Below are 144179 nucleotides of genomic sequence, written 5' to 3' on the forward strand. Positions count from 1 at the left end.
ATCCAGAATAAATTTTTTCTGGATTCACAATGGGTGCTATGATTAGGGATGGCAACTGTAAGGTTTATGGCAGGTTTGTCAAAATCCAATATCCAACTAGTAAAAGAAAAATTAAAATAAGATTCAACTCTTTTGGGATTCGTCGGTTTGGACTCGTTAGACCTGATTTAAAAATTTTTAAATATTTAAAAATTTATATTTTTTAAAAATTAATACTATCATAACTATTAATATTAAAAAAAATAAGAATATTACAAAATATTGTTGATAAGCAAATCTAGAGAAAAAATTCATATTATTAATGCTTTGATTGTTTCCTCCAAAGATAATAAATATCAAAGGGTAAATTGCATAACACCCCCCTTTGTTTTAGGAAAATAGAGCGAAATCCCCTTATATTATATTTATAGGCAAAAAACCCTCCATGTTATCTAAAGTACAGCAAAATACTCCCTCCCCTTCAAAAACTAACGAAGAGTGAGCCACAAGCGGGGTTTGTGCGAGTTGTCCTTGTCTTTTTCCTGCTTTTGAGGTTTCTTAAAGTGGACAAATGTCCAATTTGCCCCTTTTATTTGATATTTTAATATGCACATATTTTAAATTAAAATCTTTAATATATATTTAAATTAAATATTTTTTATTTTTTTTAACTTCTTCTTCTCCGTCGGCGACTCGATCGACCTCCGTCGTCCAGGGGCAATAAGGGGTGAAAAATTAACGTCATTAGGGCTTACTTAAGGGAAGGGAAAAGTATGCAATATTTGAAAAAATATAACTTTTTTAATATAGGGAATTTTTAGCTAATATTTGAAAAAACAGAGAGATTTTATGCAATTTCCTCAGTATCAAACTCAATAGTAAGGAAGGTGAAGGTGCCTCCTTGTGTGTATCAAATCTATATATATATATAAATTAAATTGTAATTTCATTAATTTATTATATACTAAATTTAGGTAGAATAATTTTGAATTCGGTTACCACATTTGATTTGCTTACATTTAATTTAACATTTAACAATGAAAATTGTTGAAAGTTGATATCTATAGAAATTAATTTAACTGAATTATATATGGGGTACAATAATTATGAATACACAAATGGTAAATAGACAAAAATAGAAAACATTTGAAAGAACACAAATTTAATTTCAACGAAATTTATCTTTACATGTATTTTTGTTATTTATAATATAAAAATAATTTTAATTTTTAATTTTGAGTAGTGACAAATCATGACATTTATGAACATATAGAGCAATGATATTCTCCAACTTTCAATACATCAATATTGCATTCTTACCACGGAGTATTTTGATAATAAGTTTAAATCCTATCGAGATAAGATAAAACACAATCGATGTTTGTTTTTTTATTTATTACATTTTATTTGTGTGTTTTTTATTTTTCAACTTTCTATATGTAATATATATATATGTAATATATATAATATAAAAGAGACATGATTTGATAATGAACGTGATGTTTGCCTCCTAAAAATGGATGGACACCTAGCGGATTTGGCTAATTGTTAGACTACCATTTAAATCAGGGGGTATTAGATATTTTTCAAACAACGAGTGTATATTCGTAATTATATAAAACCTCAGGGTGGTCGATGTAATTTACCCTTAGAATATATATAAAAAAGATATGATTTGACAACAAACAGTAATTTTTGTCTCCTAAATCCCAACATCAAACCTACACCACTTATTTTAAAATATTCTAAATTACCTCAAAACACAAATCCAAACATACCATCTATCTCCAACACACATTTATTTATCTCTATTTTTTTCTCTCTCTATCTCCAAAGCGCCAAAATAAAACACTCAAAGCACAAATCCAAACACTGCGATCCTTTCTCTTGAACTTTGGTAGCTTTTGCTAATAAGTCACGTATTCTATTGTATTGTTGCTCCCATGAATTTGAAATAAATAGTAGACTATATAAGTTTGTGCATTATTGCTATGACTTTGCTAATATATTCATAAGCTAATAATATTGCTAAGTGTCCAAAAAAGGGGAGGTTCTAGTTATAATCCAGAAACAATTCGTGTATATATTTCACAGAAATGTGAAATCAAAGTAGGTGGTAAAGTAGCTGGAAGACATGGAAATAAATGTATCATTTCAAAAATTTTGCCGAAACAAGATATGCCTTATCTGCAAGATGGAAGACCTGTTGATATGGTCTTCAACCCATTAAGGGCACCTTCACGACTCAACAACCAGTAGCCATGTCCAAGCCTTTCAACCTAACAGGCTATGATGGACCAACACGTATATCTGTGAGTATTTTATTTATTTCTTTCTTTATTTATTTTGTTGACTTTCTAATAATTGTTGGTAGTAGAAAATTATAAACTAGATAATTTTGTCTTACTGAAATATATAATTAAAATTGTATATTATTTCATGATTGCAACTTGGCCCACTTAAACTCTAACCATATCTTGCTTATTAAATTGATTGTAGATTTAATCTTGATATTATTTAGCATTTAAGAAAATTACAAGTACATATAAATACCATATAGACCATTTAATTTGTTGGGGGATGGTTGAAATGTATCGATATTAACTTGTTATTCGATTTAATAGACTGAAATTCAGCTTCAACTGTTATTATTGCTGTCATAATCCATATTTATCAATTATTATGAACTTGTTACAAACAACTCAAAAGAAGAAATAAAGATGATTGTGCATCATCACAATCAAATGCTAGTTAAAAAATTTGCTACATTCATCAAGTAAATATTATATTTTTCTCAATTGAATCATCCACTTGTGCTAAGAGTGGAAGTCATGTCCCAAACAAATAATGTGAGAAATTGAAAAATATTGTTAGCTCTTTGCAGTTTGCCCTGTGTAGAATATTATACATGTTAAGAAAATAATTTCTTGTTGATAACTTCAAATATTTCAACTATGTTTTGTTGTTTGCAGATGGACTTCAATATTCTTTTTTTTTTGTTTTTGGTTTTCTAAATATAATTGGTTTACCATGCTGATGAATCATCATTTATGAATTATTGTAATTGATTTTAATTGCGGATTTAAAGTTTACACTTTGATAATTCCTTCTATAACTCTTAAACTATTTCACATCTATTTATAATGGTGAGATTTACTTCTCTTTCAGTTCTATGTCCATTTGAAGACGAAATCTCTTGTGGCTGTTAACGCCTTTATTCTTGAGGGGCTACTACCTGAACTTAGAAAGAAAGGAGATACACATATGAACCCTACGGTAATACCTTATTATCATGAACAACATATCTCATTATTTACTTTTGAAGATATTTACCTATAATATTTATTGCCATAGAATTTGAGTGTTCATGGTTCTCGTCCTCGGAAAGTTAGAGGAGATAAGTTGCTCAACCGAATACATGTAGGATACTCCAAACCATACCACCCAAGAGATTTTTTGAACTGAAACTCAAATAGCAAAAGGTGATCTCAAGAGCACGCATGTTGGTATTGGTAAGTAAAATAAAATATGAAACTGTAATGATCAGATTTTATTTTCTTTCCCTTTGATATTTGGTGGCTTCTTTGTAAGTAGATAACTTTTAATTCTTTTCATATAACTTGTAAAGATAACTTTTTATTTCATCACTATTTTCATTGATATATATATATATATATATATATATTTATGTATATAGGGAACAAGAGAAAAAAAGAGACTGAAACATCAAATAGAGGAGGGGAAGAAGTGTGGAATATTGGAGATGAGGTAAAGCAACTTATTTTTGCTGTTTATGATATTGACACCGTAATGTAGCAAAAATGGGATGTGATTATCAAACAACTCAAAAGTTAAAGAATGTTTTAAGCCTTTTGAAGTTTAACAATTTAACATCACTTATTTTTTGATATGTCTTTGTGTAATTAAGCTAATTAGTTGGAATTATTTATGTGCGTCTGTTATAGTGTTTGCTTAAATATCATAATATTTGGATGGTCTTGTTACCCATGTTAGTAAAATGAAAATGATAGTGATTGCTTGGATGTCTAAGGGGGCGCTTGCTGGTGAAAAACCTTACTCTCATCTCATCTTGAACACCTAGGAATGTTCCTTGTCGATTATTTTGGGTTCATTGGTTTGATTTGAGAAATCCCTCCACTAGAATACTACATGTTGGAATTGCGGTAATATTTTCTTTGTAGTGGTCTAGACCCCCCCCACCCCAACTATGTTGGATCAATAAGTGGTGAGAACAACTCTCAATGAGCTGCTAAAACCTTCTCAAAATACTCGTAAAGACTTCCCTCGAAAAATTGTCTTATCCCACAAATGTCATTGTGGATAGTCGTGGCTCATAAAGCGGAAAAGTACTTTTCAAGAAATTGCCTTTTGATTTTGTTCCAACTAGTGATGGTTGCCAAAGGTAGTACGTAAATACATTCAATCTTTTGATTTGTTGGCTAGAAAGAATGGAAAGGCTCGCAATTTCACTTGTTCTTTGATAACCTCTTAGGTTCGCATGTCGTAAAAAACAACATGAAATTTCTTGAGATGTTTGTATAGATTCTCACTTGGAAGACCATGAAAAGTGGTTAGTAGGACCTAATTTAAGCTCAAATCAACATTTAAAGAAAGTTATTTGATATAAAGGGATTGTTGATTTAGGTCAGGCAAGGTCATGTCTTTAGTTCCTCTCTTAAATTCGCTTCATGACTTCGTTCTCGTACTCTCTAAATTATGGAGTAAAGTACTTTTGGTTTAACTCTCAGAACAAGTGGATGCCTCTTCAAGTCATAGTTTGGCTTCTTTTCAAAGTTTGTCTTCTCGATTTTGGGGTCAAATTCAAGTTCATATGTAAGACAAAACTAGGACATCAAAACCAAGAAAAGGGTATTTAGATGAACGGGGAAGGGGTTGTTAAGAACAAAAATAAAATTGAAAGGAGAAACAAATATGAGAAGAGATTTTCAATTAATGACATGATCCAACTAAATTCTATTATTGACCATCGATGTAAAAAATGATATTCATTAATTATAGATAAGTTGGTTATGGTCGTTGGTACAACATAACAACTTCACATTTTTGTATATTTTTGTTAGTCAAAAAACGTTCATTAATTAATTCTGTAATCAATAAATAACATTGAGTTCGTCCTCAAGATTTAATCTACCAACTTCATTAAGAACTAGAAAGATCCAATTCTAACCAACAAGTTCCTACGATGATTCATTTAAGCTAAATTGTGCATTTCCCACAGCATAATCAACTAGTTGAACATAATGAATTATGTTTTATTGCTACTAGTTATTAGACTATTCAAATAATTGTAGATTTGAAACTGCTGTTAGGTAGACAAATATTCTTGATTATAAACAATAGATGCTATAATTCATAAATTAGGTTATTTATAATAAGAGTCTAGAGAACAACACTAGCAAATATCTTGGGCACTCACTGCAACCTTCATGTACTTGTTAACTGGTTTTGGAACAACTATGAGTGGGATGTCAACGAACTCCAACAAGCTGTGCCACAACACATCATTGATTGATCATGGAAGTTACTGTTACTGACAGCCAAACTGATTTTCTACATTTGAAACTATCCAAGAATGGTGCATTTACAGCTAAATTAGCTTGGAATGAAATTAGAAGCCATCAACCTCCTCAGGTCTTCTACCATACTCTCTGGTCTAAATTGATTATCCCAAATATTTCAGTATTTGTCTAGAGGTTGATTCATAAGTGGGTACCTGTTGATGAGAGGCTTAAGCAGAAGGGGATTACAATGGCCTCCAAATGTTACTCCTGCGAAGCAGAAGAAACCATACCGCATTTTTTCTTACATAACAATAAGACTTTTTGGAAGGTTGGGGCTATTTTGCAGCTAAATTCCAAATTAATATCCCCCAAATTAATGACATCAACATTCTCATCCAGTCCTGGATAAATGGAATCTGCGTTAAACCACACATCAGAGTTATTATCGCAAACTTGATTTTCTGTAACATATGGAAGCTCCGGAATGATGTTACGGGGGGGTTTGCATTCAAGGCCAACACCATTATTCAAAAAACACTTGTGCATCTGCATAACCTCTATAAAAGTGAGTTGTTAAAACCCGTGCATGTGCAAGGGGATTTTTTCACTGTTAACACTCTCAATATCCCCCTCCAACCAAAGACTAAGCAATAGAAAGCTACTATTGTCCAGTGGAGAAAGCCACAAGAGGGATGGTATGAACTAAATACAAATGGAGCTTCTAAAGGTAACCCAAGCATTTTCGGCACAGGCAACATCCTTAGAGATCATCTCGGTCAAGTCATCTTTGCCTTTCAAGAACCTTTTGACATGACTTCTAACACCCAGGTTGAACTTTGAGCTATACACAGAGGACTGAAACTATATATCGAAAAAGAATTTCACAATATTTGGATTGAAACTGATGCAATAGTGATTATCAAGCTCATCTCCACACCACGACAAGGGGCATGGAACCATCAGATTATCCTTCAAAGCATTCGAAATCTCTTGAGGCAAATCAAATGTAAAATCTCTCACATTTATAGAGAAGGCAACCAAGTGGTGGATTTTCTTGCTAATCATGCATGTACATCTCAACAACTTAGCATCCTCTCCAAGGAACATCTCACAGGTAAAGCAAAAGGTATTGTCAACCTCTCTTGCAGTCTCCCACACGTTCGATTCAAAATTGTAGTTGATCCCCCTTGAGTAGTTTTCTTGGTACCGGTTGCCTTAATGTTACTGTGATGAAAAGAAAATCTATGTTGTTTGGCTAAAGGGCATATATTGCATTTATGTATTACATTAGCACATCCTTTAATCCATGAAAAATGATTATTACAGTAGGAGAAACATGTCTGAATATTTTATGCCAACTTTCAGGGTTAGTAACTTTGACACTAAATGCTAACCCTGCTTCTTAGCATTCTTCTAAGCTCATTTTTTATTATCTCTGAAATGACCCTTTGACCATTGGGATCTTGTACTGTGGTAGCTGCAAGTTCTTGCAATCCTTCCTTCTTAGTGGTATGAAGTGCCCTACTTGCATTTGTTGACTGTTTTCTTTTCTCCATTAGTGCTTTTTACCAATCGACCATGTATCTCAAAGCAAGTATCCTTTGTATGACATGTTTTATTACATTTTCCACATATTAATTCTTGCTTATCTCCTTGTCCCCTCCTTCTCTGGAATTGTCTACTTCCAGACCCAGTAAAAACTTTAGTTTGCATGACTATATTCTGTAAAGATTCTGCAAAAGAAGAGTTGACTTCTCTCAGTTTTTCAACTCTCAACACCATGGAAAATGCCTTTGAAACTTTAGATAATGGATCCATCATCAAGAGCCCATAAAAAACTTCATAAGCTGGTTAGAGGCTACCAAGTATGCCATTGCTTTTCCAGTACCACAATGACATAAATGTATAGGTGATATACAAGTGAGCTCATCCCAAAACCTTTTGAGCTTTGTATAGTAGACATATATAGACTGATTTCCCTATAATGCCGATGCTATTTCTCTTTGTATTTGATAAATCATGGGTCTGTTGTTTTCTCCATAGCGAGCAACCAAGTCTTCCCATAGTTCTTGTGCTAAAGAGGTGTATAGGAATGCCTCTACTATTTCTTTTGATATAGAGTTGAGGATCTATGAGGTAACCATGCAATCATTTTTGTACCATTGCTCATATCCTTCTGAGTCTTCTTTGAGTTTTATTGTCTTACCAGTAATGAAACCCAATTTTATTTTGGCTCCCGGTGCCAACTTAACAGACCTGCTCCTGGACAAGTAGTTCTTTCCATCAAGATGTGTGGTTACCAGGCTCATTCCTGGGTTTTCTGAGGCCTGAATACTCATGGCCTCTACTTCATTTGTGGTTTGTTTATTCGGCTTTTTGTCAGCTTCCCCCATGATCAATTTTCAAGGAAGAACAGAAGATATGAAGAAGAAAGAAAAGGGTAATAAGAATAAGGTATTCTAGAGACCATCAAGAAGATGGCTCTGATACCATGTAGAAAACCAAAGATAGAAGAAACAGAGTGTGCTCCATGTAGATTTGAGCAAATACACAGTAGAAATCAAGTAAAGTAATGGCAAAATCTTGAAAATCAATTACCCTATTACACCTAGTATTGCTGCCTTTTAAAGGAAGAAGAAGATAGTTAATTAACTACCATTAACAACTTAACCTCTATTAATCTAACAAAAATGGGTTACACTTATAAAGGTGTAAAAACTAAAAATACGACTTTGCAATAACCGTTGGAGTGAGAACAGAACACCCTGCAATTTGCAGCTTCAAGCTCAGCACTAGACCTTCATCTTTACAATACTACCCTAGAACCATTAGAATCCACATAGATGTTGATCACCAATAAACTTAGCAATCTCCTTGGTTATTTTACTAAACGGAAGATCATGAATATGAACATAGAATTTCACAAACATTGGTTTAACTTTGAAGGATTTTTATCATCAATAATGGCATGAGGACTTTTAAAGTTGGCTCATTTCCCACATAGAAAAAGCAAAGTTAGGCGCAAATATTTCTTCCAATAAATAGAAGTTCTTAGCTTATTGGTTATCATCCCAAACATAAGTATTTTAAATTCATTTCCTTGACATTTCTTTTCTTCTCCATTTGTAATATCTCACTTTAATGTCTTTAAGTGAAATATATATTTGGTAGTGTATGAGAACATAGGCATACTTTTGGCAAAACCTCATTAAATATGATTCTTTATTTTTCACTAGCAATTAGTATATGGTATTAACTCTGGTACCCTAACAATTGGTATTAAAGCATAAGGTTATTCCTATTTGATGCCCCCCTACAATTGTAGGACCAAGCCCACAAAAATTGGCACACTAGTCCAGCAGACTGAGAACCCAGCTCACCCAATCAGCAAAAGGGCAAGGCTCATTAGTAGAGAGGAAAAGCCCATGGTTCTACATCCTACTCATTGAACTGGCAAACTTAAGAAATAGGTCCATACCAGTTGGACATGTCATCATACAACTAGGTGGACACGTCATACAACTTGCAAACACATTTGTACATATCACCCAAAAACATCTCCAAGTGGTTCCAAGTAAATCAGTGGCAAATAAACTAGAAAATTATAAATAACCATCTCCCGAATTTTTAAGAAAACTTGACATGGTTCAGTCCAACTCGTGTATCTCAATAAAATCTAGTGCAAATCTCCAACCTTCTGGATGATAGCCAATTCAAATGGCTTTCCAACTACGTACAACACTTCACAAATACCTCCATATCCTGCTCTATGCAAACCTATAAATAGAGGCCTTGTGTAGTCATTCAGTAACATCATTGTTCAGTCTCAAGCTCTCATTTATTCTCTCCATTTTCTCTGAATTTTTAGGTTATTTTGAGCTTACATTTTGCACCCCATACGCAAATATATTACTTTATCATCATAATTATTATTAATCTCACTTTGGTTCAAATTATATTTTTATTTCTTCTTTAACTCGTTACTAACTTAGACATCGAAGTGCTAAACTCTATTTTGTAGGTTTAGTACTCGATAATCTTAGAATTTTATGAAAGATCCTTCGACCCTTGCGGTGTGGCCAAATTTCCAGTACGCATCACTATTATTTTCTGGGCTTGTAATTTAATATGATCTGCAGATCAGAAAAGAGTTCCTTAGACTATTTGGTACACTGTGAGCTATTGAAAAATATTTGTAATCAAAACAGAAGATAGCCAAAAGGATTCCACATCTACCTCATCAACAACAACTCCATCATCTCTTTGGGTGAGAGCTGATGTGAAAAGATTGGCAGTGGAAATTTTTTTTGACAACAGTCATTTTGGGTATGTGGCAAAATGATGTTCTAAATTCTCTCTTTTAGCAAGGTCTAGATATTTCCATGAAGAAGTAAAACCATGTGATATTGAGGAGAAAGATTGGAATTTCATTAATCGACTGACATGTTGTAGAATTTGCTCATATTTGTCCAAAGAACAGAAGCATGATTTATTAAGGAAACTTTTGCTAAAAAGACGTGTAAATTATTTATCATTTGCACATAGAGTCAGCGTGCTATGGCAACTAATTTTAAAAATTGAAAACCCTTATGAAAGAGAGGGAAACCCTTGACATGAACCCCAAGGATAAGCAAGTGGTTAGGCTAGATCGAGGAGAGAACGATTTGACTATTGAAAATGGCCTAATGACGAGGAGAAGGTTCATGAAATTAAACGATGCAATTCAAGCCAAATCCAACTTGATACTTGATGTTGGGCCAAGTCACACCTTGAGGTTAAAATTAAATCTTTGATTTTATTAATTCAAGCCCACGGAGTCACTAAGGAGTAAAGAAAAGTCCGAAAACATCCAAGCTGATTTGGGGCCTTAAACTTTATCAATTCAAGCCCAAGGAGGTCCTAAAGGAGTGAAGGAAAAGCCCAAAATATCCAAGTTGGTTTGGGGTCTTAAACTTTATTAATTCAAGCCCAAGGAGGTCCTTAAGGATTGAAGAAAGAGCCCAAAAACGTCCAAGTTGATTTGGAAAATTTGAAAGCCACTTATTAGTTAATGTTCTAGTGTTTAGTGCTTGAATTTTTAGCTTTTGTGATACATTGTAACTAGGGTTTTGAGGAGTTTTTGCATTTTTTTTAGGAGATGCTTGGATAAAAAAGACACTTGACCAGCACCTAGGATCGTTTTTAATGCCTATAGAGGCATGTTTCAGCCTTATATAAGCAAATTTGAATCATATTTTGAGTGTACCAAATATTTGAGTGATAACTCGAATATCTTGAATTATTATATCTTGTCTTAGTTTTTGTGTTGTGTGGATTCATTTTTTCGTGGTTAGTTGAGTGTTTTGAATTCACATTTTGGTGACGTTGGTTGGCTATTTGTATTTGTCAGGTCTTAAAAACCATTGTTACAATTCTGCCCACATCGTGAAGATCGGGCCACTTGGTCGATACCATATTAACCCCCATATGGAGGAGAGGTTTTGGTCAATATTTTATATTATTTTCTTTTATTTTCTTTTCTTTTTTCCTTTAGTTGTGTTAGGAAGTAGTGATGGATACTTGATGAATATTCCGTCTTTGTTAATAAATTTCAATGTCTTTATAATTTGTATTGGTTGGGTTATTAATATTTATACCTTTTTATTCTTCAAAGTGAGATGCAAGTATGATATTTAGTATATACAAAAATTATATAAATGAAATCTTTAAAAAGAAGTATGACATCTAAACTTATATTATCTCATTTATAATTAATTTTCAAAGGTTGCTCCCTTTTGTGAAATTATGTTAACTATCTCAATATTATTAGCTCGTTATTTTTTAGGGTTACTTACAATTTTGTATTTTGTTATTTAAATTTTTTTTTTTGGTCAACTTACCTTCTCAATTTTATGAACTTTGCCCTTTGCTATTTATATCTGTTTTTATACCAAGTTTTCTGTGTCGAAAATATATCACATGCAGTACACATGTGACATTTAAGAGTAGTTGGATGTGATACTTTTACATATGTGCAACATGTGATGTTTATCGATAAAAAAATGAACAAAAAAAATGGTCATATATGACAAAGTACAAATTTAACAAAGTTAAGATGGTAAGTGGACTCAAAAAACAAAAGTTTCGATGAGAAAATATAAAAACGAACATGTAGAGTTGATATCACCTAACCAACTATTACAATAATGGAGTACGAAACTCCTTAAGAATATTACAAATCAAATATTACAGATTTAATTAATAATAACAATGAATAAACAAATGAAAGAAAATAACACTGTAAATGAACTCGGCTCAGATTAAGGACGGAACACGGTTACAAATAAGTTCCGTACCCAAACACCGACCCACGGTAACGCCACAAAGCCAGAAATCCGACCACAACTCCAATCACTCCGATCTATGTTTCACTCGATCACAAAACTCAAGTATTTCACAAAGAAAGAAGAATGCTCAAGAAGGATTTCTTGTTTTTAACCGTGTGTTTAGAAGGGGAGAAGAACCCCTATAAATAGGGCCGAGAAAAGTAGCAGATTACGCCATTATCTTGGCAAAGGAAGGCCACCATTTTTGCAGGTGAAAATGGGAGGAAAAGATATCAAGGAGATTTACAGAAGAGAGAGCATATGGCACAAACAAGAAGAGGGGAGTGAGAATGAGAGATAGAGATAGGTTACGATTAGAATATAAGTGGGTGGAGATGGGTCGGTTTATAGGGTCGGATCGTGGGCTGCCAATTGGGTCGGTTTGTGGACTTCCGTGTGGGCCATTTAAATAAAGTCATTTGAACCACAAAAAATATAACAGAATATAGTTCGAATGACAAAATATAATTACCTTATTTTTTAAAATGGTCTTATTTGAATTATTTATATTCTATGATGCATTGATTTCATTTCTATCGTAACACTAACATTTTTGTAAAGTTATATGCTTTTCTCATCCCCATTGATTTCATTCATTAAATTCTCTAACAAACTAATAGAAAATTACAACCAGCTTTAAAATCAGTTCCCGTCCAACTACAATTATGATAACAACGTAGTTAATGAAAAGATCTGAATATTACTAAATATTGATAAAAAATCTAGAGAAATATATCATATTGTTAATGCTTTGGTTGTTTCCACCAAAGATAATAAATACGGTAAATTGCTACCTTTTTTGAGGTTGACATAATTATAAATACCTTCTCATTGTTCAAAAATTATAAATACCCACTTAATTTTAACGTTCGTCTACAATGAACACATTCTGTTAACCTTCGCTAGGGTTCCATCCAATTTTTGTGGTGAATTGGCAAGAATATCGTTTTAGATTACAAATTATAATCTTATATATTTTTAAAAAAATTTATAATATTTTTATGGACATTATGCTTTAGCGATTATCTACTTCACCCATCCTCATTTTTTTTTTATATTTTCTCAAATATTCTTTTTATTTTAAATAAAAAAATACAATCAATAAGGTCAAGTAGTAATTCCACCCATCGTCTAGGAGGCACCACATAATTATTTTTCATTTGAGGGAAGTTTTTGTAATTTTTTAAATAATGAGAGTGTATTCGTAACTGCGACAAAACTTAAACGAAGCACCTAAGTTCGAAATCAAAGAAGGTAAAAGTGCCTCCTAATAGGTCTAATTCTCTATATCTAATATAGTACTACCTAAGTTTAAATCTAATCTAAAAGAATTCGATTTCCACATTTGATTTACTTACATGTAATTCAACATTTAAAAATAATTTTTTTTAAAAAAAATTGACATCTATAGAAATTAATTAACACAATATATGGGCTATCATAATTATATATACCAAATTGAAAAAAGACAAGAATAGAAAATATTTGAAAAGATTAATTTTCTCACTTAGGATAATGTCAATAATTTATTTGACTATGGATAAAATTTTACACCTTTTTTAGGAACTACAAGTACTAATTTTTCTATTGTTCTCCCATAAAAATTAAGTAAATAATACAAGCAACCCTCCTGTGATATTGTAAATGAGCAAATTACCTCCTTATGAAAAAATAAATAGCGATTTACCTCTCTATACTTTTTAAAATATAACAATTTACCCTCTTATGATTTTTAAAATGAAGCAATTTACCTCCCTGTATAAGGAGATAAATTGCTTCATTTTAAAAAGTATAGGGGGATAAATTGCTATATTTTTTTTTCATAAGAGAGTAATGTACTCAGTTTCAATATCTCATGGCGGTAAATTGCTATTCACCTTAAAAATTAACGGCAATATTTGTCATTAATATTTAGGTACTTGAGAAATAAAGGGTGCAAGAATATGGTAAGCAAGCTGTCAAATTCTACCTGTCATAAAAATGTGGACAAAATCTAAAAATATGTACATTAATTTGAATTAAAGAGATTGTGCACATACAAGACAGCATTGTCTTAATAGATACACACTCACACAATTAGAACACACATTCCCTTGTGCCCTTCTCTTTCAAATCCCTTCTCTTGTTTCTCTTCACACCTTCTCCTCTCCAAAGGGACAAAAAAGATAGTGAAAAAACACAGACTCATAATTGTCATTTGCCCTAATTTTTTATACAAATTACTTAGAAAAATGGCTGGTGGAGTAAATCAAAAGCTTGAAATAGTTCCTGTTGAAGCTACTGAAAACTTAGGCCAAGGTCACATGAACATCAACAGGAAGCCATTGCTAAGTGTTTCAATTCTTAGCCAAAGGGATCAGGTGAGAAAGATGCCAATGAACAATAATTTCTAGTTAATTAGTCCTAATATAAGTTGTGTGTGTGTGTGTGTGTGTTTTTTTTTTTTTAATTTTAGTCTTTGATCTACTTGTGCCAATTAATTTGTTTCTAGGGTTACATGAATTTGATAGACGAGAACGAGGAATTTGTCCTTGTTATGTGGTCCTTTGTTCTGTGGAATTTCTTAAGAAGGAATATATTTGATATTAATAATTAACTAGTAGTTAATTATTTGATCGAACCGTTGCTTAGATATACGGATAGCCGACTTTTATATAAGGAAGATACGATCATCTTTAGTTTCTAGATTTTGTTCCATATATAGAATGCTCAAATATCTTTGTCGCTAGTTGTTTAATTAATGCGACCGGTTTCTGTTTGTAGATTTTGGATACACTGTTACGTACTGTGATAACGGTATCCTCATCCTTAATTTATTACAAATAACAATTTTTCAATTCTTTTAAAGATGTATATCCACGTGTCGTAAAGCTACTAGGTAAATATTTTATAATTCAAATTTTTCCCTTAGAAAATAATCGAGACTTTTTATCCGACCAACCTTAAAATTATTTTATTCGGAATCTATTTTATTTGTCTATTTTGTCCCAATTTTGATTGGTAAATTATTTTCATATTTTATATAGTTTTAAGATTTGATTTTAAAGGAAGTTTTCTTTACATGTAATTTTTTTTTATTTATGTTATAAAAATAAATTTTGTTGAAATAAAAAAAATGAGAAACAAAAAGACTCATTCATGTGGATATAAAAATCCTCCCTTAACTTTTAATAGTGACACAATCATGACATTTATGAACATTCAGAGCAACATATGTAAAATCTATTTGTAGAGTTTAAGACAAATATATAGTAGACATGAAGCATATAAAATTTGTTCCATGAATGTCACTAGGACAAAATTCAAAATTTTAACTAAATTGTTGATTTCAAAATTATGGCAGTTGACGTTGTTAGTCCCATAAAATTCAAAATCGCGTCTTTTTAGTCCCAAAAATGTGATTTTGAGCCTTTTTAGTCCCAAAATTGCAATGTTTTTTTAGTTCCAAACAACGCCTTTTTAGTCCCAAAACCACAACGCACGTGACTTTTTGGAAAAGAAAATACGTGATTATGTGTTTTATGGGACTAATAACAACATCTGTCATAGTTGTGATACCAAAACAAATTCTTTTATTATTCCTATCATGACTTTGCTAATAAATAGTAGACTATATTAGATTGTATTATTATTGCTTTTACTTTGCGAATATATTCTCGATCTGGTACTCTTAAGTGGCATTTTTCTCGAACAGAGATACATACCATTTTTCAGAGTCACTCAACTGCCTGCCATGTCCAACCCTTTCAACGTACCAGGCTCTGATGGATCGACACACATGTCTGTAAGTAATTTTTTACTTCCTTAATTTATTTTGTCGACTTTGTAAGAATTGTTGGCAATAGAGAGTAATGAGCTAGAGAACTTTTTTTTTTTTTTTTAAACAACATATGCAATTAAAATTGTACATCAATCATGATTGCAACCCTGTTTAAAAACTAACCATTTAATGCTTATTTAATATATTATAGATTTAATTGTGACATTATTTAGTATCAAGAAAAAATGGACATTATTTAGGATAATATGCTTATTTTTCACAGTGTCTTTTCGATAAATTTTGAATTTAAGTAAACAACGGGACATATATAGATACCACATAGTAATAAGGAAATTGTTTTGTCACTATACAACACATTTTACACGATCCACAAATAACTAATCAATGTTCAAAATTGAAATAATGTGCATTGTGTCCCATAAAGAAGCAAAAAATTATTAGAGAAAAGAAATAATTGTCATTGCACATGAACCCTTAGTTTTAGAATCAAACTATATAAATTCGCCTCTACGCTAATGTGCTCATAGACCATTTATTTTGACGGTGAATAATTGAAATATATCCATTTCTATTTAATATAGTTTGATTGTTATTATTTCTGTCATAATTCACATTTATCGAGTATTATGAACTTACTGCAAACAACTCAGAAGAAGAAAAAAAATATTATGGATCATCACAATCAAATACTAGTTAGATATTTTGCTAGATTTATCAAATAAATGTTGTATTTTCCATCTGTGTCAGCCGTTAGAGATGATTACTTGGACAGAAGATACACAAGACGAGGTTGAAACTGCGTTACCCTCTATTCCATTGCCCTCGAGTGCACCCGAAGAATCCGAAACAAATTTCAGTATGAACAATGAGGTAATAAGCTATGATCCTTGAACTTCACTATCTATTTTGATCGGTTTCGCTAATATTATGTATTTTCAAATCTTTACTACATGGTTGCAAGAGAATTTGTTGTCTTATTAAAGTAAATATCTATGTCGTTTTTCTAGTCGTGCTATGCACGAAAGTTATGTAACAAAACAAATATTGTGCAAAATTTGAGCAATATTTTAGCTTTTTGCACTACATAATTCGTTATAGCTGTTAACAAAATATGTTATTATTTAAATGAAATTTACCTTGTACATGTGTATACCACATTTATTTAAACGAAATTTACCTATTCTAGAACAAAAAAGAAATTACTTTGTTATTACTAAATCCAAATCTTTTATGGAGTTAGATTGTTCTATGGCAAGGAGGAGCAACCTTGGAAACAAGAAGAGTATCCCATCTTTCTTACACTGAAAGAAAAGAATGTTGGATCGTCCGTCGTTTAGCACGCTCAAAACCGAATAAATGGGACGTGGTAAAATCCAAACTTCAATTTTTCTAGCTACATTCTATGATTTTTAATTTTTACTAGTAAAATATTATGTTATTAGTTAAATTTTAGAAAATATTTTACTATTATTCGTTGTTTGCACATGAATTTCAACGTTCTTTTTGTTTTTCATAATTGGTTTTACTACAATAACGAATCATTATTTGTGAATTATCATAATTTATTTTCATTGGGATTTAAAATTTAAACCTTGATAGTTTCTTAGCATTCTTAATGTTTTCCCATCTACTTATAACGGTGAAATTTTACTTCTTTTCAGTTCTATGTCCATTTGAAGACGGACATTCAATTTCGATCTCTCGTGAAAGCTCATGCCTTTATTGTTGAGGGGCTTCTGCCTGAACGCAGAAAGAAAGGAGATATGCATAAGAACGATGCGGTAATAATGCCTTAGTATCATGAACAACATTTTGTAGGATTTCATTATTTACTTTTGAAAATATATATTTACCTGTAATATTTACTAGCACAGAGTTCGAGCATGCACGGTTCCCGTCCTCGTAGAGTTAGAGGAGACAAGTTGCTCAACCGGATACTTGTTGGACACTATAATCATACCACCCAAGAGATCTTCCGAAACGAATCCCCAAAAGCAAAAGATGATCACAAGACCGCCGATGTTGGTACTGGTAAGCAAAATAAAACACCAAACAATAATGGTCACATTTTTATTGTCTTCTCTTTAGTGATTTGGTGGCTTCTTCGCTCGTAGATAACAACATCTAATCGTTTCACGTAATTAATTTCATCATTATTTTCACCGAGTTTGTGATGTATATAGGGAATAAGCGAAAACAAGAGGCCGAAACATCAAGCAAAAGAGAGGAAGAAGTGTGGATTGCTGGTGACGAAGGAAAGCAACTTATTTATGCTCTTTATGATTTTGAGCCCATAATGTAGCAGAATGGGATTCAGCTATCAAACAACTCAGAAGATTTAAGGATGTTTTTGAACCGTTTGAATTTCAACAATTTCACATCACTTATGTTTGGGGTTTTGCTTTTTGTACTTGGGTTGATTGCTTGGAATTTGCTTAAACATCGTAATATTTGGATGGTTTTATTACCCATGTTAGTGAAGTAAAAATTGACAGTGATTTGCTTGTCGAAACATTTGGCTATGAAGATTTTGCTTTTTGGACATGAGAGCTTATTTTTCTTTTATGTTCCAATGAGTTAATGTTGATTGATATGTTTTTATTGATTATTGTTTGCGCTACTTTTTATTTATTTATTTTACGTTTAGGTATACTTAGCCCCCGAACAATTCTTGATGTAATATTTATCCTTAAAGCTAATAAATATAACACTCATCCCTCTGGTTGGACAAAATTATCCTGAATAATTATATTATTCTCAACATATTTTAGTATTTTACGCATTAAATTATCACAAGAATATTTTGTAGCTAAAAAGAATTAGTGATAAGTGAAGAATTTAAATTCAAAGGGGAATAATACATTAATATATATATAATATATATATATTAATAGATACACAACAATATAATATCCCAACAAAAAATATTGTACATGATTGTTTTTTTATTTGTTGTACTCATTCATTATTTAACTTAAATTTTTTCCGTGTATTTATTTATAATTTGAACTATTTTACAAATTCAAAGCTCAGTAATGAATGATTACAATAAATACACAAATGAAATTCATGTAAATAGATTTTCTTAATTTAGTAATAAAATTAAGTTATTAACTATACAGTTTTTTTAGATAAGAGTGAGTAATTACATATCCATTTTTTAAATATATTTTCTTTAAAAAATATGAAAAAAATTATTTATTAATTTTTTTTTCTAAAAGTGTTTAAACTTTGGTTAAGCATATATATATATATATATATATATATTGTCAATTTCTTTTAAAAAATATATAAGAGTAGTTACCTCATCACAGCGAGGAACCGAAGCCTAAGGGATTGGACAATCCCAAATTTTCTAGTATCTAATACTATATTGGGTAAATTATATTTTGTCATTTATATTAGGTTTATTTTTATATTTTGTCATTGATTTTTTTTTTTTTGTCAACTTACCATCTCAACTTTATAAAATTTGCACTTTGACATATATGACTATCTTTTTGTTGATTTTTCTATCAGAAAAACATCACATGTTCTGTATATGTTCTACATATATGAAACATATCACATCACATAACTCTTAAATATCACATGTGCACTGCATGTAATGTTTTTTCGATGAAAAACTTAGTTGAAAGACAGTTATTAATGACAACGTGTAAAATTTTATAAGGTTGAGACGGTAAATTGACACAAAAAACTTTTAAATATAAAAATATAAAAAGATCATAGTTCGAATAACAAAATGAAATTAATCATACTATATTATTGGTGGTTGTATTGTTGGGTGTTGCAGTTTCTTATATCTTCTTTTTTTTTTTTCTCAAATGTTAACATAACTTTTTCAAATTTTTGACATAATTTGATATTTTTAAACAGTTAATTTAAACTTACAACATAAAGTAAGTTCAATTGTTAGGCAAATTAAAATTGATATTATTAAATTAAAAAATATTATGAAACTAAATTACCCCAAATGTTAAACGCCAATTTATCCAATGGGTATGGAAACAAAATTTTAATTACAAAATTATATTTCATAAATAAGCAAATAGCGTGCACAAAACTTTTAAAATATTTGATAGAGTTGTCTATACACAATTAATATTTACTAAATATTATAGTACTAGCAATTGTTAAATTACACGGTGGATATAAAACTTTTAAGGCTAAATTACTTTTTGGTACAATAAAAATAGGGGGTTTCACATTTTAGTCCAACATTTTATGGGATTTCTTTTTTTTAATACCATTTTGAAGATTCTTTTGGCGAATGTTTGCAAAAGCTTCAGCTTTTAGAAGTAATTTTTGTAGAAAAAGTTGGAAGTTATAGCATAATTGAAAGTGGGTAGTGTTGATAAAAAATGTGAAAAACAGATAAAAAGCTAAATTGGATAGTGCTTGGAGTAAAACCACTTCTAAAATAAACTTAATTTCTAAAAGACTGTTTTGTCCCTAAGTGTTAAAAATACTCCAAGAGGATGAGAAGGAGATTCGGAGGGCCTACATTCAGCGCTTCCATATGGCCATCCTTGAGATCCTAGCAGCTCACTAGGAGGTGTTGGTTAGTGTCTTCACTCAAAGACTCCGCGGAGGCCCTCTTTTCGAGTCTCTACCCAAGAAACCAGTCACTGACTTCTTACACGTGCTGCTCGGGCTAGGAAGTACATGAACTTGGAGGACACTTAGTTGGTAAAAAAGAACAGCCGCGATAGACGAAAGAAAAGCGAGATGGCCTCCTCTTGCAGGAGCAGGGGAGAGCCCCAAGAACATTCAACCCCGTCGACTTAAAGAACAACACTACACTCCACTCATCACCAGTTTGGCTAGAATGTTCATGGCAATTAATGCCTTACAATGTCCTAAAGACTTAGAAGAAAGCCCTCAGCTCCTGAAATTTTAATACTTGTGCTGGGCATGACACCAATAGGTGTCCCCAGCTAAGGCAGGAAATAGAGAGGTTTATCCAAACTAGTTACCTTAAGAGCTAGAAAAAGAAAAAACAAAAAAGCATGAGCGGAAGGAAGTATGCTCTGGCAGGAGCGACAAGCAAGCAAAGAACCTTCCAAGAGAGAACGCAGAAAGAAAGAAGCTCTAACTGAGGAGCTAAGCCCGAAAAACACCCTTGCCAAGGGTGTGATCTATATGATAGCAAGAGGACCTACTGATAGGGACTGCAGACGAGCTAGACATGCCCATGCTCGGGCTGCTAGAGCCATCATGGAAATTGATTACAAAGCGCCAACAGGGTATCCCATGATCCACTTTAGTCCTATTGACGCATAGGGAGTATATCTACCTCATAATGATGCATCTGTTATTTCTTCTATTTTAGCTAATTACACTGCTCAACAATTTTTTGTGGACTCTTTGCAGTTCTACAAATATCCTTTCGTACAAAGTTTACTAGCAGATGGGCTGGCAAATATCCCACTAGAGCTAGTGGATACCTTGCTATATGGCTTTGCAATGAGATAGTATACCCCTTAGGCCAGATCCCACTTCCTCTCCCCTTGGGAGCAGAACCCACTAGAAAGACCAAGATGATCTGTTTCCTTATCATGGACATGCTGTTAGCCTATAATGTTATCCTATGTCGACCTTCCTTGGACGTCTTCCAAGCTGTTGTCTCCACATACCACATGAAGCTAAAGTTTCTTGCTGGAACAGGGGTAGGAGAAGTTATGGGTTACTAGTATGTAGCTCGAAAATGCTAAGTAGAATCAATAAAGGGAGGTAGATGGAATGACATGGAAGTAGATCCTCCTAGCGGGGAAGACAAGAGGTTACTGATGAGTAAGGAAATGCAGCTCCAGCTCGTGTACAACTAGCTAAAGAATTGTTAAGCATCCAGTTGATACCCAGAGAACCGGATACAACCACCATGATTAGCTCCCAGCGAAGTCCCAAGTTAGTAGGACAATTAATCACTTTTTTGCAGGAAAATGCGGACATTTTTGCATGGTCAACTCATGACCTCGTGACCATTGACCCCAGCATAGCAATGCATAGCTTCAATATAGATCCAACCTCCCCTCCTGTGAAGCAGAAAAAGAGACATTTCAGTTGTGAAAAGGACAAGGCTATTTAGGAAGAGATAAGTAAACTCCTTACAGCTGGTCATAATTGGGAAATCTAATTTCCAGAATGGTTGTCCAATGTGGTACTTGTACCCAAGCTAGGTAACAAATGATGTTGATTTTCGAGATGTTAATAAAGTTTATCCTAAAGATTTTATCCTTTACCTCGTATAGACCAGCTGTGGTTTCCACCTCTGGTTACGAATTTTTGAGTCTAATGGATGCCTTATAGGGTTACCATCAAATTATGCTTAACCCCAATGACTAGAAGCGAGTTAGTTTCATCACGTTAGGAGGGGACCTATTGTTAATTGTTATCCCTTTGGGTTAAAACATGCAAGGGCCTACCAACCTTTGGTGGACAACTTGTTTCGAGATCAACTAAGACGTAATATGGAAATGTATGCCGATGACATGCTGGTGAAGAGTTGGTAGATGGATTAGCACATCAATGACCTAACTGAGGCATTCATTATACTCAGGAAAAACCACATGAAATTGAATCTAGCTAAACGTGCATCTGGAGTCTGGAGTAGCAGGTTCCTGGGATATATGGTCACAAAAAATGGGATCGAAGTTAATCCAGATAAGATCTGAGCTATCCAAGAGATAAAACTCTTTGCCAACCTCAACAAAATCCAGAAACTAGTTGACTGCATAGCAACCCTTAGCAGGTCTATACTCCACTCAGCAGAATGCAGTTCGCCATTCTTCAAAGCTATCAAAAAGACCCAAAGCTTCACTTGGGATGAGGCATGCCAACAAGCCTTCCAGGACTTAAAAACTTATTTGGCTTAGCTACCTTGCTCCCCAAACAGGCACCAGGTGAGCCGTTGTACCTATATCTAGCTATGGGACAACACGTAGTAAGCTCCGTGCTCATGAAAGAAGAGGAGGGGCACTAAAAACCCATTTACTACGTAAGCAAGGTATTACATGGGGCCGAACAATGGTACCCTGAGGTAGAAAAATAGCCTTTGCTTTAGTAATAACAACACGTGAGCTACGTCCTTATTTCTTATCATATTCCATTATTGTGCGCACTAATGCTCCCCTACGAGCAACATTGGGTAAAGTTGAAACTTCAGGTAAGATGATTACATGGACCATTGAGTTCAGTGGGTATGGCATTTGCTACCAATCGAGAACGGCCATCAAGGCCCAAGTGCTACTAAATTAAAAAATTAAGCCACGCCTATTGAGGATAATTAAGGAAAATTGTTTCTACATGTCGATTAATCCTCCACCCTTGTTAGTAGTTAAGTCGAAGTTGTCCTCACGAACCCGGAGGGAGACGAACTAGAATACACCTTAAGGTTCGACTTCAAGGCCTCAAACAATAAGGCCGAGTACGAAGCTCTCGTAGTAAGTATTAGGATGGCATTTGATGAAGGAGCTAGGAACTCGATTGCCTACTCTGACTTCCAACTAGTAACCAACTAGGTAGGGGTCATATGATGTCAAGGAGGATCGAATGAAGGAATACTTCCAGGAGATAAACGAGTTCACGAGTCAGCTGAAGAGCTTCCAGCTCTATCAAATTCCACGCACAGAAAACACCAATGTCGATTACCTAGCCCAACTCTCTAGCTGACTGCAGCACATTCACTATTACTCTAATAACTCTCATTTAAAGCATTTCCGATATTGACATAGTCGTCACAGATTAGTACAGATTGGAGGAAACCCCTCCTAGACTACTTGAGGGAAGGATTTCTTCCTGCTGATGAAAAGGAGGTAGCCCACATGAGGAGCAAGGTAAGATTTGTTCTGCTTGACGAAATCCTCTACAAGCGCAGTTTTTCCCAGCCCTACCTCCGATGCTTGTCTGCAGAAGAGGGCAGAACCATATTGCAGGTAATACATGAAGGAGCATGTGGATCCCACACAGGTGGTGTGGCCCTTGCAGGCAAAACTTTATGAGCTGGATACTTCGAGCTTGCCCTCAAGAGGTATGCAATAGAGTGGGTGAGAAAAGTGTGAGTAATGCCAAAGGCATGGCTTACTCATTTAGATTCCAATTCAAATGTTCAAAGTCTTGTTAGCACCTTCTCTATTTTTCCAATGGGGATTGAAAGTAGTGGGACCTTCTTCACCTGCACAACGATAGCGTAAATTCCTCCTGGTGGCAATAGATTACTTCAAGACGTGGGTGGAAGTTGAGCCCCGTACCAAGATTATAGAAAATGAAGTGCTCAAATTCCGTTGAAAGAATATAGTTTGCAGGTATGGCTTACCTTGTGTTATTATTCCTGAAATGGCTTTCAGTTTCAAGGCTAGAAAATCTAAGATTGGTTTTGCTTACCAAGGCATCCAACAACGTTTCATATCAGTTGCCTACCCCAAGCCAATAGGTAAGTAGAAGTTACCAACTGCATCTTGGTGCAAGGTATTGAAATCAAGCTAGAGGAAACAGGAGGGCAATGGGTATTTGTATTACCCAGCGTGTTATGGTCTTACAGAATCACCCCTAGATTTACCATGGGAGAGACACCTTTCAACCTGATGTACGGATCAGAGGTTGTTATCCTGGTTGAAGCAAGCTGGAAACCTTCAGAATCCAGCACTACGAGCAGAAAAACAATGATAACTTGATGCATACTAACTTGGACCTAGTGGAAGAAGTTCAAAAGGATGCTCGACACCGCCTAGAAAGGTACAAGAAAAGGGTGGCCAACGCCTAAAACTAGCGAGTAGAAAGAAGAGAATTCTAGGTGGCAGACCTTGAACTCAGACAAGTTGGTGGTCTCAAACCAATCTGAAAGCTGGCTCCCAACTAGGAGTGACCTTACAAACTAACCCGGATCATTAAATTTGGGGCATACGAGATGGAGGATACTGTTGGCAGAAGGCTTTCTCTACCATAGAACACTTATAACCTCAGGAAGTTTTATTCCTGAAATCCTTATTTACAGTTTGCAATCCTTATAATCAAGCATTATCTTAGAGGAACAAAGGTAACTCTTGTTTTCCATCTTGTGCTATTCGTAGGCTCAGGTTTTCAGCTCCTGCTAATTCCAATAAACCGCCACCAACTAGCGCGAACTCTCGCATAAGACACCCCTGGTCGGTAAATGCACTTACATAAGTCACCTCTAGCTGGCACATACTCTAGTAAGTTGCCCCTATCTGGCGCACGTCTCCAATAAGTCGCCTCTAGTTGGTGCTGGCCACTTGCATAAGTTGTTACCACTTGGCGCATACATCTTACAAAGCAACTACCAGCTGAAGCATTCCAATCTCTAATTACCTTCTAAAGCTTTCTTAGGATAACTTGGTTTTTTAGTTCTATCGTTGCTCATTTATTATGAAATATGTTATCTCCTACTAATGAAATCACATCTTCCTTGCTAATGATTTCTAACTACTTTTTAAAGCTTGCTTAGGTTAACTTGCTTTTTGAGTTCCATCCTTACTCATTTATTATGAGATATGTTCTCTCCAACCAATAAAATCACATCTTCCTTTCTAATGGCAGGGGTAGCTAGAATAAACTGCATACATCAGCTGGGCAAAGCAGGAGGTTGCCTAAATCTATAGACTTGTCATAACAGAAGCCTATTTTCTTGGATTAAAATTTATCTTACCTACTTGCCTAGTTTTTTGCTAAACTTGTTTGGTAAAGCATTCTTTGTTATTATTTGGACAAAATGTATAAAAACTCCCCTGTGTATTAAAAAGTCGGCTAAAACTCCTTTCTGTTTTAAAAATAGGCTAAAATCCCCCCCTGTGTTTTGTAAAACTTAGCTCAATCGTCCCCCTCTTTGTTAAATCCAACTAACGGTGTTAATTTTTTTATACCCTTACTCAATATATATTATTTTTTATTTTAATAACCATTGGATCTTCTTTGATCAAATATTGATCGTAGATCTAATCAATTAGTCTCAACTATTAGATTTTAGAAAAATGAAATGTCAAGATTCAATAAATTATTTAACTTATATTATATATAAATAGTTTAAAATTACAAAAATATATTATTATTATATATATAAAAAAGACTAACTACCCCACCCCCTTACCCCCCGCTGCCCCTCCCTCCACCCCACCACCATCTCTGTCGGTAGCGTGGACTTTTAAAATCATCGTATTTCCACAAATGCTTTACCAAAATGCGTGAGGCTGGTCTTGTTAGAATCGTCTTGAAGAGACGAGTCTGATGGCGGTAGTCTGAGATCGAGATTCTACCGGACTGCGACGAATCAACGACAAACATGTTCGGCGATTGTGACTTGAGCCCACTCTCTTTGATTTAACGAAAACTCAAATTGAAGATATGAAAATGTTCATCTTGAAGAGAAGATTTGAATGGTACTATTGTCCATCGAAAACTCGTCCGGACGACGCCTGAAACTTAGAAACAAGTTTCCGACAAAAAAGGGCGAAAGTTGCTCAATTTTTTTAATTTTTTAATTAATTTTAATTACATTAATTAAAATATCTTTTTAGTTAAGAATAGTTTAAATAATTATATAATTAAATATTTTAGTTAATTAAGAATAATTATAATAATTATTGTAATTAAATATACATTTTAATTGATTAAAATAATTTTTAGATTAAATATAATATAATATTTCAATTTAAATTATATAAATAAAATAAAAATAATAAGTGGCATTTTAGTAAAAGACACCAAAGAAAAAGGTCAAAAACAGTTAAAATATATCCTCACACACACAAAGAGCGCGTGTAATGCACCTTCCGTTAATTACTAACGGAAGAAGTATTTATTGCTGAGTTTTACAACAAACAGGGAGGCTTTTAACCTATTTTTAAAATAAAAGGGGGTTTTTAGCCGAATTTTTAAAACATAGATGGGTTTTATGCATTTTATCCTTATTATTTGAATAACTTATGCTAATTGGAGATGGAAAAACCTTCCCTCATCCTACTGGAACACTACTCTAACACATACAGTGGACATACTTTCTTAGTGCATAAGCTGGTTATTACCCCGCCAAGTACTTTTACTAACCTGGAAGAACAACAATGCATAGCATAAAAATTCAAACAACAAATGAAATTGAAAATGGCATAAGTACAAAAAAAACATCACAGTAGTCAAGTAGAAAAGGAGGGGGAAATGGAATAAAAAAGGCACCTCATGCTATGAAACAATTATCCAAAGCCTATAGGAGGGTATTTCAAACCTCACAAGAGGTAGTATTGAAGATAGAATATTTTTTAAAAGCAAAAAGAACATTCACTTATCAGCTGGAGGGGAAACACCTTCATTACCACTAGCAGGAGCAGCCACCCTGGGTCATCTAGAGCCTCTTCCACCTGAGTACCATGAAGCACTGGCAGATCACAAGGCACCTCCTCGTCCGACTCAAGAGCATCTGCTAGCCCGGCAAGGATATCTAAGAAGGAAGAGGTAGTAGTAAGAAGCAGACAGCACGCATTAGCAAATTGGGGGGGCACAGGTTTGATAGCTATGATAATAGTACTTCAAGGCCTTTTTTGATAAAAAGCGCTAGAACTTCAAGGAATTCTTGAACTCCGCCATATTCCAGGACCACATCCTTCCAGCACATTCTACCCCTCCACCATGGAAGGATAATCTTGAACTTTTTGCACAGCTATCTCAAGGCGTTGGTGATGGCTATTGATCTCAGACCTTAGGTGGGCAAGGCTACCCTCATTCTTATGCCTCCTTCTTCTGCTCTTCCAGTTTCTTCTAGGCCTCCTCCGTTGCTAGCCTACCTTGATCCAGCCAGCAAGACACCCTATAGGACAAGTAAAATGTATAATTAAGTATGACAATAATCCTATTTTGTTTACCTTACTAATGTGTGAAGCTAGTAAATTCATGGCCTGGGGATGAGGCATAGTTTCCAATAAGCCTTATCTAGAGATGAAAGAGTTCCCTTCAAGAAGTCAGCAGCTCGGCTTCTTTCATCTTCTTCCTACAGCAAGGATCGAGCCTCACCTGTACCTAGCTTTTCTTTCTTAGCGTTCACTCAGCATGTTAGGGTGCCCCAGCTTGTTTGATGGGCTTAGGAGCTGGAGGAGCCAAAGGACTTGCTGACCCCTTAGCTCATTTGGAGAGCGTAGGGAGAGGATCCGCAGTACAGGCCAAGAGAGCTTGAATAGAAGGCGAACTTTTCACTAGCAAGCATTTTGCCGAGGAGCCCGCCTTAGGGGATTTTCCTTGCTCAGAGCCTTGTCCTACAGCAGCTAGTTGAACATGTTGACTGTAGAAAACGCCTGTATACCAGCATTTCACATACACTTTGTTGGAACAAATGCTAACAAGCAAAGCACAAAAGATTATACACGTAGCAGTGTCCAGGACGACCTCTTTACAACTCAAGCCCATCACAGAAAAGAAGTGCTGGATGAATTAGCTCGCAAAGATCATATTGAAAAGCATTTAAGCGATCTAGTAGAAGTTTGGAGCAAGGCGGTTATGAACTGAATACCTAGGAAGGTCTAGGCAATAGAAACCCATGTGGTGGGGAAACGCCAAGGAGTAGGAGATGATATGAAAAAATACAGAAGCTTCCACTCTTTGATGGTGGTATCAGATGGAAGGAACTGAGCATCCCCCTTGGAGGTAAAATAAAACAAGCCGGACTTGCCTTCTTCAGCATTTAAGGAGTGGAATTGGGCAGTCAGTAGGGTCTCCCCAGGTTCATAACCAAGATATAAAAACCATCTATTATACTAAAGGATTTGGGCACCAACTAACACAGAGAGACCTTGAACAAGGTAGACACCTCTGCGAAGAAGGGAGGAATAGGAAATCGTAACCTACCTTCTAGTTGGGCCACATAGAAACTGGCACAACTCTTAGGAGACAAATGGGGGCGTTCAATAAAGCGGCTAACTGAATCACAAGCTCACCAGGTATCCCAAACTTAGACCTAACCTCGCTTATGTCTTCCTCCCTTAGACAAGAATGAAAGACCGTAAACGACTCTGCATTGGAGGCAACTATCCTATCTTCCATACTCCTTCTCTTTAGCTCCTCCTTAGTGGACCTCTTCCTACTACTCACCTCTTAAGATAAATATGGAATCTAGCTTGCTTCTTTTGGCTAACCCTGCAGGATTAGCCCTATTGGCAACATGAGTAGGGAAGAAATTTTCTTTGTAGGTTATTTTCCTACACCAACTATCCGGCTTTGCAAACTGGCACCCTTAGAGGGGTTTGGGGAGGAGTGATGATACTCCTAAATCTTTCATGCAATAAGCACACAAGCAAAAGAGACCAGCCCAATTGGATATGAGCCCTGTTGGACCACCAGTAGGGAGGTAAGACCCACAGGCTTACTTCCTACTTTACTGAATTGGTAGGCCCAAGAAACAAGTTTATTTTAGCCGGACCACATCATGATACAATTGGATAGACACCTCATATAGCTTGCAAACACATTATTACATGTTATCCTAAAATATTTTTAGGTGGCTCGTAGTAGATCAATGACAAATGAGCTAGCAATTCACGAATAACATATTCCCTAATTTTTAGGCAAACCTTGCAAGACTTACTACTTAGTGTGTCTTAGTCAAATCATGTCCAAATAGTACACAATTTTTTTTGTTTGTTCGTTGATTCAAAGAAATTTCAAATGGTATAGGACTCTTCATAACAAACTCACATATCCTGCTTTGTACATGCTTATAAATAGAGGTCTTGTGCAGTCATTTGGTAACATCAATCATCACTCTCATATTCTACTTATTGTCTCAACTCTCTCTTTAATTTTAGGTTGTTTTAAGCCCTCTTTTTTGCATTCCAAACGAATATATACACTATATCATCATTCGATACCATGATTCTACTTTGATTCAAGTTCCCTTTACTCTTTTTCAGCAGATTGTTACTGACTTAAACATCAGAGTGGTAACCTTTGTTTTTCAAGGTTAGTCCCCCTTGATCTTAGGCTTTTTCTTGAAAATTCTTTGATCTTATGGTGTGGCCAAAGATCTGGTACACATCACTATCACAGAACGTATCTTATGTAGAACAAAGTGTGGATGCATTTTGAAAGTGTTTAGAAAAGCGTAGAACGAAAATATAGTGCTTTTGTAGTGTGGTTTGACGGTGAAATTCCAAACGTCCATAACTTGCAATTTGGTGGAGTTAAGAGGAGATCTACTTATTGTTTCGATCATCTTCAAGAGGCTAATCCAACCCCTCACCACATTATCATGAGGGGTTATTGATCATCGTGACATTTCATCATTTCGACCACCATCCAAGCATTTCTTTAGATTTTCCTATTTTGCAGCCGACTTTAGTTAGTTTTATATCTTCTACGGTTATCTTTTGGACCTAATATTTTTCTCGAATATTGCTAGGGTATTAGGTTATTTTTTTACCAAATTTTGTGGGCTTATAAGACAATCCAAAATTTAGTCCATTTCAGACTTATTTTACCTAGATCAGATTAGGACTATTCCTTTCAAATAACTGCTAACTTTATTAAGAGAGTCATTCAACAATAATTTTTTTCCCCTTCATATTCAGATTCTCATAGAATTGGAGAAGTGCTCTTCTTTATTCTTTGTCGGATCATCTCTCATTGCTGCAGATTGTGGCAACACTGCTTCCATGGATGACTCTCAGACTGATGCAGCAGCTACAAGTGCTGGTGATGCAGGATAGAAGACGAAGATTGGAGAAAGCGTCATTTCTAGTTTAGCGTCTTCGTCTTATTAGTTGTTTGAGTTGTACAGTCGTCATCCCCATCATTCATTCGTTCTGTAATTGGGCCACGTGGTCTGACTAGGCAGTTTAGGCCGCAGTTTGTTATTTAAAAAGGTAGCCTTCATCTTTGATTAAGTTGCACAATATAATTATTGCCAATTTTTTATACATGATATTAATAAAGACGCAACATAATTTTGTCAATTTAAAATTAAAATTGAAATTATTTTTTGGATAAAAATACATTCTAATAATAGTTATTTTTTAATAAAAATTAATTGATGTAATTACTTTGAATAAAGTCCAACAATATCATTATTGTCAATTTTTATACACAATATTAACCAACACGCAATATTACTTTTGTTAATTTTTTATACAAAATATTAAGAAAAATATTAAAATTTATTATTAAATTAAATTATATTTTTAATAAAATACATTCTAATAATAATTATTTTTTAAAAAAGTTGCTTGGTATAGTTAGTTTAACTAAATGCACACAATATGATTGTTGTCGATTTTTGGTACACAATATTAATAAAAATACAATGTTATTTTTGTCAATACTTTGTATGCAATATTACTAAAAATATAACATTTACTATTATATATATGTTTTTTACTTTTCGTCAGAGCCGGTGTCTGACTGACACTTTTCTTTTCAAATATGTCTACCAAATCAAGCCTGATTGGATATCTAAGATAAAGAAGTGCGACCCATGGGATGTCCTTCCACATAGCACCAAAACGTAGCTTCGCTAGCATATTCCTTATATTATTTCCACACTTCGGCTTTAAATCTACTACTACATAAAATAAAATAAATATCAACATATCAAAAGGAGATCAAACTCGAACTCGAACTCGAACCAAAGAACAGAGCTCCGAGACTTCTACTTCTTATCACTAGATCAAAACTCTCCCACCAACTATGCCTTTCTGGAAGATTTGTTTGTCTTTAGAAAATGTAACAAGAAAGTCTTCAGAGCATCATTCAATCATATATACAATAGAAGTGGATTCATTGATTCGAAAATTTCGTGCTACCAATCGCTTGAATAGTGCTTGGAGGCATCGGATATGTATAAGAGCATAACAAAGCTTTTCTCATATTGAGAAAGCCTTCATTCCACCACATAAGTCCCTGCATTCTAAATCCTTTTCCGTGCAACGAGAAAGTCTTCATTCCACAGTGGAAGTCCCTGCATTCAAAATCGATCCTCCTCCAAGCAGGCCAAGTCATCATGATGTTCATTCTGATTATCAAAAAAATTGAACATATCCAATCTGGATGACCTCGAACTATTTATCAGAAATAAAGGGGTTAAGTCAGTCGAGATACTAATTACCTTGACAAAATAACACAATCTATTCCAACACTTTGGAGTGAATCATCTAGTGTCACAATCTGATTGCAAGTCAGGGCGTTCTTTGTTGTCAATGGCAGCAGACAAAGCCTTCCAAATGGGAACTAACATTGAGACTGGAGGATATAATTCCTAGAAATTGAAAGAAAATAATAGCAGCACCAGGGTTAAAAATGAGAGCATTTAACTTATGTATCAATGTTCATCCTACTAATAAGTAGAAAACTAGATACCTTTATTGACAAATGGAAGAGCCTTTACCTTGAACACCAGCAAAAGTTCTTCCTCTCCACGTAGAATCAAAGACAAACTCCAGTAGCAGGTAACTGGAGTCACACATTCATTCAGAACAGGTTTCAAGATCTTGCCAATTGGAACAAAGCGGCGAACTGTTCTCCCACTGATTTGCTACCAAATAATTAGAATTACAGAGAAAAACTCCTTCATGATGTTTAGCTTATCAAGGCAGATACAACAAAACCATTGTGTCTAATTAGATAAGTGCACTTTTTGGTAAAAAAGGATTTAGACCATTTCCCCTTTTATGTTGTGTTCATCCTTGTACAAAGGATCATGCTAGTCTTTCTATGGCTTTTTGTCCAATGCTACCATATATTCCTAAGGGGACAAAAACAATTAGCTACATACATTTTGAATGATCACTCCAGAAATTTAGGGCAATATACAAATTTCTGACAGAAAGAAAAAGGAATAAATATGAAATGGACAAAACACTGAATTCGTATAATATTCCTCTGTTTTTGGACAAAACAAGGGAAGATTCACCATTTTCAGCTCCCTAGTAAAATGTAAAAAACCCTCAAATGATGAAGAAACAATAATGCTTGTCACACACAATGGAAAAGTAACTCATGTTTTGAAAGGAATACCTTCTGTAAATAGTCTCAAGTTGAACCCCAAAAGCTGGCAAAATTATAACAGATCCTGTTGTATGGAAAGAAAAGGAAATATACAGTCAAAAGGATGAAAGATAGTTTGGTCCCCACATCTTGTTGCAACTCCTTCCCCCAAAACGCAATTTTTATGCAGGACATCACTGCATATTCATTATAGCATTTATACCCCAACTTTTTTATGTCCAGTGTAGAGATCATAACATCACTATATAAAAATGGAATTGCGCACCTACACACCTATGAATAGTCACAGACACAAGAGAAACCACTCTTTGCACAATCTATAAATAGTCTTTAGGCACAGAGCAAGCTTGGTTAATGCAGATACTTTCAAGCAACCAATGATGTAACAACAAAAATTATCCACAATGTCCATTGGTGAAGATGATCTTAAAAGAAAACTAACAAACAGAATCCTGTAAGTTACCAGCCATCGTTATCAAAGTAAAACAAATGAAAAATCGAAGGATGTTTGAAGTTGTTTAGGTTAGTTTTTGGATGGTTTGTAAAAGTGGGTCTGAAGTTGAGAAGTCGTGAAAAGTGTATTTAGGAATACTTTTATATTATTTCTAGAATTGGTAAAAAGGTCCCAAAATAGATGAAGATATGGTTGATATTGTTCTTAGAGGAGACAAGTTACAATAGATGTTAAATCATGTTTCAGTAGTAGGTGTTTTGCATATGTGTGTGTATAATATATATGTAATGATTGCTAGATAATTTCAGTTTAGGTAATGAAAGGATGATGCAAGGTTTTGGTGGTTTTTTGGGTGTTTAAGAGGGGAATTAGGTTTGCGTTTTAAACCCACAAAAACTAATTTTCCCAAATATATTATAGGGTTCATTTGGGGCGTATTAAAATTGGCTAGAACGACAGGCAAGTGCAACAATGGTGTTCCATATAAGACATTGACATTTAAGTTATACACAAACCATGAGAACAAGAAAGGCACACCACATTTAAATCAGACTTGAAAAGAATAAAGAAACGTATTCATATGATTAAGCATGTGGTTCACATAATTCTAGGCACAAAGTTCGTATTTCCACAGCTCCTAACCTTTCTCCACTTGTTTTCTCAGCATTTGCCTTAAAAGGAAAACAGCCAAGGAAAAGCTCCAAATAACCTTTGCAACTGGCTTTCCCTGTGTCAATAGTTTGCAGTCACTAATCACATTTGCAAACTGAGATAAACTTTGACATTTCTTCCTTCCATTTCCTGTATTGCAATTTTCATGATTGTGCACTTCAATTGTGTATATTAACTACAACAATCATTGGCATGGCTTCTAAAAATTGTTGAAAGAAAACCAAAATTCTAGGAAAACAAAGCTGATATACTTAATAGGTAATACAAAACATAGCAGTCCACTAGAATTACACTGGAAATGGCTAGCTTTGCAAAAACAGTGAAAATTGACAATTACTTATTGAATCCAAAAATATAAAATGTCAGATCCTCCCTTATGAAAGATCAGATTTTAGTAAGAGTATGCAACAGCAAATAAAAATTCCATATACCCAAATAACTATCCTACTATTTGTATAATTGGAGAAAAATATACCTGCAAGTGTAGGAGAATTAGAAAGCATATGACGGCGAAAAGAAAAGCACATGCACAGAACTTGAAAACCCCTGCACCATTTCTTGCAACCAAGATATGGTGAACATCGATCACTTCTGGTGGGCCCTTTTTCACATCATGCATATATGTGTATCGTCCTTTCGCAATAATTGATGCGTCCATCTCAAACTTTAAGTGTACAATCAGTCAAAACTGTAGTAACAATGGTACAAGGAAACAACTTAGTTCAATTTATAAATCTTCATAACAATAGATTAATGTAGGCATGTTTTATCTTCACAGAACTAATTAGAGCTCCAAGAATGGTATGACTGAATAACCTAATAATCACAATATATTATTTCAACAAGGCAGAATCAAGTCTTTTTAGAAACTCATTAACAAAAATCAGTAGTCCAGAAGAAAGTTTACCACAACCACAAATTCACATACTTCCATTTAGCTCAAATCCGCAAAAAGAATTTACAGTTTAAACAGCCCAGGATTTATTGAACAGTACCTCAGTTTTTATCACAGTGTCATTCAAGGGAGCCATCTTCAGATCTCATTTTTCGCATTGCCTAATGAATGTTTTCGTCTACTTTTCCTGGAATTTCAGAAGCACTCATTGCACCTCCACATTTTCTTCTCAATACTTTCTCCAAGTCTTCATAAATAACCCGATTGCTAATAATGAGGACGGAACCTGTTATATGGTAAATTGATGAACCGTGCTTTTTACTTGATATAGAAAAGTGGAAGTGAGAGGCGTGCAGCTAGCTCGAGCTCGACCATTTTTGTGATTTTGAGCTCGAGCTCGAGCTCGATACTGTATTTTCAAGCTCGAGCTCGAACCGATGAGCTCCAAGTGTCCATAACACTACAACTCAACATTCAAACAACTCAATCTCAACTCTAAACAAATTTTTCAGATTTATATGTGGTACAGTGAGGGAAACAATGGAGAAGAAGGAATCTGTTATGAACCCAGAAAACTGTAGGTAAAAACTTGAATAAAATTGCAGCAGAATGGAGGTGGGAAGGTGAGAAGAAAGAGATGAGAGGAAATTCAGAAATTTTACTAATTGATAATGGTCTTCCTTACAACATTACAACTCTTTTACAAACAATTCTCAAAGCAGACAAAAGTGTAAGGAACTAAGGCTGGAAAGGAATCCAACAACAAGAATTAAACAAATCATAGTGTCCGTGAATGTGCCCCTGAATCCGATTAAACAAGAATTAAAGAATTAAACAAGATGCTAAAAACACACCCAAACCCACGAAAAAGAAGAATAAGTAAAATGCAAAAGAGAAAGAAGGATTACCTGGAAGCCGTCCTCGTTGCCGACTTGCCGTCCTTGTTGCCGTGAGTTTGGGGCTAGGGTTCTAAGAGATGGGGTTTGAGGAAGAAATGAGAGAGGAGAAAGAATGGAGATAGAAAGAGAAAGAGAGAAAGAAAAAGGAAGAAGAAGCGACAACAAGAGAGAGAAACAGATTATTATTATTATTATTATTTTTATTGTTATTATTATTATTATTATATTATTATTATTATTATTATAATTAGTATTATTATTTTAAATCATGAAATTTTTACATAGATATAGTTGAACTTAATATATGTTCACAATCTACAAAATTTATATATTTATAAATGTTAGTATAACATTGATGTAACTATCTCTTATATTGTTGAACAACATGGGTTAATCGGGCCATCAAAATTCAGATCAGACCGCTAGATATCATCAAACTTACAGAAAAATATATTTGGTAAAGTTTTAGACTTATTGGGTATACGGATGTCGAGATATGGTACTCAAAACATAAGAGTAATCATTCAAAACGGTGTATCGTTGAATCAGGCCATGTGATTTTAATCATACCGTCTGATATGATATAATGGACACAGTCTTGTATATTTTAAATTTCGTGTGAATCGAGTGCCCAAATTTTAAAATATTGTAATTATTGATTAAATTTTTTAATTTCATTTTATATATATTAAAATAATAATTAGAATTGTTCAACCATCATCATCATCATCATCATCATCATCATCATCATTATTATTATTATTATTATTTAGATTAATTCATAGAAATTACTAAATTTTGACATAAATTTATAAATAATAAAATCATAAGTGAATTACTTGTCAATTTAAAAAATATATAACGTAATACAAATATATATTAAAATATAACATAAAGTTTATATATGTCATATTAAATAATAATTTTAATTACTAAGTTGTTGATTAAATTTATTTTGTATAAAGATTAAATGTATAAATAAAAGTACCATAATTTATTATTATCCAAAATAAAATGTATGACATTGATTAATAATTATAATATAGGTCAATTTTGATTATAAAATTGATCAAATATCAAATATAAAATTAAATATATAAAAAATTCAAAAATAAAAATATTTATAAAAAAAGAGGACAGCTCGCGAGCTGGTGAACACACACAACTGAGCTTGAGTCAAGCTCAAAATCGAGCCGGTTCGCGAGCTGGCTTGACTCATCTACCACCCTTACGTGCAACTGATCGAGATGAAGAGAAGAGCCAAGTGGGTTTGTTATTTGGGAGAACTAGCATTTGAAAACAATATTCAAGAAGGTAGGTCAAAATCGTCATTTCAGCCGACATTCATGTATAGTTTCCTTGTATTAGTTCTATTATTTACTCATGTTTTGTTCTGAAGAAGATATCTTATACCTTGTATCCTCTAAGGCCGTGTTTACTTGATGGGACAGGATATACCTATTTGAAATTGATTTGGGACAACAAAGTGGATTCTCCCAAATGGGACAGACTACACATACATTTACTAAGGCATACACAATCCACAATATATCCGCTGAAACGTATTTACATCCCGAATTAAATGGGATCATTTAACTGTGAAATTAGTTTCTTGTACCCTTGAATTTGAAATTTCACCTTGCCTACCCTCAGCCCTAGCTCGTCTTTCCCCTCTTTTCCCCAATTCTGTTTTCTCCCGTTTGACATTTTCCCAATGCATTTGTGATAAGCAAAGACAAAATGCCAAGGAATATTTTTTTGTTTGGGTGGCAAAAATAGAAAGCTAATTCAATGGCAATGTAAAAATAAAATGTTCATCAAGTTTTAACATTAGTTGAATTCGATGAAAAGCTGGAGGGTGGCGACATAAAGATTCATGGCTAGTGCTTTTTATTCTTTTTTTCCCCCTTCCTTTTATCTCTTTTACCTTGCGTCTTTGCTCGTGATCTCTTCTTTGGAGCCATCTTGAGTTGTTTCTTCCAAGCCACAGGAGCCCTCTACTTTCACTTATCAAACACTTCAACAGATTTTGGTCCTCCTACCTCTGGCTTGTTGATCGGATACTCTTTCTCCCGCGCTATTTCACTTGTCGTCACAGTGACTTGCACATCGCCATTGCCGTATGTAATCATCCCTTCCGATGAGAAACACAGAACTTCAGAGAGGTGGTCATAAACCATGAAACATGTTACATGCAAAATCTAACTGCAATTTTGTAACACCCTCTTTGCTACAAGAGCTATATCCACGCTAAACATCATACTTATAGTAATTCCTGTGTTCATATATATACGTTTGCACATAACCATCTAATTAATTTTCATACGTAGTCCCAACACGTCATAATAGGTATTATCAACCCACAACATTATATATATATATATCAAACACCACAAGTAATCTCCATGCTTACGTTCCCTCTATACAACAAAATATGATCTGTACTCTAACTGACAACGAGGAGAAAATAACATACTGGCCCGACCTGCCTGAGTATAACACGTAGACCTAGCCTTCAACAGTCAGACACCTCAAAGTCTACTCCTGAAAGAAAATATCAGCAGAGGGATGAGCCTGCCACTCAGTAGGTAAATAACCAGCCCTATCTATATATGCATATCAAACACAGCCCAAACAAGAGGAACAGGCAACACGCATGGAATACAGTCAATTTAACTCCAACATAATCAGCTTTATTACACCACATGACTATCTCATAACAAGACAATCAATCAAACTCCATTTTTCCTAGTTTGCTTACCAGAAAGTGATATTGTGTTTTTCCCGGCAACTCAATCTCACCGTTATATAAATTCAAGTGAACCCCCTTGACAGCCGGCTCATCAATCTCATTTCGCACATAGCATTTTCTTTTCGCACATAGCTCTTTCATATCGCATCAAAGCTCTTTTCATATCGCATCAAAGCTCTTTTCATTTCATTTCGCCTTATAGGCTTTTCAACACATCAAGGGGTATTCACACCACAATTATATTCAATTTCCACCACTCCCTCATTTCCACATATCACCATTCTTGTAAGCAACTAGTAACGTAAAACCATATATCAATACATTCTCATTTTCAGACATCCACAATACATCAAACAACAAACATAATATTCCAACGCATTTCCTCATTCTACGTACACAATACCGTCAATCAAATCAAACCATCCATCACTTATATACTTTCAGATAAATCATATCAGCATGAACCACAAATTCAGATAACAGTAAAACCACAAATAAAGATGACATATATAGATAATACTAATTATTTACTTACCTCAACCTCACAACGTTTCTTTCTACTCAATCGCTAATTGTCAGTCCTTTCACCTCACCCCCGTATCCTATAATGAGTTATAGCACATACAATTAATATATCGAGAATATCGTAATTTCTTTTAAATATAATATTAAATACTATTCATACAATTTCTAATAATTCTTTAATATTCCATTTCTATCGAAATACAAATCTTCGTTTTTCCTCTTTATTAACATACCATTTATTAAATATAACTTTCGGAATAATTCTATGAATTTTCTATCGATTTCTCGCTACTATACAATTTAATTAAGCAATAATACATAGAATTACATGTTTGGTTAATCATTCCGATGGAATTGTGTAAATTAGCTATAGTAATAATTAAATCTAACAAATCTAATATTTTAATTCCCCAACTATATCATTTTTATAGCAAATATGATATTTTATTCGACACTAATTTAAATAGCCAAAATCATAAAGTACTCTGATTAAATAATACATCGCTCAATATAAATTATATTTAGTAATAGAACTAATTAAATAATATAATTATATAAATTAATATAAATTAAAACATAAACTCATACCTTTCGGTTTCTTCTTGGCCCGCAGTGAAAAATTGCTAATTCACAGTAGAAATCTACATATGTGTATATTATATATGTGTGTAATGAGAGAGAGGAGAGAGAAGTGAGGTGGGCTTGGCCGCCACTCTCATCCACTCTCTCTTTTCTCATAATTTTATATGTATATATCTATATACATATTATTATATATATGTTTTATATATATTATTATATATATATAATATTATTATTATTTTATTTATTTAATTAAATTTTTCATAAAATACCAATTACATCCTTCTTAATTTCTTAATTAATATAATTTGCTCTCAAATATTATAACGAGCTCCAATTTAACTCGTTCAAGCTTTATTATATTCTAATTACGGAGCATAATTTATTTACTAATTAACTAAGTTTCATAAGAATTTACCAAATAAATCCCCCAATTATATATTATAATCTTTGGGGCGTTACAAATTTACACTTGTATGAATCAAACTGCAATTTCTCATAAGGTAACAACTGCTCTAGATTTGATCTGCATTCACGAAGCACTGCAGAATTATCATCTACATTGTACAGGGGACTGTGTAAAAGAAAGTTTTGTATAAAATCCAAACCTAAATTCCATAAATGATAACGACACTTCTGAGCTGATGCAAAGTATGCCATCTCCTGGTAGCCTCTATCTAGTACCTTATATATGAATGCATTTGGCAGTATCCCCATCTTCACCATATCTGCTTTCAGCATCATCATAGGGAGCACATGCTTAGCTCCAAAGTGCGCTTGGATAATGGCAGCATAATCAGACACTTCTGGCTGTAACCCACTGCTTCGCATGTTCGAGGAAAACTTATTGGCCTTAAAAGTCTGACCATTTTTGCACAAACCATTGATTAGGATTGAATATGTAATGTTATTGGGGGAACTGTAACCCATATGATTACTATCCACCTGACCTGTCTCAGCTAAAAATTCAACTGTAGTTTGTTCCAAGAAAAAATTGATTGCATTATTTATCCGTCCATCTTCGCACAACCCATCAATCACAGAACTAATCGTGAAAATATTCAGAGCTATACCAGCATCCATCATTTCTTTGTGCAACTGAAGAGCTGCATCAGTGTAACCATTTTTGAAGTGGCCATCGATCAAAGCGCTATAAGCGACTACATCAGGCTTGTAACCTTTAATTGTCATTTCATGCCCTACTTTGCAAAAGCAATTTATTAGTGTACAAAATGTAATGATATCAGGTTGCAAGCCCTTGTCTATTATTTGAGAAGAAATTTCCACAGCCTTTTCCATGTTTCCTTTCTTACAATACCCATCAATCAGCGTATTGAATAGGACAATGTTCAGCATCAATCCTTCCTTGTTCATCTTGCAAAATAAATTCTCTGCGTCCTCAACTCTACCAATTCTACAATAGCCCTTCATAACTATTCCATACGTGACAGCATCTGGAAAAATACCAAATATCTCTATCTCCAGATGCATGTCCATAGCAACAAATAGATCACCGGCCTCACAGAAGCCATCCATTAAGCAATTATATATATAGACGTTAAGAATGACATTCAATTTCACTATATGCACAAAATAGATTCTAAAAGCTACAAGCTCACCTTTCTTGCAAAGCAAATATATTAGGATGCTATAGGTAATAATATTTGGCAGCACTCCTTAATCCAATATTTCATAATAAACCCTGCGAGCTTTTTCAACACTTGCCATCTTAGCATAACCATCTATTAGAGCATTGTAATTGTAGAAGTTAGGCAGCACCCCATACTCTTGCATCCTTGTGAAAAAATTTTCTGCTTCCAGCATATTATTCTCTATGCATAGTCCATGTATAAGGGTCGTATAAATCACAACCGTTGGTTTTAATCCCCTCTCAATCATCTCTTCAAGCAACAATCTAGCCTTCACAATATCCCCTCGATCACAAGAAGCATCTATTAGTATTCCATAAGTCACCGAGCTAGGCAATAAACCATTTAAAACCATGTCATTGTAAACCTCCCACATCAGTTCAACACGACCCGTCTTCAGAATCCCATTCAAAAGCACATTGCATGTATGGACTGCAGGCAATTTTCTCATTTTGCGGTACACCCAATACCCATCATCAATGAGACCCCTTTTCGCATAAAGCACCAATCAGCACTCCAAACACGTTGGACGACACCCCGATGTCTGAACTTGCTTAAGCGCATTGAAAATCGAGGAACACACTTTGTGGGGCTTCCAAGTTATCCTCAAAATCTCGACCAGGCCTTCTATCAAACACTTGGCCTTCACATATAACTTCGCCTCGATTAAAAGATGAACGATGGCTTAATGGAGTTTTAAAGTTTTCGCAGGGTTCACATTTCTCGAAGCTGAGTTGAAAATCCTCAACACCTGTTGTGGGGTTGGGGAGTTGAGTATTGCAGCGGCCATATTTGAAAGATGTGGAGATGAAGGTGCTAAAGGAAATGATGGGGTTGCAGAAGAACATAAGAAAGCTAATGACTTCTTTCGGTTGCAAAAGGGTTTCACTCTTGGAGGAGAAAGCTTCATCATTGCTCCGGTGATCCCCAGATTTCTTGCTTTCCATTAACTACAAGCTACTTCGACTCTTCCTCCTTCCAAGAAGAGAACAACTTAGTGATTTAGCACAAGATTGGGGGTGAAGTAGTAGAAAAGTGGGGCTTAACACGACTGGGAATATTATTTGACGCAACCAAAGGGCTAAATTAGGAAAGAAGAATGAAGGACTCTTCCAAGCTGAATGGGATAATTAAATCCCACCCTTGGAGGCTGGATTTTAATCCAACAAATATTGCAACATAGTACCGGGCCTTGGTAAAAGTATCGGGCCGTGTAAAAATTCTGTAAACAAACCATTAGTATAGATAAAGCCAGATATACATGCTAATACTACCTAGTAAACACGACCTAATTGTTATTCTTACCCGATTTATTATGAATTCATGAAATTGCTGCAAATGTTTGACCAAGATTTGAGTATCAATTCTATATCAAATAGAAATCCATAGGCAATAGTGAGTTGATGAAATTTGTAACGCCAGACCACCCTATTTGGAGTTATCTGCAAAGAAATTAGTCCATTAAACTATCGGACCTGTATATATTAGGCAACCATTGTAGAGTGGGGGTGTTAATCATTTCTATGCAAATGATCTCTGTTTAGTTGTCCCTCCAAATTCTCTTTGCAACTACACATCCTTTCCTTCTTATCAATCATTAGAATTCAGAATTTAGACAAGAATGTAGCATTGAGATTTTGCAGAATGGGCATACACACATAACCATCAGAAGCACTCAGTTAAATGTTACTAGATTACAGTATAAATCAAGACATTACGGACTGCACGGTTAACCAATAACAAGCACTTATGGTTGCTCCCAAACATTGGTTCTGTAGCAAAGCAAAACAAGTAGCGAGTTGTCGTTTATCTAAATCTGAACAGAAAAACGTACAAAAACACAAACTTCCTTATCACAAAGGAGAAAAAGAAATCGCATGTCTATAATTCATAAATCAAGCGTGAATGAATAAATTCGGAATGAAAACAGTTGGTTCCAACAAGCATCCAACAGAGGCAAAAACTCTAACGAAGAAATAAAATCTAGGTATCAACACTGCGCGTGCCCGACGTTGATAGACAACCAACTTTTAAACAACAAAAATATTTCTCATATGAGATTGTGCACCAAACTAGATTCCAAAAAGTGAAACCCGAAGTAGAAGAGAGAGCTAGGGTTATAGGTATATGGTCACAGCTATACCTTCCGATAGAGTTTGAGAGACGACAGCGGATCCACCACAGTAGCGGCAACTGCGAGCAATGTAAAGGAACAGCTTTGAGAGTTGAATGAGGAAAGGAAAAAGAGAAAGTGATATTGGACCATGGGCTTTGCTCTTGTTGGGCCTTCAAATATTTTGGTCTGATCCTTAATCTTTTTGAAAATTATAATTTTGCCCCTTAAATACATACGTATTGTTGTAACTTGTAAGTAATCCATCAACTTTCTCTTCAATATTTTCAAATTCACCACACATTGGAAGCATTGGAATTGAAAGAGTTACCCAAACACCTCAAGTATGCCTTTTGGAGGGAGAATAACACATTGCTAGTAATCATTTCAAGCAAGCTCATTGCCTTGGAAGAAGAAAGCTAGTTCAAGTACTTCGAGAATTTCAAGAAGCCATTGGATGGACCATCACCAACATCAAAGGATTGAGCCCCTGAACATGTATACATAGAATCTTAATTGAGGAATGGGCTAAACATTCAAGAGAAACCAAACGCCGCCTTAACCCATCGATTATGGAACTAGTAAAACAAAAGAGATTTTAAAACTCATTGGTGCATGTACGATCTTTTCAATTTTCGATAGTGAACGGGTAAGCCCCACCCAAGTTGTGCCCAAGAAAACGAGCATATCCGTGGTTGAAAACTCTATTGAGAATTTGATACCTACTTGTGTTCAAAATGGTTGGCAAGTCTATATAGATTATAGGAAACTTAATATAGCTACTTAGAAAGATCATTTTACGCTTCCTCTATACATCAAATGTTGGAAAGATTAGCTAGTTGTTCTCATTACTGTTGTCTTGATGGATATTCATATTTTCATCAAATTCCAATAATACCCGCAGATCAAGACAAAACCACATTCACATGTCCCTTTGTGACCTTCGCCTATAGATGGATGCCCTTAGAACTATACAATGCCCCCGCCACTTTTCAAAAGTATATGGTTAGTATTTTCTACGATTATGTAGAACATTCATAGAAGTCTTAAGGGATAACTTCACGGTCTATGGAAACTCTTTCAATAACTGTTGGAGAAACTAGCTAAAGTTCTTGAAAGATGTGTGTAAAAGAACTTTGTGCGTAACTACGCAAAAAACTACTGTATGATTGATCAAGGTTTAATTTTGGAACATATTATATATCATCTAAGGGTATAGAGGTGGATAAAGCTAAGATAGACGTTCTAAAATCGTTGCCTTACCCCGCTAGTGTGCGGGAGATTCATTTTTTTCTTGATCATGCAGGATTTTATAGGCAGTTTATCAAGGTTTTCTTGAAAATTGCCAGCTACTCGGCAAATTTTTGCAAAAAGATATCATTTTTTAGTTTAATGATACGTGTGCAAAGGCATTTGACAAGCTAAAAGACTCTTTGACCTCGGAACTAATAATCCAATTCCCAAATTGGAGCCAACTGTTCAAGATAATATGTGATGTAAGCAACCAAGTTGTTGGTCCTCGTATTGGATCAATATATTTATCAACTCATGAAGGCTTTTATCAAGCCCATTCATGTTGTAGTTGACAATATATTGATAAATAAGGGAGGTAGATTATAGGATCATGTCAATGTACGTTTCTTCTGTAAACAATGTGGAGGTCATGCAGCTTCTCCACTAGGGATAGCATTATCACTTCATGCTCTTGTACGGACAATCTTTCAATTATAAATTTACAAACCCTGTGAATATGGATTTCTTCTCATTTCCACTTCATGATATTTGTTTCTTTGAAGAATGGTTGGAAATCCTTTTTGTATCTTGCAAGATCTTTAACAAACATTCTGGAAAAAATTAACAACACACAACAAGCTTGGAAGTTGCTTCTTGTCTTTAAGAATGCTAGGAAAATTACAAATTTTTTCCATATTATGTTCCTGCAATTCGATTATTGTTTATCAATAAGAATTTCTAGAGCTATAATGGCTTTCTTTTCAGCAAGCACTAAACCTTTACTTATAGCATACATCAGAGAATATCTCAAGGTGTCTAATGCGATCCTGCATATTTTAAGATGCAATTTAGATGTCGTCTATATAGACAAACATAAACTTTAGATTATCTTTGAAAAGATTATCCATTTTTCTTTAAATATCTAGAGTGCATTTGCAAATCCTATGGGAAGTACGTTCCAGGTATATTGTCCTTATGATATGGAAAATGATGTATATTTTTGAATTATTTTCCATTTGAATATTGCAATCAAATTTAGAAAATGTTTTAGCACCTTTAATGCATTCGATTAAGTATTCTCCAATTGGGATGTAATAACTATCAAATTCTGAAATATTATCAATACCTTGATAGTTTTATTAACTCGGGTTTGTCTCTTTCACATCATGGTTTCTTACAAAAAAAAATAGTGCTATTGTAAGCAGAGACTCTAGGCTTGATGAGTTTAAGATTGATGTGTTCATTAATAATTTCTTGCATATCTTTCTTATCCTCCATGTTCATCTGGATAGACTTATTTAAAACGTACTAGTACTTGCATTCATCCTTAACTTTCAGAGTTACTTCGATCTTATTTTTATCCAACCATGCTAGAAGGTCCATATTAAAATTCCTCTGGATAAGTCTTTTGATATTTTTGGGAGAAAGTTTGCTATCTTCATTTATGTCTAACGACTTATACTGATGTATAGCTTCCTTAAAAATCATACAACATATCAACAGATATTCTATATATATATATATATATGGAGAATGGATTAGTCATTCAATCCTAATGGTGAACCATCTAAACTGAATTTTATACCATTACCTTTTATCCCCTATGGTTTATGATTTACGAGTCATAGTTCAATTTTCTCGTCCTATAGCACCTATAACCATGATCTCTGACCTGCTATATTTTCCAATAATAGGTTGTTGCAAATGATATAAGTCATCACCAAAAAATAATTTTCTTTTTCAGAGATGGCAAATTCAATTTGAATTTATTTTCAGCCTTCAGGGGATCGAATTTTTACTCTATCAACCCTAGTTGCTTGAGGAGTTAAAACTTTTAATAGCTCCTTCTCTTTACCTTCTTAGCTTGTAATCCTATCTTTGAAACGAACATCTTGATACTAAACTGAATTCTAGAGCTAAGCATTCGGTTTAAAACTGGTGATCCTTAATCAAGAGTTTAGCACCACCTATTCTAGGAATCCTAATGGGATATCATGTCATTACCTTATAATTGCTTGAATATTCCATGGATCTCAATATACTCTTTCCAAAGAAACAAATCTGGATGATGTGTATTAGAAGGGCATACGCAATCCTATAGGTTATAGAATATGGTTTATTTCCATCTTCCATAAGGTCTTTTCTTTTAAAATCCTAATTAAGGGTTAAGGCCCGACCAAAATCTTGGTCTGCTAGATTATATGCATTGGTATGATGAATATCAAACATTAATTTTTCTGCATATAAATTTTCTATCATTATTCCAAGACAACCATCTGTTAAGTTATTGATTCTTCTATCCATTACCGACAAGTGAATTTTTGAATGAATTCCTCCTTAAAAGTTGTTTTTATTACTACTTCAAGAATTTCTTTTTTAGGAATAAGTTTCATATCCATCATATTACCAGTAAGTTCCATTGAAATAACAAACTCACCTGAACTTACGTTGCAGATTATATGATGTTTCTTTTGTTTCAACCTTATTTGGTTGACGCCTCTACTGATTCCTCCAATCCTAAATCCATTATATGGGCTAAGATTAGAGTGTTGACATATGATTTTTTTCATGATTTCATTAGATACCATCATCCATGAAAAGAATCTTGATAGACTTTTAGAGGTTTGAAGCCTATATCATTCGTTGAAATTATTCTGATTTGGTTGGAGATCCATCCGAATCACTCTTTGTTTCTTCCTCATAGATGTTTTCATTTGAAGGAATGTCCTCGCATTGGTAGATGGGTACCAAATTGCATTAGTTAACAACATCTAAGATGTCATCCCTGGTTTCAAATTTTTGTAATTCACCACATTTATCGGGCAATCTAGTTATATATGCCCTTTTGCTCCACATGTCCAATAATTACAAGCTTTGAAATTTTCATTGGCTCTGATATGGGCTCGTCTGAAAGTTCTCTTTGTAGGGGTACTTCTCGTGGATCTTGTGTCTATTCATCTAGATCCTTGAGATGAAGATCTTGTTGGTCTTGTTTTCTATTCAAATTTGTATGATTTAACATTTGATTTGGACCACCATGATCTCCTTTAGAAAGAAGATTTTCTGGAACTCCTAGTGTAGGAGTTACTGTTTTCTTCTTGTACTTCCTTTGCTCGCCTGATTTTTCTATAATGGTTGCGAAACCATTAGTTTACAACAAAGAGGAATTGTTTTTATCTTAGCTCTCAGTATCTTTATGTTCTTCTAGACAGATGTTTGATAACACAATTCTTTTGTTCGTCTTTGAGGAAAGACATCCTCTTTGCTACTGAGTCCAGTTGTTCTTTAGGTATTTTGTATGATTGGATCAATATTTTCCTCCATGAACTGCAAATCTTTACAAAGAACATAGGGGCAATTATTTCGAGTCCACTCCACTCTAAAAGAAATACTTATGAAACTAATAGATATATTCATCTACTACACAAATTTCTTAACTCGAGGCTAAAGAGAGCTTGTGAATATTCTCTAGCCTTCTAGTTTTGCTTCCCTCGAAATATCCATCTTCGATGAAATGCATTTTGATTAGTCTTTCGAGTCTTTCTGCAATTGTACTTTTGAACTCTCTAGCCAGAATACTTGGTATTTTTTGGGGTATTATTCCATCTGAATTTCACCGAACCTCTAGGCTTAACTCCAATAGTCGTATGAGGTTTTGTTGGTCGAGTTCCAGTGTGGTTGTTGCCATCTTCATGGCTGCAACCCATTCATCTATCAATTTTTCAGTGTTTCTAAAGTCGACAATATCCAGGGTAAGTATAGTGCCTTATGCGTGTAAGCGCTGGAGCATAGATCTTGCCCATGGTGTATTTTCAGACATTTTCCTTGGATTTCGGCCTAGACTTTCTCTTATTCTTTTTTGCAAGAATATTGGGATGACATTGATGTGGAAATCTGTACTTTTTCTCATTGGATGATCTTGTGGAGGATTGGTTGAACTTATACTGCTCTTTGGAATTGGTAAAGTTAGAACGATCTTGTTGGTTTGGATATTAACTAAATCCATAGTGCCAAATTTGGAAAAGAATTCTACCAACTTCTTGCACATCTTATGGATCTATTCTTGATCTCTCTATTATTTTATGGATTTGATGGTTTTAAGGATTAGATCTTCTCGTGTCTTTGGCTTCGAAATCTCCGTCGCCTTTTGCCAATGATGTATAAGAGGTATTGGTCCAAAGTCACCCTTAAAACGCTCCTGGTAGGATTTGGATGTCTCAAAGGTTTTCCTCTAGTTTTTCTTTAGATGGGTAACTTATACTTTTAGATTTATAAGATTCTTGTATAGATGATGGATGATCTTTAAAATCATGTCCATCTTTTGGCTCAAGAGATCTATTTTCATAAGTATATAAATTGACCTATGTTCATAGTCTTGAACTATCTTGTGGATCTCTTTTAGATCTTGAAAGATTTTGAGGCATCTAATTCAAGTTCTTTCTGTTCAGTTCTTTTTATCATAATTCTAAGAACTGTATTATTTGAAAAATTTCTAGGATCCGTCTCCCTTGCTAGTATTCTACCATGGATTCTCGGTGGGTTGTAGTCTTTTCTTTGCGTTCCCTGGCAGTCTTTCTCGGACGACGTAGTTCCATATCCCTTCCTCTTTCTCTTATTTTGTTAAAATATCTCAATTTTTTTTCCTTGACTCAATCTCACAGCACATCAAATTTCTTGAGAAATTTCATGAATGTTTTTGTGTTTTCAAAGTTTGAAAATAGTTTCTTTTTTAATCGTAACTTGAATGTTTAATCTATTCCATACTTTGAAAAATCTCCTTCATCAGGGATTTAAATCTAAACATATAATAAAAACAAAATTTTTCAATAAAACTTGGACAGAAAATAAAAAATGGTATCATAAAAAAGATAGGATAAGGCACTAAAATTGTCAATTAAAAAATTCAGGTGCTAAAATTATAAATTTAATAAATTACGGTATCAACTTTTTGTTTTCTTCGAGTACTAAATTAAATTATTTAAAAAAATTTGATACCAAAATCACAAACTTAACCAATTTTGCATTTATCCCTAAATAATAATTGTTACACAAAGAATCATAAAGATCTGAAAACTATAAATTCTGGTGAGAAATCAAATAGTAGTAATTCCAAGATGAAATCTGACACTCTTATGGATTTCCTTTGCAATTGTTTTCCATTAAAACTCGCTTGATTTCTGAAAATTTCGGCTCTTCAGTTTGATCGATCATATGCGGATGCATGTGCGTAAGTCGTAGTGATATATAGTGTTGGAATCGCATTTAAATACAGGGTATATATTGATTATTTGTATAAAAATCGGAAACTCGATCGATGCCTGGGAATCGGAAGCTGCAGAGGAATGCTGGGCTTTCCAGTTCTTCCAGTTCCGCTGCCGATAAAGTTGAAGGTTTTCTTTCTTTTTTTGTTCTTTTTTGTTTGATTTTGTGAATTTTTTCAAAAATTGAATTTATGTTTTTCAATTGCTGATTCTTTTATTTTTTTTATTTTGTTTTTCTGCTTTACTGATTTTGAGTTTTAAACTGATGATCGCTTTCATTCTTTGACGATCGGTATGTTGCTGTTAATGCTGATCATCAGTTAATGTTGTATTAATTTTCTGTTTGTTGTTGTTTTTTTGTTTTGTTAATACTATTGAAAGGTTTTCCGTTTTGTGCATGGAAGAAGCAGAGGTTTCCTTTTATTAAAAGCTGTTCTCATTTGTTTATTTATTAAGTTATTATTATATTGCTGTAGAGGTAAAGGGGAGGTTAAAGATGGAGGGCAGTGATGATAATGGTGGAGTAGGTGATGACCGGGGCCTGTTCCCCGATCGACCAGGTGAACCTGATTGCTTATACTATTTGAGAACAGGGACCTGCGGTTATGGTAGCAATTGTCGTTTCAACCATCCCTCTAATGCAGGAGGACAAGTAAATACCTACCTGAAAATGTTAATTCTTATACTTTCTCCGTGTGCGCACGCCTTTTTTAGTTTGTTATGGGAAAAAAGATTGTTGCTATGCTTTCTATTAATTTGCTGATGATTACTAGGTGCATGGTGTTAAGAACACCAGTGAGCTTCCAGAAAGAGCTGGAAAACCGGATTGTGGGGTAATTTGAATATCTCCTTTTAACTCCTTTTGAAATAACCATTATGTGAAATGATGTTTATGTTGCAAAACCCATGCTACTATGCTTGACAACTAATTGCTTTGTTTGAGAAACATGCCTTTTAAGAAACAATATTATCTCTTAGATACTCTGTTACTTTTAACAACAAAGTTAACAGAGCACATAACCATTAATGCGGTTGAAAAGTGTTCTATTTTAAGCAGGCTGTTCACTTGTCAATTAATTAGGTGGTTCATTCTCATTTCTTCTAAACTAAGCACGCCCCATTTTAAAAGTATTAACTAAGAAGATATTCTGTTTAAATTTTGATAAGCTTGACGCTCAGTGTGATGGTTAGCTTTCTATAGTTGGCAAGCAACCTGGAATGGGCCTATGATTAGCAAATCATGTTGGAACTATCTCCAAATCTTGACTGCTTAAGTCATATTAGTTGAAGTTCTCTCTTTTCAATTCAGTGGAAATGAAAGAATTCATCAGAATCTGCACTGAGCTTGTGAAGAAGTTCATTTCTGGTTGAAAGTAACTTTGAATTGGGTATTTCCAATTTGAACTTAACAAGTGGATTACTATTTTTGACTTGGTCAAAGTTATATTCGAAGCCTTCGCTTCAGACCGAGTTGAGTTTTACGGATACCTGTAACTCTATGACTGATTATTTTCTGTTATGTCATGGTTATGAATGGCTTGGACAAGCAATCCATATAGCTTTTAGTGTCAGCTCCATCTATTTTTCTTTTTTTTGTTCTTCATTATCATTGCTGATCCTTCAGGTTAATAGCTCCATCTAGAGTAATATGCTGTGTGGTCAAATGAGCAAAATTGGTAGTCTTCTCTTTTTTTGGTCAAATGACTAAACCATAATAGTTAGCACAGAGTTGAGCTAATACACATTTCTCCAAAGTTTCCTCTGATATTTTGGTCATCCCATATGACCAGTTCAAGAACTCCTGGGACCAAGCGGTTTCGATATGTATGGTTCAGTGATTTATAGCTACTATTGGGTGTTCTAATTGACTACATTTTTCTTGCAGTTTTATCTAAAGACTGGTACATGCAAATATGGATCTACATGTAAATATCATCACCCTAAGGATAGGCAGGGTGATAATCGTCCCAAGGATAGTAAGCCTGACTCATTAATCTTATTGAATATTTTGGGTCTACCAATGCGTCAGGTGCATATGCGTTTCTCCCTGGTTCTTCCTTTTAATTCCGCATAGCATTTTCAGGTTTAACTATTAGAAGTAGATTGTCACATAATGAAATGGATTTATGTATTGAAGTTAGAACTGATTATTTTTTATCATGTAAGTCTTCAGGACGGAAAGGCATGTCCTTATTATATGCAGACTGGATTATGTAAATATGGATATGCTTGCAAGTTCCATCACCCTCAGCCCACATCAGCTGCAAATGTCTTGCCTGTGGTAGGACCTGTCTATGGTTCAGGAGCCTCTGCAGTTGCACCTTCATCTGGTGCTCCATCTGTAGGTGAAATTCCAGCACCAACATTACCTAAGGCAACTTATTTCTCTAGTTCTCTCCTTCATGTTCCTCAAAGCTACATGCCCATAATTTTATCTCCATCACAAGGCTGGAATACTTATACGGTATGCTAATTTTAGTCCGAATTATCTCCAGTTTATCCTTTCTATTTCTATTCTTCGACCTGCCTGCTTGTCTGATTTTGGTATTTGTTGTTTCTATACATGTCTCCAGTTTGACATGTTATTGTTGCATTTAGCTTTCCTAATCATTATTTATTTCTCATGGAGAAATATCTTTGAGATTTATCTATGCCATAATATATTGAGGCCGGAAGGGAAGTCCTGGAATTGCTTTTAGTCCCTTTATCATTCTGGATCTCCTTTCTTTAAGCTCCTCAATGTTCCTTCCTTGCTGAGGTACTACATTGGTCTAACTGCTTTATCAGGAAACTCCATATATGATTCTGCAAATAATGCTCTCCACTTGCTACACAATCTAGTACGTAGATTGCTTAATTTTTTCTACTCTTCATTATATAAATCATAATTCAAGATAACACTTTATGAAATATATATGAGGACTTTTTTATGGTGCTCCCTCTTCAATGTATATATGAGGAATGGGGTAACCAGGAGCAAAAATGAACTTTTTTACTATGAAAATTGTTTTAAACGCAATTACAAGAACCCTGACATTTATTTTTCAAGCCTTTCTGACCCTGTTTCTTACTTCAATTAATAAACCAAGTACTTGGATATTTATTGGTAGTATAATCTTCCTTAATTATGTAGGTACCATCCTGACAAAGTGTTCACTCTTTAGGAAAAATTCAACTTGCTACAGCACTTATCTATTTGTTTGTGTCTGATGTACTTAACTGAAATTGTTGGTTGAATATCTCGTGCTATATAACACTTGTAATACTATGTCTTTTTTCTGAAAAATAGGGAATTGTCAGCCCTTTATCTGTAACTAGTGTCCTCACTGCACCAGCATCGGATGGGCAGCTACCAGTACCTTATCTGCCTCAGAGACCTGATCAACCAGAATGCCAATATTACATGAATCATGGAAGCTGTAAATACGGATCAAATTGCAAATTTCACCATCCCATAAAGAAGATCACACAATTACCGCCTAGTTCCCTTGGTCCACTTGGGCTTCCTTTAAGACCTGTGAGTTCCTTACCTCTTCTTTTCATTAGATATACTCCCTCTATCCCATTTTTTTGTATCAATTTTTGACTTGTCACAGTGTTTTAGATGATGTTCAAAAAGTGAAAGTTCTGCGCTTATTGCCCTAAAAAATGGCAGTGGGAACTAGTGGTGTATAATTGCTTTAAGTGAGTGTGTTCTTGAGGTGGGATATTATTCATTTTTAGAAATGGAGACTTATTTTGGAACTTTCCTGAAAGGAAGTAGGAATTGGAAAATTTGGTGATAGAAAAAGCATGTTTTATGATCCTTTATTTTGTGAACATACTCTGCACTTTCACTTTTTCAATCTAAAACTCCTTGTCCAGTCACGGACTTAATATCCGGCTGGAGGGAATATAGACTAAGTGGTCAGCAAGCAAATGGGAAAAACAAGAGAAACTTGTTCGTAGAATGATGATCGCTCCTATCAGAATGCTCTATCCATGGTATGTCGAAAGTTGGTCATAAGGGCAACAATTTCGGGCAATATAACTTGGGAACTTTTTATATAGTCTTGTCATTTGCGATATAGTTTACTATTTTGTGATTAGTGGGCGAACTAAGCAGGACTATGACACTAAGTTGCTGGCTGCTCTGCTTTGGGTGAACTTGGATTGGCAGCTTCTATTCTTTTTCACTTGTGCGGAGTAATAAAATTTATGGGTTCATTCGAATAAAATGAGAAAACATGTTACTAATTGACTTTGCATAGAGGAAAAGTAACAGCCATGACATATATTGTTTCAGGATTGGGAGTTATCATCCCATCAACTCCAAATTCTTTGCTGAATTTCATCCACCCACTTTCCTTTTCTACAAAGCAGGGTCTATGACCTATGCTTTAGCTTGCAAAAATCTTTTAAACAATCAGTCAGCATTAGGATCATTGACATGTGGTGTTCTATCGCTTGGATGGTAACAGATGAATTACCTTGTAATTGTATAAAGGCATATTGGAAACTTCGCTGGTCAAATTCTATGGCTGCACGAAAGCATTGGTCTTAATAAGAGCTGAAGTAGTAAGTTAAAGGATCAGTTTGCAGTGCAGTTCCGTTTTTTTTTTTTGACCTGTTCCTTTTTCTTATACTTATTTGGTTTAGATTGCTCTCCTTATTTTAAATTGAGAAATATGCTCTAATACAACATGCTACCTTTGTTATGAAATAGGTAGAGAGAACAATCTGAAAAGAAAAATTAGACTTTGTTGATAGAATATTGCCATAGGGGGAGAAGCGGATATAAGTTGGATGGTTCTAGGCTTGGTTGCGTGCTTAATGGCTAAAGAACACAAACTTATATCTGTTTCCTGATTGTTTTATTTAAAACATTTAGTAATGTTTGTTAGTACATCATATCATGATGTGGAAAGACATAACATAACAATAGAAATTTAGAAGAGGCGACTGGAAAAGCAAATTAAGAAAAGAGGGGGAGACTGCAAAAGAAAAGAAACAGGAGTGGAGGGAGATTGGGATTTTGTAAACAACAGAGATACAAGTACTAGATTCCTTTTATAATTTATCTGCTGGAATGAGAATTTCCTGATTGGTGAGATTTATTATCTATTCACGCAAAACCAGAGTTACACCGGGCATAAATCAGGATGAGGTTCATAACTTTGTATCATATTTTTATGTAATATTTTGTTTGGCTTGATGGATTTGAAGATAGGGATTTCTAATCCCTAATAATATCATTTGGATTTCTTTGGATAATTCAATCTGGGAGAGATATCAAATCCTTCAATTCACATTTTGGACTATACTATGTTGAATATTTATGGATTCCAAATTCTTTTAACGTGCAGTCATTTCAAATCCTTTTCCTAAATCCTTCCCTCAAATCTATATCCTTATATCCAAATGTAGTCTAAAGGATGAGATGAGACTAAGCCAATCACCACAATTATCCAAACACTGATTCACTTTGCTGATTTTCTGTTCATTTTATTTTATTTCCTGCTGATGTAAACTCTGGTTTTTCATAAATGCAGGGGTTACCAGTATGTTCATATTACAGTCTTTATGGACTCTGCAAATATGGGCCTACCTGTAAATTTGATCATCCCTTGGACGGTTATGCATACGCATATAGTTTGAGCGTCCCTCCTCTATCCGCGCCTTATTCACCTTCCAGTCCATATCAGAGCACCTCGTCGTTGGCGCCATCTTCTGAAACCTCTCCCTCTAAACCATCAAAGTTAAATGATTGGATCAAGAAAGGTGTGCCTGCCAGCAACAAGAGTCGGCATTCAAACACAAAAAGCGGCAGGGATTCACCTGATGTATCCGATTCTCAGCCACGTTCATCCAAAACGTCCTCTGAAATTATGCAGAACGAATCTGATTGAAGTGTTCTGTCCAAACCGTCTGAAATTATGCAGAACGAATCTGGTTTAAGTGATTTGACTTATTCAGAACCAAATTTTTGATCATTTTTGCTTGAATTTATTAAGTACTGTTTTGACGCAAATGTTTTTTGATACTGAAGTTGGAGATTTCATATGGCCTTTTCCTTCCTTATACTTCCCTTTCGTGACTATGCTGTGTGGACGGAAATATCGGTTTACTTGGAACAGAGGTCACTTGTTCCCAGATCCAGGCTGAGTATTTGTATTTTAGCCTTCCTGCTTGTTATGTCATTTTTGCCTTCAGTAAAAATTTGAATCAGGAAGCTGGCTGGCCTTTCCTTTTTGTCAATGGAGTTTAATCTTGTTTAAAACTTCGTAGGTTAAAATACATTTTTGTTCACTCAACAATATCACTAAAATGATTTTTGGTTCATTTTGTTTCACAAGTTACACTTTTAATCCCAAAGTTACTAATTTTGAATAAAGTTGATCTTACCTGTTATGTTTCCGTCAAAACTAATGGAGATGTGCATGTAAATGTGAAAAAGGGTGAAAAAAATAGGCTCCCCCCTCCCCCCATCCCTGTTCGACGCTCACGTTAGACTTTTGCAGATTTATCCTATCACACATTTATTTTATATCCAAAATAAATGGGGCCATCGAGAAAAAATGAAACTGATCCTAAAAGGCAATAATTATACTTAGAACTTTAGATTGTAAAAAAATAGCTCAAGTACCATATTTTGATTACAACCCGCTTGAGAGATCTAATTGTGAAATGAACCATTATATTATTTTGTTAAAAGTTATAACTCAAGATATGCAGTGGGTTGGACTGGGCTGATTGGCCTAAAATCGAATTGGCCTAAAAAACATAGGGTTGATCTGGCCGTGGTCTAATTGGGATCGGATTGGTCTTGGATTGACCCTAGGTATAAATAATTGGGATTGGACTAGCTCAATGGCCCTATGACTCCTTGGTCCTAGTCAGGGGTAGTGGGCCTGCCCAACTGAGCCAATTTTGTTTTAATAATATATGGCATATAAGTTTTAATTTATTTTGCTAAGTTGATTATACTAACAGATTTTAAAATTTTTTGAAACTCTAAAACTTTTGTCTTTATTATTTTGCTTCTAAACTTTTAGTACATTTATACTTTGTTTATTTTTTTCAAAATATCTTAAGTGTTCTTGGGCTTGTTATTATCTCAATTTATTATTGAAAACTTGGCCTATGGACCGTCCTGGTTAAGGCCCGAGCTAGGCTTGATTGTGGTTGTTTTATTGTGTTTTTATTTTAAATGAAATTGAGGCGTTCTTTTGAACTATTACTTAATTTTATGATTGTCTTATGAAATAAATAAATAATATATTAAATCACACAAAAATTTATAACTAGAAAGAAATAATTAAGACTATCTTAGATAATAATTTGACTAACAAACTTATAATAATAAACATAGATAATAACAGATCAAAAAAAGACTTAAATAAACTTTGAAAAAAAAATAAACAAAGAGTATTTAATGTTGCCCCCTCAAATATTTTTTCTCAAACGCAAAGCTAAGGAGGTGGGCTCCCATTAGAGAACCCAGCAGGTCTGACCCTGATGGCCCATGACCAATGTATCAAGCCCATAGCCCGTCTACGATTACTAACTTGGAGGACCTGAAAAAGAGCTCAATTTAGTAGGATGAGTCAGCTGACAACAAGGATGACATGTCATATACATTTTTGGCATCATAAGACACATCACTATAAAAAGAATCTCCAATAAACTCCTCATAAATTGATCACAATCGACTTGGAAGCAGTAGGTAAAACAGAACCCATAGAAATTGGGCTGACTGATGAGACTCATGCAAACATTGATAAGTTCTTCATGATAAGTCCAACTTGCAATTGGGTTTTTTTTTTTAGCTAACTTATACAACTTTCTAACGGTATATCACAAGCTATAGCTACTTCTAAGATTCACTCTCCAACTGCCTATAATAGAGACCATTGTGCAGCTATAATGGTAACCAAGTTCACTCACTCCTCTCATTTTCTCTCAATTTTGCAGCAACTTTTTGTGTATTTTGTACTCCATAAGATTATTGTCACTCTATCTTTATATTTTATCAAGTTAGTTCAATTATTTCACCATTATTTTTACGTTATTTGAGTTTTTTCGATTATCCTTCCACTAAATTCATACTAACTTAAGCATCGGAGTATTAGCCCTTGTTTTGCAGGTTCATTCTCATTTGATCTTAGAATACAGTGAAGATCTTTCGACTATTGTGGTGCTATTGGACCCCGATATGCATTATTGACGCCATTTGTGGGAACACTTAAGTTAGAGATGTGAGAAATAGCCAACTCAAACAATGGAGGTGATAACGGTTCTTTTGAGGGAAACACTTCCTTCCCTGCTACAGCAGGATCTGCAGTACTACCTCTAGAATAAACATTTGGGGATCTTAATGCCCCGCTCCCGTTCTAGACCCGAAGATCCTACCTGCTGCCACCAACCCGCTCTTCTATGAGCAGCTCCGCTAGTTCATCCTGGAAACTATTAATTCAACCCTTTGGGGCTCCCTTGCTAGCGGAGCAGGACAATCCTCCTAGCAGGAGAAGCTCTAAACCTAAAGAGATCAAGCAACTGGAGAGCAAATTCCTACTGTACTCCAGCAGGATGAACCTATACTAGTTGATCCCGCCAGCAAGGAGGGGGTTAACTAAGAATCTCTAGAAATTTGGCGTTCCATTAGAGAGGAAGTGCTGGAACTTCGCCAATAGGTATGAAAGGAAGCCCCACCACTGGAGTATTGGTATTCCTAGGCTTTTGGCTATATGAAAAGTTCGGATTAATATCGAATATCAATCTAATAAGAAGTCTTTGTAGATATAATGAATTTAATATGTGAAAGGGAGATCATGTAACAGGTGTAGTATTGACTATTATTACAGAATTAAGATATTATTGACTAAAGCATCAAGCACCAGTAGGTAAACTTGCCTTTACCTGTAGTTGAATAGAAGTAGTAGAAAATCATAATTTAGAAATATTACGTTATTAAAAACGAGTCAGTTGCAGTGAAAATTTTTCCATGCAGTGTACACTCTGTAATTGATGATTCTAATGAGCTATACTTATCAAAGTATATTGATTCTTGTAGGAACAAAACTGTAAAATATCTACTAAATATTTATAGTTTTGGGCAGAGACTAAACCTTTAGTTTAAAGGGGTAAAATAAGAAAAACATTCTGTTCACCTATTTTTGCAGTAATCCAAATTAGGGGGTACTAAAAACAAAACCTATATCCCGAGCTATAATGGTTCAATTTGTATGATTCTTTTGTAAAATGAAATTAGACACATAAAAGATTATATTCTTGAAATATTATGATTTTTTTTAAAGAGTATATGATTTGTGGGAGAAATTTTAGAATAGAGTGCACGAATATGGTGCAATTTAGATTAGTCTGTACTAAAATCTAAATAATTATTTATATATGAAAAAGAAAAAAAAAACCTTGAAAAATATGATCAAAGCTTATAAAATTGAGTATAGAGGAAATTAGAACGATCCCCTATCATTAGAATTTACATATAATGAAAATATCTACTTTAGAGTCACTATGATCCTATAGAGGAGCCTTTTTATAAGATGACGATGCTTAGTGCATTGGAATATTGAGAGGTTAATAAAAAAAAATCCTTAAAGGTCCTGAAATAGTTTTAGAAAGGATAAAATATAGACAAATAGTTAAAAAAGCATTTGAAAATAATATAAGATTGGTAAGAAAGTTCCTTTCATAAATACCAAAGAGGGATAGAATATAAAATAAGGGAAAAAGTTTTTATGAAGGTAACTCAATGAAAAAGAATTTTAATATTTGATAGGCAAGAAAAATTGAGTCTAAATGTATATCAATCGGTACAAAATTAGGAAGGAAATTGGACCATTAGCGCATCGCTTAGCATTAGTAGTAAGATTGTCACAAATACATCACGTATTTTACATCAATGATTTAACCTTAAGTTACTAGATTTGTTAGATTTAATCGTTACTATGGTTAATTTACTTAATTTCATCTGGCACATTGACCAAATTATATAGTAGCGGAGAATTGATAGGAAATTAATAGAAATATTAGAAAATTATATTTAAGGATTATTAGGATGTTATATTTGAGAAATATTATGATTATAGAAATGGAATATGAGACTTTATATTCATTTAAGTTAGAATTATTATTATAACAGTAGTTATAAAAAGATGAGGGGTATGATAAAATGAATTTTTATGAATTAGTTGATAAACTAAATATATACATGAGAGTTTAGAAAGTTTAGTTATTTAAAAGAAATGAAATGAAAGTTTAAACTTTGATATAAAGGAAAATATTAAAATGAAGAAAATTGTACGAATATTATTTAATATTTCATTCAGAATTTATGATACTTACTATATATTGATTATAAGTATTATAGGACGCAACAATAAAGTAAGAGACTAAGCAGGCCTTTGTATTACCGTAACTGTTTGACATTTGAGGTAAGCATAACTAATTGCATTTATATATATACATATATTTATATATATGGATATTATATATTGGTGCTTTTTATATTTGACTGTGACTATTTAATTGTTTGGATTACCTTGATATCTATGAAATTGTTGTTATGCGTTTATTTGTGGTTGTGTTGTATGGACGCTAGATGGACGATTATGTGGTCGTATAACTAATTGTAGAATGAAATCGAATGAGAATGTTATTGATGAGAAAATAATTATTAAATAAAACTGAATGATGAAGTTAATGATGTTGATGTGTGAATTGGAAAAAAAGATGGCTTAAGTAACTGGGAGGGGGTATACTGCAGTAACTTATGACGATATGATTAATGACGAGCTGTGTGCTGTCATTGATCAATGTAGATGATGTGACATATCATACGAGCTGTGTGCTTTATGGTATTAGTGATGATGGGGTATCATACGAGCTGTGTTCTATGTGATGTTAAAAAAAAAAAAAGAAGAAGTATTGTAATTGAGATGATGATGATGATAGCCGACAAAAGCCATTAGGTAATGCACCCCAGTTTGGTTAAGCAGTGCCCTAAGAAAATAAACTATAACGTTAGATATTATGTCATGGACTAATATATGATTGTGGGTTTTGTTATTTTGTTACATGTCTTGTTATTATATAATGAATATTGATTGTTTGGTATAACTGTACTATACTCAACTTGCTACATATGTATGTATATAGACTAGGCTATATTTATTGAGTAGGCAACTCATTTTCCATACATTTTTCAGGAAATAAGTCATAGGGCGACTATCTAAGTTGGATCATAAGCCGATCATCAATATTACTAGGTGGGTCATGGGTGTATTCTTAAGTAGGGAGTTCTAGCCACATAATTGGATAAACATTAAACTTTCGATGGATTTGTATTTTAAGTTTTGCAACAACTAGAATTGCGATTTTCTCCTTTCCCTATACTTATAAAATGCTAAGGTTGAAGATAGAATACAAAATCTTGATAATGTATATCATTAGGTGATGTCTACATAATATATCAAGAAAAAATATGGTTTATCTTATTAGGTTAAATATGAAATTATCATAGATGGAATGTAACTATGGAGGAGGTGTCGCGGCCTCGTTCAACCTCGATCCTCAACCCTCCTAAAAGCATCCTTAGATAAAAGGTATCCCTGCTCACCCCAGTTGAGCTCACTACCACCACAACACGGTCATATGTGCATAGATGGAGGGTGTTTAGGTCACAGAACATTTAAGTTATTCTTTCATAAATTAAATTATTTCACTGTGAATTACATTGCTGAATTAGAAAGCGAAGAGAGTAAGGGCTTTGGCGCGAGAAAAGTTATCCACATCGATCCTTTCCAGTAAGGTTTGGACCCCTTTAAGGAAGTCCACAGCCAAGTTATTTTGGCAATCATCCTGCAACAGGGATTAGTCCTCCGTAAGGGTCTAATCAGGGTTATGTTCTTCTTGGTTGCCCTCTTTCGTCATTGTTAGGAATTATCGCTTCTGTAGTAGGCGTGGGGTAGAAGGAACCTGGAAGTCGGACTGGCTTCTAGAACTCTTCAGAGGTGTGTGTACTGGGTTCGCAAGATGCTTCCCCTTGGGATTGTTGGTTGAAGTAGAGCTAGTTGGGTTAGATGGATGACTCTTCAGCAGGATGTGCTTGATAGAGGAACTGATAACAAAAGTCTTCTCCCCCTGCTTCCTTATCTCAACCCAATCTTGTAGCAATTTTCGGAATATTTTCGATGCCTAGGTACCAACAAGCAAAATTAATACATTCCTATAAACCTTTATTTTTAGCAGGAAAAAGTTCCATGTCCGCCCCTTTGAGGCTCAGGCCATAGCCATGAAGAATAGCAACATGGGTTAATTTACGAGGATAATAGAGAGACATTCAAGCAGTCTAATAGGCTATGAAAAGCAGTAGGATAGTTGCGGGCACAAGACTTGAGATGGTCATGAGGATTCGTTCTCCTCAAATGAGAAAACCTCCAGGGCATGGGGGACGAAATGAAGAAATATTTGTGCTTCTATTCCTTCATTAAAGATTTGAATAGAAGAAAACGCACTTCCCCTTAGGAAGTGAAACAGATCTCATTAGGAAGGAGTGTAATTGAGCAATAAAAAGGGTTTCATCCAAATTTTTCACCAAAATAAAAAAGTTGGAAAGCATGCTATAGGATTTGGGTACCACTTGGTTCGGAAGAGCATTAAAGTCGCAGCTAAAGCTAAAGCTAAAGAGGCGGAGCCCCATTGGACAACCTAACAGCCCAAAACCATTGTTTGTTATAGCGGTATATGCTAAATGCGATGTGGTGGAGTGGCATGGTCTTTGGGATGTCCTTCGATTGATTCCGATTGGCTCTTCGCCAGAGGAATGGTTGAGGGGTGTTTCCCCCAAGTGGTATCGCAATGTTGGGTTTTCATGACGCTATTGTGCACTGTGCCCTTACAGATACCGGTTTTACTGGGAGCCCTTACACTTGGTATATTCGCCGGTTGCGAAAACATCTAGATTGGGTTCTGGTTACTGATAGCTGGATGGAAGAATTCCCGAAAACACCGGTTACTCATCTTGAGCTCTCCAAATCGATCATCATGGGTTATTGGTTGCTGTAGAGACTATTGTTACGCAAAAGGCGTTGTCTTTTTTATTTCAGCATATGTGGATCACGCACCTGGGATTTCTTGAGGTTGTTAGTCAAAATTGGCAATACCGATGATCAGGAGTGGTATGGTTCGTCTTCAGCAAAAATTATCTCACTTGAAGCACTATTTGAAGGAATGGAACAAAACAGTCTTTAAGAATGTGTTTGATAGGGTTGTAGCGACGGAGCGAAATCTCAAGGAGGTTGATGAGGCATATGATCTTGACTCTTGTGATCCCACTCTCGTAGAGCAGAGTCGGTGCTCAGCAGCGTTGGTTCGGGTGTTGACCCAAGAGGAGGTTTTTTGGAAATAAAAAGCGGGAATGAAATGGGTTAAAGATGGGGAGCGAACATGAGATATTTCCACTCTTTGGTTAAGAATAGGAGGTTTCGTGGTATGATCTTTGAGATACAACATGAGGGGGAGATTTTAACTGATCCGATAACAATTAAGAGGTCGGCGACTTCTTTCTTGAGCAGCTCCTATCCACAAAGCCGGTGTCTCCCGACAAGATGGACTGAGATTGCCTAGAGGATGGCTTGACAGATGAGGATAGGTGTTTCTTGTGCACCATGTCGACGATTGCAGAGGTTCGAGAGGTGATTTTCTGTATTGAGTTGGAGCGTGTTGCAGGGCTAGATGGATTTGGGGCAAGTTTCTATCATACAGCTGGGATCCCATCTCATAGGATGTTTTTTGTGTAATATCTGAATTTTTTCGTGGCATAGCGATGCCGAAGAGTTTCACAGTTACTACCATCTCTCTTATACCAAAGATGCCAGCCCAGCCTCCTGGAGTGAGTACCGGTTGATAAGTTTGTGTAATGTTAGATCTACACGAAGCTGATGTCCATCAGGGTTGGGCATGTCTTGCTGAAGGTGTTATTCCCATCCCTGAGTGGGTTTGCCCCGGGATGATTGTTCAGTGATAATGTTCTTTTGGCACAAGAATTGGTTCACTCATTGGAGTCTCGTCAGCCGGAGGCGAATGTAATCTTTAAGCTTGATATGGCCAAGGCTTATGATTGGGTCAACTGGGAGTTCCTTTTTCAAGTCTTGCGACTAAAGGGCTTCCCGGAGCGCTGGATTGACTTGGTGGTTAATGCTGTCTCAAACTGTTGGTTTTCGGTCCTTGTGAACGAAAAGCATACTGGATTCTTTCATTCGACACACGGCCTACGGCAGGGGGATCCTTTGTCCTCAGTGCTGTTTGTGCTTGCTGGTGATTTCTTATCTCAGGGACTGGATAGGCTTTTTGTGGCGCATCCGATGATGTATTACCAATCACCGAGTCGGGTTCGGGTATCCCACCTAACCTATGCCGATGATATGATGATCTTTACTAATATCTGCAGGCAGCACATGGGGTTACTCCGTGATTTTCTACATGCATATGAGCAGGTGTCGGGACAGCTAATAAATAGCACAAAGTGTTCTTTTATTCTGAGCCGGCAGATGCCGTCGTCACAGTTGCAGGAGGTATAACACGTTATGGGTTATCAGCTAAAATATCTCCCAGTCACATACTTGGCAGTCCCCCTATACAAGGGCAATAGGAAGGCATGCTTGTTTGATTCGCTCATCTATAGATTACGTGACATGTTATAAGGGTGGGCGATGACAAATCTATCCCATGGAGGGAGGCTAGCCTTGATTCGAACTGTGTTGCAGGCTACGCCCTTACATCTGCTTCAAATAATTCATCCACCTAAGTCTGTCTTGATAACCATTGAGCGCATATTCAATGATTTTTTTTTGGGGCTTGTACAATGGCCGCTAGCATATTCATCGATTTTCATGGGACAAGATGTGTGGCCGAGTGGCAGAAGGTGGTTTGGGTATTCGGAGTTTGGGGGATTATGTTCGGGCATTTTCCATGAAGCTTTCGTGACGATTTCGGCTAAAATCATCCTTGTGGTTGGACTTCTTGCATGACCGCTACTGCAGGACCCTACATCCTACTCATGTGCCGTATAATCGCAACTATTCCTCTGTTTGGTACCGCCTGTGTCGCATCAGGAATGTGGCGGAACCTCTCATCTTCTGGACTTTGGGCTAAGGGTCAGTGTCTTTCTGGCATGATAATTGGTTTGGTGAGAAACCTCTAGCCTAACTCGTTCGCTGGGGTCCTGATGCTATTATTAGCATGAGGGAGAATGGAATGTCCCTAGAATTTTCAGGATAGTCCCGCTACATATCGCACATGTTGCCGAATTCTTATTGCAGCGGGGCAAAGGGATAAAATTGTGTGGACCACCCCGAGTAACGGGACATTTTTCAAGAAATCGGCCTGGGAGGCTATTCGAGTGGTGTCTCCTTGGCGGAAACTTTTTACAGATATATGGAATCATTCCTTGCGGCCAACGGTGTCCATCTTCTTGTGGTGGCTTTTCCAAGAGTGGATCCCAGTTGATGCACGCATGAATCAAAAGGGCTTTAGTTTCCCATCAAAATGTTAATGTTGCAAGGCAGAGGAGAGCATCTCGCATCTGTTTGTTGAAGGTGTAGTAGTTCGGAAGGTGTGGTAGTACTTTGCTAATGTATTTGGGCTACAGGTTTGTGAAACATGGGACCTGCTTCATATGGTGCACTTTTAGCGATACTCCACTCCGTTTCATTCAGATTTGCATATTCGCACTTTGATATCATTTTTGATTCTATGGTCTACATGGACGCAATGGAATGCTGCAAAATATCATGGGGTACAATTTACGGCCACGAGCATCATATTGGAGGTTCAGCGCCATCTTCGCACACTGTATATAGCATGGGTCATGACGAGCATACAGTGGAAGGGTGACTTGCATCGGGCATTGGCTATGGGTTTCTGCTTCAAACCGATGGTGCCTCAGGCACTCAGAGTGGTGTGTTGGAGTAGCCCCTCTCCGGCATGATTCAAGCTGAACTCGGATGGGTCCTCACTCGGGAACCCCCGGCCGGCAGCAGCGGCAGGCATTATTTGAGATGCAGTTGGACAGGTGCGACTAGCATACCAGTTTGCTTTAGGCATAGCCACTAGTGTGGTCTCAAAGCTTACTGTTGTCTGGCGTGGTTTAGAGCTTGCTCGAGTGCACAGTTTAGCACCCATAATGGTTGAGGTAGATGCTACGTAGTTCTCCAACTCTTCCAATCACGAGCGTTTGGGATGTGGGAGGAGCAACATTTGATCATGCGCATTATGCAGCTCCAACAAGAATTAGGATCGGACGTACAACATCTTTTTCGAGAGGCTAATAGGGCGGCTAATCATCTTGCGAAGGATGCCACTTCTCGACAATTGACTTTGGTTATGAATCAAGAGGACATTACGGGAGTACTGCGAGGCATTATCCGACTTGATAAACTGGGCACTCCTTATCTTCGCCGATGAGCTTGTGTGATGCTTTGAGATTGATTTCTGGTCGGGCATTAAAGGAGAGATTGGCGGGGGACACTATGCAGCAGATTCGGCCACCGTATAAAAGGGATGGGCACGACTATAGGTCAAACTCTATTTATTTCGTAGGCTTAGATAGACTTTATTTTTTTCTTTTTTTAGTAGTAGTATTAATCACTGATGTTGCACATAGATTAAAACTTTTTACTATAAAGGGAGTAAGTACTCCTTGTTTCCGATTTTCTAATTGTACACACTATAATTTTTTCTGAGGTAATAAACAGGTAGGGGTTCGCCAAATCCCACGTCTAGGCAGCCTACCAAATGAGTGAGCCGACAATAATGATAATACATCACATGTATTTTTGACATCATAAGGCACATCATAGAAAAAAATCTCCAACAAAATCCTCATAAGTTGATGGCAGCCTACCTGAAAACAGCAAGTAAAATTGAACGATAGAAATCGGACTGACTAACTCATGCAAACAATCATAACTTCTTCAAGATAAGTCAAAATCACAATCTGTTGGAATAGGTGATTAGAAAGTCAATTGGATTGGCCGTTTTTTAAACTATTCACCTCTCTTTATTCAAATAATGTTGCTCTGATGAATATGGTAATTATTCATCCTTGGTATATGTGTTTGTTGTGCTTACCAATTACGTTAAGGATTGCTTTAACGTCACAATAGATGTCCACTGACTATTTAGATAACCCATGTAGTTAGACTGCGCATTAGATAGCAGCTATGAAACTAACTTTTGAGGGTTGTTCTAAAACGTTCCAAGTCGAGGACATTGAGACTGGGTATCGAGAGTCCTATTAAAACTTGCACTAGATATTTCATTCATCGAATGAGTGCTGTATTTCATCGTCGAGAGATATTGGACGCCTATGTAATTTCAATAGGTTAGTTGACAAAATAGTCAACTGAGTTAACTGACTCGTGAAAATCATCATATGAAAGTCTTAGAGGCATGGTCGGTATGAATAGAATTCCTCAGCTCCAATAATACAGGAGCAGTCCTCAAACTTGAGGAACTATGGCAGTGACGTGCACACGATGGTTGTATCTTGGATCTGACGAGAGGTGATTGTGTCACAGACATGATCATTATAAGCCTTATTCAGTGCAGTCAGAATGTATAGTGAGGATGGTGGGTTTCAAAAAGAGGATTCGTTCCTTGTCAGTATGTGATAGTGGTACCTCCTATGTACTTGGAGACCCATTAACGCATTATAAATCTATAACTATAGTAGTTTGTTGAGTAGGCAATGATTTCTTATGTCGAGCAATTAAACATGATCTCAAGTATTAAAGCATAGATGTCTAGTTCAGGATAGGAACCGACACCAAATTCCATTCCCTAAACTAAGGCAGGGAGATGGTAGATAGAAAGACCTTACCCATATGAAATTCGGGAGCCTGAATGTTCACATTTCACCTAGTCTATAGTGCCATGGACCCGTTGCTGAACGGCCACCCATGGTAGCGGGCTTTCCTAATTCATAGTTGGTTAGGATTGATTAATTAAATTAGATTTAATTAATCAATTGTGTTGGGCACTAATCTAAGTCTAGCTCAAAGGTGAACCTAAAGAGTCACACAAATCACCACAAAAGGATAAGAAATTAATTTGAAATTAATTCTAAATAAGTTAATAATTGGATTATTTACACAAAGGATTATCGATTGGATGGATAACCCAATATTAAATTAATTAGATCAATTTAATTGCGCTTGTCTTAATTAATAAATTGAATTTATTAACTAGAGAGAATTGTGCTTATTTCTTTACTTGGATTAAATGACATTGGGCTTAATTTAGTTTTAATTTTTATTAAATTAGATTTAATCAATTTCAAGGCCTTGGACTTATTTTAATTTAATTCAAATAAAACTCGATCTACTAAATTAATGTCCATTGGCCAAAGGGTTGACTTCTGTTGTTGGAAGGAGGATTAATCAAGTTGCAATTTTGAAAAGTGCAAAACTGACCATATTTGGAGCACTTCTCTATATGACATGATTGGATCATACCATATGGAAAAGGGGTTGCCTTGTAGGTAGGTGGAATGTATCTATATATATTTTCACCTTCCCATACAAAGCATATATATGTATATATATATATATGTGTGTGTGTGTGTGTGTGTGTCTAATCTTCATAATTCATATGACAACATATAGTTGAACATAAAAAACACACACTCCAACTCTCCCCAATAGAGCTCTTGGCCTCTCTCTTTTTCTCTCCCTTTCATCCCTCTAATTCTCTAACTCTCATTGATCTAGGATCAAGTGTAGAGTTATAGAGTATGCTTTATGAAGAGAATATATTAATTGATAGTGTAGTTCTATTTCACCATCTTCCAACCTGTTTAATTTCTTCAAGCAAAGAGATCAAAATCATCTTTTCATGGTGTGTGTCGATCATCTCTAGAAGGCTTCTACATTGGAGCCTAGGGTGAACATGAGATAGAACATGCATCGCCGATTAAAACGAAAATAAAAGAGGTAAAGTTTTATTTAATATTGTATTTCTTTTGTTTATTTATCTATAGACTGGTATGTTAGGATTTTGTTGTTTTATTTTTTAATCCACATACTACACTGAACGTTTGAAAACACCAATGGTATACCCGTTGGTTGGTCGTATAAATAATTCTAATAGTGCATATTTTATCGCTTTCTTTAATTTTCTGCCCTTCCACTCGCGCGTTCCCCATCCGATCTGCTTCCCTTCACAATCTATTTTTTTTTTTTTTTTGTTTAGCTAATTCCCAAAGTTTTCTAATGGTATATTACAAATTGTAACTAATTTTGAGATTCACTCTCTATCATCCTACAAATAGAGGTCATTGTGCATCCATAATGGTAGCTAAGTAATTCTCATTCCTACTCTCATTTTCTCTCAATTTTGTAGCCAGTTTTTTTGTGTATTTTTGCACTCTACACGATTATTGTCACTCTATCTTGATACTTTATTAAGTCACTTCAATTATTTACAACAGTATTCTTACATTATTTCAAGGTTTCCGATTATCTTTTTAGTAAATCCATTATTGACTTAAACATTGGAGTCTTAATCCCTATTTTGCAAGTTAGTCCTACTTTGATCTTAGGATTAGAGTGAAGATCCTTCAACCATGTGGTGCTATTGAACCCTGGTACACATCAGTATCAACGAATTAGTATAATGAAAATTAGAAGTCGAATGATAAAGATAAAAATTTTCAGAATTTCAAAAGTTTAGAAAACCTACTAGAATAGTTAACTTAAAATAACAAAATAAAAATTATAAGCCATACATTATTAAAAGAAAAAAAAAATTGGCCTGGGTCAACCCAGGCGTGGCCCATGACCAGGTCATCATGGGCCACTGGGCTGGGCGGTCCAATGTATTGATACTTGGGACCGACCTAAGACTAGCTCGATCCTAAGCAGGCCTACACTAGACCAATCCTTCTTTTTTTATTGGGCCAAATCTGTCTTGGGTTGGGCTAACATGTGCATCTTGAATTAGAACATATAGCAACTGTAACAATTCAAACTTTTACTACAAATATCAATATTAAAGTTGTTACAAAAAATATGTACTAAGTGACAATAATTTTGATCTTGTAATAATATAATTATTAATGACAAAAATTGAACTCAAAATTCGCTATAGATAATTATTGCAACCTATAGTAAGATACTTCAAAAAGTTGTCAGCCATGCCACAGACACCATTTTAAAGGTGTGTCCGGCACGTTTTGAATTTTTTCTATTATCAAAAAGTTTTAGGTTGTATTCAAAGAAAAAGGAGTTTTGGGCTTAACAAGAAAAAAGAAAAAGAATTAATTCGCTCCTCTTCAAACTAAAAATTTTGGGATAAAATTACTAAAAATTCGAGGGATGGTCATGATGATCTAACTAATTTAGATTATTAGAAATTTTCTTTGTGGACTTTTTAAAACAAACTGATTATGTATATTTTTTAAACCACATTTTGATTAAGAATCTAGATGTACGTAAGGCATGCTTATTTTTTGTACTATATTGATACTTTCATATTGCATATTTTAGTTTTTCTAAAAATTGCGAATATATATAATAAAAATATGTTATATATAATCGTGTCAGTGTCATATTACATCCTAATTTTTTTGAATTTTCGTGTTGGCTTGTCCGTGTCCTATCATATCCATACATTATAAGTAACAACACAACTACACTGACAACAAATAAGTATTGTCACTTGACCATCACTCATATATCACTATTTACTTTTAGTGACAACTTTATACATAATTCCTTGTTAGTAATTATTGTTCATAATAGTTTGCACAATACAATTATGACAACATAGAAAAGATTATCAATAAATATACTAGTGACAATACTAAAATTGTCACACAATTTTTTCTTTTTGGGTCATTAGTCTTATTTTTATTGTAATGTTTTAGATAATACTATGACAGTTGCAAGAGTAACCCCACCAAACAGAGCAACCAAAGAAAATCAATTCTGATTTTGGGTAGCGATCCTTGTAATAATAGTTTATTTTGCATCGACACTTCCCAGATTTCAGCTTAGTACAGCCTATATATGATGAAGTAATGTCAAATTTTGGCTGTTGCATCCTAAGTTGTTGCATTTTAGTTTGGCTTCGATTAACTCTAAAACTAAGCCCCAACCACATTGTCTTTTTTCATAATATTCCATTACCTTTACTACTCTATATATACTACTACAAAAATGCTCAAAAAACAATCGTATTCTTACAACGACATAGAAAAACAAGGAAGAAACACACACATATATGTATGGATAAACTAACCTTTATTTTTCTTGCAATTCTGTTATGTGGCTCAGCTGTCGCGACCAGACCTCGGCCACGGACGACGGGCCGTGCGACTTTAGCCGATGATGGTGGCGTTTGCGGCGCGATTGTGGGAGTACAGAATTACCCTTGCCATGAACACAATGTATGGCAGCTTACATACACCTGTATGCACAAGTTGTAGGGGTTAAATGTAACAAATCTTCGTACGAAAATACTAATAGGAAAATCGCAATTTTAGTCCTGTATCTATAGAGGATGTCCATTTGAGTCCATCTGTTGGAATTGAATTTGACAGTGAAGTCCTGTAATTTTAAAAATATTGGCACATTAAAGATCAAATCCATTGAAAATTGCAATCTCGCCAGATTTTGGGTCTTATGTCAGGGTCACATGCCAAATTCGGGTTATATTTGCAATTTACGGAGAAGTTTCTTCTTAATGTGCAGTTGTTTTTTTTTTTTTTTTTTTAAATTTTAGGGTTTAATTGTCAAAATGTATTCGAATAGAAGTAAAACTGAAGACCTTCTATAATTATGGGACGTAAATTATAATTTTCTCAATACTAATACGTAAAAATTACAAAAATAAAACCCCTAAATTTTTCAATTGACATTGGGCGCGTAGTTATATATATATAAATAATTTATAATTGTTTTATACTTATTAATATTTTTACGGGTTAAATGTAATTTGTCCTCACGTGCTAATAAAAAAATACAGAAATGCAATTAGCTTCAAATTGTATTTAACCCGTATTTTTTAGAGAAATTTTTAGGGTTTTTGACAGAGAAAATTGGATGACAACTTTTAGGTGACAACTGGAGATGGATATATTTTGAGCTTACAAAACATTCCATTCGGTCAGTCGGGCAACGCTGCGACGGGGCCAAGGCCGCCAGTTCTGCTGCATCATGGAGTTCTCACGGTTTGCATCTCCATTTTATGATTAATTCTTAATCTAATAACTTCTTTTCTATATAAAATAAAGCACACTTGATGTATACGCATAATTTAAATTATATTTATATAAATGAAATATAAACAAAATAAAATGAATAATTGGTTATCAGAACTGTAAAATATATTAATTTTAAATCTGCTTGAGTAGAAAATAACAGATTGGACAAATTGATTAGTGAGTAAGTTATGTTTTATTTAAAAAAAAAAAAGTTATGTTTTTTAAAGAAATAAATATATTGAACTGTAATTTAAAAAGTTTATAAGCTCACCCCAACACTCTCTCAATTAGTATGACACACTAGAAAAATTTTGTATGACTTTTTTTTGGTTATGTTTAATTACCATAATCAAAAATAAAAAATCGTGACTAATACTAAGTAACTATAATTACACAACAATTATCAGCTGTTACTTTTACAAGTGAAACTAATATATCAGCTATAACCAAATCATAGGTATATATTAGAGGGCCAAAACTCTATGTTAAATTAGACTCTACACTGCAGGTAAATAGTATTTCTCGTCCTGTAACTTAGGATCTTTCCACTTTTGATCCTATTGGTTATAAGATTCTCACTTTTGGTCCCGTAACTTTTAAAAAGTAGCAGTTTTGGTCCTATGGCACATCTCTGTGAGATGTTAAACGAAAAAGACTGCATGGCCATTAAGTGCAAGGAACCAAAAATGCTACTTTTTTCAGAGAACATATGAGCTAAAAATGTAAAGGTTCTATTGGCCACGTGCTTTCTATTAAAATAAATAACGAAAATGTGTCATGTGACCAATAAAAGTGCTATTTTTTGGAAGTTGCAGAATCAAAACTGAGAATATCGTAATCAATAAAATTAAAAATAAAAAGGTCATAATTTATGGAACAAAAAGTATTATTTCCCCCATGCTGCAATATCTCTATAGTTTCTAAGCAACTATTGATTATGTGATTACTGCATGCAGGATGCGGTCACATGGCTCTTGAGTCCTCCAGAGCAGTCGTTGGCCCTTCTGTTGGCTGATAACGGGTTCGACGTGTGGCTAGTGAATGCACGCGGAACGAAATACAGCCTCGGACATACATCTCTTAGTTCCAACGATCCAGTAAACTCCTTGTATCACTCTTTTCCCATTTGATCAATCATCGTACTTTTTGGCGTAGTAACCATTGGACAACAATCACTTTAGGCTTTCTGGGATTGGTCGTGGGACGAGTTGGTCGCTTATGATCTCCCGGCAACTTTTCAATACATTTATGATCAAACAAGCCAGAAACTTCACTATGTTGGGCATTCCATGGTAATTTCAAGTACAAAGAATATATGATTTAAATGCAATTACTATCCCGTACCTATAGGATAGTGGCAAAACAAGGATCGTATAAATAGGAGTGGCAATTTATGCATTGTATCTATTAAAATCTGCGCGTTTACTGCCGTCTAACCATTTTATCCTTTTGATAACAAAGCCTTTGTAGTTCATTTTTCATGCTCTTAGTTTGGCCCAATATGCTTTCAAAATAAATTAAGCCCTCATGAATTCATACCTTTTTTGGACCCCCCTTATTCCCCGATATTCCAAGTCCTTGGTTTTACGGACTTCATCCAATCACATTACAACAACAGATGTTTCACAAGCACTTAGCTCCTTTAGCTACAAACAACTCAACCCTATTTCATTTCCTACCTTATAGAGTAGAAGATCCTCCAATATAGGGACTTAATAGGATTTTGGACAACAATTTATACAGAAGCCTTACTTTTATTGAAAAATATATGAAATACTATATAGATATTGTTTTCTCTGTTGGAGGAGACAACTATTTAGCCTCTCATAAGATCGAGGACTTGACTCGTCCGGGAAACCCCATAAAACTATGAATTAAAAAATTACAAAGATTTGAAAGTTTGAATTATTATGTTATGAAGAGTTGGTGAAAATTTCTAATGATCTCCTTCTGCTTCATTGCTTCCTTATTAATAGACGTCCGCGGACTTAAAACCTGGACTCCGAACTTGTGTTTAGATGGCGTTACTGCATTTGTCGTCATCTTGTCTCTTTTGGATGACGTTACTGTGTTCGTCATCCCTGCGTCCTTTCCAACTATTGGTCATAATAGCTTGTCAGACATGTGATTGCTAGCTGGCCTTCTTAGTCTCTAATTGTTGGCTTTTGTCATCTTCTGCCAACAGTCTCACTCTTGAATTTTTACATTATGCGATTTTTACTTCACTTTGTAAAAATCCTTTCTTTTATCCTTGTCATTCTTTGGTTCGGGTTTCTTTTAGTGACCCAAATCTTTGTCCCGAACAGGAGCTTTTCTTGTTTTTCACAACAAGGTATATGTGGTTTTGCCATTGCCCTTCATACAACATGTTTCATGTCTTCATTCTAGTGACTTTGGTTGCAGGCAACTTGTTCTCCCATATGAGCGTTCTCTTTTTCTTGGACATGTTTTCTGCAAACTCGGTGTTTTTTCATGTCATGGAGTTTAACAAGAATGATCCATTTAATTTGTGAAAAAAATATTTTAAATAGATACTTGACTCTGTCCATCTCAATGAGGTAGACCCATAGACCCCAGAAGCTCTCCTGGTTGAAATATCATCCTTACTAATGGTTGAAACCAGTGGAACTTCTCCTAAAGCAGCCTTAATTTTGTTAAAAGCTACCATGTCTGGTCTCTGCAGCTTGATAAAATGGAATATTGGATGAGACCCTTTTCCCGCTATTTTTGGAGCTGGTGATATGAATTTTAGCTCCAAAATATCTCATCTCTCCAAGTGGGGGTTATGTTGCCAAGAATCATAAACTGCCCCACTAATCCACTCTAGATGTTTTGAGATTTCCGAAAAACTCGGAGACATAGTATGAACTGAAGCTAGTGCCCCAAAATCATACAATCTCGGAACTCTTCTAGTTTGGACCCTTCTAACATCCAAACTCGATTATATTTTTTAGATGTTTCGATGACAGTCATGCTTGGGTTGACGCCTTTTCAAGAAATTGATTTTTTCCATATTTGCGGGTAAACCGGCTAAGCAGAAAAAGAAGGTATTAACTCGTTAGTATCAACCTTAGAGGTGTCAGTTATCAGCTTAAGACTAATCTCTCCCTTGTGAAAGCAGTATTTGAATCTACCGCTATAGGTCTAGAGCCCCGTACTCTAAGGGCATGTTTAGGATCATGCTCCTGCAACTCACGAGTCATCCTCGAGGGTGATGCTTTTCAAATTGGTTCTTGTAAATTATTCCATAGCGAGGTTAAAGCCACCATGGTATTCCGTATTGCGACCGGGATAGTGTCAAGATTAGCTCTTTGGACTTGGCTAGTTACTTGGACAGTGTCAAGATCAGCTCTTTAAACCTTTCCAAACATTTTATCAAGCTCTTCAAGGTTCTCCCGAAGATGCCTGAGCCTCAGAATGATGAAGTTTGCTTCAAATGCCTCCCTCTTTTGTCAGAAAATCTACAAGAACATTCTCATGAGATTTTGTAACATTAATATTATAGAAATAATATTGGCATTCAGTTGGCCATCTGATAATACGCGCTTCTCAATTTTGGATTTTAATTTATTTTTCAAGAAAGCTTTAACATTAGTATTATCAAATTTTAAGGTGAATCTTTAGCAAGTAGAAATAAAGGCCATTTCTTAAAAGCCTTCCAAACTGGAAAGAACTGTTTCTCGTTGATGTGCCAAATTTAGGCCTGTTGTTCTAAGGAGAACCCCCCTATATATCTACAAGATTCTTCCCCTACAGAGGTCTTTTTCATGAGAATTGTTGTCCATCGATAGTTATTGGCGTCCATGTAGACCACTAATTCATCATCGTCCTGTGGGATAGCAAGCTTTGGTAGGTCACTGCAAACCTATTTCAGCTCACGAACTCTTCGAGTGTGGATTTCTTCTAATTTCCTCTTTGAATTTCTGTTTCTTTAAAAAGTGGTCGGAAATCATTTTTGCATCTTGCAAGATCCTTAATAAAGATACCTGCAAATTTAACAACTCCAAAGAAGCTGTCTAAATGGTTCTTGTATTTGAGTACGTTTGGAATATTGCAGATTTTCTCCACAATATGGTCTTGTAACACAATAACTGGTTCGTCAATAAGACTTCCTAGAAATTCAATTTTATTGACAATAATAGTAGCTTTCTTCTCAAAAAGCACTAATCCTTCTATATGACATGCATCAGAAAATATCTCAAGATGTCTAATATGATCTTCATATCTTTAGATGCAATAAGTATGTCATTAATGTAGACAAACATAAACTCAAAATAATCATTGAAAAAATGATCCATTTTTCTTTGAAATATTTGGAGTGCATTAGTTAATCTCATTGGTAGCACATTCCAGATATATGGTCCCTGTGGTTTGGAGATTGCAATATATTTCTTTAATTCACTCTTCATTTTAATTTGATAAAAACTAGATTTGCAGTCAAATTTTCAAAACACTTTTACACTTTTAATCCAATCAATTAAGTATCTTTATTTGGAATGTAATAAACATCAACTTCTAATATTCTATTAGTCCCTTGATAGTTTATTACCAACCTAAGTTTACCTCTTTTTATCTCACCGTGGTTTTTTACCAGAAAACTAGGGTTACTGTAAGCAGAAACTCCAGACTCAATGAGTCCAAGATTGATATGATACTTGATGATCTCTTGCATATCTCTCTTATCCTCTATATTCATCTAGAAGGACTTATGTTGACCATACTCGTATTTGCACTCCTCTTCAACCTTCAGAGTAGCTTTGATTTTGTTTCTATCCCACCATGCCAGAGGGTTCTCTCTAAAATTCCTCTGGATAAGTCTCATGACGTTCTCAAGAGAGAGCTTGCTTTCTTCACTAATATCTACAAATTTTATCTACTGCAATGCTTTTTTGAGGTTCTTTTTCTCCTCCATAGATTCCTTGTAGAAGCTATCGCTATCCATGAGTCCCTGTTGTGAGAAAGACAAAAGAGCTTTACCAAATTTTCTCTTATCCTGTATTTTTGAATAGTTAACTTGGCATCATCACCACATTTTCTATGAAAATTTATAGGCATTATTTTGTTAAATGCATTTTCTCTTCGTAAAACTTGTATTTCACTACCACACTTAGTAGTAAAAATCAATAGTTTTTTGTTGTTGTCCTGTATATATTTTGAAATAGTTTGAATAAATTTGTTGCCCAGTAAAATATCCACACCTGTATCATAAAAGCAGATAGGAGGTATTTTCACCATGTACCAAAGTGTTCCAAATGCTCCTCCATTCATGATTATTGCCTCTCTTATACCCTTACTGAATATTAGAATTTTCTGTGAAAAATTCTGCCTGCATTAACGGGTAAGGTTTTCATAGCTTCCCGAGAAAACTCCAGGCATCGTTGTACAAATATCTGATCTTGAATCAGTATAAGTAGCAAAGTATTATGTCTTATATTGATCATAGAACATACCAATAGATATGTATATAGAAAAGGGACTAGTTATTCAATCTCTATGGTAACCCCATCCAGATTGAATTCCATTCCATTACCTTTTCTTCCTCATAGTTTATGATTTTCAAGGAAATTTAACCCCAAAGTCATACTCCCCTTCTCTCTTCTTACAACTGCAGCAATCATGATCCCATGGCCTGCAATTTCTAGCATGCTTTCATATTTACCAATAACAGGTTACTGCAAATGATATAAGTCATCACAAGAAAAATAATTTTCTTTCTTAGTGATGTCAAAATATGATTTGTATTCCTTTCCATCTTTCAGGGTATCTAAGTTTTACGTTATCTACTCTAATTTCTTGAGGAGTAACTGTTTTTATCAACTCTTTCGCTTTTCCTACGTAGCCTGTAATCCTATCTTCTTAAAAGGATATCAAGCTACTAAACGCGTTTCTAGAACTAAGTTTTCCATTTAAAATTAGGTGATCCTTGATTACGATGTAGACAACACCTATTCTAAGTATTCTAATTGGGTCTGGTATCATCACCTTGGCAAATTTCTTGAAAATTCTAGGAATCTCAATAGGTAAAATTGTATGAAAATCTGCTAGAGGACTAAAAGTAAGCAATTTCGTAAGTTACTAGATCTAAACAAAAATGGATATAATTATCGGACTAAAATTAAAATTAGGCATACTAAGCGGACTAAAATAATACTTTTCCCTATATTCTTCCCTAAGAAACAAATCGGAATGATGTGTGTTGGAAAAGGGCATAAGCCATTTTATAAGTTATAGAATACGGTCAATTATCTTATTTTATAAGATCTTTTCTTTTAAAATCTTAATTAAGGGTCAAGACTCTACTGAAATTTTGGTCTGCTAGGTTGTATGCAATCTTAGGATGAATATCAAATATTAATTTTCCTACGTATAAATTACATATAATTGTCCCAAGACAACCATCTCTTAAGTTAGTGATTCTTATATCCATTATAGATAGATGTATTTTTGAATCAATATCTTCTTTAAAAGTTGTTTTTATTACTATTCCGATAATTTCTATATCCATTTCATAGTAACAGCTTCCTCTTCTCTAAGCTTACTTAATTCTTCAAGAATTTTTTCTTTAGGAATAAACTGCATTTTCACCACATTACCTGTAGGTTCCATGTGAATAGCAAACTCACCTGAACTTACTTTGTAAATTATGTGATGTTTACTCTAGTTTAGTCGTATCTGATTGAGGACTCTCTCGATTCTTTCAATCCAAAATCCAACGTATGAGCTGAGGTTGGAATCTTGGCCCATGATTCTTTTCATGGTTTATTAGACACCATCATCCTTAAAAAGAATCTTGACAGACTTTTAGAGGTTTGAAGCCTATATCTCTCATTCTAGTTATTCTAACTTGGTTGAAGATCCATCCAAATCAATTTCTATTTCTTCCTCATATACACTTTCATCTGAAGGAAGATCCTCGAATTGGTATATGGGTACCAAATTTTCATAGTATACTGCAATTAGAATGTCATCCGTGGCTTTAAATTTTCTTAATTTATCACGTTTCCGGAGATATATGACCTCTTGCTCCGTATTACAATCCTTGAAACTTTCGTTAACCCGAGTATGGGCTTGTCTAAAAGTCCTTTTTATATGGGGTTCTTCCTATGGATCTTGCATCTGTTTTTCTAGATCCTTAGGATGAAGTTCTTGTTGGTCCAGTCTTCTGTCCAGATTTGTATTATCTGGCTTTGATTTGGACCACCATGATTTTCTCTTGCAAGAGGTTCTTTTGGAGCTCCTATGGTAGGACTCGCTGTTATGTTTTTTCTTCTTCCTTGGCTCATTTGATTCTCCTATAATTGTAGGAAAATCATTGTTATCACAACATAGAGGGGATTTTTTTTATCTTACCTCTCAACCTCTTCATGTTTTTCTGGATGGATCTGTGATGACACTAATCCTTCACTTTGTCTTTAGGGAAAGACATCCTCCTTGCAACTGAATCTAGTTGTCCTTCAGGTACTTTGTATGATTGCATTAACATTTCCCTCTATGGATTCAGATCTTAGCAAAGAACATTAGAGTTGTTACTTCTGTTGTTACTCCACTCTAAAAGAAATCTTTGTGAAACCAGTAGATATATTCATCTACTGCCCAAATACTCCTTAATTCAAGGTTGAAAAGAGCTTGTGCATATTCTGTAGCTTTTTTTGCTCTACTTTATTCAAAGTATCCATCTTTGATGATGTGTATATTGATAAGCTTTCGTAGCTGGTCTACTATTGCTCTTTTAATCTCCGGCCAAGATTCTGGCTTTGGTGTCTTTTGGGGTATTATCCCATCCAATCTTCACAGAACCCTCCATGCTTAACTCCACTAATTTTATGAAGTTCTCTTTATCGAGTTCTAGGGTAGTTGCTGCTACTTTTGTGGCTGCAATCTACTCATCTATCAGCTTCTCGATGTTTTGGAAGTCAATTGTATCCAGGTAGACTATGGTGCCGTATGGATGCAAGAACTGAAGCATGGTCCTTGCCCGAGGTGTATTTTTAGGTGCTCTCCTCTGGTTTCTCTCTAAGTTTGGTTCCCACAAATGTCGGTGTTGCCTTGGTGTGGAAATTTGTAATCTCTTTCATTGGATTATCCTGTGGAGGATCATTTGAACCCGTACTTCCTTCTACGGGTGGTAGTACTAGAGTGATTTCATTGGTTTGAATGTTGACTAAATCCATAATTCCATGTTGGGAAAATGATTCAACCAACTCTTGTAGATATGATACATCTGCCCTTGTTACCCTCCATTATTTTATGCATTTGATAGATGCAATGATCAAATCTTCTATGATCTTTAGCTCTGGAATCTCTGTCACTTTTCCTTCTGAGGTAGAAGAGGTACTGATCCTAAGGCGTCCCTCATCCATTCTTGTCTGCATCTGCATGTCTTAGGATTTTACCTTTGATTTCTCTTTAGATATGCAACTTCTATCTTCAAATTTGTAAGGTCCTAGTGTTAATACGGAAGGATCTTAAGAATCTTGTCCATTTTTTGGCTCAAGGTTTCCATTTTCATAGGTATATTGATTAACCTATGTTCGTAGTTTTGAACTGTTTTCTGAATTTCTCTCAAATCTTGGGAGATGTTCGACGTATCCGGCTCAAGTTCTTTTCAATCAATTCCTCCAATCATAATTTTAGGAGTTGTATTGGAAAAAGAATTTACCCAGTCTAGTTCTCCTTCCTGGCATTGTACCACGAATTTCGGTTGCTTGTAGGTCTTTTACCGTATTTCCTGGTAGCACCCCTAGGATCAGGTGGATTCTCTACCATTCTTCTTGCTTCTCCCTAGTAAGGGTTCAGGCTCCCACTTCATTTCATTGTGGCCTTGTCTAGAATTTCCAAGACGAAATTCTTCCTTTATCTTTCCGAAATCTGGAAATACTCCTGTTTTCACTCGAACTACCATTCGTTATATGGAGAAAATTTTCTCCCTCTCTTAGAATTTCCATAAAGAAACTCCATCTTCGATATTTCAAAATCTAAAGGTATTCCTTGTTGTAAGTCAAACTTTTGTTCGATTCCATTCTCTTAAAGAGTCTCCTCCGTTAGTGAAAAAAAATATCTAAATGCAATATAAATAATTTTTTTTTCAATAAACCTAGGCTCTGATACCATTCTAAGCGAAGCATGATGCAGCAACATGTGAAAATATTGAAACAGGACCTAACTGCTCTTTCTAAAGCTATAAAGGGGTAAAATTGTTCATAATTTGTTCAGATTTAGACAAGGGGCAGAAATTGCCGCATTTTTTTGAAATTATAGGGCATATTTTGCCAGGTCAAAATTACAATCTTTAAAATGATACCCTCCTAAGTTACATGTCAATCTTGGTAGTTAACCCAAGAATATATATATATATATATATATATATATTCGATTGAAATTATTACCATAAATTCATATTGTATCTTGTAGCACAATTAGTGTAAGGATAATTCCACTCCTTTTTCTTGAGGTTTGGTGTAATTACATGTATAGAACTCTTGTGGTATGGAAAAATATATCTAGCATCCTTGAAGGTTGCTTTCTTCTAATAAAAAAGTCCTCCAATTAGTCAAAATTTACTGAATTTGTTGATACTTACTGCTTCCTTATTGCAGGTCGAATAATTTTTTTCGAATTAAATTGCCTTTATAACGTTGAAGATATATCTTCTCACATGCATTAAAGCATGAAGACGTATAAGGGTAATTTAGTCATAAAAAGATTTATTTGACCTACAATCAGTCAGTAATAAGTGAATCGGGGATAAATATAGACTTTTTTTAATTTTTATGTTAATATTAGTAAGTTGTATGAATTGTGACAAACGACGGGACTTATTTGTTAGACGAAAGCAAACTTTAGAGGTGCTAGATGTAATTTCTAAAACCACATAAGATTTATGTGTAATTACACCAAATCTAAAAGGAGTAGAGTGTCATTTAATATATATACTTGGCAGGTAAAAAATAGTTATTTATATAAATAAATGGCATGCATATACCATGTAATAAAATTTGTAATAGAAAATTCAATTAGTAGATATTGCATGTGTGTTTATTTAAGGATGTTGATGTGGTTTTTGTAGGGAACTTTGATTGCTTTTGCTGGCTTTTCAAAAGGGCAGTTAGTGGACAAGTTGAGATCAGCAGCTATGCTTTGTCCAATTGCTTACATAGGTCACATGACATCTTCTATAGCAACTAATGTTGCACAAACACTTCTTAACCAGGTACACCTTTTTTTTATATATTATTATTATTATTGCCAAAAATACACAATTTTTCTTTATTTTTTAATCTCCTGTAATTGAACACATTTTCTATGTTCATCTTTTATTTATGTGTCAATCATCTATTTATATTGTAGTAATTTTAGTCTAAATTTAGTTAAAACTTTTTAGTATTAGCCAGATGTATATATATTTTTTTATGGTAATTACCTAAAATTGACCCCAATGTTAGTACCATCTAATTTCCTGTTTTATTTGACAAGAAATTCAAAAATTTGGAATGAAGTTAGCTAGAAATTTCAATTTCAGGGCTTTTTTCTTTATCTTCCTCTTTTTTCAAAATCTCTTGTTGTGCAACCTAAGTGGTGTTTCCAATAGTTTCTATAAATAAGTGTAAATTACAACTATCTTCCCTTAGTTTCGATATAATTATAAGGAAAAAGTATTATTTTAGTCCGTTAAATATGCCTAATTTTAATTTTAGTCCAATAACTATGTCCATTTTTGTTTAGGTCCAGTAACTTATGAAATTGCTTACTTTTAGTCCTCTGGTAGATTTTCGAATAATTTTACCCCCATGCAACTTTTGAAAGACAGTTTTAGTCCATATGCACTCATAGGGATAAAATTGTCCGAAAATCTGCCAGAGGACTAAAAGTAAGCAATTTCGTAAGTTATTGGATCTAAACAAAAATAGACATAGTTCTTGGATTAAAATTAAAATTAGGCATACTTAGCGGACTAAAATAATACTTTTTCCTAATTATAAATACCTTCTTCTTGTTTGAAAAATTACAAATACTTCCTGATTTAGCGCTCGTTCGACAACAAGACCATTCTGTTAGCCTACGTAAGGTTTTCATCTAGTTTTTTACGGTGAAATGTCTAAAATGTACTTTTGAATTATGAATTATAATTTTACATACTTTTTTAAAAATCTTAAAATTCTTTTATGGACTAATATGTCCTATGGTTGATTTACTGTCCACCTTCAAATTTTTTTTATATATTTTTCATATATTCAAAAAAAATCAGAAAGATTAAAGTAATAATTTTCACCTTGTTGTCTAGGGGCTACATAATTTATATTTATTTGAAGACCAGTGGTATATATAATTTTTCAAACAATAAGGGAGTGTTTATAATTGTGTTAAACCTTATAGACGTACGTACGCAGTTGTTAATTTACCCTATACATTAAATTAATAGTAATTAAAGTTAAGAGTCATGTTGAAAATGAAAAGCAAAAGTGAAGTTGGAATTTTTTTTAAAAAAAAAAAATTAATACCTAAAATCTTATAAATAAATTCTACAAAAATTTAATTTAAACAGTTCAAAAACTGTAAACGAAAAAAATCACTATTTTCTACTTACTTTTTAAAAGAATTTAAAAATACAAATTAAATTATTGCAATTAGCACCTTTTTACTGCTAAAATTTCCAAGTTCCAACCAAAACGAACTACAATTTTGGTCAAATTATTGACAATTCACCAATTTAAAGGACCAAAATTACATTTTTCCAAACACTATTTATGTTCTTGATTGGATTTCTGAGGGCTAATTAAGAGACTGTCCATCTTCTTTGACAGACTTCTTATTGGTTGAAAATTGCTGAATTCAATCCTACAGAGTAAGAGAATTCTTCTTCCTTATCTTTTATTATAATATTTAATTGTCTATACTTCCATCATAATAAAATACATTAGCAACAAAATATTTTAAATTCGGAAAAAATATTATTTTAATCCGCTAAGTATGTTTAATTTTAACTTTAGTCCGATAACTATGTCCATTTTTGTTTAGGTCCAGTAACTTAGGAAATTGCTTACTTTTAGTCCTCTGGCAGATTTTCGAGCAATTTTATCCCTATGCAACTTTTGAAAGGCAGTTTTAGTCCATATGCACTCATAGGGGTAAAATTGTCAGAAAATCTGCCAGAGGACTAAAAGTAAGCAATTTCGTAAGTTACTGGACCTAAACAAAAATGGACATAGTTATCGGACTAAAATTAAAATTAGGCATACTTAGCGGACCAAAATAATACTTTTCCCTTAAATTATCATTAGAAATATATATTAAGCTATAGTAATTTTAAATTTTTCATAATAATATTATTAGTGACAAGAATTATATACAATTTTAGTCCTGTAATTTAGGGGTAGTATTTTTGTTTCTGTATGAATTAATTTCGCAATTTAGTCCTATAATTAAATTTTTTCTAATTTTAGTGCTATTTTCGGTCAATTTGGTTAGAAAATTGTGTGTGACCTGCACATGACCTAATTAATTTACAATTTTCGTCCTATAAATCAATTCATGCTAGACAAAAAATACCACACTCTCTCAAGTTATAGGACTAAAATTACTAAAATTTTAAATTTATAAAATTAAATTACAAAAATTAATTCGTATCGGACCAAAAATATCATTCCCTAAGTTACAAGATTGAAATTGCATTTTTTTTTCGATAATTAGTAACATATTTATGGTAACAACTTCAAGATAATAATAATTATATGTTGTCACCAAGTCACCGTTATATATGTGTCACTAATTGCTATTATTATTAATGTTATAAACAACTTTTTATCACTAATCTTAAATTTTTGTACAGAATAACAGTCATTATTAAAATCATAAAATTTATTATTGTGATAAAATTATAATCACTAATTGGTTTTCTTGCTGCTATTTTTTTTTTTGGTGTATTGCTCTGAATTTAATTTAGAAATAATTACATTAATGCTCTTTGATTTATGGTTTGTTTACATAAATTACCCCTATTTTTTAGATAATTACACATACACTCACCAAAATATCATTATTATTTACACAAACCACCCCTTATTTTTTTGAAAAATTACATACACATCCTCTAAAAATATTAGCATCATTACACAAATTGCCCTATTTTTTAGTTGTCAGTAATAGTTTTTATAATTATACAAAAAATAGGAATAATTTGTATAAATAGACCATAGATAAAGAGTGTAAATGTAAATATTTCTTTAATTTATACAAAAGAGTCGCTTCACTTGATTACCCGCAAATATCTACTTCAAAAATCATTCTTTGTTTTATGTACAAAAATGATTAACCTAAATGAATATGATTTCTTTAGTCAAAGCTATTGAATTAAAATCCAATGTTTTATGTCGGTATATATATATATGGGAAAAAAAATTCAGTGACGTCCTGTGATAATAGGAATATTTTAAAAATCTCTCATAAAAATTAAAGTATCGAATACCCCCTCTGTGATATAAAATAAGTTCAAAAAATTCTTTTTGTACAAAAATTGAGCCACACGCTCTTTGACTGCGAATTTGGTATGAAAATATCTTTTTTTTTTGGCATTTTGCCCTTCTCTCACATCTAATATATATCATATTATATATATTTATTAATAATAAAATATTATTTTATATAATAATTACTTAATTATTTTTATAATAAAATATAATTTTAATTAAATTAATTAAAAATTATTGATTTAAAAAAATGGCAGCGGCTGCGGGCGACCCGATTGCCCGATCTAGGCCACTAGCGTTGCCCAGACAGGCGAGGGAAGGGGAGAGGGGAGGCGGGGGTGGGGGCAAAGCAGGTGGGGGTGGAGGGAAGAAGACGGGGCCGGCCGGCCGGGGAAGAAAATGGTGGGGGTTGTGGGGTTATAATTCTTATTTTGATTTTTTTTATAAATTATAATTCTATATATTATAAATATATTTTAAGTTATAAATTATATATATTATAAAACAAAATAATTATATATTAATGCATTTAGTTTGACCGGTTGATTAGAAGGAGTATTTTAATCATTGTTTCTAAAAAAATAGGTTCAAGTTGACCAGGGGCTGTGTGATTATTTATTCATAACATAGGGTTGATTTTTTATATTAAAAATTTCATAGGGAGATTTTTTATATTTTGATATATCACAGGGGGTTAAAATGAATTTAACCCTATATCTATGAGTCGTTTCTTATATTACACAGCTAAAAATTATGACAATGCTTAGGTTATAGCTAAGATTGTGATAAATGTTGATTCATATCTTGGGTTTTAATAGTGGTTTGTTCGTGTACTGTGGTTGACCTATTGTCTGTTTATATATATATAGTCTTCATGTTTTTTGGATAATTACACATATAACCACCACAAACGTCTACATTATTTACACAAATCACTCCTGTTTTTTGAAAAATTAAACATATCCACCCAAAATGTCAACATCATTGCACAAACTATCCTTACATTTTGACTGTTATATGTTGTTTCAAGCCAAAACATTACTGATAGTTAAAAAACTATTGGCAAATGCTTAGACCGTGATAAATGTTGCTTAATCGTGTTTAAAGTTTAAATTTTCAAATTAATTTATCCGATCGTGTTTGGTAATTTTTATATTTACCCCACGTGTCCGAATTTAAATCGTATTCATTTGTAGTGTTGGGAATAATTAATTAAAATTTTCTTTTAACAAAAATGGGTATTTTCAGCGAAGCAGTGCTCCAACTTCTGCTGCAAATCTGTAAGCAGAAACACATTAATTGCCTGGACCTCATGACATCTTACACAGGTAGACGTTGTTTTTGAAATTTTAAACTTTTTATGAGTTGAAATTTGTTTTGATGGTATTAATGAAATAGTGATTGAGGATTTGATTTAAAATGCATGGAGGGATGCAGGGCAGAACTGCTGTCTGAATTCTTCCATTATTTCTTCTTTTTTGAAGAATGAGCCTCAGTCAACTTCAACAAAAAACATGATCCATTTTGCCCAGAGTAAGATACTTTAACTATTTATTTCCTTCTTCATCATATGTAGTTGTTGCAAAACTGATTGATGTGTGTCTAAATTTGAAAAGTTTGTCTAAATGAGGAAAGTTTGTTGAAGTCAAGTTCGAACAAGAAAAGATTCAAATGTATTTAGGTAAGTCTAGAATCTAAAAAATGCGACTTTCGTGGCGGAAAATGGTAAGAATTATACCGGAAAGATTTATAGTCCTTTGAAGGTTAAGTGCGTCAGATCGTAAAAGAATAAGTAGTGAAGGTCATAAGAAGTAGTAGGTAGCAAATTAAAAGTTGTACTTAGGTATGGAGGGACTAATATTTATAAATTTCAAGAATTGTACGATTTTATGTGAACCACAGATCCGGAAGTGATTGGAAGCAAGAATCGCATACATTTTGCATGAGAACATGACTAAAAGCGCTATTCATCAAGTTTGTAAGATCATTATTATCACCCCTCGTAATATACAGGATTTAGAGATCCTGGAAACTAGGATAAGGTAGTCTTTCAATTTTACGTCTTATAAGAAGCATGTGGATTTTGAAAATTCGCTAACTTTTAGTCATGAGAGCGGCATGTGATGATTTTTCATCCAAATTCGGAATCTCTGCTAGCAATGTGCTGAAATTGCACAAAATTGAAAATATATATAATTGAGTTAATTTACCATGCCTCGATATTTGAATGTCCTGAGAATACCACTTATGCTAAGTTGTAGGACCAAAAATGCAGTTCTGTGCAAACAAACGTACAATTCTTTCTTACAACTTGATTTCTAAAGAAAAATAAAGGGGAACCAATTTTGATCATTTTTAGAAAAAACGAATCTAATTGTATCGGTTGTTTTTCTGGGCACAGTGGCGCAAGATGGAATGATTAAGATGTATGATTACGGAGACGTTAAGGAGAACGTGAAACACTACGGGACGCCCGTTCCTCCATCGTACAACATGACAAACATCCCAAACGACGTTCCTCTCTTTCTGGCCTATGGAGGGAAAGACGCGCTCTCTGTGTCGGAGGATGTGAAGCTCCTGTTGGATAGCCTTCACGAGCATGAACAAGACAAGCTGGTCGTTCAGTATACGGAGAATTACGCTCACGCTGATTTTATAATGGGTTTTAATGCTACGCAAGTTGTGTATGATCCTCTCATGGCCTTCCTCAGGCTTCATTGATAAGAAAATCTTTGCTACCGTTGCATGTTGGGAGTGGTCGATGGTCACAATGCTTCCTATCAAATTTGCTCACTATGGATGTGAAGATAACTTTTACATGGTTCCATAAAATTTTTATATGTGTCCCAAGTACATTATATCTATCTCTTCCATACAGTACGCGGTTCAATTTTGGTCCACTAATTTTGATGATATTAGTTTTAATCCATTATCTTTCAATTTTGCATAAATTTGGTCCTTCAATCTAATTTATGACCATTTTGTCCTTTTAATGAAAATAGCTTAATAGCCCATCTCATGCTTCTAAAATAAAATTAAGCCCTCATGAATTCATACTTTTTTTTGAACCGTCTTATTCCCGGGTATTCCAAGTCTTCGATTTAACAGACTTCCTCCAACCACACTACCGTAGCAGATAGTTCGTAGGTACTTGGCTCCTTCAACAACAAACATCACAACCCTATTTCATTTCTTACCTTATGGCGTAGAAGACACTCCAATATAGAGACTTAATAGAATTTTAGACAACAAATTGAACAAAAGTCTTACTTTTATTGAAGAAATATATGAAATATTGCATAAATATTATTTTCTCGTTGGAGGAGACAATTGTTTAGCCTCTCATATGAAAAAGGACTTGACTCGTTGGGGAAACCCCTATAAAACTATAAATTAAAACTACAAAGACTTGAAAGCTTAAATTATTATGCTTTGACGAGTTGGAAATTTTTTTTTATAATCCCCCTCTACTTCATTGCCTCTTTATGTATAGCTATCTGTGAACGTCAAACACAGACTTCAAACTTATTTATTTATGATGTCACTACGTTCGTCATCTTTTTGACTTATTTGGATAACATCATTGCGTTTGTCATCACCGTGTCCTCTCAGCTATATGTCATGATGGCTTGTCGGCCATGTGGTTGCTAGCTCACTTTCTTGCTTTGTTGACTGTTGGTTTTTGTCTTTTTCTACCGACAACTCACTTTTGAATTTTTACATTATGCGATTTTTACTTCGCCTTGTAAACATCCTTTTTTTTACCCTTGTTCTATTTGGTTTGGGTTTCTTTTATGTGACTTGAATTGTAGTCCTGAACAGGGGCTTTTCTTATTTTTCACAGCAAGGGTATACATGGTTATGCCATTGCTTAACATGCAACATGTTGCTTGTATTCATCCTTGTGGCCTCGATTACAGACAACTTGTTCTCCCATATAAGTCTTCTCTTTTTCTCGAACATGCTTTGTACAAACTCAGTGTTTTTCCCTGTTATGGAGTTTAACAGGAACGACCCATTTAATATTTTTGAAAATATTTTAAATGGATACTTGACTTTGTTCAATCTTAATGAGACAGACCCATAATCTCCAAGCTCTTTTGACGGAAATATCATCCTCACTTATGGCTGACACCACCGGAGCTTCTCCTGAGGCAGCTTTGATTTTTTGTTGAAAGCTACCATGTTCGGTCTTTGCAACTTGATAAACTGGAATGCTGGGTTAGACCCTTTCCTTGCAGTTTCAAAACCAACTGCTATGAATTTTAGCTCTAGAATATCTCCTGTTTTAAGTGGGGATTGTTTTATCATGAATCATAGACTGCCCCGCTAATCTATTCCGAAAGCTTTGAATTTTTCGAAAAACTTGGTGACATGGTATGAACTAAAGCCAGAGCTCCAAAATCATACCATTCTCTGACTTCTTTTGGTTCGAACCCCTCTAACATCCAAACTTTATCATATTTTTCGGATGTTTCGATTATGGTATTACTTGGATTCACTCCTTTGCGAGAAATTAATTTTTTCCACATTCGCTAGTAAACCTGGCAAGTAGAAGAAGAAGATATCCACTCATTAGTATTAGCCCTAGAGGTGCCTATCATAGGTCTAAGGCTAATCTCTCCATCTTTTCCCTGGAGGTGCTGGATTGACTTAAATCATCAGGAGTTTGCACTTCTTGTGACCCAATTATTGCCTTTTCACCAGATTCTGGCGATGGCCACGTGCAATCGCTACTTGAATCGTACACTACAGGACTAGAGCTCTACACTCTAAGGGCATGTTTAGGATCATGCTCTCTCAACTCGTGAGTAATCTCCACGAGACCTAACAGATCGAATGGAACAATACATAAACAAGTAAATCCCTTATGAATTCCAAGGTACTCTTTTTTTTCTAAGTACACTTGAACTATTTCATAATAATTGAAAATTAAGTAGGGAATATAAGGTTTTCATGAGGCTGATCTTGAGTAGCCCTCCATGCACGAATATCGAGGGTGATGCCTTATGAATTGGCTTGTAGGTCGTTTCATAGCAAGGTTGAAGCCACCGTGATTCTTCTTATTGCGATCAGGACAGTATCAAGATCAGCTCTTTGAATTTGTTCGGCTACCTGGGCATTCACAGCTAGCGTAGAAACTTCTTGTCAAGCTCCTTAAGATTTTCTCTAAGGTGTTTGAGTTTCAACATGATGGAGTTTGTTTCAAATGCCTCCATCTCTTGTCAGGAAATCTGCAAGAACATTCTCATGAGATTTTATAACGACAATATTATAACAATAATATTAACATTCAGCTTGTCATCTAATAGTATGTTTCTTAATTTTAGATTCTAATTTATTTTTTAAGAAAGCCTTAATATTAGTATTATCAACTTTTAATGTAAATTTTTTAGCAAGTAAAACTAAAGGTCATTTCTTAAAAGCCTTCCAAACTGCAAAGAATTCTTTCTCATTAATATGCAAACTTGAGCTTGTTATTTTAAGAACAACCCTCTTGTAAATCTAAAAGGTTCTTCCCATATAATAGCCTTTTTTATGAGCACCGCCACCCATCTACAATCATTATCGTTTGTGTAGACCACCAATTCATCCTCGTCTTGTGGTATGGCAAACTTTGGCAGGTAAAAGCAAATATTTTTCAGCTCACGAACCCTTTGAGTGTGAATTTTCTCCTATTTCCACTTTGAACTTTCTGAATCCTGCAAAAGTGGTCGAAAATCCTTTCTGTATTTTGCAAGATCTTTAATAAAGATTCCTGTAAAATTAACAACTCCCATGAAGCTTGCAAATACTTCTTTCCTTGAGTACGTATGGAAAATTGTGGATTTTCTCCACAATATGATCCTGCAACTCAATACTTGTCTTGTCAATAAGAATTTCTAAAAGTTAAATTTTATTGACAGCTATAGTAACTTTCTTTTCAGAAAGCACTAATCTTTCTTTATGACATGTATTAGAAAATATCTCAAGATGTTTAATATAATATTTCATAATTTTAGATACAAACAAATATATCGTCAAAGTAGACAAACATGAACTTAAAATAATCTTGAAATAGATTATTCATTTTTGCTTGAAATATCAGGGGTGCATTAGCTAATCCATTGGTAGCACATTTCAAATATATTGTCCCTGTGTCTTGAAGAATGCAGTAAATTTCTTTTTATTCACTCTCCATCTTGATCTGATAAAAACCAAATTTGTAATTAAATTTAGAAAACACTTTTGTACTTTTAATACAATCAATTAAGTGCTCTCTACTAGGAATGTAATAACCATCAAATTCCAATATTTTATTAATAACTTGATAGTTAATTACCGACCTAGGTTATCATTTTATCTCACCATGGTTTCTCTAGCAGAAAAACCAGGGCTATTGTAAGCCGAGACTTCAGGCTCGATGAGTCCAAGATTGGTATATTCTTTGATAATCACCTGCATATCCTTCTTATCCTTTATGTTCATCTGCATAGACTTGTATCGAACATACCTTTAGAGCAGCTTCGATCTTGTTTCTATTCCACCATGTTGTATGCAATCCAAGGATGAATGTCAAACATTAATTTTTCTGCATACAGATTACCTATCTTGGTCCAAAGACAACCATATCTTATGTTATTCCAAGCTATAAGTTAATTAATTACCACTAATAATATTAATATTTAAATATATAAATTACAAAAAATAATTAAATTACACATAACAAAAAAAGGGGTCTAATTATTACTTGGTTAATCACAATCCACTTCCTCTACACTCCGTTTATAGATCAACAAAACCTGATGATGGTAATTTTTATAATATACTAAAAAATTAGAGAGAATGTGTGTGTTTTAATTATGCAAGAGGGTAAAGAAATAAAAATGAGATGAAAGCTACATATATCGAGAGAAAATTGCAACATATTCGCGGCAGCCAAATGTAGTTGTTGGGATATAGTCGTTGCAATATTCCAATGAGCATTGCAGCAATATTTCAATGGTTTAAACTAGCTATTGGAAAATAGCCGATAGATTAGCGACAGAGGAAATAAGAAGTCGCAAATCTATCCGTTTTTTTAGACAGAATCACCAATAAAATTTGAACGTTCAAAGAAAAGATCCAAATTCTCATTGGAAAAGTGTTCCATCCACCGTAAGAATTACCCCAAAATTGCAACAACTTCTCATCACAAAAGATCATCATAATTCATGTACGGCACATTAGGTGTGACGGTATTAAAAATGCAGCAGAGGAAGAAAAACGAGAAGAAACGAGTGGAACCCATGAAGTCAGTTTTCATTTCTCTGTAATCTCTCTGCTACGCTACTGATGTCAGTCCCTCTAAATCAATGTTTCATCCTAGAGCTATCAAATGCATCCTCTTAGGCTATGCCATGTCACAGAAAGCTTACAAATTATTTGATCTTGATAATGAAAGTATCATGTTTTCAAGGGATGTTCAATTCTTTGAACACATTTTTCCTTTTTCAACCTCTGTTCCTACTCATGAAATATGTCCACTACCTCTAGTTCCATCATATTCTGATATAATGCAACCTGCATCTTCCCATTCTTTTGATTTCTCACTTGTACCACCTAGCATTCCTTCTATTTCTGCATCTTCACCATCTTCTGCAGGTTCACCCTGCTTCCAATCCTGCTACATTACCTTTAAGACGGTTGATGGCGAAAGGTTTTAACCAGATTGAGGGCGTGGATTACACCGACAGTTTTTCTCCCGTTGCTAAGAATGTCGCAGTTCGAGTTTTTCTTGCGGTTGCCGCTGCTCATGGTTGTCACAATCAACAACTGGACATTAACAATGCTTTTCTTCATGGCTATTTGGAGGAGGACATTTATATGATTCCACCGGAAGGATATTCTATTGCTCCTGGTCTTGTGTGTAAATTGGAGTGATCTTTGTACGGGCTCAAGCAGGCCTCCCGTCAATGGAACGTCGAATTCACCCACAAGCTTAAGGCCTACAGTTTCCTTCAATCGGCTCACCATCATTGTTTGTTCATCAAGCAGACAGTCTCAGGTCCCATGGCACTGTTAGTTTACGTTGACGACATTCTCATTTCTGGCCCTTCTATGTCTGATATTCAGCAGGTCAAGCAACATCTTCATGAGCTCTTCACGATTAAAGATATTGGTACAACTCATTATTTCCTTGGTTTGGAGATTGCCCGTAGCTCCGACGGTGTTTTTGTGCCACAGAACAAATATGTCTTGGATATCATACAAGATACAGGGCTATGTCATGCTAAATCTACTTCCACCCCTCTTCCTCATGGCTTGAAACTTGTGGCTTCTTCTGGTGCTCTGCTTTCCAATCCCGATGCTTACCGACGCCTTGTTGGACGCCTTCTTTACTTGGATTTTACTCGTCCCGATATTTCTCACTCAGTGCAGCAACTTAGTCAGTTCCTTAATCATCCTTGCGAGTCCCATTGGAAAGCTGCCTTGCACGTCGTCCGTTATCTTAAGGGTTGTCCCTCCAAAGGTCTGTTTTTCCCTTCTCAAAATTCATTTGCTCTGAAGGCTTATTGTAATGCTGATTGGGCGTCTTGCCCGGACTCTCGCTGCTCCCTTACCGGCTTCTGCATTTTTTTGGGTGATGCTTTGGTCTCTTGGAAGACCAAGAAACAATCCACGGTCTCTCGTTCTACGGCTGAAGCGGAGTATCGCAGTTTGGCTGCGACTGTGTGTGAACTACGTTGGTTGTCCTTCATTCTAGCTGATCTTTCTGTGCCTGTCGTACTTCCCATTGATCTTTTTTGCGACAACAAACCCGCCCTACACATTCTTGCGAATCCCATTTTCCACGAGCGCACGAAGCATATCGAGTTGGATTACCATTTGGTTCGTGATGCCTACAAGGAGGGGTTTATTTCGCCTTCCTTTGTCCCTAGCTCCCTTCAATTGGCTGATGTCTTTACTAAAGTTTTGCCTCTGAAGTCGTTCTCTAACCTGATATCCAAGTTGGGCCTTGATGTTTTCTCCCATAGTCCCACTTGTGGGGGAGCTGATGGAATACAATCACTTGCAGCAGCTCAGTTGCAGCGATCTGAAGCAGACTTGCAGTAGTTTGAAGAAGATGAAGTTGAAGACGTTGCAGTTGAACTAATTGACGCAGGGTGAAAAGCGCATTTTGGTGGAAAAGTTTTATTTGTATTTGTTAGCAGATACTGACGTGTATATGTGACTCATTTATTCTTCTTGGAATTGGCTCATCTCATCTCCTATTCAGTTAGCTAGTTAGGAAGCAGTTGTGTTAGTTCAATTGCTGTATTTACATACTGTTCATCGTCCTCATTCTTTTCTGATGGAATACAATCACTTGCAGCAGCTCAGTTGTAGCGGTCTGAAGCAGAGTTGCAGCAGTTTGAAGAAGATGAAGTTGAAAATGTTGCAGTTGAACTAATTGACGCAGGGTGAAAAGCGCATTTTGGTTGTAAAGGTTTGGAATAAGAGTGAAAGAGGTCAAGGCTTGCACATATGTGGTTAGTAGCCCGGTCTCAATTATCTAATAATCCAAATCAATTCCAGGAGAGTTAGGGACATTACCAGCGAAATTTTCTTCATCATGACACGTAAAATTCGCATAAGTGGTAATAGGATCAGCAGGCAAATTATTCCGTTTCAGCAACTTAATCAAATCACTCATGAGTTCTGTCATGTTCTTTGTGGGTGAGCCATCTCCGCTGTTTCCTTTCTCTTCTACTACTGTAGCTGCAAAATTGTGATTCCCATTTCCTTTCTTCTTAGCATCATGCATGGTCTTATACCACTCCGGTATCCCATGGATCTGAAAGCAGCTGTCAAGTGTGTGCCCAGGCTTCCGACAATGGGAACAAACTAATCGTCTTCTGTCTACAAAAGGCTTCTTTCTACTGATAGATTTATCACTCTGTTCCTTTCTTCCATCTTTCAACATTAACTAATAAGCCATGTGCCGTGAACTGTCTCCCAAATCTGTCTGTACTGCTCGTTGTTTCTCCACTGTAAAAATCATAGAGAAAGCTCGTTCAAGGTCTGGTATTGGATCCTGCATAAGGATCTGACTCCTTTCATTGTCGAAGCTCTCATATAATCCTATTAGGAATTGCATTAGCTGAGTGTTCTCGTTTCTTTCTGCTATGCCTTTGTTGACACCACAACTGCAACCTCCACAAGTACATTTCGGTGCCGGTGCCAAACACATTAGCTCATTCCAGATTTTCTTTAGTTTAGTCACATAAGCTATTAATGACAAATCTCATTGTGAAATCGTGCCTAACTCACGCTGAATCTGATATATCATAGGGCCATTGTTGCGCCCATATCTACCTTGGATTTCAAGCCATAGTTCACGCGAAGACGATACATACATGAACGATTCAACCATATCCTTCGAAATCGAATTCCAAATCCATGACATTACCATCAAATCCACGCGCCTCCATTGTTCGAATGTGGCTGAGTCAATTGTTGGTCTGGAAAAAGTTCCGTCAATGAAGCCGAGCTTCATTTTTGTGCCGAGCGCTACGTAAACTCAGCGGTTCCATGGTAAGAAATTCTTGCCATCCAACGGAGAAGAAGAGAGCACTAGGCTCGAGTTTTCTGAAGGGTGTATGTATAAGGCTTCCCTCTCCAGCTGCTCTGTCATTCGGATTCATGGAGGAATCCGCTATATTTCGGTGTCAGTATTGCAATCAATCAATGTAACTATCTCAGTATGCAGAGTCCTTCATAGTGAAGGCTCTGATACCATATTAAAAATGCAGCAGAGGAAGAAAAATGAGAAGAAACGAGTGGAACCCATGAAGTCAGTTTTCATTTCTCTATAATCTCTATTACAAAAGAATGAGGACGATGAACAGTATGTAAATACAGCAATTGAACTAACACAACTGCTTCCTAACTAACTAACTGACTAGGAGATGACATGAGCCAATTCCAAGAAGAATAAATGAGTCACATATACACCTACAAATAAAACGTTTCTACCAAAATGCGCTTTTCACCCTGCGTCAATTAGTTCAACTGCAACGTCTTCAACTTCATCTTCTTCAAACTGCTGCAACTCTACTTCAGACCGCTGCAACTGAGCTGGTGCAAGTGATTGTATTCCATCAGACGGGTTTCTCAGTTATCAACGACAAAGACTGACTCTGTAATATTAGTATTTGCGACAATATATCCATTGAAAATATGGGTTCTTTTTTCCAACATATTTCTAGACCATGTGATGTTACCGATCGCAAGACCGTCTCAAATGTCGTCGCTAATTATTGGGTCGCAATCTGACCTTTGCAATATGCTGGTCGCAAGAGAATAATTTTCTATAGTGTTTGGAACCAATTTTATAGAGGGGCAAATTATGCTCTAGTGACAAATTTGAGGATCAAAAAATTTAGTTTTCCATAATGTTTTATTTATAATTATACTATTAAAAAAAAAAGTCTAATGATGCCAATCTAAGTAATACCAATTATGTCACTATCTTTGACTATGTATCATTATAATTATGGTTGCAATAAACATATTAAGAATTCCAACAAACTTTCATACTACCAATATTTTGGGTTGAAATAAAGAAGAACAACTTATAAATTAACATAAAACAAAAGGATAATCCATATTACATAATTGAGATTAATTAAGATATGTCCCACATCGACATCGTCCAAATATATAGTTTGATGGTTCATTTGCAGTTTACTTTATATTTTAACAACTTAAGACATCGTCTGATAAACCACACGTATATATCATTACATAATTGGTCTTTTCTCAGTCCAGTATAAAAATTCTTGTTTTCCTCCCTACCTGTCTGTCTTTTCTCTGTTGGAGATATTCGGCCACGTAACACAAGTTCACATAATTTATAAGGATAATTAAACTTTTCTTCTCTAAGATTAATATAATTACATATAGATTTTTTATAGTTTGGAGAATTATATCTAATACTTTTGAAATTTGCTTCCCCAATAAATAAGTTTCTCCATTAGTCAAAATTTATCAAATTTGCTGAGATTAGTAAAAAAATCGAACAAGATTCTATATTTGCTCCCGATTAACTTATTTTAAGTTAAGTAAATCTTTTTATGATCAAATTACCCTTATAAGTCTTCACACGTTAATACATATGAGGATATACAGCTTCATTGTTATAAGAATAGTTTAATCGAAAAAAAATTGTATGACATTGTAATAAGTCAGTAATAAGCCAACCGAGCCAAGATATCAATTTTTATTCAGTTTTTTGTTAATATCAGCAAATTCAGTGAATTTTCAATAACGGGTGGACCTATTTGTTAGACGAAAGTAAACTTCAGAGCTAGTAAATATAATTTCTCAAACCGCATAAAGTTTATATGTAATTACACCAAATTTCAGGAGATGAAAGTGTAATTACCCCTAATTTATATGGTCTTTGCATCATACACTCAGCGACCATTCAGACAGACACGACCAACTTTAAATTCAAAATTCCTAAAATGCATCCAATAGTCAAGAGCAACTGCAGGTTCTCAAACATTAATACTCCCAAATTATGGGGCAAAACAAGAAAGATACATTACGTTGTATGCTGTCCAACTGAAGGGTCTGAATCCTCAGCGTTCACACACGGAACCGTACCAGCGACGATGTCTTTGCGTACGTTGTAACGATGTGCATCCGATTGACCAGTTTCTGGTACTCGCTTCCTATAAAAGTTGCAGCAAACGGGTCGAAATTTATCACAAAACTGAGATAACATATTTGTCGTAGAAATGGTTGTCAAGACAATTATAACATCCTTAATTCTCGTGTTCTTACTTAGTACATCGGCAGCTGGTGGAAGAACAAAGCTGATGGGCCTGGATTCTGGTGATTATGCAGATGGTATCTGTAAGTCAAGGGTGGAGGCACAAGGTTATAGCTGTGAAGAGCATAAAGTATGTATATATGAACAAATTGCATGTTCTTTCTCTTTTTTCTTTTTTTGATGAATGATTATTGATTAGGGTTTAGTACAATTCACCTCATGTGATATTACAAATGAACAGATTACCCCTTATGGAAAAAAAAAAAAGTAGTAATTTACCTCATGTTTAGGCAGTAAATTTCTTCATTTTGAAAAACACAGGGATAAATTGATACATTTTAAAAAATACAGTGGTAAATTAATGCATTTTAGAAAGTACATAGGTTAAATTGCTAAATATGTTTTTATAAAGGATGTAATTTGCTCATTTACAATATCACGTAAAGTTGCTTGCACGATTCCGTTATTGGTTATATATATTTTGATGTAACTAATGTATGATCAGGTGACAACCAAAGACGGTTATATTCTGAGCTTGCAGAGGATTCCGGCGGGACGATCCGACGGCAAGAAGACAGGAGCTAGGCCACCAGTTCTTCTCCAACATGGACTCATGAGTGTTGCTACTTACAACCTTACTTTATTTTATTTGAAGAAATTAAGATTTGTACATGCATGTGTGGACATGTATATATTAAATAAAATTAAAAAATATTTAAAATAAAAAATCCAATCCGTTCTACGTATTCAGGTTAGATGCAGCAAGTAACACACTCGTCCATGTTACAGGATGCTTTGACATGGCTGTCGAATTCTCCGGATGAATCTTTGGGATTCATATTGGCGGATAACGGTTTCGATGTTTGGCTGGCCAATGTTCGTGGTACGAATTATAGCAGCGGACACACGTCTCTCAGTCCCAACGATCCGGTAGTAATCTAATCGCCTGTACGAGAGAGATAGACAAAAAGCTTTAGGTCTTTTCGTTTGGATTTTACCTTGCTATTGACATTTCGAATGTTAACTGAAATAGTAGAGGGACGATCATGTGGTTCATAGTGACAATTTTTTCTTATGAAAATAGATCATGGGTTTGAGTGTTGTTTGGACGCAGGAATACTGGGACTGGTCATGGGACGAGTTAGTAGAGTACGACCTACCAGCTTTTGTCCAATATGTTAATGGCCAAACAGGGCAGAAGTTGCACTATGTTGGTCATTCTTTGGTAAGTACAAACCCACAACTTCACTATTCCAACTTCAACTCCTATATATATATGAAAAGTTGTAAGCAACTCCTTGTAATATCGCAAATGAGTAAATTATCTTCTTATAAAAAAATAAATAGCAATTTACCTTCTTGTATTTTTTAAAATACAACAATTTACCTTCCTATATTTTTTAAAATGAAATAATATACCTCCCTATATAAGGAGGTAAATTGCTTCATTTCAAAAAATATAGGGGGTAAATTGCTATTCACCCAATATATATATATAGATTTTCGGGTATGTTTGGATGCTTTCATATTCTTCTACTTCTACTGTCATTTTTTTTTCTCCGAGAGAGAGAGAGATTATAACTAAATAATTCATTAAAATAAATCTTATAACAAAAGAAGATGTTAAATGATTCTTTTTAATAATATCTTACTTAGGGTATTTGAAATTGATTTGTAGCAATGGAAGAATTTAAGTTTAATAAATCAAATTTCTCAAGAATATATTATCTTGAGTTTATATATATAATATATATTATTAAAGACATTTTTTAATTTAATTTTTTAAACTTGTAGGAACTCAACAAAAATATTTAAAAAAAATCAAAGTCCATAAATTAATTATTCAAAAAAGTTTTACTACAGACAAATGAGGGTAAATGTCATATGTAGTGTCTCTAATTTGTATTCAAAATTAAAAACTAAAAAATAAAACTCATTACATAATATGGTCAAGAAATTAACGAACACAACGGATTAAAGTAATTTTAAATAAAAATTTAAGTAACCATTTGTTGCATTAATTATTCCGAACTAATGAATCCATCTAAGAAAAAAAAATCATTTTAAATTCGAATATCAATAAATAAAAAGTTTATTAACATATAGACTAGAAATTAATAGTAGGGTTTTTCGAAATAAAGAGTTGGTGCCACTATGTTTTCGATTAGAAAATAGTTTTATGATTTTTTTTTTCAAATATAAACATAAGGTTTTGTTCAAATACCTTATAATAAGAACGCAACTTGCTAATAATATTTAATTTAATTGACAAAATTGACGTCTCATGATCATAAGATCATGAGTTTCAATCCCACTGATTATGGATATATATTGGAGTATTTTAGTAGTATTTGTTGTTGATTTACGGTAATAATTAGCTATTAATTGCGATTTTTTATTTTCTTATGTGAATAACAAAAGGGGACTTTGATGTCTTTTGGTGCATTTTCAAGAGAAGAGGTGATAAACATGGTAAGATCAGCTGCTTTGCTCAGCCCCATAGCCTACATGGGTCAGATGCCATCTCCACTTGCCAGAGCTGCTGCTGATATATTCACAGCTGAAGTACTAAAAACCTTACTCAATCTCATCTTTCCCTCGTTTGCTGCCCGTTTCAAATTCCATCCCAAATGCATGAATTTTGTTGAATTTATTGGCAACTTACACCCTTTTTTGCGACGTCTCATTAACTGTCGGTATTCAATTTTTGTGTCCGTGTAATAGGTCTTATACTGGTTGGGGCTCAAAGAGTTTGCTCCAGGAGGGTGAGATTCGACTCCACAAACTCAGTAATTACTACGTATATCTAGTAGTAAAAATGTATTCATAAGTTCGATTGCAAATCTTGTTGCATCTTCTCTTGCATTTAACATATACACGCCACGGCATAAAAATTATGGTATTATTTAAGAAAAGATTTTCAGTCAACTCAGAGAACAACACCAAACGTTTATCATATTTTATGGTACGACAGTTCTATACATTTGAAACAATTATTTATAATGTTAATAATGCCAAGAATGTTTGCTTCGTTGAGTTCAACAGAGGGCCTGCTTCCAAACTCGTCAGTGATATATGCAGCACGATCGATTGTACTGACCTGGAGAGTGTAATTACAGGTATAGTTTCTTTTGAGTAACCAATTGAATGGCTCGCCAGAATCTTATTCGATTCATCACAATCCCCTCGATTATGGGAAAATTCTAATACAAATTCGATCTGGTCGAATTTAAACTAATCATAAGTGTTAGGATGCATGATTCAAACAGAAGCATGATCAATCATACAGCAAATGTAATTACATTGATTGTCATGCAATAAGAACTTTACCTTGACTATGTTTGATTCTTGATTGATCTTTGTGTCGGAATAGGCCCTAATTGTTGCATGAATTCTTCAAGCTCAAATCTTGCTCACCAACAACCTACGGCCACAAAGAACATGATCCATTTAGCCCAGAGTAAGTAAAGCTCAATTACACTTCAATATATATTTAAAAGGGTAAGTTACAACGATCTCTTTTACAAAATTTGGTATAATTATGAATATGCTCTCGTGGTTTGAGAAATTACCAATACCCTCTTGATTCTAATGACCATCTAACAATTAGTCAAGTCTGTTAGGTGTTCATCAATTTTTTATGGTAAACTGATTAAAAATTATAATTATGGTAGATTAAAAATTATAATTTTATTTACTTTTTAATTTTTTTTATTTTTTTATGTTCTAAGTGGATAATTTATTTATAATTTTTAAAATTTTTCCACCCATCCCATTTGATTTTTTTATAAATTTTTTATTTTTTAAAAATTACAGTAAATGCAAAGTTGACAATTTCATACCTTCAGCCAAGGATTACATAATTTCATCAAACATCATAAGGATATTTGTAATTTTCAAACAACGAGAGAGAAATTATAATTATGCAAACCTCATAAGAGGTTGTTGTAATTTACCCATTTTAGAATTTATGAAAGTTAAATTGCATATTTTAGTAGCTTTTTAGATAAGGATCTAAAGGTAAATTAACTTGGCATGCATTATATAGATGTACAAAAATGTTATTATTTTTTCTGTACTCAAATATATGTCAAGAAGTGTAAATATAATTTAATAAAAAAAGATAGTATAACTATTAACAACTAATACTTTATTATTTTTTAAAATATTTATATATAAATTTATTTGTTGATACCATTATGATAAAGAAAATGTGTTTAATAATTTGTTTCCATAAACGCATAAATATTGCTTTCTTTTTCTTACACGCATCGAGTCTGTCCGACTGTCAATACTATTATTGATTAAGGGGAAGAGGATTACCAAAACTTTAGTCTTTCAAACGTCTTTCTTAAATGAAAATTTTCAAATAATAAATTGTAATAAAAGTAAATAAGTGATATATGAAAAGTATCCATCACACAAAGATAAATATTTTTTATTTGTTCATTTAATATAAAATATATTTATATCGAATGCATCACTACTCAAAATAACAACATTTTGGTCCTGCAACAGTGATCAGACAAGGGACCATAGCGATGTACGACTACGGTAGCGACGACGACAACAACAAACACTACGGACAGACGACTCCACCGGACTACAACATGACCAGCATTCCCAACGACCTTCCTCTTTTCCTCAGCTACGGAGGAGAGGATTTGCTCTCCGATGTCAAAGACGTGCAGACGTTGATCGACACGCTCTCGGACCACGACCCCGATAAGCTTGTATTGCACTACGTCGACGACTATGCTCATCTAGACTTTGTTTCTGCAGTGAACGCTAAGCAGGTTGTGTACGATCCTCTCATCGCCTTCTTCCGACTGAATCAGAAATGAGCAATGTTTAGGAGGTATTAGAACTTTAGGTCCCAATACAAACCTACTTATTTATGTAAATTTTAAGTGAACTTCAACATATATAGTAAGCAAACAAATGTGTACATCCTTTGTAGTATATTATACTAATTACTTGGTAAATATATACGGGCTTAAATGCAATTTAATCCCGTGTGATATGTGAAATGAGCAAATACCTCTTATAAAAAAAGAATTAGCAAATTACTCCCTGTGTTTCAAAAAATAAAGCAAATTACCTCCTATGAGAAAAGAATTAGCAAAGCAACCCCGTGTGATATGTAAAATGAGCAAATACCCCCCTATGAAAAAACAATTAGCAAATTACTCCTTGTGTTTCAAAAAATAAAGCAAATTACCTCCTATGAGAAAAGAATTAGCAAATTACTCCCTGTATTTCAAAAAATAAAGCAAATTACCTCCTATGAAAAAAGAATTAGCAAATCAACCCCGTGTGATATGTGAAATGAGCAAATACCCCCCTATGAAAAAAGAATTAGCAAATTACTCATGTGTTTCAAAAAATGAAGCAAATTACCTCCTATGAAAAAAGAATTAGCAAATTAACCCCGTGTGATATGTGAAATGAGCACATACCCTCTTATGAAAAAGAATTAGCAAATTACTCCTGTGTTTCAAAAAATGAAGCAAATTACCTCATGTGAAAAAAGAATTAGCAAATTAACCCTGTGTGATATGTGAAATGAGCAAATACCCTCTTATGAAAAAGAATTAGCAAATTACTCCTGCGTTTCAAAAAATGAAGTAAATTACCTCCTATGAAAAAAGAATTAGCAAATTAACCCGTGTGATATGTAAAATGAGAAAATACCCCCCTATGAAAAAAGAATTAGCAAATTACTCTATGTGTTTCAAAAAATGAAGCAAATTACCCTCTATGAAAAAAGAATTAGCAAATTAACCCCGTGTGAGATGTGAAATGAGCAAATACCCCCTTATGAAAAAGGAATTAGCAAATTACTCCCTGTGTTTCAAAAAATGAAACAAATTACCTCCTATGAAAAAAAAATTAGCAAATTAATGTGATATGTGAAATGAGCAAATACCCCCTTATGAAAAAAGAATTAGCAAATAACTCCCTGTGTTTCAAAAAGTGAAGCAAATTATCTCCTATGAAAAAAGAATTAGCAAATCAACCCCGTGTGATATGTGAAATGAGCAAATACCCCCTATGAAAAAAGAGCAAATTACCCCCTGTATTTCAAAAAATAAAGCAAATTACCCCTTTATCTATGATTTAGATATGGGGTAATTTGCTTCTTTTTCTAAAACACAGAGGGGTAATTTGCTATTTTATTTTTCACAAAAACTTTTTTGCTCATTTCTCAAATCACAAGGGGTAAATCGCATTTTTTCCAATAAATATGTGCATAGTTTAACAAAGTATTTAAAAAATTTTATATAAATTGTATATTTAATTAATAAGTTCACATATTTTTATGAATATTTTCAGTGATATTATAAAATGTAAATTATATTAATAATATCTATTGCTAAAAATATATTGTTGAATTTTTCTTTTCTTTATCTGTTTGATTATAAAATATAAAATTATTTGTCAAGAGCGAATAAGTTACAATTTATATGACCGGTAATTCAGGTTAACACGACTTTGTATTTTTAACAAATAAATAGGTAGATTAATCATTACGTTTTCTTTTTATTTAATATCTTCGACACGTCTCTTCAACTATCATCATTATATATAATTTTATATTACATCTAATCACATTCTCTAGCCCATACTACAAGAAAATAGAACATTAGTGACAAAAAATATCAAATGACAATTTTAGAACTGTCACTAATTATACATATTTAGTGACAATATTGTTTATTTTGTCACAATAATAAATTTCATCATTTTAATAATTACTATTATTTTATAAAAATTGGGAAAAAGTATTATTTTAGTCCACTAAGTATGTCTAATTTTAATTTTAGTCCAATAATTATGTCCATTTTTATTTAGGTCCAGTAACTTACGAAATTGCTTACTTTTAGTCCTCTGGTAGATTTTCGGACAATTTTACCCCTATGAGTGCATATGGACTAAAACTGCCTTTCAAAAGTTTCATAGGGGTAAAATTGTCCGAAAATCTGACAGATGACTAAAAGTAAGCAATTTCATAAGTTATTGGATCTAAAAAAAAATGGACATAGTTATCGGACTAAAATTAAAATTAGATATACTTAGCGGACTAAAATAATACTTTTCCCCTAAAAGTTGCAATTAACATGAATTAGTGATAAAAGAATATACATTAAGTTGTCACTAATTACATACAATTAGTGACTCATATATAGCGACGATCCAGTGACAACAAATCATAATTGTCATTCTATATATTTTTTATCACTAATAATTATATAGTGACAAGATAAAAATTATTATCACTTAATATATACCATTACTGATAACTTTAGAATTATCACTTAATAGTCTGTCATTAATATCATATTTTTGTAGTGCCAGCCTAATGGCTTAGGACCATCTGATCCTGAGCCGAGCTTAGACCGAGCCTGTTGGGCCATTTTTTTTTTTTTTTTTATGTAAAAGTAATGCATGACATATAAATTTCATTTTATTCTCATAAACTAACTACTCAAGTAGCTCTTTTATACTTTTGTAACTCTAAAAATTATTATCATTTATTGTTCAATTTCTAAATTTTCAGTATTATAATTCATTAATACTTTTTGTTTATTTTTCTTAAAGCTTATTTTAATTTTTTTCTAAATTTATTATCATTTAAGCTTATTATTGTAAGTTTGTTCGTCAAATTATTATTTAAGTTCGTTATATAATCTTAACTATTATTTTTTTCAGTTATGATTTTTTGTGTGATTTAATTTATCATTTATTTCATTTCATATTACAATTATAAATTTAAATAATTATCCAAAAGAAAATCTCTATTTCATAAAAGAATATAAATAAAATAGAACATTCAAGCATGACCCAAACCTCAACCAAATCGGTTCAGCGGCTAGGTCTGAATTTATAAATAGACCCAATTGCGATCGATTTAAAGGGCCATCAGCACCCGTAAAACCCGTCATAAACACTACTGCGTTTGTCCGTTCGATCCTAAATCGGCACGACCCACTATGCACCTGGAATTAGAAGGAAAATAGTTGGTGATATCGATATATTAAAGTTTGTGGTGCACCAAGTTTCAAGTCTGGACAATGGAGTAAAATTATGGGGCACTTTCAACAGAAAAGATAGCAACGGTGGTCGATCCAAAATCACATTGATCCTGTTACACTCATAAGTTCTCAAGGGTAAAATAGTTCCTGCAACTTGAAGAAAATATTCGTTCGGAAACACAATTCCGTTAAACTACACTAGCAAATTAATATTGGGAAAAATGCAAGAAATCTCCTGTGATATTTTAAATGAGCAAATTATCTTTTTATAAAAAAAAAATAGCAATTTATCCCCCTGTGTTTTAGGCTGGGTTGGATTGGGTTAACATTTTTTAATAGGGTAAATTATATTTTGCCTTCTAAATTATGTCCATTTTTACACTTTGGCATCTAAACTTTTTTTTTTTGTAGCAACTTACTATCTCAATCTGCGAAATTTGCACTTTACCATATATGACCATATTTTTTGCTCTTTTTTTCTTTTTGCGGAAAAACATCACATGTTATGCATATGTGAAAAATATCACCTCGCATAACCCTTAAATATCACATGCACTGCATGTGATGTGTTTTTTACAAAAAAACTTGGTGGAAAAAATGTTACAAATAATAAAGTCCAAAATTTCGTAAAGTTGATATAGTAAATTGACACAAAACAAAAAAATTTAGGTACTAAAGCCTATAAACAATCATACGTCGGATGGCAAAATGTAACTAGCCCTTTTTAATATGGGTCCGATATGATTTTGTCTAAATAAATTTAAATAGATTATGATTCTTATATGGTTCTAATGGGCTCTAAATGGGTTTTTTATGTTTAATTTTCTATTAATTTATCATAAATCAATTTAGTAATATAATTGGTAAAAGATATTAGTGTAATTAAAATCATGAGTTCATTATAAATCCTTGTGGATTGATGATGGTTTTTAAGTGAATGTATGACGGTTCTATATGAGTTGGTGATAGTTCCTATTGGTGATAAGTCTTAAATGGGTCCAACCCCATCGTTTAATTAATTAAGTTTATTGTTGATAAAGTTGACTTCATACAATTATTTCCATATGTTCTAATTTTTTCATATTTTTTATTAGAAATAAATTTACGAAAATATATTAAGCATATTTTAGTTTAACTTAATAAAATTAGATTGCACGATGGATTTTATATTGGTTGGTGACGGATTAAAAGTGTCCAACCCATTATTTATTTGCTTAAATTTATTATTGATTTAATTATACTATATATTACAAATTATTTTTATTAGTTTTTATGAGAAATAAATTTCCCTAAACCTATTTAGGATATTATCATTTTTCAAATTAACGAGAAACACATATTAAAAGAAAAGGTGAAGGGTTTTATGAAATAAAAACTTGCAATTCATACGTAACCATTTAAAATTTTTTTGCATTGGAATAAATTGATATTATATAATTATATTATAAATTTCAATGAACATATCAAATATCAATATCTAATAATAACTTATAATGAACTAATATATACTATTATTATTACGATTGAAAATCCATAATTTTATAAATAATTATGGATAAATTGATTGCGGAACTATACATTTCATAATTTATTTTGAAAAATGCAGTATTCTGTAATACGTTACGGGACTTTTCATTTTATACTTAATAAATGGATTTTTAGTGCACATGATTACTTTCTTTAGACAATGAATAATATAAATTTAATCATATTATATTACAAGTTGTATTAAAAATATTATTATCTTAATTATCACTATCTAAAATTTTGAATTTTCTAAACATCAAATATAAAGAAATGAGTATCATCGACCCAACCCGATTGTATGTACAACCCAAATCATTTTCAACCCGTTAATTTAAATTTATTTTGAGCTCAACCCATATTAAATCCAATCCTTTGAATCCGATTCAAATACGAAACAACCCGTCCATTTTCTACCCCTTACTACAACACAAACTAAGCAACTTGAGCAAGGAAACATGTTACATGGGACAGTGATAATTTTGTATTATTTTTGTATAATTTACAAAATTTGAGTGAGTTAGAGCAATTATCTTTGGTTAACAAAATGCATATAAAAGTATTTATAGACAAGTAAAATTTTATGCCCAACTGAATGATGACAAATATAAAATAATTTATTTATTATTAATTATATTTTTTATTTACGTGATAAAATTTACTAAATTAATTCCAAATGTAAGTAGTTAATCTAATTGATTGTTAATATATATTTGGTCGTGAAATGAATGACTAACAAGTGGTGAAATTGAAGTGTTCCGACTAGTCAAATCATGCTTCGTAGTTAAAGATTCAAGCCAATCAGATGGTGTCACGTAGAGCAACTGCATGTACGCTCCAATCCAATAATGACAAATAAGTTGATACTTATTTTTTTAAAAAATAAAAATATTAAAAAGATAATGTTAAATTAACCAATCGTGTCTTCAAATGTTTGATGTATTTAGCTTTTAAATTAAATTATAAAGTGTAATACAAAAAGTATTCAAATATATCACAGCTCTACCTCTTTACACTTACATGAAGGGATTCAACACACACAGACATAGAGAACGAAGAGCGAAGCAAGAGAAGAAGGCCAAATAATTATCTCTAAGAAGTTTCGCGAGTTCAAAAATATTCAAAGCACTGAAGGTGGAGATCGAACCATTCATCGAATGTGCACAACAAGTTATAACGCTTAATTTGGGATTACAGGCGCTAAGCCCTCGAATTAATGTTATAAATATCCAAATATATTCTCAAAAAGCTCCAAATGGCAAATTCAAAGCCAAGACTATAGCATTTAATTCGAGATTACTGGCGTAAGCCTCCGAAGCAACGTTATAGAAATTCAAATCAAGTCAAAGGAAGATTTACAAGAAGATTTTACTTTTAAATTTGTCAAATACATTTTTTAACAAAAAAATCAGAGGATTAAGATAAAAATTGTACCCACTTTTACCTATCAGATATATATTTATATTTGTGATAATTTTTTTGTGTTTCTTATTTTCAAACACGATAAAATTAACGCTGACAATATTATGTTCATGCAATTAATAAAACTTATTTAAGAAAATATTAATTATTTATTGTATTTTTCTTCACTCTCATATTAAAATAAAAAAAATTAAAAAATTAAACTATACATAGGCGTTGAGTGTGCTATAGATGCTAACATAGTAAAATAGACCACTTGTTTGGATTCCAATCATGTCAATCCAATTTGAATGAACCGTATCCATATATATAAATATTTATGTTAATTTTTGAGTTCGTGTTCACACAAAGGGGCGATTAGTGACACTGTCGCGTCAAATTTTAAATATGATAATTATACCCTTAATTAAATTATTTTATAATTAATTATAATTATTTTTTTTCTATTTTACAAAAATGACTTGATGTTATTTTAACACTACTAAACCAATTATTTTATTGTGTCGGTAATACCTTAAAAATTAATTTTCTTTTGTTTTTTTTAAAAAGATATGATTTATTATTTTATATATTTATTTTTATTTATAATCTGTATTAAATATAAAATATTACTTATTATATGCACGCAAATAAGACATGCCACGACGGGTACTCTTACAAAAAAAAAATATGACTTTTTCGAGATTTGATTAGAATTACGGGTATAAAACATTAAAAAGAGATTTTCACAAGAATCAATTGTAGAGCTAAGTAGAAATACTTATTTAATTATCCAATTCGAGAAGGAAAACAAAAAAATAGAAAAGAAAAATACACATATAGGTTGGTAACTATAATCATACTAGAATTGGGAAAAACATAATTTCCAACATAACCTAAAGTTTGAATTCTCAAATGTAGATGTTAGGCCTCATGCTGAAGTGACTTTGTGCTGCAATTTGGTATCTTACAATAAGATCATCACCATTGTCGTCGTCATCGTTTTCCGGGCAACTCTTCTTCCTCTTCGTCGGTAGGAAAAGCTCGTCGCAGTGCACTGCTCTTAGAGGTGATAAGTTTGAGTCCGAACGACCAATGCTCGTCTTGTGTGGTCGTGTCATTTTCCTAATAAGCTTCCGACAGTATTTTTTAAGGATGCTGATTGCCATATGTGGGTATATACATTTCTTCGATCTCTCTACTCTATATATAGTTGAGATGATGAGTTAAAACGACGTCATACGGAAGATGTGTGTGTGTGTGTGATTTATCTTGTGAAGGCAGTTATACTAGGATGTCGTTTCACGTTTTATGACAGGAGAAACATGGGATGAAACGACATGGTTCCTTGGTTTCTTTTGTCGTATTTCGACTTTTCAAGCAACTGATTTGTCTTCTCTTTTGCTACTTGGCAGCTTTCTATTGTCATTCCAACGTTGCAAAAGAGTTTGTTGATTTGTTTTGCTTTTATTTCACTACAAAAAGGAGAATATTAAATGATGATATCACAATCGTTACTAATTATATATTAAGAATAAAATAATTTTATTTTTTTTGTTTAATATTCATTTTTTAATGATAACTTTAAAATTATTACTTAATATTTTATCATTAATATTATATTTTATTGTATTTTTTTCGGGAAAATTTTATTTTTTGTTCCATAATTTAGGACTCATATATTTTTAGTCTCATTTTTTTTACGAGATTCTGAAAAATAATCCCATAACCATATATAAAAAAAAAACAAGTTCTCATTTTTAGTCCTCCTACGAACTTTCTTTAAGAAATTGACAGCGAAAATCACATGCAATATGGCGTGGTTCTTTTCTTTCACTCCAAAAGATAACTGCCATATGATTGTGTGAATTTCTTGCATCAATTTTTGCAATATGATTATGTGGAAAAATTAATGAATACGTAATTAAAATATAAAAGTTGAGAATGTTTGGAAGTAATATATATATATATATATATAAATAATATTTGTAGATTTTTTTCTTTCCTTTCTTTCTCTTCTCTCTCCACTGTCGCCTCCCCTCCCCTCTCTATGTCCGTCTATTTCTCTACCCACCTCCCCCGGCCCCACCGCCGTCGTCAGCCACCCCCACCAACAGGTAAGTCCCCCATTTTTATGTATTTTTTTTGTTTGATTTATTTTAGAACTTGTATACTTGTTATGTAATTTTTGTAATATTTATAAAATTAGTGTGTAATTTTTCATTTCTATAATTTTAAAAATTTTCTCAATTTTTTGTGAATTTCTGTAAATTTCTGAATTTTGTGCTTAATTTCTGAAATTTTTGACTAATTTCTAAAAATTTTATCATTTTATGTAATTTTAAAAAAAATCAGAAATTTTTCCTAATTTCTGAATTTCTATTGATTTTCTATAATTTTAAAAAAGTCAGATTTTTTCCATAATTTTTTTGAATTTTTTTTATTTTCTACAACTTGAAATAATTTCAGAAATCACACATCAATTTCTAAAATTTTCTTATTTTCTGTAATTTTAGAAAAATATGGACCTGAATGCAATTTGTAGAAAAAAATATAATATAATGTAAATTTAGAATAAGTGTCGACCTTAATGTAATTTTTAGGAAAAAATTGGACTTTAATGTAATTTTAGGTGAAATTTGGACCTTAATGTAATTTAAGACAAAATTTGGACCTAAATACAATAATAAAGAAAATTACACATTTTAGGAAAGAATTGGTCGTTAATGAATATTAGACGTCAAATTTGGACCTAAATACAATTTCTAGGAGAATTATGTATTAGACGAAAAAATAGGACCTTAATGTAATTTTTTAAGTGAAATTTGGACCTTAATGTAATTTAACGCAAAATTTGGACCTAAATACAATAATAAGAAAACTTATGTATTGTAGGAAAAAATTAGTCATTAATAATGTAATATTAGTCAAAATTTGGACCTAAATGCAATTACTAGGAGAATTATGTATTAGATGGAAAAAAGTTGGACATTAATGTAATTTAGACCTTAATGCAATTAGTAGGAAATATTTTGACCTTTTATCTAACTAAATGCAATTTTTAGGAAATTAATTAATGGACCTTATATAATTAATGCCAATTTTAGAAAAATAATGGAATTTAATGAAATTTTTATAAATATTATAAGGAAAATATTAGGGCCTTAACATAATTTTTAGGATAAATTTGGACTTTAAAGCAAATAGTAGAATCTTTTACAAAAAAATATAATTTTATCAAATAATAAAATACAATTATGTGTTTTTAATGTTAATAATTTTTTCAATGGTAGATAATGACAACCGGCGCCACTGGCCCGGGCTGTGGTCTACTCGTGGCCGTGGCCCTCCCAATCCTCGATGAGCTAGCGGATGCACCTCCGGCCGCCCCATCCTCAAAAGGAGTGTCTCAATCCTTGTCGATACCTGCAGACTACCCCATAATGGGGTTAGATGAGGCGACGGGGGCTAGCAATACACAGGCCCCAACGAGGCCATGCAATGCACCACCACCGCCAGCGCCACTACTTCCCCCAGTGGCCTAGAGGCATTATCCGCATTCTTGGGCCAACATATCGCAGCCCTCAGGAGCACCTGCTATTCTGGTTCGAAAAATTAAAGTAATAATAATATTATTTAATTTTAAGTAATGTTTATATTCTTTAAATTAAATATTTATATTTTTTGGTCAATTTTTCAGATGTCATACTGGCGGGACTGCGATTACATGTCAATTTTCCAACTCGTCATGTCGCAAGTGGGGAAGTTCCTGTGGAAGTAGTTTGCTGATGTAGGAAACCAGTTGGCCCGACTACTATGGTTGGCTAAGGAAATCTAGCACCAGCTCCTGGTCTGATCGAGTCCAAAATTTCAGGCACAGTCGGCTAAGAATAAGGTTAATCGGGCCGCCAATCCGAAAGCAGCTGCGACCATCTACCGCAAAAGATCGTCATCCGTTGGGCGCACAAGCGGAAGACAGTGAGTAGTTAAGCATATTTGTAATTTCATTTAATTTTTTTATTTTTAATTAGTTTTAAATTGATTTTTGAATAGGAGACACAACTCGGACGCCCCGTCACTCAGAATGAGGTGTTCGAGAAGGTCTACAAAAAGAATGAGGAAGGCCAGTAGAGCAGCCCGAGGGCGGAGGAGGTCGCAGTAAGTAATTAAAAAAATTTATGTAAAATTTGTTCTTTTAGTTTTATGTTATTTTTTTTTAATTTAATTATTTAATATGTTTACATGAGATGTTCTTGAAGATAATGGAGGAACGCCAGAGACAATAAAACAACAATGAAGAGTCTCCATTGTCTTCTCAAGGCTTCGTTGCCCCGGACGAGCAGCAGGTCTGAATGTCAGCAGCGAGCGGCCGAAAGAGGGGCCAAGTATTTGGTCTCGGCTCCAAGGTCTACCACTCGATTGCTGGATAATCACAGGTGACCCATTCGACTGCTCCCTCGCCCTCGCCACCACATCCGCAGCGCCCCAACATAGATGATCGAGTGTTGGCACTCGATCGGCTGCTGGGGATAATATAGATCAGAATTTTTTCTTTGTATTTTGTAATAATATTTTTATTTTTGTAATTAAATTATTGTTATATTATGTTTTTTTATATAAATTCATTTAGTTAATTTTACAAAAATATTAAAATATATTAAACAAAATAAACATTGACATATATTAAATAAAATAAATATTAAAATATATTAAATAAAATCAAATAATATAAATATTATATACAGTAAAAGATAATAATTTTTGTAACTACATTTGTAACGGTTTTTCTAATACACCAATAACAGATAAGATCGTCAAGTCGTTACAAATAATGTGCCAAAAATAGTTACTAATTTCAGAATAGACCGTTACAAAAGCAGTTACAAATACAGTAGGAAAAACAGATACAATATATTCGAAAAAGTTACAAAGAGTATTATAAAAATTGTTCCAAATATCTGGCAAAATCATACCTAAATATGTTACAAAGACCGTTACAATAACAATTAAATTAAATTCAACTCAGTCGTTACAAAAATTGTTTCAAATTTTTTTTTTACTCACTAGGTTTGTAACGATACAAGCAGCCGTCACAAAGATCGTTACAAATTGTAACGGCTTTTTGAAAAGCTATTACAAATAGTATGTAACGCTTCGTTTAGCCGCAGTAGGCCTTTTCTGTTACAACAGCCGTTACAAATTAATTTAAAAACCGTTAGAAAAAAAAAAAAAAAAGAGCTATTTATGAGAGGAAGAAAAAGGATCAAGCCTTTTTCACCAATTTTCATTTGCTGTTACATTTTTCCTCCAAATGTGCACCGGAAGAAACCTCAACTGTAAACTATTTAATGGCTGCCCGTCTTGTGTCTTCAAATTGGGGGAGGCACATAAGGATGCAATGTGTGAATTATCCACAGTAAAGGACCAAAATTTAAAATAGATCCACTTATAGGACCATAAATATAATTTATTCACTATTTTGATAAGAAATATTTTTTAGTTTTTATTTATCTATATATAGATTTTTCTCATTAATGGTTTATTATATGTGTATTCAATAAAATATATAGTTCGTATGTTTTTTTTATTAGATTTTGAGTTTTTATGATTAAAATAATTTGATAACCATTATAACGTGATAATATTTTTCCATCGGTCTTCAACGGATTGTCAAGGTAGCTAAAATTAATTGAATAATTATTTATTCAATTTAGGCAAAATTGGTCTTGTATATAAAAAAAGGGTTGGCAAAATTAATGTTGTAAGGATCGAACATGCAATTTTAGTCCTAACCGAAAATTAGTAGGACAAATTGGGAATTAGGGTCTTTTCTACCAAGTGGACTCGACTAAACACGTGGCATCCTACGTGAATCTGGGTCGGCCAAATGGGCGAGAAACCAGGCACATTTAAATCTCAATTTGTCCAACTAATTTTTGGTCATTTTTTGTCGGAAGTAATAAAATTGCCACTAAATTAAAATTTATATGACTAAAATTACCAATTCGATACTTACAGGGCCAGTTTTGTCGCTCTCCTTATATGCAAGACCAATTTTGTAATTTTGCCTTCATTCTGAATTGTCAGGACCATAATATATAACTAGCAACTAAAGCATGCTCAATGAATGTTCATAACTTCAAATTTTATTATATTATTTCATTCAACTGAAAGGAAGAAGGACGAAATAAATAACTAGTAAATTAAAAAAAAAAATATATCTTTAGGAGAATATGAGTGTCGATTTTTCTCAGCAATTGATTCATGTTCACGACACAAAAATGCATGCACCAAGACCTAATGAAATCTCGTGTAAAAAATCCTATGTTAACTGAGGAATATGTGGTGGTTCGGGTCGTGGTCTTCAACAACTCAGAGAAAAATGTAAAAACGATTTGGATGATTATTGCGATCTGCATTAGTTAGAGTTCCCCTACATACACAAGTCATTCTAAGGTGGCCCTCAGTTAAAGCCCTTCAAAACCTAAGTTAGTTTAGAGCTTGAAGTTATAGGGGTCACACAACGCGATCTCGCTACAGAATGTAATCATGTAATAATGAATGCATACTTGTGAAATGGACCATCTATGTATTTATAGGCATTTATGTGTCAGAATCTCAGAATCTATACGAGTAATGTGTCAATGAGGTAATTGTTGAATGAGTGTCAAATCAGTAATTATCCAGTTGGTTGTTGGGCCAGGCGGGTTTTGTGCGACCCAACTCATTAAAAAACACGCAAATATTTTAAGTGTTTAGGCATTTTCTTGAAAGGCTCTTCCCGTTGATAAGTAAGAAGGAACATTGTATTTTTGTCGTATATCATAAGACTAATATATTTTTCAACCTATTAATTATGAAATTTGTATTAATAATCCCATAAGTTAAATAAATTTTGTCTTTTAGTCTTTTCGTTTAACAGCTAAGTACAATGTTGTCAACTCTTCAACATATGTCTTTTCGGCTAAAATAGTAATCGAATTTGATGAAAGGATTAGAAGTACACTTTTTTTATAGCTTATAAGATCATTAATGAGAATCCCGTCCCTGACTCACAGATTGAAAAGCAAATTATTCTGACATGGGACTAATTCTGGAAATTTCCAGAAGTTTACTGCAAAGACTGATTTCAGCAAGATGACGTGTAAAACTATGATTGGCTGAACTCACGTAGCACCAACACAGCAGAAATCCATTGAATTGAAGCTTTTGTTTTTTTAATCTCCATGTATTTTCTTCTCTGATGGAAGTAAATTCTACACAACAAAAAAAACCCACACATAGGAATAGGAAGAGATCAACGAATCCAAAAGCCTGATAGTTCTTTTTTATTCTTTTTCATTGTGGAGATAGAAACAAATGCATAAATCTTCATTGTTCCCACTCTTATTTTTGTTGCTGATAATTTTGGAGCACGGTGGAAATTTACGTGGTGTTTTTGCATTATACGGGCCGTCGTCCCCCGTTGTGCAGTTAAATCCTAACAATTTCAAGTCCAAGGTAAATTATTTTCAGTTGGGCATTGTGGGTTTGTGTCTGTGATTACAATCTCCGGTGATCTCAGTTTCTTGGGGAAGTTTCCGTGTTCATGTAATTAGTTGAGGTTCAAAATTTTCAGTTCCATTTGATTTCTTTCGGATTGGAAATGAGGTTATGAACTGATCAGTGCGTGGGTTTTGCATATTTTGTTGTTCTGGGTTGATGTGAGCTTATATCAGAATAACGCAGTAATTTGAAGTGTCGGAAGTAATTTTTGGAGCTCAAATACCATGACTATTCTAAATATAGTTATATCTGATTACTGCTTTGATTAGATATACATTTCAAGTTTTGCTTCAGGAACAAGGAGTGAGCTTGTCTTGGTTTTGAAATTTTGTGATGAGTGCTAGTATTGGCAATCATTCATATCACATTAAAGGACTCGGAAATGCCATTTTTAATAAGTGGATTTGAAGTGCGTAATTCTGGAGAAACGATGTTATCATCTTTCTGCAGATGTATGATCACCGAATTCAGGTCCTATTGTTATATATTGTGCAGAGTCTCAGTTGATGGCCTTGTGTTCTGAAACTCTGTTATGTTTGTGAATATATCTAGGTTCTAAATTCAAATGGCGTAGTTTTAGTTGAGTTCTTCGCGCCATGGTGTGGTCATTGTCAAGCATTGACACCCACGTGGGAGAAGGTGGCTAATGTCTTGAAAGGTGTAGCAACCGTGGCGGCACTTGATGCCGATGCTCATAAGTCACTTGCACAGGTGTGTTCTTACTGAATATTTTTGTCTGTCTACTACATATTATTGGCAATTTGGCATATCAACAGAAGTAAGCTCACGAGGAACTGCCTTTCATATATGGTTATTATTCCTGATCTAATTCTATTGAAACAATTTGGTCTGCTATAGATAATTCATCACAAACAAGTGTAGGATATTGTTTTCTCCGTGTCACAGATAGTTAATTAACAAATTTAACAATCGGAGAAGAGAAAGATTTATGGGTAGGAGTATGTGATGGTGATTGTTTTAGTACCACGTGGACTATGGCAGATGTCATGTTTATGTAACTATGTTGCAAGGGATGCATATTGTCCTCCTAGATATGGAAGGACACACTTCCATCCGTCCTGTGAATTTTTTCTGACTCCATATTTCTGGTGAAGCTAAACATTCAGTTATTTGTTTGACTCAATTGCTATATAAGATTAAGTTCATTTCGAGTTTGGATCTTACATGAGACATGTTTTCCCCATAACATGTGTGCGTTTTGATGCCCTGAATTGATGGTCTTTTATTCAGCCAAAAGGACATTTTTTTTTGCTACATATATGTGTGTGTGTCTCTCTCTCTATATATATAGCATCTGATTTTCATCCTTGTCCTGGGCAGGAATATGGAATTAGAGGCTTTCCTACCATTAAGGTCTTTGCACCAGGGAAAACCCCTCTAGATTATCAAGGTGCTAGGGATGTCAAGCCCATTGCTGACTTTGCATATCAACAGGTCAAAATGTTATCCTCTAACCTATTTATGATCGTGTTATAGATTTATATGTATTTCATGTATTCCTTTTTATGGTTTTACTGGATGCTTGATGATTGTTGTATTTGTCAGCTAGGAAGATAAAATAATCTGCAATAAATAGCATTCTTTCTTCTGTCTTCCCCAAGCTAGTTCAACTCTGACTGCAAGATATCGATATTATTTTCAGGAGGCAGGGGGTCAGTACATTGTTATTAATCACATCTTTAAAACATTTAAAGGAGAAAAAGAAAAAAGAAAAGAAAAGATGCAATCAGATTTCGCGCCTGCTTTTATTCATTTTTGCACTTCTAATTATGGTGGGTCCATCAAGTCAAAAAAATTTGACATACTGTGGAATTGTATCCAGCTTCTGAATCATCAACCTTACCCTGTTTCTGATTTGCTAGTGAGTAGGCATTGTGAATCAGATAATAAAAGAGTCTAGAAGTATTATTTTTTTCTTTTCCATACAGATCAAAGCGCTCCTGAAGGAACGTCTAAATGGGAAATCAGCAGAAGGATCGAGTCAGAAGTCAGAGCCCAGTGCATCAATTGAACTGAACTCACGTAATTTTGATGAATTGGTAATCAAAAGTAAGGAACTCTGGATTGTGGAGTTCTTTGCTCCTTGGTGAGTGGGCTGCTTCATAAGTTTGTTTGCTTCTCCAAGATGTTTATGTTATACGACTCCGGTTACTTTTTATGATAATGGTCTGAATCAATGCTTTAATCAAAATCAGCATAATGAATGTTGCAAATCTAATTATTGACTTAAGAAAATTGTTGAAGCTAACAAATTAGTTACAAACCCCGAGGATATTTGCTGATTGTTATTTTACCAATTATTATTAGTAGTGTCGAAATAGATTATCCTTGCTCTCTCCATCATGGTTTTATTTAAATATATATTTGTTACTATCACCATGATATTTTGAATGTTTTTTAAATTACCATTCTGCCACTTTGAAGGTGTGGGCATTGTAAGAAGCTTGCTCCTGAGTGGAAGAAGGCTGCAAATAATCTCAAGGGCCAGGTGAAGTTGGGTCATGTAGATTGTGATGCAGAAAAAGTAAGTGAGCATAAATCAGTTGTGATACTTGTTAGGACCTGTATTCTTTTCATTCTACATATTTAGCTTGAGATTTTCGCAGGGGAAGATATTGATTCACTCTCTTATTGTGCATGAATATAACCTAGGTCTAATTTTTCTCAATTAATAAATTTATATTTAGTACACAAACTACATCATTGCGCCAATGAAAATGGAAAATGCAGACATTCTTCAGGAGTATATGCTTTCACTAAATGGTCGAGAAGAAAGTTTTTTTCAGAGATTTTATGGATGTTCATCACATGTAATTTTAGTATTCTTATTACTGATAAGTTTTTAACAAACCATAGTGTACAACAACTTGAGGACTCCCGTGTCTAATTCTGCACTCTGCATAACTATTATATACCCACCTCCCAATTTGTCTGCATATATTGACAACATGCTGATACAGTCCAGTTAATTCTGATCGAGGATGATCCTAAGCTCGTACTTCTTGTTTCTTGGCATGGTTGAGGATTGTGTGCCACTTTCCTAACCAATCAGATTACCAGTCTTTGATGAGCAGGTTCAACGTGCAAGGCTTTCCCACGATCTTGGTGTTTGGTGCCAACAAAGAGAGTCCATTCCCATATGAAGGTGCAAGATCAGCATCAGCAATTGAATCATTTGCTTTGGAGCAGCTGGAAACAAATGCTGCCCCTCCTGAAGTGACTGAGTTGACAAGCCCGGTTAGATTTCCCCTCCATTCCTCTCTCTCTCTCTCTCTCTCTCATATCTGTTTAACTTTCATTTGTTGTGAATTCTAACAATGCGGCTCCTATAGGATGTTATGGACGAGAGATGTGGTTCGGCTGCCATCTGCTTTATTGCCTTCCTCCCCGACATTTTGGACTCCAAGGCTGAGGGTAGAAATAAGTACCTCAAGCTTTTGTTATCGGTTGCGGAGAAGTTCAGGAAGAGCCCTTACAGGCAAGAAATGGGACTTAATCTCATTAAGGGATAGTAAAACTAACATTGCCTTAAGGTTTGGACATATTGCAAAAAAATCCCTCATCAGAATATTATACTGACCCCCCCCCCCCCCCCCACAACACCTGTTTTATATTACGGATTCTCCCTCCGCTATCTGATCTTCATGTGGGAATTTGTGATATAAAACATAACTAGAAAGAATACAGCATAATTTTCAAAATTGTGGGATTCCTCTATAATATGCCAAAACTTCAGTAATATTGATGTAATTTCCTTTACATTAACATCCGAAAATCTCTGGCAAATGTGACTAAACGAGCTTTGATATAAGCGGCAGTTACCTCTGGGTTGCGGCGGGTAAGCAGCCCGATCTCGAAAAGCATGTCGGAGTTGGAGGCTACGGATATCCGGCTTTGGTTGCTCTAAACCTGAAGAAGAAAGCTTATGCCCCACTTAAGAGCGCATTTGAGCGCGACCACATCATGTAAGCACTTCATATAATTTCCTTTTCATTCTTGTTTACGTTCACGGTTCTTCTTCCTCAAAGCAGCTGGCAAAACGACAACTATTCGTCTGTTTTCTCAGAGAATTCGTGAAAGCAGCTGGACGGGGTGGAAAAGGCAATTTGCCTCTGGAAGGCAGCCCGGAGATTCTGAAGACCGAACCATGGGACGGTAAAGATGGACAAATCATTGAAGAAGACGAATTCTCCCTCAGCGAACTTATGGGGGACGACAATGGTAGCAAGGATGAGTTATAGCTAGCAACTTCTCACCTGAGAGAACATGAAAATTGAGTTGTAATCAGTCTTGATGCTACTGAGTTATGTGTTACTGGTGCTTGACTGTAAGACATTCCATTGAGGTATGTGGCTGCTTTAATTGTGTGTACTTGGCCTGAAATAACTTCAATGGTTCAGACCTGCTTGTTCTTTTGCAAGATATACAATATAACAAAGCAGGTGGTGTGTACAACTTTATAAGCACAACTGACAAATAGTGAAAAGATATGAATGTCCTGATGGAGCTCTGCATAAAAACAAAATGAAATACTATTAAATTTGAAAAGAAAAAAAGATATGTTTGGTACGAGAAAAATAAATTCAAAAGAAAAAACTAATTTTTATAATTTTATTGATAAATTTACCCTTTCCCTTTGTTTTATATTAGAAAATAAACAAGTTAGAATTATACTAAAATAACTTTAATATAAAAAAAATTTGAAAATCTTATTAGTCACAATATTCATCAAACAAGAACAAAAATAGTTTTTATTAATAAAAATATTCATATTGTACAATTATTAAAAATTATTCAATTTAAATAAAATAAGAATTATCATCAGTGATTGACAACGTAGTAGTTTCTTTTATGATTTGATTTTCTTCTCTAAAAAATTATGTCTCGGCATTATCAGTCGGAAGGAAAAAAAATTGAAGAAAAATTATATATATGAGTAATAAAAATAAAATGTACCTTTTTGCCTTCTTCATCTTATACGTTCACTTTTTCGCTCAATTTTGACCATAAATGAAATTGGACTCAAAGGGATTTCACATACATTCAGTTTTACTTCCCCTCTAACTACTCTCTCTAACCGAACACTATACTTTTTTTTATACATCCATTTTTACTCTCACTTTTCACCCCAATCAGACAAATTCTATAATAATAAGTGAATATTTTGAATAAAAACAAACAATGAATATATGCTTCAAGATAAAAATAAATTATGGAAACAATTACCTAAATGAAAAATAAAAAATTATATCATTTCATTAAGTGGTAAAATAAAATTATGAAAACTACCATATATCAAATATGTGCTTTAAGAATAAATAAATAAAAGTTATAAATAATTTAAAGTTTTCAACCAAATGACTATTTAATAAATAAGTGAAAATTAAAATAATTAAAATTCTCGCTTTTGTCAATAATATATATATATATATATATATTGAAAATATTGTAAATTACTTTTATACTGTTTTTACAGACCCGTTATTTATAATGTTACGAACTTCATATCTTTTGAGTAATTTTGAATTTTGAATGACAATAATAAATGAGTTTTGATAAAAGTGACTTATCATTAATAAAAATTTTAAAATTAGGAAAATTTCTTAATTGATAATCATGAAGTGATTTTCCCTAAGATGATTAGATTTTTTCGAATAAACACTGTTAATTATAAAATATTGTCAACAAAAATTTATATTTTTTATATGTACTGATATATATTTTTTTCTTATTATCTATGTCAATTTATATGCATAATATTCAGATATTATAGTTTATTATGTATCAAATATTAAGTAATCATATCACTTATGATATCTTATATGAAATATTATATATCAAATATTATGGTTATATTATATTAAACTATAAGTAATAATAAATCGGATAATATTTCGTGTTATTTGATATACGAACAATAATTGATATTTCGAATCAAACGAATTTTGATATATTGGATAAACATGTTCTGTATATTTAAAAATAATAGATAAACAAACAATATCAGTTCGATTTTTTTCGGACAAGTACTAATAGTTTCTTCGCTTTTTATCTAAAAATTTATTAAATTTCATTTCGCAGAATAAAGCTTATTAAAGCTGTCCACATCTATGAATGTATGGCATTTAGGCGGCTAACTTCAATAATTTTCTTTTTATTATATATAGATGACTTATATAAATATATACTACTTCTGTTATATGTAATAATGTAATATAATTAAAAGAAATACTTAGTAAATACACACACATATATATATATAATTAGTTGACTATTTGGGCTCATAAAAATATGAGTTGAAATGTATTGTGAGTGTGCAATCGAGCTACATTGAAGACTTCTTGACCAAAATAAATTTGTAAAGAAGATTTTGGGCATCTCCTATTTTTTTTACTTACAATTTAGAAACAATATCCCACGTATAAAGCGAAGTCGGAACTCATGACCTCTAACGACATGAGGCCTCATCTTCGTCAACTAAGCTAGGCCTGATTGACGGGTATGTCCTAATTATAAGATAAATTATGCTTTGTTCCTATTTATTTCATTTTTGTTATTATTTACCATTTTGTACCGCTTAGGTTTAATTGAAGTTGCGACTCGCTCCTCACTGGACCCACCCCACGCGAACAGGTCTAACTAGGAAAACCTTGTTAAATATTTTTTTTTCATTTAATTAACAGTTTTTTTTTTAAAAAAAGATTATTAGTTAGAGATATTTAATAAGATATTATTATATTCAAAATCTAATTTATTTTTATTGGCAAAAAATCTTCACTGCCTGAATAGGAAAAATTATGTGATTTATTTTTTTTTATTAATTTTTCCATTCTTTTTCGTAGATATGATACTTGCTCTTGGCAATAATTATGATATTTTTAGTGCTTTTCCAGGGAAAGAAGAATCGTGCAAGAAAAAACTCGTGTGAGAAAAAATAAAGAAATCCAATAGAAGCGCATCCAAGATAACTCGTAACCTCGGATTGATTGACAGAAATGCATCAAGTCTACCTATGACCACAAGTTACCAGGCATGCAGAATGACAAGAATTAGGAAGATCCCAACTTATTTGATGCTGCAAAATCATGTTTGAACTACTAAATTATATTGAAATGAATTCTAACTATGGTAGGAAAAGAATTGAAAAGATAAAAAAGAGAATTTGATTTTATAAGGAGTCTTTTTCCTTTTCTACCATAATTAAAGACTAATATAACAGAGGAAAGTCCAAAAAAAGCAAGGATTGGCTAATTTTCTACAAAAAAATACACGTTCCGAAAGGGAGAGCAAGGAAACACGTGGAGAAGTCAATCCGGCATCGGATGACAGGTCCATTAATTTTTTAAATTTTTTCTTTGTTTTAGATTTAGTAGCTATGAACTAATTTATCTTTTATTAGAGCTTTTAGAAATTCTAATTGAGACAGTATTTTGAATACTTTTTCAGATTAATTTACAACTTTATTTTCGTATGTTCATGAATTATTGTGCTTGTTATTGTAACGTGAGAGCTTGAACATCTCTTCAATTAAAGTAATTAATTTGATGAACTGAAAGGAGATTTTGCATAGTGGACAGAGCAATTCATTGTTTGAATTAAACAGTATGTCAGCATACATAGGCATAATAGTTCCATAGATTTTTCCACAGATCCTAAATGCATTATTATCACAAGTCTTAGAAAGGAGGAATCCACTAATTCCTAGTATAATTTAAAAGAGTATATCAAATTAACTCAGAAAAAACCTTAGCTTGTAAATATTTGCTTGTTAAATTGATCCGTTAATGTTACACTAATTGAATTAATTAGACATACCTATAACTTTAGCATCTCATTCATTCTTGAATCTTCTCCAACTTGTTTGTTTGTTGTACTCTTTTTAGTAATTTCTCTCATGAGCAATAGTATATCGCTCGATTTTCGACCATCCAAATAATTAAAGATTAATCATAGTTTTAGTAATTATTTCATTAAATTTCTCATGGGATTGATACTTTATAAGGATTAAACTAGTAGGGTTTGGGAATGGGCAGGAGAAAGAAGTAGGGCAGCCTTTTAGATGGTGACAAGACCGTGGTGAGCCAGTAGAGTAAGTGTAGGGCAGCGGTGAAGGGCGGAAGAAGAGGTATGGCAACGGCATTAAGGGAAGAAGAAGGCGGACGCGGCTGTTGCAAAAGCACATGAAGGAGGAAGCAAAGAGGGGTGGTGCGTGTATGCGTAGAGGAAAGTGGAAATGGATTGTATGAGAGTTGTAAAGGATCTTAATTGCCAAAATGTCACACAGTTCAAATGGAAAGGAACTGATTCAAACTTCAAACAATTTAACCAACAGTAAGCAAGGAAGATAAAGATGGATGAGTCAGCTCACTAAGCAAGTAAATAGAGTCTGGCAACAGATTCAGGCCTCTTTTACCAGAACATTTTTCCAATGCTGTATATACTTCAATCTATTGTTCCTTAAGGAGACACTCTACAAAAGAAGGCATAATCTATACTATCTGCAACTAACATGCTCAAAAATATAATCTATCAATCATTTACTAAACCACCTACTTTGTATTAAAGTCAAAAAGGAAAAAAACGAGGGAGTACCAGTATAAGTTTGTACCCACCAAACGAAATGCTGAATAAGCCTCTGCTATGTCGCAGTTCCTATGCACAATGTGGTCAACGGACCTCTCCAATCTTCTAAATCACAATCCTTTCCCTTTTGTTTTTATTTCCTATCATCTGAAGTTCGTGTTTTCTATTCTAAATAAGCATTCTTTTCTCAAAGGTGAATCTGTAAAGATGGCTCTAATAAAATCTTCCACCTGCAAATGAGAAGAGGTAGTGATTAATTATTGTATTGTGTCAAACAATTCTTCTACAGAAACGGAAATCTGAGAATATGACCTCCTTGCCAAACTTGTTTAAAACATTTAAGACATGAATTGTCGCCTATTCATGATTTCTTGTTCTGGTTAACATCTTCTCTCTATCCCTTGCGCTTATTTATTCTTGATGGGGTTGCCTAAATTTCAAGATAAGTGCTGTAAAGAATTTTCGTACCTCTGATGATGTAAAATTGCATTCAGCAAGTTCACCACTCTCCCAGGAAGCAGTAATCGATTTCAAAGGCATGTCCAAAAGTTCTAAGGAATAGGCAGAGAAGACGTAATAAGGTTGTTAAAATGTAGACTATGAACTGTTCAAGGAGGAACTGTAGTATGACAGAATGATACCTGCCAATTTTCTCAACTTCCAAATGGACAGTATAAAATCATCCCTTTCCTTTTGAGACTCTTGTGACTTTGTCATTCTAACAGCCAATAGAGGCTCCAGTAAAGATGACAGATGCTCAAACAGTAGATGGATCAATCTTTGAAGCTGCATTTCAGTAGGGGTAGGGAAGAAGCTTCAGCTTAACAGTTACATAGTTACATTTGTTGACTCAAATTTTTCCATGCATATTGATGCACTTCACCTGCAATGTTTCTTCTGCAGCCATATCATCTAAAAGAAGTATTTCTTTCGTAATTCTCGAAAAGACAGCCTCTAGAATCATTGCCATACTCTTCTCATAGACTGAAGGAAGCAACAGAGGCTCCCAGATGATGTGTACTTTCTCAATTATGAAAGCAACCTGACACAATCCAAAGCAACCTCTCAACAAAGTAACTCAAACAGCTACTGAAGAGAGAGGAAATTGATCACGGGGGGGATGGGGAATAGAAACTCCCTCATTTCTTGATCATACCTGGTCAATACAAAACTTGGAAGACTCAAATTGTTTAATCTGGTGGGTATTCTGAAATCCATTGGCTCCATCAATAGCCTAGTAAAATCGCAGCTTAATCAGATAAAGAAATTTGGCTTGGCACAGATGCACAAAGAAGATACCACATAAAACCCATGAAAATTTTTGTGTCTTCACAAAAGTACCTGTTTCAAATTATAAAGAACAAGCTGAATTTGTTGCTGCAAAACTTCTTCAGCCATGAGCTGAAATCTTGGAGCCAAATCAATAAATACAGCAATTTCTTTCACGGAACTAGGGAAGTATGGGCGATACTGAACATTAGAGTAATCAGATGTGTTACGATTGTAGAACAAATTCATATGCTTCTAACTAGTAATAACGATAATCATGATGCTATTTCCTTCTCCACTCAATTTATATCATCTTCAGCATATAACTGCTAATTGACCAACAGAAAGTGGATATGGCTAAGCTTGGAGCTTAATTCATAACCTCCAGCTACAAAAAAGGTTCCAGCGGGGCTCCAAACAACACAATTTACTGTAGGAATATAAGCCCCTCATATCTCCGATACATGCAACAAGACATGCTGAAAGAGAAAAGGCTGCTGCAATGTCATGCTTAAAAGAACCCCCAAGGTATGTGATGTAAATTTTATAACGCATTACAACTTCGGTACCTTTTACTGTTTCTCTCTTACAAATCCTTCTTAGCTGTTAGTTATATTAAGCAAACTAAATGAAGATGTCAATCTTCTTGCATTAATGGGAAAAGGGTTAATGGTGAAGTGCATCGATCCGATAATTGCCTGAATTATCAGGGCTGTAATGTGTCTGACCTATCACCATCACAGTTAAAAATATGGATTCCTAATAAGTAATTTTGGAAGAATATTAAGAGGTAAATTTTGATGGGTGAACATCAACTTGGGCAGTAAAAGAGACGCAATGAGAAAACTTATTTCAGAAGACACAGAAAATTATGAACTATCCCTCAAAAACTAGACACAATGTTGCTTCTGGAATCAAACTGCCAAGGAAATTCCTTCAATCAAACAGCATCAGCAATTTGTCTGAATAAAAACGGAAAAGCTTTTCTATGAATGATTCTAGTGCGCTATAGCAGGAGTTCATGTGATCCAAATAATACATATCTAAAGAAGAATAAAAAATCTAACTCAAATTGCAAACATCCATCATTCCGAAACTGTTGAAGCAACAAATACAAGAGGCATAAAATGCATTCATGCATACCTCAAATGCAAGCCCAAGAACCTCCTGAGATAGGTAAAGACAGTCATTGTGAATAAGAACAGCAGCCTGATTTATGGAATCCAGCTGCCTTTGAAGCTTCAGAAATTCAAGGAAGCATGCCACAGAATTATCAAATACTCAGCGAACTTTGTAAAAGATAATCACATGCAGAAACAACTCTAGAATACTCGAAGGATGAACTGAATGAATTAACTAAATCTAGCAAATTAGCAGCACAAGATAAAAGTTAAAGTTGATAACCAACTTTTCTGAATGCCTTCTTCACTAACCTTCACCGGTATGATAGCTTCATAAAGAAGTAGAACATTTCTAGCAGTGTGATAGAATTCCAACCCCACTTTTGGAGGTAACACGCAGACATCCTGCATGAACCACTCCAATCAGAATCATATTCTCAGAAAGTGTGAGCAAAGACACACAAATAAAAAGAGGCGTGTCCACACAACAGATGCACAAAATATGCACATATATACATATCTATTCAAGATAGATAGAGAGAGAAAGAGGGGTCAGGTGAAAATAGGGGGGAACGAAATGAATGAAGGCGTGCACAATAACAACTTTTTTCAACCATTTTGATTATACAAATATGTACACCAGAGGCCACAAAACAGTAACATGAATTTGTTGAGCCTCCACATGCATAAGCTCACCATTTAATGACAATTGGCTCCTCATTTTGACATCATTGTAGCTAAGGTAATGGACTAATGTTCCTGCTGTCATGCACATCACATGATAAACTAAATACCATTGTATTGGCCTTAATCAGGCTGTTATAGGTAAGAGTGGTACAGAGATTACACACAAAATGAACATCCAAGTTAAACATGTTAAATTCCCTTCTGTGCTGACCTGTATAAGTTACGAAGTATCTTTACCTGGATGTCAAGGTGTTCAATTATTCAGAGCACACAACTCTGTAATCCATACACAGCAGAAGCTAAATTTACTGCTCCAAGAAAATTTTATTGATATAAGTAGTGATAAGCCAGCAATGATCTCCATCCATTTCATAAAATAATTAGAAGCTATTAACAGTTCAATTGTGATACCTCCCCCAAAACACAGTAGTGACCAACATCACCAACTCAAAAAAGAAATAAAATCAAATGGATGCACAGACCTTGCTCCCCCATCACTTGCTCCACTGTCAACCAAACATCACAATGGGCACACTGAAGAGGGAAAAAGGGAATGGAACAGGACATATTTCACTGGACCACAACATCATTGGCTAAACATCATAAGACTCATTTGAACTCCATTGGCTGCAGCCACCTCTGTTTATTAACCAACTTCCCATACATTTTTTGTTGAGTTCACCATTGTCACTCACCCACAAAGGCACCTAGAGGACTACCATCACTAAAGAATCCATAAACTTGTAGATACAAAAGATAATGTCAAGGGAAACATTTAAAGAACTCTCGAAACCTCCCTTAGTGCTGCTCTCAGGATCCGTACATACATGAATATTAACTCAACAATCCTCGGAACCTATTTGAATGAACTCCAAATTATTAATCTTAGTACTACCAACATAAAGAATTGCTCTGAAGGTGTTAGCAACATTGTGCATTAAACGTGTCTCCTCTCTAACAACTTAAAACAATTCAGATGACTTGGTCATTCAATCTGGTAAAAGAGTGAAATTGCAATAATGTTATTGCATGGATAGGACTTATATATTCTCTCCATTTCATCCATTAAATAATAGTTAATTACTCGAAAAGTCTGTTTTAAATTTTCAAGTTGCAATAGTTATTTACTAAGATATGATTATGAGTTATTAATGAGTAAATTGAACAAATATTCACAGTTAGAGGTTGTTCCTAAAGTTCCCAGCGAATTCTTAATTGGGAGTTGAATATAAACTATTCCTTATCAGAATAGGTAGGTAGGCAGCTCAGTACCACGAGGAACTCGGTAGCTGCAGGAACTCATCGATTTGTCCCCTCGCTCTGGTCAATCACTGTTAGAGCACTAGTATGTCATGGCAACTTGAACTAGCTTAGCAACAAGTATACAACAGGTAGCACCTTACCCTATTCCCTCAAGAACTCAGGAATAGGCCGGCCCAGAAGATCGTTATAGAGTAGATTCAAAATGTTGTTGGAGGATAAAGACAAGCAATGTGGGATTGTGTGCGAGCACAACTTCTTGAAAGTGGTTTCACAAAACGATGAGGGAGTTGATCACATAAAGGAGTTGAAAGTGGCATTGTGAAATAGATCCTTTACAGAAAAGAGACATATGGACAACATTGAGAGACTGTCCACACTTAAGGAGGAACCTCATTTCCTTTGCTTGAAAATGCAGTCAGCTTGTAAATACATCGGACTGATATTGATGTGTGGTAATGTTAGTTGTTTTTGTTTGAACTATGTAGGAACGAAAATGCGCAAAGTCGGATTTTCCAGATGACAGATTGAAGTGGAGAAACATTCCGTCTTTCCTAGGTGCCTAAATTAATAGATCTTATGATTCAAGTTGTTCAATAACCGGAAGCAGAATAAAAATATGACAAAGTTGATCGAGAATAAGAAGTTTGTCCACAAGAATGAAATAAGAACAGAGATTAACTGCTAGAACTTAACTTGGAAGAAAAAAAATGATTAGCAATGTAAAGGAAATGCAAATGCATGATTGTTGGAAAGAAGTTGAAACAAGGAATTCAAGTTACTTAACAATCACGAGCAAGTCAATGAGTTTGGGTGCTGAAACAATGGTCAAGTAAAATAGACCTCTTGAAGAGAAAATGTTGAACTCAGGTTGATGCTTGACGGCGGACTGCATTTCACTGTTGCTTTATAGCGCTCCTTTATGTAACCAACTTCTTACCTTTTAGTCAAAGTTCTTTTGATTTGTTACTCCCATAGATAGTGTCAAATGATCATAGTAGTCAGTGGCACACGGCGCACAATGGCGCCAAGGGCTCCTGGAGCCATGGCGCACGGCGCGGCGCGCGCCTTTTCGAAGGATGGCCCAAATATAAGAAATAATCTATATATTTATATAATTAGTATTATTTTGATTAGATTAATGTATAAATATAAATAGTGGCAGTGTATGCTATCAATCTACAATAAATATAGACATAAACATACAATAAAATATTGTAATTGATCATCCCAAAAAGAAAACACTAACAGAACAACTAAAACACTCAAAGATTAATAAAATCACATCAATTTCAAAGATTCAATCGGCATAATTAGACAAAAAATTTACACTTCATAAATTTAGAAAAAAAGTCATACCGGTGAACAACAACGGCAGATACTATCGAAGAAAGAAAAAGAGAAGAATTGAGAAGAAGATGCGTTGAAAGAGTAAGAAGAGAGAACTGAATAAATAAGACTCAAGAATGAATGTTACCCATGCATGCAAACTTCTTAATTTGCTAAAATTCCTTTTATAAACTCTAAATTCCTTTTATATTTAGGGTTAATTAACCTAATATCTTGTTTTAACACATGGGCCTGGGCAGCAGCCAAAACCCAAGCTGCCCAGGCCGATTTCTCCATGGCGCGCCTGGCCAGTGCCGAAATGGAGCCCAGGCGCGCGCTATGGCGACGCCATAGAGAAGGTGCGCGCCATGGGCGCCATATGGCGCGAGGGCGCGCGTTCCATTGACTACCATGCAAATGATAAGTTAAACATTGTTGCCTTGCAACTGAGAGCTAGATGCTTCAACAACTTTTCAAATCTACACTTATTTGAACATGTAGGACGTACAATATCCACATCTCTAGGCGACCCCAGACAACTTCTCTCTTTTAAGTTGTGAACATATCCGAATACCTTCAAGTGCTTTTCATAAACTATCATCTTTTTCCTCCTCAAATTGAGGCAAAATCAAATGTTGATCTTCCCAACTTCCAAGCAATTTTTGGGAAGTGGCCTCAACACCCCTTAACACATATGACCTCAATCTGTTTGACTTCAGAGGAATTAAAGCAAATCCTCCGCCTCTATGATACCAAACAACTGAGAGCTTGTCATTTCCCTTTCCACTAGGTGAAAATTTTAAATATTTAATCACTCTCTTCCCCTTTACCCTACCCCTCATGTTACCAAATTTCTAATGCAATCTCATCAAATCAGTTTCTTATTCCCCTTCCCGCTGGGTTAAGGATTAGAGTACTTAAATCTCATCAAATCAGTTTCTTATTTCCCTTCCCACTGGGTTAAGGATTTGAATACTTAAATCACTGTGTTTCCCCTTTCCTTTACCTCGTAATACCTATGCAATTTCATCACATTTAAGTCCCCATAAACTGCTAAACAATACAATCTCTGAGATCAATTTGGATAACCACAATCAAGTTTTCCCACTACTTACGTCTTCATCATCATTGTCAAAGTGCATTATGATGGTATGATCATGTCCTCGATTTTGGAGTGTTATGGAAACAAGATATTAGATTGGGGGGAATAAAAAATTGCAGCAGAAGATAGAATATGTAAAACAAAATGAACATCAGCTGCAGTCATAAGACAGTGGGTCTTTCTTGCACTTAACTAACCTTAAGGGTTTGATGTACAAGCTCCATTAACTGCTTAGCTGCTTCAGATACCACACATTTCTCGGATGAGAAGAGCAAAACAACACGATTAGAAACCTCTTCAGCAAGTTCTTCCTTATTTACCGCAGAAATTCTCGTAATATTGTTCTGCCATAATATATGTTGGCTGAGTGGCGCAAACAGAACGAAACAATAAAAAGATTCAAGTTGTCTACTCACTTGAGGAACGCTGAAATTAGATTGTAGAAGCATATTTCTGGCCTTAGCTAAAATCTGAACTTTCTTTCTTGCTGCGAAGTGCACCTCAACATTGTCAGCAAATTTGCTCAGCTTCTCGTCTTTTATATCAGATTGAGATATGAACATAAGTTGCTTCAAAGCTGTCTCAAAATCTATGGTGAGTTTCCTGATCACTTGAAACTCGGCCAGCTTGGAAGCATCATCCGGTACAACCTGAGGTCAAAATGGGGGATATCATGACTATACTGTGTGAAATCAATAAATTTCCTATTTGAAAAACTTTGCATTTTTGAACATTTGTTTTAAAACTAAAGAAAATACTCCTCGCCGCCCTAGAATAAGACTCTTTGTTACTAAAGGAAGGCTATGTTTGAGTCTTTACCACAAAATGATTTATTGTCTTTGAGGAGAATACATTTCGTTTGGTATAATTTCAGGAAATATTTTCTTAAAACATTTCCAGAAAGAAATGCCGTTGAGAACCTTACAACCTCATTTCAACTCTATCTCAAATCTTATAACCAAAAAAGCCTTGCATCACATTTCCGGAAATTGCTCCTAATTATACATTTAAAACAAGTAAACCAAATGCATGTTATCAAGATGAACTATCAAATCAACATGTCAACTTAATTAGTCAAAATTTGCAACTCACAAATCCAGTCAGACTTTAATTTTAGCACATTCGCAAGTAGCATCATTTCAAAACACTTTCAGAAAATATTTTTAGGAAATATTTCCGTAACATAGTGGAATTCTTTTTTCCCTTTCAAAAACTATCAATCAGCTAAAGTATCAACATTAACTCCTAAGCACTAAATACTTACACTTTTTCAACTCTCATTTAAAACTATGTTCCTCACCAATCTATCCCAATAATTTTGGAACAAGAGTATTACACTAGTATTTCTGACATGAAAACTTGTTTCAGCTATAGTAATGATATGCATGCTACCCCAAAAATATAAGAAAGGAGTTACATTCAAATGAATGTTTATGTACCAGAAACAAAGTCATTGTAGCAGCACCAAAGTACATCTCGTTGCTAGTAAGTAGTAATGGCATATGCTTAGGCTACCAGCACATGAATTTGCACATAGCATTTGAACTTTACAGTGCTACAATGCACAGCAGCTCCTCTTGTGATATTAGGACTTTGCTCTTTGACTATTCCAAAGGTGTGTTTTAGATAATGTGATGCAAAACAATCAGAAATGATATTGTAAAAATCTGTCCTCCATAGGAAGAGAATATAAATTGTTGTCAGTAGTACAGAATAATATAGAAAACACAACCCCAAGGCTAGTCTCTTCTGAAGCAGACAACTCTAGTGCAAAAAACAATAGTCAAATAAATCCATAATTAGCTAAAAGAAGATATTATGTTAATTACTACTAATTGTACTAGAACTGCAATATTAGAAAAGTGGTTTCTTATCTTTGTTGTAAGAATGCACTCCCCTAGGTTCAAAATCTCAGATTCAGACAAAGAAACATGATTGCAATGATCATTTAATTAACAGATTATTTCTCTTTTCCAATTTTATAAGTCCAAATGGTTTTAGTGAAAGCTTATGGACATCTAGCAAAAGATGACATAGCAGAATACCCCTTCACATCTGTTACCTCTGAAAATCACATACTTTAGCATTTAGCCAACTGGTTCTTTCAGTCTTTCAGATCAAAGATCCAAAATCCACATTGAAATCATATTAGTCTAGAAAGATTAAAATGGGGTTTGTTTTGTATTTCATCTCGTAACTCCATCAGGCTATCAGTCCAGCAAATTATATTTGAAAATTATACAAGTCATCTTCATCAACTCAGCTTGTGATAAGTACCTCAGTGAAACAATGGGATAATGAGTTTATTAGGCAAATGGCTAAAGAACTACAGCAAAATTATCTGGGAGATTGGAACCCTAGAAAGCTCTCATTTTTTTGTTTTAATCTTCAGATATTTTGTGCATTGTTGCTTCACCAACATCACTGAGTATACTGGTCATACCTGCTGCCTGCTTTCTCACTGTATGCACAGGCTTGTGGCCAAATCAGATAGATTGCCAAGCAAAGTTACTGAAGTTCAGGGATAACACCTGAGATGCCGAATTCACAAGGAGAGGGGAAAATTCTCCAGGGAGGTCAAGGGGGTACAGGGAGGATTGAAAGTCGCTCAATCAGTAATATTTGTTGTACTCTCATCTTTATATTCTCATCACATTGATCTCTCTTTACAATTATCTACCAGCATTTTATGCCGAAATTTATAATAATAAGACGTCACTTCTAGACTCAACAGAAAGGGATTTTATGCATGCTTGATAGGATAGACCAACTAAAAAGACAGAAGAACAACAAGATTCACAAAAAACTAAGTAAACACAACATTTTTATAAGTGAATAATATACATGTGCTTGGCTTCATACGATGAAGTTATTTGCATTTTTCTCCCTCCCACTTATTGAATGTAGCATACTGATTGATGCTTGTGAGGAACTACAACTTCTCAAGAGGCAAATAGCATGTTAGTGAAGACACATATCTTCTTCACACAGTTCTTCTGAGAGGAACTAATATTTAAATCATTAGGCAGTCCGAAAAATCAATAACAAACCTTGGAAAGGAAATTCGCGATTATCATATCTGACATCCTTGGCCAAGTCAATCTTCCAAAACAGCGCGTCCAAGAACCATTGTGAAAAAATAAGAATTTGTAGATGAATTCAACAATCTGAACAATGTTAGAGTACATAACTTCACCATCCACCTTGTTGCCCTGGAAAATGAAGAAGATTGAATGGACACGTAAATGTAAAAATTTCAAATATATAAGCATAAGGTTTGTCTCATCCAATGTAAGCAGTACAAGTTTACATGACCTACAAGAATACTATTCATGGATTCCATATTCACAAAATGTACCTCAGGATCAACAGATGGAACTATTTTAAGAACTGCCTCTGATGCATGCCCCAAGTCCTGATTGGTTTCTTCTGTAAATGAAGGAATTGCCCTACAACTCACCACTGGAGTAAAAACATATTTAGTAATCAAATCTGCAATTCTTGCAAGTCCGTAATCAAGGATGTTAGCAACCTGCATAAGAATAAACATATTACTAAGAAAATTTTCAATGAGAAACGAAACTGAGAAGGATTCTGGATTACATGATGAAGTTTCAATTGAAACTAAGTCAACATTAACTCACATCTAATGCTTTCAAAACAGTTTGAAGCTCTAGCCCATCAATTCCATTCACATTTGTCTGATACTTTATATGAACCTCATTACCTTCCGGCTCAAACCACACTGCATTCTCCATAAACCTCCAAAGCAGCTCTTGAATCTACATCCAAATCGAATGGCTCTAAAGAACAATCATAAAGTTGATAAACTCATCATTGCATTACTCGCAATTGTTTGTCAAAATAAAGCTGTAGAATTCAATTATGGCTTTCATATGAAACAGATTCAAATAGACAGGAGCAAACATTTTGTTCAAGTCGAGGGATAAATATTGCAATCATGAACCAATTAAGTCCAGTAGGACCATTGTCCTCTCAAAATGAGTTGAATGCCCCACAAAATACATACGAAAAACAGAATTCAGCCAGCAATAAGAGAAACAGAATCTCATCTAAATAAAAATTTATGTAGTGATCAAGAAAACCTTACAATTCAAAAGTGTCAATGATGATTTTCTTCTTACTTCCACATATTAATTAGAGATGCATACCCTCGCCCTTCTAAGGCTAAATAAGAAAAACCAAAAATAAAGAAATAAGCAATTAGCCTAACAAAGTAAAACATATCTACAATAGTTCTCTGCGCAGCATTCCCCTTCTTCTCCCAGGATTTAAATAATAAAAGACAAGAAAAACACACCTTCCAGGATCATTCCTTCAAAGTAAACCAGATTAACTAAAAACATGTCCATTGCTTAATGTATTCCTAGAAAATTTTAGAAAGCCACAGAGATAACACAGTGATGGTAGCAAATATGCAGCATAGCAGTTTCATGTCCTCCACGTTTATTTTCGACTTTCCCATTGTGTTTCCTTCTTTATGTTTCCCTTCATATGTGTTATAAAAACCAATTTTCTTTGAGACAACACCATTTATGCGGCATATTTGTGGCACAAGCTGAAGGAAGAAACTATTCTAAGATAAAGGTAGCATCAAGATATGACACTAAAACTAAAAAATGCAATAGTCAAGGTCTTTAACGCTGCGTAAAAACTAACTTCAAGTAATAAGACAGAGTATGCGAGTGAATCAGAAATATAGGATGCGTATTTTCTTAACATAGAACTTATCAGACTTCAGACGTGCAATCAACAATGGAAAGAAATTACGCAACATAACATCACGTATTTAGAATTATATCAGAAACCCAATTAATTCACTAAGATGACTACATATACAGTTAACTCCATATTGATTTTATCATGAAGAAAATAAAACGACAAAGAAAGAATCTGATATACCTCCTCAAAGCAATCAGTCCAATGCTTTTTGAGAATCCCATACACCATGGGCTCACCTTCCGCCGCTTCAGCATCACCATTGCCTTTCACTCCAAGCGCTATCTTCAACTCCTTTAACCCCTCCGCAGCCTCAACCACTTTCCCATTTTTCACATTATTGCTAACACCCCCCAACTTTCTATCTAACTCCAAAACCACCTCAACAAACTCCAAAATCTCCCGCTTCTCCCTAGACTCCCGTCTCTTCTCCACAATTTCTCGAAAAATCCTCCCGACATCCGACTCGATCGGCTGATCGGATATAAGATTGAGTAGCGCAACAACGTCATCGGAGAGGCGTTCGGACTTGGAAACGACGTCGGAGCACTGGGAAAAGAGGGAGGAGAAATCGTCGTGGTGGGACAGGAGGTACGATTGAACAGTGGATTTGATTCGGAGGGAGTGGGCGTCGAGGCGAGAGATGACGAGGCGGAGATCCGGCGCCGATAGTGGGGAGGAGGGAGATTCCAGCGACGAGAGAAGATCTCGGACGTTGATGCTGTTGAATAGAACGTCCATCTGGAGAGTCCCACTGTATCATCTGTGGGGCAAGTCTCCAGCGGATAATAAGACGTTTGGAGATTTGGGAAATTTGCATTTTCCACCCTCAAATAAGAAAAATAACAAAATGCACCCTAGAATTGAAATTAGTTTGGCTCACTCTTCGGAGAGAGGATAAAATGTTCCACAAACAATACCTTAGTAAAAGCCAAAAGTCATGTTGATTTTGTTTTCAAATGTCTATTTTTAATTTTATACTTTTCTAAATTATGACATCATATAAGGTTGGTTATTTTATTAGGCCATAATTCCACAAAATCAATTCTATCCCGTTTTTTCGTGCAAAAAATTATTACACAGCATCACAATCTAAACACATTTTATTATATTAGGCTGTATTTGGAATGAAAAATTTGAAATTGTGGATTTAAAATCCTTAAACCCTAATCGGAACAATCATATATTAACAATCAATATAGGATTGAGTTCTCTTGTGTGAGGGTTTACGTCTCTCACATGAGAGTTTCTCTTATGGTGGTCTCTGATTTTCCTTGTTCTGTTGGCGTTTTATCCATTCGTCGGCTCGTCTAGTGAGTTATGTGTGCCTTCCATGTCGTCAAAGGCGGTGCTGATCAAGTAGCTTTTGGAGACAAACTCGGTCACTCAATCTTCGTTCTCTTTCCTATCTGTTGTTGGTTTTGACTTTCATCTCTATCTTCAATTTGTCATTTCTTCCCTTGTGTGTTTAGATTTTCTTTTGCTTTTTCCCGTTTGTTTTGTTTTGTTTGCAGGGTGTGGTTGTTAGGAGGGTCACCCAATCTTCGTTTCTCTTTCTGTCTGCTACTATTTCTGACTTCTTCTCTATATTTAATCTGTCGTTTTCTTCCTTGTGCGTTTAGATATCTTTTGTTTTTTCCTGTTTCAACTGTTTGTTAGCAAGGTGCGGTCAAGAAGGAGGTTTTTGTCGTGGCCTGGGAGTGTGAGCGTGCAGCTATCTTAGGGTTAATTTCTATGTGGCTTCATCGTGCGAACAACCTACTATCACATGCGGTTTTCTTTTTCTAGGGTCGTACAGAGTCTGGAGGCTCGACAGCTGCATAGTGCCCTCGCATTGGCATGGCCATTCTCAATGGCATTTGGCATGCGGGGTCCGCGTAGTAGGTCGTTTCCTCTCATAGTAGTTGGGTAGCGGTAGGTTCATATTGAAATTTAATAATATTTTGACCAGAATTGGGTGCTTGAGGGATATCCTTAATGGTGTGAGGGATGATGAGAATTCTAGGGGTGGCAGATGAGTTGAGTCGGCTCGCGAGGCTCGATTTTGAGCTTAACTCGAGCTCGAGCTCAGTTATGGTTGTTCACCAGCTTGCGACGGGCTCGCGAGCGTGAATATTTTTTTTTTATTTTTTTTATATATTTTTATTTTTGAATTTTTTTATATATTTAATATTTGATCAATTTTATGATCAAAATTGACCATATATTATAATTATTAATCAATATCATACATTTTATTTTGGATGATAATAAATTATGGTACTTTTATTTATACATTTAATCTTTATACAAAAATTAATTTAATCAACAACTTAGTAAATTATAATATTTTTTATAATTAAAATTATTATTTAATATGATATATATAAACTTTATATTATATTTTAATATATATTTGTATTATGTTATACATTTTTAAAATTGACAAGTAATTCACTTATGATTTTTTATTATTTATAAATTTATGTCAAAATTTAGTAATTCCTATGAATTAATCAAAAAATCATAATAATCATAATAATAATAATAATAATAATAATAATAATAATAATAATAATGATGATGATGATGATGATGATGATGATGATGGTTGAATAATTTTAATTATTATTTTATTATATATATATATGAGATTAAAAAGTTTAATCAATAATTACGATATCTTAAAATTCGGACACCCGATTCATACGAAATTTAAGTATATACAAGACGTGTCCATTATGATTTAAAATCACATGGTCTAATTTAACGATACACCGTCTTGAATGATTACTCTTATGTTTCGAGTACGATATCTCGACATCCGTATATCCAATAAGTCTAAAACTTTACCAAATGTATTTTTCTGTAAGTTTTATCATATCTAACGGTCTGATCTGAATTTTGATGGCCCGATTAATCCATGTTGTTCAACAATGTAAGATGATAGTTACATTAATGTTATAATAACATTTATAAATATATAAATTTTACAGACTGTGAACATATATTAATTTCAACTATAAAATATTTTTATGTATTTCAATTGCATTATTTCAGATAATTGATACTTTTCCAATAACTTTAAACTGTTTAGAATAATTTTTTTTTTGGGTACAATTTACTAATTATATTATACTAAACTAATCAGTAGTTTATATTTATAACAATAAATTAGAATTTCATACTATATTTTGGTATATTTATAATATAGTATACATTATACAATCTATTTTATTACTTATAAATTTATGTAAAAAATTGGTGATTTCCATTATTCAATCTAATAATAATAATAACAATAATATAGTATGCATTATACAATTTATTTTATTACTTATAAATTTATGTAAATATTGGTGGTTTCCATAATTTATAATAATAATAATAATAAACAAAAAAAATTAAAAAAAATAGTTTGAGCTCAAGCTCGAGCTCGTCAGATTGAGCTTGGGTTCGGAAATTACAGAAGCGAGCTCGAGCTCAAGCTCGATAAAAATGGTCGAGCTCGACTCGTTGCCACCCCTAGAGAATCCGATGAATGTCGAATTGAACTGGTGTGACTTCTTCGTTCATGTTCATGACCTCTTGATGAATTTAGGGGTTGTAACTCTAGTTGGGAACCGCCTAGGACATTTTCAGGATTTGGAGATGGACGAGACGGGTTGTTCTTGGGGATCAACGTTGTGTATTTGGGTTAGCCTTGATGTGAACCTACCGCTGAAAAGGGCTCTCAAGGTTTGGTCGGGGGAGGGGGGGAGGAGTTGTTGGTGCATTTCTCTTATGAGCGGCTCCCGAATTTCTGCTACCTCTGCGGTTGTCTTAGCCATATAGCGAAATATTGCTAGTTGTAGTTTGCAGACGACTTTGTTGACCTGAAGGCTAATCCTCCTTACAGGCCATGGTTGTGTGCAGCGGTTCTAGTAAGGGTCCGAAGTATGGCACACAAGCCCATTACAGTCTGGGGATGTTGGGGTATCGAAGCTTCCACAGGGGAATAAGAGGGATGAACCAGTATTCGCGGAGTTCGCGCCAATATAGCCTTATAGTGACTTGGATAGTCAGGGGACCCCGGTTCTCAAGGGTAAAGGCAAGGTGCCAGTTGAGTGTCGTTTCAGGTTAACAGCAGTTCGGGTAGGCCGCTTGAGCGGGAGGAGGTGCTGTAGTGGAGGGGCAATGATCCAAGGTGGTGTCAGCGAAGTTGATAGCTTTAGACCTTCATGGGGACCCTAGTGCTTGCGGAGTTGGTGCCAGTATAGCCTTATGGTGACTTGGATAGTCACGAGACCTTGGTGCTCAAGGGTAAAGACAAGGTACCAGTTGGAGTGTCGTTGCAGGTTAACAGCAGTTCGGGTAGACCGCTCGAGCGGGAAGAGGTGCTGTAGCGGAGGGGCAATGATTCGAGGTGGTGTCAGCGAGTTGATGGTTTTAGACCTTCATGGGCTAGTGATTAATAGACAGGAGGAGGGGACGGATTCTGCAATGCTTGAGAACGAGATGTTTGAGGAATTTTTCCCTTTGACCCTCATGTCACCTCATGATATGGTAAGGGCTGGTCGAACAGGGATGGGGGAAAGCATGAGGGTAGGTGGGTTGGTTAATGTTCCGCTTACGTTCTCGTCGAGGGAACTGGGTTGGGGTCGACAAGGCTGCAAGGCGGGGGGGGGGGGGCTCATGTCCAAGAAACGGGCCTGGGGTTTCAACTTTATCGAGTGGGCGACGGATGGTCCAAATTTGAATAATAGGCGTTTGCAACTGGTAGATGAGGATTCAGATTCTATATTGACGTAAGATGCCACATAGCCCCGCCAGCAGCGATGAAGGTCATAGAATGGAATTGTCAGGGGCTGGGGTCCCCTTGAATAGTTCATGCTCTCCGGGAGCTGGACTTGGTCTTCATCTACAAGACTAAGTTAAAAGCTAAGAAATATGATTTGATCAATCATCAGTTGAACTATTAAAAAGAGGGGCGGGGGTCTCCTCCTGCTATTGAGAAAAGATGTTGATGTTTGGGTCCAGACCTTCATAGATCATCACATTGACGCCACCATCACGGGTGAGGGTTCTACCAAGCGTTAGCGCTTTATAGGCTTTTATAGGCATCCAGAAGCATCTAAATGGAAGGATTCCTGGCGTTTGCTCCAATTTCTTAAAACTATCTCAATCCGACCATGGCTTTGTATGGGGGATTTTAACGAGATTCTAGATCTTCACGAGAAGCAAGGAGTTTGCGGTAGGGCGCTCCGATAGACGTAGGACTTTCATAGCTACTTCAATGAGTGTGGGTTAAGTAACTTGGGTTTCACGGGATCTCATTTCACGTGGTGTAATAATCGAGTGCACCCTACCACGGTTTGGGAGAGACTGGATAGACCTTGTGGTGATAGGCAGTGGTCGTTGTTTTTTCCAAATGCCCTGGTCTCCCATGTAGCCAAACTTGCTCGGACCATATCGTACTAGTTATGGATCTGGACGCATTACCGCAGAGTGAGGTTCAACGTTGTCAGCCCATCTTTCATTTTGAGACGACTTGGTTCCAGTCAGAGGAGGTGTTTGAGGTAGTGGGCAGAGTTGGGGGTCTGGTTCGAGAGATTGTACTGGATCGATCTTTTGCGATAAGGTAGCTGAGTGCGGTGCTAGGTTGACAGATTGGAATTGAATATCCTTCAGGAATGTCACGAGGCAAATTCGGGATCTTAACTTTGCTGTATATAACTCAAGGAAGGTGTCATGACTGATTCTTCTAAGGCGGGTTAGGAAGATACAAGAGAAATTAGAGGATCTCTTATCCAAGGAAGAGATTTTGTGAAACCAGTGGGGGAAGGCACTATGGCTTCAAGAAGGGGACTGTAACACAGTTTTTTTTCATACCCAGGCCATTGAGCGGTTGCGTCAAAATTCAGGGGGGCCATAGTTATACGTCATAATCAGCCATCCAAGGGCGAGTAGAAGCTTACTTCCACCGTATCTTCAGCTCCACAGATCTGGATCCAAGTGTGATGGATGGTTGTCTCACAGGGGTGGAGCCATCGGTTAGTGCAGCTATGAATGACGAGCTCAACTGCCCTTACTCCATGGACGAGGTCAAATAGGTTATAGATCAAATGCATCCCCTTAAGTCTTTTAGGTCCGGAAAGTATATCTCCTACTTTCTTTCAAAAGTTTTAGCATATGGTAGGGTCCAATACGTTTAGGTGTGTTTTGCAAATTCTTAATGAAAAGATTCTTGATCCCCGTGTGAATGCTACTAATATCGTCCTTATTCCCAAATGTGCTCACCTGGAGACCATCATTGACTTTAGGCCGATTAACCTGTGTGACGTTGTCTATAGAATAACATCTAAGGTCATTGCTAACCTCTTGAAGTCCTTCCTTGATAGTATAGCTTCAGCCACTCAATCAACTCTTGTACCTGGTCACCTTATCACTGATAATGTTCTTTTAGCCCATGAACTTAACCACTACCTTGCCCACAAGTATGAAGGTTGAACTGGTCATATCTCTATTAAACTTGATATCAACAAAGCCTACAACCGTGTGGAATGGAGTTTCCTTGAATGAGTGCTTCTTAGATTAGGTTTTCACTCCAGAGTTGTGTCCCTTATCATGTTATGTGTTTTTTTTAGTTTCTACTCGTTTATGCTCAATGGTACTCGCTTTGGGCTGTAAAGCAGAATAGGGGCCTCCGTTAGGGGGATCCTCTTTGCCCTTACTTGTTTCTGTTCTGTGCAGAGGTACACAGTGGCATGATTCGGCAAGAGGTGCAAATGGGGCGGATCTATGGAGTCTCGATCAATAGGCATGCCCCTCGATTGTTGCATTTTCTCTTCGCCTACGACACTCTAATCTTTTACACTGCCAAGACCAACGAGACGGAGGCAATTTAGGAGTTGTTGAGATGTCTTGCAAAAGGCTCGAGCTTGATAATTAATACGTTGAAATACGATGTTGTGTTTGGTAAGAATGCACCAGGGTCGTTGAGGGAGGAGTTGGCTTCTGTCCTTGGGTTCCCTATGGTGGCTAAACATGATAAGTATTTGGGGTTTCCTATAGTGGCTAGTTGACCAAAACATGAGTTGTTCGAGGGGCTAAAGACTCGGGTTCTGCAGAAGTTACAGAGTTGGAAAGGGAAGAAGCTTTCATAGGCAGGGATAGAGGTTCTGATCAAGTTGGTGATTCAAGCGATTCCCTCATATGTCATGACCTGTTTCAAAATTTCAAATTCGGTTCTTGGCAAACTTGAGAGCATGTCGGCATCTTTCTTCTGGCATTAAGATTGTCAACAAAAGATACACTGGCTCTCTTGGGATTCGTTATGTTGTAGAAAGTGTGAGGGAGGTCTTGCCTACCGAAGTTTGAAGGAGTTTAATTGG

The 144179-nt window shown here is 34.4% G+C and overlaps 8 protein-coding genes, 2 long non-coding RNA genes and 1 pseudogene across 15 annotated transcripts; 6 read left to right on the forward strand and 5 right to left on the reverse strand.

Annotated features, from left to right (window-relative positions):
• Positions 1 to 14118: 14118 nt before the first annotated feature.
• LOC148784802 (uncharacterized) lies at positions 14119 to 18132 on the forward strand. The gene is made up of 6 exons (XM_088876521.1): positions 14119 to 14247; positions 16416 to 16538; positions 16909 to 17034; positions 17330 to 17449; positions 17543 to 17699; positions 17852 to 18132. Exons 1-6 carry the CDS (start codon positions 14119 to 14121, stop codon positions 17968 to 17970), a joined length of 774 nt encoding a protein of 257 aa, XP_088732647.1. The 3' UTR covers positions 17971 to 18132.
• A 13020-nt stretch (positions 18133 to 31152) lies between these two features.
• LOC105178658 (phosphatidylinositolglycan-like protein) lies at positions 31153 to 35747 on the reverse strand. 3 transcript variants are annotated; one of them, XM_088875906.1, is made up of 8 exons: positions 35593 to 35747; positions 34785 to 34970; positions 34265 to 34477; positions 33760 to 33844; positions 32673 to 32727; positions 32044 to 32182; positions 31765 to 31914; positions 31153 to 31671 (listed from the first exon to the last, which is right to left on the reverse strand). In XM_088875906.1, exons 3-7 carry the CDS (start codon positions 34445 to 34447, stop codon positions 31807 to 31809), a joined length of 570 nt encoding a protein of 189 aa, XP_088732032.1. In that variant the 5' UTR covers positions 34448 to 34477; positions 34785 to 34970; positions 35593 to 35747; the 3' UTR covers positions 31153 to 31671; positions 31765 to 31806. The 3 variants fall into 3 exon arrangements, with proteins under 3 accessions (XP_088732032.1, XP_088732033.1, XP_011100473.1); XM_088875907.1 differs by having other exon boundaries at positions 31153 to 31675; XM_011102171.3 differs by having other exon boundaries at positions 31153 to 31914.
• A 1552-nt stretch (positions 35748 to 37299) lies between these two features.
• LOC148784803 (uncharacterized) lies at positions 37300 to 39484 on the reverse strand. Of its 2 annotated transcripts, XR_016063390.1 has the most exons (4): positions 39449 to 39484; positions 38871 to 38937; positions 38069 to 38127; positions 37300 to 37717 (listed from the first exon to the last, which is right to left on the reverse strand). It is a non-coding gene; the product is annotated as an uncharacterized LOC148784803 (long non-coding RNA). The 2 variants fall into 2 exon arrangements; XR_016063389.1 differs by lacking the exon at positions 37300 to 37717 and having other exon boundaries at positions 37938 to 38127.
• A 399-nt stretch (positions 39485 to 39883) lies between these two features.
• On the reverse strand, positions 39884 to 42099 carry LOC148784804 (uncharacterized; annotated as a pseudogene).
• A 7351-nt stretch (positions 42100 to 49450) lies between these two features.
• Positions 49451 to 55830, forward strand: LOC105178657 (zinc finger CCCH domain-containing protein 3). Of its 2 annotated transcripts, XM_011102169.3 has the most exons (7): positions 49453 to 49827; positions 50175 to 50350; positions 50472 to 50531; positions 51584 to 51727; positions 51872 to 52162; positions 52988 to 53215; positions 55230 to 55830. In XM_011102169.3, exons 1-7 carry the CDS (start codon positions 49752 to 49754, stop codon positions 55584 to 55586), a joined length of 1332 nt encoding a protein of 443 aa, XP_011100471.2. In that variant the 5' UTR covers positions 49453 to 49751; the 3' UTR covers positions 55587 to 55830. The 2 variants fall into 2 exon arrangements, with proteins under 2 accessions (XP_020555075.2, XP_011100471.2); XM_020699416.2 differs by lacking the exon at positions 50472 to 50531 and having other exon boundaries at positions 49451 to 49827.
• A 15157-nt stretch (positions 55831 to 70987) lies between these two features.
• On the forward strand, positions 70988 to 88149 carry LOC105178698 (triacylglycerol lipase 2-like). Its single transcript, XM_020699421.2, has 9 exons — positions 70988 to 71149; positions 71819 to 71932; positions 72922 to 73062; positions 73147 to 73257; positions 82032 to 82175; positions 83767 to 83807; positions 86677 to 86756; positions 86866 to 86961; positions 87830 to 88149. Exons 1-9 carry the CDS (start codon positions 70988 to 70990, stop codon positions 88147 to 88149), a joined length of 1209 nt encoding a protein of 402 aa, XP_020555080.2.
• Positions 88150 to 95356: 7207 nt separating this feature from the next.
• On the reverse strand, positions 95357 to 95926 carry LOC110013264 (uncharacterized). Its single transcript, XM_020699407.2, has 2 exons — positions 95746 to 95926; positions 95357 to 95658 (listed from the first exon to the last, which is right to left on the reverse strand). The coding sequence occupies exons 1-2, from the start codon at positions 95924 to 95926 to the stop codon at positions 95357 to 95359; spliced, it is 483 nt and encodes a 160-aa protein (XP_020555066.2).
• Positions 95927 to 98174: 2248 nt separating this feature from the next.
• On the forward strand, positions 98175 to 103084 carry LOC105178697 (triacylglycerol lipase 2). Its single transcript, XM_011102226.3, has 9 exons — positions 98175 to 98339; positions 98715 to 98828; positions 98999 to 99139; positions 99324 to 99434; positions 100631 to 100774; positions 100934 to 100974; positions 101255 to 101328; positions 101583 to 101669; positions 102728 to 103084. Exons 1-9 carry the CDS (start codon positions 98175 to 98177, stop codon positions 103051 to 103053), a joined length of 1203 nt encoding a protein of 400 aa, XP_011100528.1. The 3' UTR covers positions 103054 to 103084.
• Positions 103085 to 112878: 9794 nt separating this feature from the next.
• On the forward strand, positions 112879 to 113702 carry LOC148784805 (uncharacterized). Its single transcript, XR_016063387.1, has 3 exons — positions 112879 to 113148; positions 113224 to 113328; positions 113430 to 113702. It is a non-coding gene; the product is annotated as an uncharacterized LOC148784805 (long non-coding RNA).
• Positions 113703 to 116394: 2692 nt separating this feature from the next.
• Positions 116395 to 121107, forward strand: LOC105178656 (protein disulfide isomerase-like 2-3). The gene is made up of 9 exons (XM_011102168.3): positions 116395 to 116670; positions 117268 to 117426; positions 118057 to 118170; positions 118665 to 118822; positions 119161 to 119260; positions 119797 to 119973; positions 120069 to 120214; positions 120555 to 120701; positions 120803 to 121107. Exons 1-9 carry the CDS (start codon positions 116530 to 116532, stop codon positions 120975 to 120977), a joined length of 1317 nt encoding a protein of 438 aa, XP_011100470.1. The 5' UTR covers positions 116395 to 116529; the 3' UTR covers positions 120978 to 121107.
• A 3974-nt stretch (positions 121108 to 125081) lies between these two features.
• ATZW10 (centromere/kinetochore protein, putative (ZW10)) lies at positions 125082 to 137605 on the reverse strand. 2 transcript variants are annotated; one of them, XM_011102167.3, is made up of 14 exons: positions 137011 to 137605; positions 135732 to 135869; positions 135446 to 135619; positions 135138 to 135299; positions 132504 to 132737; positions 132285 to 132431; positions 128022 to 128114; positions 127732 to 127827; positions 126661 to 126789; positions 126476 to 126553; positions 126203 to 126361; positions 125961 to 126105; positions 125788 to 125870; positions 125082 to 125549 (listed from the first exon to the last, which is right to left on the reverse strand). In XM_011102167.3, the coding sequence occupies exons 1-14, from the start codon at positions 137566 to 137568 to the stop codon at positions 125463 to 125465; spliced, it is 2283 nt and encodes a 760-aa protein (XP_011100469.2). In that variant the 5' UTR covers positions 137569 to 137605; the 3' UTR covers positions 125082 to 125462. The 2 variants fall into 2 exon arrangements, with proteins under 2 accessions (XP_011100469.2, XP_011100467.2); XM_011102165.3 differs by having other exon boundaries at positions 132285 to 132737.
• Between the last annotated feature and the right edge of the window lie 6574 nt (positions 137606 to 144179).

This window comes from Sesamum indicum, linkage group LG12 (assembly GCF_026168435.1).
Source record: "Sesamum indicum cultivar Baizhima isolate 11 linkage group LG12, ASM2616843v1, whole genome shotgun sequence".
NCBI classification, from domain to species: domain Eukaryota; kingdom Viridiplantae; phylum Streptophyta; class Magnoliopsida; order Lamiales; family Pedaliaceae; genus Sesamum; species Sesamum indicum.

Excerpts from the sequence above, each read along its gene's own strand:
- LOC110013264 (XM_020699407.2), bottom strand. The coding sequence starts at position 95,926 with ATGAAGCTCGGCTTCATTGACGGAACTTTTTCCAGACCAACAATTGAC. Across the intron at positions 95,659-95,745 it reads ACTATGGCTTGAAATCCAAG|CTTATGTGACTAAACTAAAG; the intron begins GTAGATATGGGC and ends TGTCATTAATAG.
- LOC148784802 (XM_088876521.1), top strand. The coding sequence starts at position 14,119 with ATGGCTGGTGGAGTAAATCAAAAGCTTGAAATAGTTCCTGTTGAAGCT. Across the intron at positions 14,248-16,415 it reads TTCTTAGCCAAAGGGATCAG|CCGTTAGAGATGATTACTTG; the intron begins GTGAGAAAGATG and ends CATCTGTGTCAG. Across the intron at positions 17,700-17,851 it reads GACCGCCGATGTTGGTACTG|GGAATAAGCGAAAACAAGAG; the intron begins GTAAGCAAAATA and ends TGATGTATATAG.
- LOC105178697 (XM_011102226.3), top strand. The coding sequence starts at position 98,175 with ATGGTTGTCAAGACAATTATAACATCCTTAATTCTCGTGTTCTTACTT. Across the intron at positions 98,340-98,714 it reads ATAGCTGTGAAGAGCATAAA|GTGACAACCAAAGACGGTTA; the intron begins GTATGTATATAT and ends ATGTATGATCAG. Across the intron at positions 99,140-99,323 it reads CTCTCAGTCCCAACGATCCG|GAATACTGGGACTGGTCATG; the intron begins GTAGTAATCTAA and ends GTTTGGACGCAG.
- LOC105178698 (XM_020699421.2), top strand. The coding sequence starts at position 70,988 with ATGGATAAACTAACCTTTATTTTTCTTGCAATTCTGTTATGTGGCTCA. Across the intron at positions 71,150-71,818 it reads ACCCTTGCCATGAACACAAT|GTGACAACTGGAGATGGATA; the intron begins GTATGGCAGCTT and ends GACAACTTTTAG. Across the intron at positions 73,258-82,031 it reads ACTATGTTGGGCATTCCATG|GGAACTTTGATTGCTTTTGC; the intron begins GTAATTTCAAGT and ends TGGTTTTTGTAG.
- ATZW10 (XM_011102165.3), bottom strand. The coding sequence starts at position 137,568 with ATGGACGTTCTATTCAACAGCATCAACGTCCGAGATCTTCTCTCGTCG. Across the intron at positions 135,620-135,731 it reads CTGTTTTGAAAGCATTAGAT|GTTGCTAACATCCTTGATTA; the intron begins GTGAGTTAATGT and ends ATTCTTATGCAG. Across the intron at positions 125,871-125,960 it reads GAAGTTGAGAAAATTGGCAG|AACTTTTGGACATGCCTTTG; the intron begins GTATCATTCTGT and ends CCTATTCCTTAG.
- LOC105178657 (XM_011102169.3), top strand. The coding sequence starts at position 49,752 with ATGCCTGGGAATCGGAAGCTGCAGAGGAATGCTGGGCTTTCCAGTTCT. Across the intron at positions 50,351-50,471 it reads CCTCTAATGCAGGAGGACAA|GTGCATGGTGTTAAGAACAC; the intron begins GTAAATACCTAC and ends GATGATTACTAG. Across the intron at positions 53,216-55,229 it reads TTGGGCTTCCTTTAAGACCT|GGGTTACCAGTATGTTCATA; the intron begins GTGAGTTCCTTA and ends TCATAAATGCAG.
- LOC105178656 (XM_011102168.3), top strand. The coding sequence starts at position 116,530 with ATGCATAAATCTTCATTGTTCCCACTCTTATTTTTGTTGCTGATAATT. Across the intron at positions 117,427-118,056 it reads CTCATAAGTCACTTGCACAG|GAATATGGAATTAGAGGCTT; the intron begins GTGTGTTCTTAC and ends TGTCCTGGGCAG. Across the intron at positions 120,215-120,554 it reads TTCAGGAAGAGCCCTTACAG|TTACCTCTGGGTTGCGGCGG; the intron begins GCAAGAAATGGG and ends TATAAGCGGCAG.
- LOC105178658 (XM_088875906.1), bottom strand. The coding sequence starts at position 34,447 with ATGGACGCATCAATTATTGCGAAAGGACGATACACATATATGCATGAT. Across the intron at positions 32,728-33,759 it reads GAGAAAACAAGTGGAGAAAG|GATCTGTTATAATTTTGCCA; the intron begins GTTAGGAGCTGT and ends TCCATACAACAG. Across the intron at positions 31,915-32,043 it reads AACTTTTGCTGGTGTTCAAG|GAATTATATCCTCCAGTCTC; the intron begins GTAAAGGCTCTT and ends TTCAATTTCTAG.